The sequence below is a fragment of the Clytia hemisphaerica genome, unplaced genomic scaffold (genome assembly GCF_902728285.1).
Source record: "Clytia hemisphaerica strain Z4C2 unplaced genomic scaffold, Clytia hemisphaerica genome assembly, whole genome shotgun sequence".
Classification (NCBI taxonomy): domain Eukaryota; kingdom Metazoa; phylum Cnidaria; class Hydrozoa; order Leptothecata; family Clytiidae; genus Clytia; species Clytia hemisphaerica.
In genome coordinates this window covers 686,514-830,692 of record NW_027104328.1, presented here as the reverse complement: position 1 = coordinate 830,692, position 144,179 = coordinate 686,514, and the positions used below count along the sequence as shown (strand labels likewise).

Below are 144,179 nucleotides of genomic sequence, written 5' to 3'. Positions count from 1 at the left end.
TTTTCTAAAGAACGCGCCATTTTTATTACTTCAAATGACCAATTATTAAAGTATCTTGTAAAAACTCCATCTCATCTGATCCAAAAATGTGTTGTCTCCCATACATACCTTTTTTTTTGCATGTTGCAATAGCTTTCCCAAGGTTGGGACAATTAAAAAGATTTGGGTATGCTTTGCTTGGTAATTTCCAACAATGCACCGCAAGATTCATTCCAGGGTAGCGAGCTATGGAAATAAAAGTGAAAGAAATGAAGTTATTAAAACACAATCATGTATCGTTTTTCAGATTAATTTAAAAATGGTGCAATTATAACTTAGCTTCTTGGCCTAGAGCTGAATATTACTTCTAGCTAACGGCGAACTGTTTTAAGTTTTATTCTTTTAAATCTTTTTGGAAACTCTGATAACCTACTGAGGCGCATTCAAAAGATTCAGTCAAAGGGTGTGTATGGTTTTTAAGGCTATAGGAAAAGTTTTGCCCCCCCTGGAGTAAGAATTTTTGACTACGCCTCTGCCTGGGTGTCAAGCTGTGCTTGCAATGTATTTAACCAAAGGCAAATTATGAAATTTGATTTTCCAGTATTAGGCATATATGTTAAATTCTCATAGATAATTATTTAGGCCACCTGCAGATATTAAGCAGTTATTGGACAAAGTCGAATCCAATATTTTTCATATTGGATGAGACTGCGTCCAAATAAATGGTTTATTATCCGTTCATCGCTAAAATATTTCTCGTTTTCAAACATAATTCCAATTTATAAACTCATAAATCTGGTTTCTTGGTAGTTTTTCATTCTAAAGTCTTATTTTTATTTTGTGACGTCAAGTCAAAAAGAAGATGCTCAATTGTCAATGAACTCGTTGTGTGACGTCAATATTTGAAATATGTAGCCTCCATGGAAGCTATATATTCGAAAATATTGGACAGCAAAGAAGCCAATCAAATGTCGCTATTTACGCGGGTCGGATAATAATCAATAATATAAACTCACTAATTTGATTGGCAAAGAATTCTGTGATGTAGGAAATAACAATAGTATCGTATTTTCCTGTTTCACAAAAATAACTTAAATCTTTCTCAGGTAAACGAGCTGTGTTTTGTCCCCAAAATAAGACGACTTCATGCTTGTTCTTTTTGGGCTCTGTAAAACCTGAAAATATGAAGAAAAGAAGGATTTGAAGTTTACAATATTCATGGTATGAATAACACTTTTGTATTTTAGACTCGGGATTCTGAAATCCTAGTGATATGGTCATAAAAGCCCTAAAACACCCCTTGTGTCACAGACCCACTGGAAAATTTGGCAAGAATGGGAAAAATACCCTTGAATTTCACCCCCACTAGAAATTCAATGTTTAAAAATTGCACTCTAAAACCATCCCCACTGGATTTTTTAACCTTTGAACAATAGAATTTTTATACCCATTGAGATTTCAATAGAAATTTTAGTATCCCCGTGTTGTGGGAAAAAGTTTCACCAGGTTTTGAGACAGGGGTGTCTAAAAGTTTATATTTCCCTGTGGGAATGATGAGGGATCAGTGTACTTAATATCAATTGTGATAAGATTTTTAAGAAATTAATTTTCGCTTAGATTGTATTCACTTTTATCAAAATGTCCTTACCTTCCACCAGAGTTGTCAGCAACACTAGTAAAAATATTACACTTGTCCAACAGTTCATTCTTATTTTAATATATTTTCAACCTAAAATGATATAGTGAGGATATTTTTAAAATATTTTGTAACTGTAACCTTTTGATGTTTTAATGAGGCCGAGAACCCGATCCCCGATCACACGAAAAAAAAATTTACAATCACGAAAGTATCTCATTACGTCATCAAACCAAAAAAGGGCCAATCACGCCATTACGCAAAGCATCGGGGGTATTTTTAATCCCAAATCGATTTCAACTGACTCAAAAAAAACGTCAAATAGCGTCATCAAAAAACGTTGAAAACTTTGTTTAGAGTGAAAAAAGATTTGACGTTTGGGTGGACATCTCGAAATTATAGTCAATATTCGCTAAATTTTACCAATCCATATAAAAATAACCCATACAAAAATTTCAAAAAGTACCATCAAAAAAACGAAAAACTACTGAAAATTTATTTTCCAGCGGTGGTCCGAACCAGAGAACCTGTTGGCAAACAGTGATTAAAAATGAAGACACAAAGCAACCTCAAAAAAATCAGGAAAAAGTAATCAACTAATTGATATAAACACCCTAGAAACAAGATATTAGCTATTGTGTTTAAATGTATTTAGAAATCCCACGAGAAATACAATTGACGTTTTTTTGACAATTTTGAAAAGCAGTAAAACAGTAATGACGTTTTAACAATGTCTTAATCAGAACATATAAATGACGTTAACATTTTAATGACGGCTATATCATGTTACAATATAAGGCGTTTTGCGGAAGTCTTCGAAATTGGATATTAATCATTTCCAAATGATAAATCACTAATTACTTCGTTACGTAATGACGTTTCTTAATTAGCTTTTCTTCTTTTTTGCTTCTTTTTGATTTATAATTAGTTGTTACAACATATGGGTTTCTTCATTGTCATGGTTTTTTTTTTCATTGTCAAATTTTTCTTTTGAAAGTTTTCTACGAGGTAATCGGAAATTATGAACGGGTTTTATTTAAAATGCTACTTCCAGTTTGGAAGACGGGGGTTAATTTCAAAGAAATATTGATACAATGTAAAGCTAAAAATTCTTGTTTTAACACCCGTGAAAATATTTTTTTCCGGGAGGATCGAAAAATATAAATGATTTTGTTTCCATGTGAAACACGGGGGTAAATATTGGATGAATCTTTGCATAGACTAAGTTAAAAAGTATCCATTTTTACCACCGTTACTGAAGCTGAAATTGTCAAAAGTCTATCTAAATAATTGGCGAATTCGTATTGAAAAAAGGGTGGTACCCTGTCATCTTTTTAGTTCAATTTTATCTTTTGAATAGTTGATTTGAATTTTGTTCTAATACTAAAAGCTTTTTCTCGTTCTTATATTAGCGTCAGTTTTTATCCCAAAAATTATATTTATTGTTTGGGTATTTTGTTGTTTGTTAGTTTTTGATTTTGCGACACTACATCTTTTTGCAGTTGACCACTCAGTGAGTTACAAAAATAGGAGCAAATGAAGTACACCCAAACCTCGCAAGGAAAGACAAGTTTATTTCAAAGCTCAACTTGGTAGTGTGAAGGTTTCGATCACAGACTTGCACTGCAATGGACTTTGTTCGAATCCCAAGCACTTCCAGACAGGGCAATGGGGAAATATGGTGATAGACTCTTTACCTTCATGCTTCACTCATATATCATTCTCTCTCAATCCGGCTGATAATCGGTTGACGTCAAATGAGCTTAGTAAAGCTCAAATTGTAGAAGTAGAACGATAAACTCGGTATTCATACATCAGCTTTGCTGCTTTTTGAAAATGACGAAATGAAAATGGAATTCAACCCTTACAGTTCGGTTGATCAAGAATTAGAATTACACACTCCTGTCTCACAGCCCCGATGGAACTTTTTTCCTCAATGGAGATAAAAATTCCTATTGAAATCTCAATGGGGGATAGAAATTCTATTGTTCCAAGGTTAAAAAACTCAGTGGAGATTGTTTTTGAGTACAATTTTTAAACATTTAATTTCGAGTGGGGATGAAATACCCATAAGTCAATTTTCCAGTGGGGCTAAAATTCCAGGGTATTTTCCTACCGGGGAGGAAATTTTCGCCAAATTTTCTTGTGAGGCTGGGATCCCAGCGGGTCTGCGGCACAGGGGTCTAAATATCTTGGAAAGGCAACGAAAAATTGTTGCATTAGACAAAGGCCCGTTCGGGTCTGTCCTATTCTCTAAATTAGCAGAGTGTATAGATGCAGTATCTGCATTTTTTGAAAACATTCCTTTAGAACAATGATCGAAAACGGTGACACATTTTTCCTGTGTCAAATCTATGAGGGTTACATAAGACATTGTTGATTAGTTGTTATGCTTTGCTCGTGAAAGATGAGCAATTTGGCTAATAGCGAAAGGAAATAATCAAAATAAAATTACTTCTATCCGTTTTGAGCCTTTTTTCAATTAGTGTTTTGAAAACATCACTGTTTCGTTAGATTGTGGTCTGAAAGATTTTTAAGAATTTATTACGCTTACTCATTGTACATTGGCAACCCAAAGGCAGGGAGCCTTTTCATCTACCGTTGTTTTGTATAAGATTCCCATTTCTGCACTAAGATTCCTTTCAAACAAACCCTTCCCAATCTCATGCCGGTTATCCCATCAGGAAAAATAGAGGAAAGATTCCGGAAAAGTTACAAGAATCTTACTCTCGGGTACCTAATAGCCGTCCCCCCTGCTAATTAACTTATTAAGTTTTGAGATTTTTTCCAACCCCACCCCCCCCCCCCCCCCGCTTATTCCAAATCCCCCGGCGATTAGGTACCCGAAAGTAGTTAGGAAATAAGAATCTTATACAAAACGACGGTAACTGTCTACCTGAAAGTAGGGTAGGGCGTTGCACAGGGCTCCCAGGCCGACATTGATAAGGAAAAATGAGACAAATTTTGACCAAAATATAACGCATTTTTGAACAGAATTAGGCACGTTAAAAAGAAGGAAAAATAGTACAAAGCTTTTTTCAAGCGACTTTCACAATACGAGTACATTGTTATACTAGAAAATTAGGACGTCTGATAGCCCTGCATACTATGGATTTCTCCACTACACATTTTACGAATGTTTTAAAAAAAAGCAAAAATACTTTAAGAACCAAATTTGGCGAGGAAATGTCGTCAAAAATCGCCAACCACACAAAAATTAGGTTCTTAAGATCCCAGTTGCACCCCTGTCTCACAGCCCCGGTGAAACCTTTTTTTCCACATCGGGGATAAAATTTTCTTTCGAAATCTCAATGGGGATAGAAATTCTTTTGTTCCAATGTTATAAAAATCCAATGGGGATGGTCTTGGAGTGCAATTTCAAACATTTAATTTCAAATAAGGATGAAATCAAAGTCAATTCCCAGTGGGGCACATATTTTTCTCACCGGGGACGAAATTTTTGACAAATTTTCCAGTGGGACTAGGACCCCAGCGGGTTTGTGACACAGGGGTCCAATCTTATTGTTAAGAGCAAGAACACTCATAGAAAATTAAAAAAAGACAAAATTTAATCAACAAATAACAATGTCTAAATAAAAAACAATACATTCATTATATATAAATAATACTAAGCTAAAAAAAATCAAAATTAAAATAATTTTCGGAACAATCAATCTAAAGACACTGTTTTGACAAAAGTAAAAATACATTTTCAGCATAATAAGAACTTAAGAATGAAGCTTGATGTAATGTTTTGAAATCCCGAATGCCTAAAACTAAAAAAAGTGTGAATTACCCACACGATGAAATTCAATATACTGTAATGACTTACAAAAATAAAGTTTAAATATTAATTCGTAATAAACGTCCCTTTCCACAACTGAGAAAATTTACCAAATAACGAAAAAACATTGTATATATAGACGTCGTTCACATGACTAAAAATTAGTCCCTTACAAAATCAACAGTTATACTGTGAACTTTTATTTTTGATTTTGAGATTAGGCACTTTTCACACAGAGGAAAAATCAATGTTTTCATACGACAAAAAGGCCAAACTCACAAACAGAGTATTTTCAATTTTAACCAAGACACTTGTTTTGAGATAGACGATGCTATCGTCCGTTTATAGTAAATGCGAGAAAGAATTAGGGCGTCAGGGCGGTTTACGGGAAAAAAAGTGGCGGTAGATTTTTGGAACATCTCCGCCACTGCTTACTCCACCCGAATTTATCACGCCTCTCCTAAACTATTCCCTTTTTAGTGATCTTGTGTAGACGATAGGATCGTCTAGTTTTGAGATTGAACCTTTGTCAGGTGAACGAAGAATTTTGGTCTTTAGATAATACCTAAAATTATACATACCTGACAGGAATTCGAATAAATGTCTCTAAAATCACCAAGATGAATTCTTGATAAGATATATGCAAGAACTTTCACGGAATTTATTTTCTCGAAGACGAGTTCGCAAATACCGCGGAAAAATTTCTATCCTTTTAACCCTTAAAGTAGATTAAAATTACAATTTTAGGATGATAGATTGGCAGCCATAACCGTGAAATAAACACCTTATAAATACGTTAGAAGTTACGATGGGGGCCATCCATATAGTACGTACGCAGTGGAGGGGGGAGAGGGGGTTTAGCAAAAGCGTACATCTATTGTTTAAATGACATCACTTCTATTGTTCTCTGCGTACAAGGGGGGAGGGGGTGTCAAATTTTTGGAAAATCTTTGCGTACGTACTATATGGACGGCCCCATGGTATAAATCAAGCTTCGAAACCCCAGGACAAAAAATCGTTAAAGGGAAACATACAAACGTTTCATCGTATATGATAAATAATTTGGCAAATAATTTTACCGATAAAATACTGTTCTAGAGGAGTAAGCATCCATTATTTGACTTTCAACTCCGGTATATTATAGTACTGGTCCAACGATTCAGGGTTACTGAAAGCACCCCTCTGTTTAATATCTTCTCCATTCAAAATCCTTTTGACGGCAACTTCGACTTTCTTTCCCGACGCCGTGTAAGGGATGTCGGTACATTGAAGTATGATCTCCGGTACGTGTCGGGCGGAGAGTTGTTGACGAATAAGCCCGCGTACTTTCTTAACAAGCTCGCTGGTGAAACTGAAAAGTGAGAAACAAGATTCGGTTCAAAGTCTAGGGAGAGAAAAGGCGCGTGCGCAATCACGAGACTTAAACCGCACTTGTTTTGATTGCGTACTGTTTTGTACAGTAAATATCTTTTTAATTCGTATATTCGTATATTCAGTAGCAGAAGTACGTATAAAGTTTACATCTAAAATATAAAATCTACAATGCTTCTACGTTTCTACTGATACTCCAGAACTATTAAGTGCTAAGAAGATTTTACAATCCGTTTGCCCTTTCCAAATTCTAAAATTACCTTATTCTCTGACCCTTCCCCGGAGAGATCAAATCTCCGCACATGGAAGTTTATTTAATACTCCACAAAATACATCTGCATTTGGGGTGTGCGAACATTCGTCTCTAGCTTCGGACTTTAAACTCAATGGTCCACAGGATAACAAATTCTCTATTTTTATCAATGAATAATACTATAGGGAACCTAAAGGGGCCTTTTTGAGACGAAAATGGTTGTCAAACCTCTCATTATAAAGATTACCTATATCCTTCGCTCATTTTTATGAAGAGCACAACGCGTTCACCACTTTTCGTCTCCTGTCCGACACAAAGAGCGTCCGATATTTCTTCAAAATTAGTTGGGCTGACGATATTGTAGATTTCGGCACTTCCGAACCGAACACCATTTGGATTCAATGTTCCATCACTGGAAACGCAATCGAAAAAAGAAAATTCAAAAATTATTGTAAGTTCAAGCTTAACAATCCTATCGTCTGTAAGAGGAGTAACTACGGAGGCGGGATAAATTTGAAAATGGAGTTTAGCCCGGGGCCATAGCTTCAGCCAGGTTTCTAGCTCCCCCCAACAAAGTAAGGTCCCCCCAACAATTTAGCTCCCCCCAAAAAATTGCCTTGTGCTAGGCCCCCTAACACTTGGGGAAAAAACAAAAATATTTTCCACCCGCCCCCGTAGAGAGAAGTCAATAAAAAATATATGTGAGTACGGTACTGATAAATGAAAACTAAATTTTACTTGTATTAATATTTATGTTCACAAATCTTTTGCTTTTTATATTCGATTTAACAGTAAGATAAGACATCTTTTAGAATTAGCTGAACAGCCCCTAGTCTAGCAAGCTAGACGACTAATTTATACATAGTAGTTAGAAATAAAGCAAAAAGTAATGAATGGAACAATTTTAGTCGTCTAGAAACCTTTGTGCACTAACTCCAAACAAAAGAAAAGTGTCAATATTGCAATTATAATTTTTTCCTGCTCAAAATAATTCTCGAGAAAAAAAATATGTGTGGATTTGTGTATTGAAAGTTTTTCATTTGAGTTGATTTCGTTTTGAGAGTTTGTTGTTGCTTGATAAATTGTTTTCTCGCTACGCAAGTTTCTGCGTAGCTAGCCCCTGTATCTATAAGGCTGGAACACCGGATTCTTCCAGTCGTTTATACAAACTAAATCCCGTATTATTATTATTATTATTATTATTGTTAGTATTGGTATTATTAGTATTACACGCATTATAAACGACTCCAGTCTAAACAGCCCCCAGAGTCTCAGTCAGATTATCTAGGTTCCCCCCAACAATCTAGGTCCCCCCAAATATTTTGGTAATTTTAGCCCCCAGGCTCTTTAAAGGCCAAAATATTTCTTAGCCCCCCCCAAAAAGTAAGGGGGGGCTGAAGCTATGGGGGCGGAGTAAACAGTGGCGGAGGTGTTTACAGCGTTTAATCCATACTCTACCACTACTATTATTTTTTTCGTAAACTGCCTTAAATTGTGTGCATGTATTTTTCCCGCGTTTACCATCCCTTTCACCAAAGAAATATAAGAGTAGATTTGGATTATGTAATAAGTCTTGATGCTGCTTGATGTTGGCCAAGTTTTGATTACTCTTTACTATTAAAATCGTTGTAAAGATTATCCCTTTGCTTTCACGGACGATAGCATCATCTAGCTTTACCTCCAAGGAGATTCTGAGGGCTCAATATTTGTATTCTGTTAGAGGACCTACTAAATAGACGTTTGGTAACGATACCTACATATTTATGTGAAGCCCAAAGGGCTAGGTAGAGTGCTTTGGCTTTAAAGTGTGCCGTGGTTAGTAGGTAGGAAATCCTATCTAGATCACATGACGTTACAATAGAATTTCAACGCTTGTCTAATCAGAAGCTTTGCGGGTATTCGAAAACAATAGCAACAATATTTTTCATAATACTCAACGAATTAAATGTTGAGCGAACATTCGAAAGGTGCAGTAAGTACGGTATTGATGAAAACTGTGTGATTCCGATCACAAAACAAAGAGCGTTACAGTAAGTGTATCCAAAAAACCTCATTTTTCACTAAAATTAGAGATCCGAGTTCACTGTTAGTGTCACGGCCAAAAGTTTCAAACCAACATAAAGACAAATGACAAACCTTCGACCAAGCATGACGATACCACCAGTCTGAGATGAAATTTCACAAAAATCACCATGGCTCCACACACCTTAAGATAAAAATTTATTCGGGACTTTAGAGTAATTATTTTTACCTTCTCAAATAATCATAAGTAGTACTAGTAGGACACACTACATAACTTTCTGACATCGATGCTTTTCTGCCTACCTTATCGGCCCTTTTTACACCGGTGTAGCGGTAAATTAAGACTCCGGGAGATTAGGACTTCAAAGTCATGATTTGCTGGGATATTATGACTTCAAAAGTCCTGATCTCCCAGGAAATTTAGATCGATACGGGAAAGTAAGACTCAAACAAAATTCGTCTTTCCAGGTAGAAGAGTCCTATTTTCCCGGTGAAACATGACTTCGCCAATTAAAATCTAATTAAAGCCTTTTTATTGCTAAAAAACCTGAAAGAACTCACCCCACCGTCTTTGTGACTTTTGAAAGTCGTGGTTTCGAATGTGTTTTTTTTGTCAGTAAATTCAAGAGTGTTAGTTAGATGCCTGGGGTAGGAGTATTTCCCTCCCCGATCTTAATTTACCGGGCATTTAGGACACGAGGGGTCCTAATCTCCCGGGTCTTAATTTACCGTGACACCGGTCCTTATTGCCGTTAGTTTTTCGTCACTGGCGTAATGAGAGCTGGCGTAATGAGGGCCGGTGTATAGGGATTGGAATTAAATTAGGACCGGTCTAAAAATATTTAAAAATGAGCTTCGGCGTAATAAGAGCTGGCATAAAAGAAGCCGGTGCTGAATCAGGGCCGGCGTAAAAAGGGCCCAAAAAAGATTTCTCCAGACTGAGCTTTAGATATTAGATTAAGCGAACCGCGGTGATGTGGTAGAGCATCCGGCTACGGTTCGCAAGGTTGTGGGTTCAACCCCCAGCCGGGTCATACCAAAGATTCTCAAAATAGTACTCCATGCCTTTCTGCTTGATGCTGAGCAATTAAGAGAAGGATCGATGGTAAGTGGAGCAATCCAGGGAGAAAGAGTGGTGCCCTTCCTACCTTCAGGTAGATAGCTATCGAAAGAGGAATAGAATACCAAGAAATAAGTAAGGTTAAAAAAAATCTACCTTTAAATTTGTTGAAGTAGGATTTGTGATATCTTTTACCCTCTTGATCGTTCCAAAAACAGACGGGCATTGATGGGAACGGTTTGGTGCACACAAGCTCTCCTGATGTTCCGTATACTGCATCACCTGGTCAAAAGAATAAATACATTAAAGGAAGAAATTTTGGCGGAAAGAAAATTTGGCCAAAATCCGCCAAATTAAGTTCCCGCCAAAATATATATTTTCCGCCGTCCGCCAAATTAAAGTCTCGCCAAATTTAATTTATATAACGTACCGCCAGATTTCGTCCTATTTCAGGCTCCAAAATCGGGTTTTCAACGATTTTGCTATCAATTTCGACCCTGAATATCCTGCAACCGCCAAATTAAATTCCATCTGAAAAAACTTTTTCGGCCATCCGCCAAATTAAATTCCCGCCAAAATTTCTTCCTTTAATGTACATGATTTTTCCTATTAGCAGATTTATGTAACAAAGTCACGAATAAACGTCGAGTAAAGCTCTCATACTTTGGACATTTTGATAAAAAATATGTTTATGTACGCATTTTTTGGCCAATCAAAGCTTTACTCGGCGTTTTTCGTGACTTTTCATATAAATCTGCTGATGGGAAATTGGTGTATTAATTGATACATGAGCCATTTACCGTTTCTTTAAATGTGCCGGAATTGGTAGTTCGGAAAATCTTTCATGTTTATCGTTGACTTCATTTTAAAGATAGTCTTTGATGAAGTTGAATTTTACCTAACTGCCATTTTTTCATCGTCTGGCAAAACCATGGTTAGCACCCGGGTTTCTAATTCTTATTTTGTTGCTTACTACAGGCTTAATAATTCATTACTAATCACTATAGATTTGGAAAGATGAAAACTGTCAAAGGAAAAAGCACGCAAATTTGGCACATTTTTGTACCTCGTTGGAGGTTAAGGGAATCTATACCTCTTAAGAAATTCTTAAAATTGTTTAAGGTGACCTCCCAAAGAAATGTTAGCAACATCGTACAACTAAGCACGAAAAGTACTTGCTATAGAAGTGAGAAAAAGAAGTGACATGATCATACATTGTGCCCCAAGAAAGCGAACAAATTTTTATATAGAGTAAAATCATCATAACTCATCATCTTAACTGGACTTAGATAAATTTAAAATTCTCTGTTCAATCAATAAATATTCTATTCCCAAGATGATTGAATAGGTTTGTGAGATAGAAATATTTAGTAAACAAAAAATTTATGAGGATTTTAAAGATTTGTCCCCTTTTTTTCAGGACACACTGTATTTCGAGAGTCCATACCATTTTCGTCCCAGCTTTCCATTGCCATTCCCAGGTTTCGACTTTGGATTTCGCCCTTGTATACAGGGATCATGGGATTTTGACCAGCAAAGCATGATATAATGTCTGTGCCACCTGAAAAAGAGTTTAGATAAAATAATTATTTAGATAAGCAAGGTAACTTCTCTTGGGTACCTAAAAACAAAAACATCTCTAAGGGGGGGGCAATTACCGTGGGGTTGGAAGTTTTACCTCTAAATACCCCCCCCCCCAAATGAGGTAATTATAGACTAAAACCATATTTTCAAAAATTTAAAAATGAGGGAGGGGTCCTATCAAGCTCCGGGGTGGATATGGAAAAATCGTGAAATCAATATGGGGGTGTTTAATAATTAGGCTTCTAAGAGAAAGAAACCAAATTTTGGAGGGATTTATACAGAAGCCGAGAAGGGACATCCAAACTTTCTTTTTTGTCGACTTTTTTTCTTTTTTGACCGACTTTTTTTCTTTTTTTGCCGACTTTTTTTCTTTTTTGTCGACTTTTTTTCTTTTTTTGCTGACTTTTTTTCTTTTTTGTCGACTTTTTTTCTTTTTTTGCTGACTTTTTTTCTTTTTTTGCCGACTTTTTTTCTTTTTTTGATTTGAAGACTTTTTTTCTTTTTTTGAAAACATTTTTTCTTTTTTTCAAAAAACCCCCGGGTTTAAAAATGGTATGGTTTGTTATGTTTTAGTGTCTAGATCTCGAGATAAAAGTTAAATTTAAAACTAGCAAGTAGCTGTCGCTATGAATGCCCCGCAGAGCTTCCTTTCGAAATATCCCTAAGTAAGCAAATTAACGCATGTGTAGATTTTAAATTCGTTTAATCGATAAAATTTAAGTTGGAAGAAAGCTTGGTTTCAACTTTACTTTTGAGATGACATGCGATAGACGGTCGCTCACATCTCAAAGAGAGAAGTTATCGCTCACATGTTATCACAGTGGAAACGCTAAAAATTCTGAAATTGATTTGATTCTTATAAAGTAGATGCTTATAATGAAAATAAATATGCTCAATTTTTTCGCTATCTTTTGTTTACTTTGTAAGAACTGATTACCGAAAGGCATATTGCCTTCAATCAAGAGTTATTGATTTGATTCTTATAAAGAAAATGCTTACAATGAAAATAAATAGGTTCATCTTTTTCACCATCCTTTGTTTACTTTGTGAGAACTAATTACCGAAAGGCATATTGCCTTCAATCGAAAGTTATTGATTTGATTCTTATAAAGTAGATGCTTATAATAAAAATAATTATGCTCATCTTTTTCGCCATCCTTTGTTTACTTTGTGAGAACTAATTACCGAAAGGCATATTGCCTTCAATCGAAAGTTATTGATTTGATTCTTATAAAGTAGATGCTTATAATAAAAATAATTATGCTCATCTTTTTCGCCATACTTTGTTTACTTTGTAGTAAGAACTAATTACCGAAAGGCATATTGCCTTCAATCAAGAGATATTGATTTGATTCTTATAAAGTACCAAGTAGCAACAAAAAAGATATAATATTAGGTGCGCGCGAACATTTTTCAATCAACCGCGGCGGCCCGCTCAGAATCGGAAGAAACAACATGAATCTGAATCTGAATATTTTTTCTGGCGAGCAAGTCCGCTACGTGAAGTAACAAAAGCCCCTGCGGGGCAAAAAACCTTTTTTGAAAAAAAGAAAGTCCGCAAAAAAAATAAAAAGGTTTCAAAAATAAGAAAAAAAGTTTTCAAAAAAAGAAAAAAAGTTTTCAAAAAAAGAAAAAAAGTTGACAAAAAAGAAAAAAAGTCAACAAAAAAAGAAAATAAGTCGACAAAAAAAGAAAAAAAGTCGACAAAAAAAGAAAGTTTGGATGTCCCCTCTCGGCTTCCGTAGATTTATTATTCCGAGGGCTTGATTTTCCGACTAAAATTTCTTTCTTCAAAGTTTAAGAAATTCAAAAAATAGTTGATGAGGTTAACGCACCTGTGATTGAACCGAGAAGAATATCATTTTTGATGTGTTTGTAAACGAATTCATAACTTGTTGGTTTGAGAGGTGAACCAGTCGACAAGATGGTGTGCAGCGAATCCAAATTGTGTGTTTCCGCTATAATCGAGATCGAGTGGTTTAACTTTTCATGTAAATTCTTTCATTTTTGCAGGGAAGATTTCCATGGAAGACATTGCTTTCGGATCTTAGTGGGGATGGGCGTTACGAGAGAAGGCTGGAATCGTTCCTAGCTTGAAGGTTTTTGACGAAATTGAGCATTGTGTTTTTATAAAATTGTTCTTTTAAATGAAAAATATTTATTCCTATTTCAATACCTGGATGTATGTTTTTCTCTTCGAGAGCTTCAATCCATCGGGCTCCTGTGCCTAATATTGTGATCCTGAAAGAAACAAATGGACGAGTATTTAAATATGAGAGCTACGAACAATTCCAACCTTCGCTCGTAACGCACTTCCACACTCTTTTGTTTTTGTAAAGATATTTTAATTACCTAAAGCTCTTTTTAAGATCCGAAAGCAATGTTTTTCGTGAAAATTAGTTCCGCTAAAGTAAAATGAATGCAATGAATGCAATAATGCAGGGTGTAAATTCTTTATTTCTCCCATTTCCTTATTCCATTCCAAAGTTTTGCGATCGAAGCTTCTCCGCTTGATGATAGAATATGTAAAGTGTAGGAAGATCACCGACGGCCAAGGTTTCAATACACAACAAAGGTACTTTAACATAACATTGTTGGGGATTTGCCACGTGAATCCATACATAATGTTGAATATACTTTGCACGGGGTCAGTTAACCTATAAATAAGAACCTTCCAATGCGATCCTACTTTTCTGGCATATCTAGGGTGCCACTTCCAAAAAACTCCAATCAAAAATTCTGGTTGGTTGGGATTGAAAATCTACCTCCGGGTTTTATACAAGCCAAGTGGGTGTTACTCACTTTAACTCTTGGATGAGATCCCACAACACATTGGGTGTAGGTTGAAAAGGTGAGCCATCATACAGAACGACTGATGCTCCGGTCGCTAAGAATGACACCATCCAGTTCCACATCATCCATCCAGTCTAGACCAAAAGAATGTGAAAAAGAGTGTACACAGGCTAATACTTTAGAGTAATTGGGCTGTTCCAGGAAAATATTTTACCTTCTATGTCAAGGAGGTTTTTTTGGGGAAAGGTGACACCCTGGATTTGTTTCGCAATTTTTCAGGACCCCTTGGATTTTTTTCTCATTTTTGGACCACCCTGGATTTTCAACTTCGTTTTACAACACCCCTGGATTTTCAACTTCATTTTACTGACCACTCTGGAGTTTTTCACTTCACTCTACTGACCACCCTAGATTTTTCTACCTCATTTTACTGACCGCCATGGACGTCACACCTCCTCAACATAGTATTTCTGGAATAGCCGATTACTAGTCGTGTTAAAACTCGTCAAAAATCGTCGTCTTGTACGGGTCAAGATTTGCAGCATTTCAGGTTTGAAATCGTAAGCAAATTGAATTTAGGTGATGGTTTGATTTCTATTTTTGGCCCAGCGCTAGCGATAGGGCCTTTCATTTGCAACTTTCCGTCCGTGTCCGTCTGCTGTCTGTCCGTCTGCTGTCTGTCGGTCCGTTTTGGTAAAAACGGCGCTTAAAACCAGTAACACACTTTTTAATTTTGAGAGGGAAAAGCTTGCTAAAGTCGGATACTGGCTATAAAAGATATATTTTCTGATTCCGCGCTCCTTCAATACAATTTTCAAAACAAAACAAGATGGCGGTCGAAGCGAGGAGGTTGATTCATACTTTCTTGAACATTTTCTTTGCTTTAGTGGTCAAGAGACTTTCAAACCAAAGAAATTTTGTAATGATTTTTCTGTATAAACCTTTTTCAACATTCTGCCATATCTTATAGTCTTTGCTCAAGTTTTCATAAAGTTTTATGAGTGAAAATTCTACCTTAAATCACTTTCATTTTTAGTTTCTTGTTTTCAAAAAGACTTTATTTTTAGGAAATATGGCTTCGGATATAGAAATAAATAAACTGAAATGCAGCTGATGTGTAAAATTGAATAAGATTGGAACTTTTTTCTTGATGCTACATAAGAAAACAGTCACTTCTGGATCTGTCGCTGGGATCTGTCGCTGAACGAACAAAACAACGGTGGTCAGTGGTTGGACGTGGTATAATTTTCAAACTCAACACATAATTATTTCAAGTAAACTGATTCTGGAATTTGGTAATGGACACTAAAATGGAGCTCATGTGTAAATTGGAACAAGATTGGAACTTTTTCCATGATGCTACACGTGAAAATAGTTGTTATTTCTGGATCTGTCTCTTTTGACAAATTGGTGGCTTGGTTTTTTAAACTCGACACAGAATTATTTCGAATAAACTGATTATGGAATTATGTTAATGGAGACTAAAATGCAGCTCATGTCTAAATTTGAACAAGATTGGGACTTTTTTCATGATTCTACACGTATATTAAATAAATAAAAATGGTCATTTCTGGATCTGTCGCATTAAACGCCAAACGGTCGGTAGCTTGATTTTTCAAACTCGACTCACATAATAGTTTAAAGTATAAACTGATTCTGGAATTTGTTAACGGACACTAAAATGCAGCTTATGGGTAAATTTGAACTAGATTGAAACATTTTTCATCGTTACAACGCATGAACGGTGAAAATGGTCATTTCAAGATCTGTCACATTAACTGTTAACTCACATTAACCACATGAATTTTATTAGCCTGGATATGCAGACCGTAAACTATTTCATCGTCTATTTTTTTCATAGTATAAGAAAGCCACGGCTGGAATGATGACGCTATTGTTTTTTGTCGTAAATGGATGTTCTATCTGTGTCTCCGTGGTTTATAAGAACTAAGTCGAAGGTAACAAAATCCTTAACCTTAAAAGTGTTCATAATATTCAATTGAAGAACAATTACTTTTCAAGTTTCATTTTTCTCACTATCCTCTCTCTTTACCTTATTTGAAGTTTATTTTTATAAATTCCAAATAAATTTTAAAAAATTTAGGACCAAATAACACACATTTTATTTAAAAGAACTAATTTTCAAATGTTAAACTTTGAATACTTGCTGTCGCCTCAATACTGTTGTTTTTCGAATGGAATTTTCACAGAATGCAGCTTGAATATTTATTTACTAATACCAGTAATAATTTTTCAGAATAATCAGGAAGGCATTTCGAGGCACTCAATTTTCTTCAAGTTCTTAAAAGCACTGTCATTCTGACGTTCTAGTACTTTTAAATCAAGAGTCTTTTCTTTTACTTTGATGTTATGAATGTGCGAAGTGCGAATTATCAAGAGATTTGGGTTTATGAGCAAAATTACGTCTAACGAGGGAGTTTTTTAAAAGTCAAATCAAGTTAACAATGGAAATTGTCACTGAACCATAAAAAAATTCGTTCCTACGACATAGATAGAACAACAGAAATTCAGCTGTACTCATTCCAGCCGCGGCTTTCTTATACTATGTTTTTTTAAGATTACTTTTCTGGTTTACGGTCTGGTCCAACTAACATGCCTGCAGGGATATTTCTCCCTGCATATGTGAGTGCACCTAATTGGTTAAAAAGCGCCCACTCACTATATATTCGTGGGTGTGTTTTAATATATATCTATGGGCGCGCATAATTTATGGAAATTTTCCACCATGGACATTTTTATTCCAACCCCCCCCCCGCTTATTAAGTTTTGAGATTTTTTCCAACCCCACCCCCGCTTATTGCAAACCCCCCAGCTATTAGGTACATGAGAGTATTCAACCGGGTGAACCTGCGACTGTAGACCCGTTTGGTAGGAGACCATTCAATAAAATTTCAAGCGCCTAACCAATGAGAAGTACAGCGGTGATTTTGGAAAAAATTTTCCAGTCTTCACTTTGATCCATGTCAACAGGGTCATACATTTTGCACGCTCGTTTTCAACACGTTACTTTTTGCTGGGCCTTCACGCCCAACGGGCTTCTTGTTTGTTTTTTCATTTATTAACTTTTGACACGTGTTCTTGACTTTTATTAACACGACAATGCTAACATTGAGATAAGGCTGGAATCTTTTCGGGCTAGAAGCAAACGCAATTTTAAACACGACCAAGCTTTGTTATCTACTTTTCCGATTTAGGAAATCACTATAATGGCAACAATAACAAAAAGGACTTACGGTTGTGTAATAAAGCATGATATCTTTTTTGGTTGTGTTTCCATGTAAGATGTGTTCTTTTAAATGTTGGATCAGTGTTCCCTACAAGCACAGATATATTCTTTTACACACTAGCTAGGCCAACTGTGGATCTGTGGATTTCCAGTGGAAGTGTGTCCAGTTTCGAAGTCGACTAGTTCGCCATGTTGTTTTCTATTTTACCTTTGATTTTCGAACGTTCGAATTTCACGTTGTTGACGACCAGAATTGAAAACAAGATGGCGGACATGTCAGCTCTAAACATGGACACGCTTCCTATATACGGGTAGCCCGATCCAGTCCAGTAGTTAGAGATCAGTGCCTGCAATATTGGGCAGACTTCAACTTTGCGGGAATTAAATTTCGGCGATTTTAAGTCCCAGTAAAAATTTCAAAAGCAAAGAAGTGTTCAATAACCAAACAGTTTGACGGCAATTATTCAGGTCGTATAAAATCATGAAAGTATTTGGTCAAAAGAAATAACAGGTTACAAATCTTTTTTAAAAAAAGTACTGCTCTTGCTAATTCAGACTCAAATGGGAAGTTTGGTTCATTCGAATTACAGAGGTATTAAAATGTAGAGAGTATTTTACGAGGGTTTCCTCTTGACGGGAACCGAGAGTAAGTTCGAATTATAGAAAGATTCGAATTATAGAAGTTCGAACTATCGAGAGTCCACTACAAGATAAGGGAAGAATTTTTGGCGGGAATTCAATTTGGCGGATTGCCGGAAAAAAATTTTCAGAGGGAATTTAATTTGGTGGATGAAGGACATTTTCTTCCAAAAAAACGCCATTAAAAAAGGAAAAAATCTGTTTTAAGGCCTGAAAGAGCAAATACTTTGGGGAATTTAAATATTGATTTAAACTTAATGGGAATTCGGCGAATGGGTAAAAATTAAATTTGACCGTAATTTAATTTGGCGGATTCTTAACAAATCTACCAAATCCACCAAATTTACTTCTTCAAATTATTTCCCTTAAGGAAAGTACAGTTACATAATGAATCAAAAATGGATTTTCAAAACTTACACCAACGGAATGAACCATACATTTTGGAGGACCAGTCGTCCCCGAAGAATACATGATAAACAATGGATGGTTGAAGGGGACTTGAGCAAATTCCAACGTTGGATTCGTGTCTGACAGCTCCAGGAACTTTGACATGAACATGCTATGAAAAAAATTATAAAATGATTTATTTGATAAACAGTAGGTTAGCACCTTTGGAATTTATCTTCAGTCTCCATAATCCAGACTGCAGCTCTGTGGATATTTTTCTCGGTAGGACACGTTCTGCTTTTAGAAGGGATTTTTTAGATTTTTTCTTTGTTTTCTGTAGGGATTGTAAACACAACGATATATACCCACTATTTTCTTTTGGGTGATAAAAGAGAATAGAAAAAAAAAAAAGGACAAAATCAGTCTACGAAGAAATGGATCATTTGGCTTAAGTTCTGCCACAGTCATAATCTTTTGGTCAACCAACCCTTTCCAAATTTTTTACCATAATTTAGTAAAGATCCCCCGTCATACCTGAATTTTTGAGCAGGGAACCTACCTGTTAGGAATATTGGTTATATCAAGAGCTTTTTCACTTTGTACGTATGGTAAGATAATGACATTTGATAAATCTGGTAGTCCTGAAAACGAAAAAATGAAGAAAATATCAGCACGAAAAGAGATAGTTAGAGACCACTCAAACTTTATAAATCAAATAAAGATCTTTTCGATAAATCGTAGCCTTCTCTATCTTTGAAGTTAGCTCGGTGAAGAGACCTCACCTTGTTTCTAGAAAGATTAAGGATACACCTGGATACACAGGAGAGTCTTCTGAGAACTTTCAAAATTTTCCACTTAAACAAAAGAAAAAGTGACATATTGGGTGGGATTTTTTTAAAATTCTTGGAATAGACTATAGAGTCTACTTCTAACTGAATTTTGATTTCACATGGTTTTGAGACTAGAAGATTCCATCACCTTGAAAATTTTCACTTATAGTTCTCAAAAATTCTATGAAAACACCAAAGTAAAAAAATATCTTGGAAACCCCATTAGAAATATTGAGATTTTTAAAAAGTGTGTGACATCACAACGTTTTGCTCAAAAGGGAACCAAAATTAATGGTATGGATTGTATTGGTTGTGTTACAAAGTCAAAAAATGGAGGAGGATATAACCAGGCCACTTATAAATACCATCTTATCTATCAAAAAGCCATAATTCGCCCCCCGGCTAGTACAATAATATAGTTATTATGTACACACTTACCATTAACAACAGCATTTAGTTTTTGTAAATGATCATGTGATTTTCCATTGTATATGACACTATCTACTGAGAAGATGATTTTTGGTTTGATCTGCTGAAATCTGTCCAGAACACCCTGTGAAAATGACAAAAGATCTTAATATTGACTAAAAATTGATCACAGTGAAAACATTAAAGCTATGTATTAAGAAAATAGGCAACCCCTGGAGGAATGCAACCCTTGTTGACCGACAGGAAAAGATAAACTGAACGCATTGACTGGCAAGAGTGGTTTGCAGCCACTACTCGCGTTTTGTAAAAGAAGTGACCCTGGGTGTGACGAAAATGCTAAAGTTTTCTCATATCTTTCAAACTTTTTCAAAAAATTTGCCACTAAAGTACACTATATATAAATGGTATTGATTTTCCTATTTTTGTGTGATGAATCCACTAAAATGACCAAAAAAGGCAATAGAAAAATATTCTTAACATTCAGAAAATCAACTACAGTAAAATACTTTTATCTAAAACATAATAAAAGACAAAACTACTAACTGAGACGCCAAAATCAGGTGAAGTTGAACTCCATACTGCACCAAGACTTGCAGTAGCAAGCATTGCCTCTATTGCTAGTGCATTGTTTGGTATATATCCTAAGTATCAACAAAAAAATGGACGAATAAAATTAATATATAGAAATATGTAAATTTCATTAATTTGATTAAAATTCTCAATCTTAGATTGTAATTTTCGTTTTGATTTCATTAGACATTAGATTAATAACAAAACTTAGAATCTGATATTTCAATCTTCAGCTCAAAAAAGGACTATATCATTCAAAAAGAGATTGCAACCAAGAAAACTTTATTATAAGTAAGGATATGAAGTAGTCGTAAATATGCTGTACAAAAAAAGGTTTCTGACATTCAAAGAAGAATTGCATTTGGGAAAAGTTTATACAGATATGTTGAAGACATAAATATTCTGTACCTACAACACGATCTCCATTTTTGATGCCACATTTTTTCAGGGATGATGCAATTTTAGCAACATTCTTTTTAAGCTCTCCAAAAGTTACTGTTTTTATTGATCTCTTTTCACCTAAAATTTAAATGCAAAGATACTTAGATTATTTTCTAGTTCAATAACTTTATTATTGTGCTAAAGGGAAGTAATTTTTACTGGGATAATTTATTGCGGTTAACAATCACATTTTTATAAAATAAATTTCTCTTGGGAGGGATTTTTTGCATATTTTTACAGCTGATCTTCAATTTGACACTCAAAACATACAAAATGAAGATCGTTTAAAATGCTTCTAATAATTTTATATGACCTATTACTATTAGTGCATTTTGTCACATCCTAAGTTTATTTATATTTGAGGTAGCCAGTTGGACTCTAAACACTTACCAAATGAATGAGTTTAATCTTGATTTTAAAAGTTTACTAAACATTTAAAGTATCTTTTATTTTTTTCTTATAATCAGGATTTCAAGAAATCGTATATACCTGTGATATAGAGAGCAATATCATTGTCTTTTCCTTGCAAAAGATTTTCTGCAAAATTGAGTCTACACCCTATAAACCATTCGGGAATTTCTGGCATAGATTTAGTTTTGTCCAGAACCTACATATAGAAGAGAAAAATATGGATTTTATTTGAGAGGTAAACGGATTTTATAAGCACTAGAACTGTCAATAATTTTCTCTTCACTGAATCTATAATAGAAACAAACGATAAGAGTCTTTCTCACCATAATAAACATTCTTAAAAAAGGAATATGTTAGGGAAATAACCAATTATCCTAGACAAAAAGATTAATAGGGAATTTCCCAAGTAACATTGTTAAGTCAGTCATAAAAACCACATTGCTATGGTGACATTACAACAGTAAAGAAAGAAAAATACATAAAACCACAAAATAGCAATTTAATGACATTTTTAAATGTAAAGCTTATTAAAAAAACAAAAGTTCCACTCAAATCACCCAACAATTAATTAAGATCTAAGTTTAATCTGTATATTTTTTGTTACCTTACTTAATTCAACCAGCCTGATTTCTTTCTAAAAAATTTCAAAGTCATTACATGAACTTAATTTCAGAAAAAGAATATTCTTACTTTTGCGTATGGTTTAGAATATTTCATCTTTGAAAAATGAAAAAATTCTTCCCAAAACATTTCAATTTCTTCAGTAGACCATTTCCATAGTTCATTGTAATTATCTGAAAGATAGAGAAAAAGTATTTGAAACATGACATTATTTTTTTAAGCTAAGACTGCTAACACTGCTTTTAAACCCATAGAAAACACAGTTTTCTGCAACCAAGTTTTCTTACAAAGTGGTAGTGTATTCTATTTACCTGATAACTCCAGTTTGTGTTTTGAGTTGACAAAATTTATGAATTTCTGCATGTTGGTTTCTTCTTTCCAATTCGGTGTCCACATTTGAGTCGCATTAATTTTCATTTTCCCCATCTTTAATCTAAATCTAGTTTTTTGGTGGATGAAAAATCTTAAATTGCAAAGGGAAAGATCGAGAGCATTCAGATATCATCTCCTCTTTCTATAAACATCTTCATACTTAGAAATTTCATTTGTTTTTATTGATTTTTCTTTCTTTTTTATGCCCTTTTAGCGTCTGGTTATCGGACGCTGTCCCTCCTGAAATCACTAAAATTTTGGTAAAAACAGCCTTTTTATAGTGGAAAAACACTAGAAAAAGTGCCCTTCTTGAATACCAATTGACGCTGCCTGTCTTTCTAAAATAAGGCCTGATTATCCAACATAGAACATTCGCGCATCCTTTAATTTTTGTGCATCTTGCAATTTCTAGAATATTTTCTGAATGTTTTTGACAATTTTAAGTGAGTTTTATAGGACCCTGCCAACGCATCCTTTTGCTACATCGGACGCAATAAGTCCGTGTCAGTCCGGTGTTGCATACAGGTAATTTTGGACGCCGGACATTTATGAAACAAAAAATTAAGAAACACTGGACGCACCGGACTGGCCATGTCCGGTGTTTTGATTGTCCGGTGGAAAAAAATATCCTTCTCTGACACCGGTCATCCGACTTCCTTAAGTCCGGTGTAGAAATTGTCCTTATTTTACACCGGTCTTTCGTGTGTCCGGTGTTCGTTAAGTCCGGTGCGTTGGCAGGGTCCTAGTTTTAATCACTTTCAGAGTGTATTCAAGCTAGATTTTACATCCCAGAGGCATATTTGCAATGAATCGAGGTCCCATTTTATTAAAAGAGTCCTAAGATGAGATTTCTACACGTTTAGAACGATTACTAGTTCGCGCACCCTTTAATTCAAGTGCGTGAAAATAGGCCTATTTTGCACACCTTTTATTTTCACGGACTATTCTGCGCGAAAATAAAAGGGGCACGAAAATTAATGGAATTACATAAGGTAATTTAAAAAGGAAACTTTTTTATGTTTCACTTTTTTTTACCGTTATAGGCTCTCTAATTTTGGACTATCTGACAAAACATGGGACACCAATTCAGCTGCCACCATTTCACCAAACCTCCAAAGTGATTATAAATAACTTAACAACAAATCATAGATAGCAAATGATGTGAATATGTGACTTCACCAAACCAAGTAGGCTTTCACACCTCAAAAGGAACAAATTTTTGCGATGAGAAACACGTTAAATGTGATGACGCCCATGCCATTGTTTGCGCAAGCATCGTTCTTCTGCGGAAAATTGTGAGATGTGTTATCAACACTCACAAATTTGTTTTGATAACTCCACCACGTATACAGTCCCCAAAGAAATATCAACCAACCCAAGATTTGACCAATAGTGACCAATCCGTTACCAGACGTAATTAATCAAACCAATCGAAAGGTATTTTAAATCGAACTTTGTCGAACTTAATCAAACTTTGTTGGTTGATTAATGTTCGACTAAGTTCGGTTGTCGAACTTTAAACGAATACTCACAAATTTCTCAAAATACAAAGTTCGATTAAGTTTGATTACTGAAATCGAACTTAATCGAACTTTTTTTAAAGAGACCTCGACAGTTCGATTAGTTCAATTACATTATTCGAACTTAATCGAACTAATCGAACTTAATCGAACTTTGTCAAGTTTAATCGAACAAAAATTTAAGAAAACCTGAGCAACTGAAGGCTCCTCCACTTGCGCGTAATTCGATTGCACTTTTTTCCGGCCTTTGACAACACTTTGAGGAACTTTAAAGCACCCCCGCTGGTGCAGGCGTGTACCCTTGCATCCCCCTGACTAGTGGGCACCAATTTGACTCCCCGGGACCTTGGCCGGGACCCCCAGGGGTCGTCCACGGTAGTGTACCCAATGGAGGTAATTTTTTGTTGTTGAACTTTTTCGAACTGAGTTTTTTGTCGAATTTGTCAAATCTTTCTTGTTGTTGAACTTTATCGAACGGAGTTTTTTGTCGAATTTGTCGAACCTTTCTTGTTGTTAAACTTTATCAAATGGAGTTTTTTGTCGACTTTTTCGAACATTTCTCGTTGTCGAACTTTGTCAAACGTAATATGTTTTGTCAAACTTAATCGAATACTCACAATTTTAGCAACTTTTGAAAAGTTTGATTAAAGAATTTAATCGAACTTTTGTCGTTCGATTAAGTTCGACAAAGTTCGATTAGTTCGGTAATCGAGCTGTTCGATTAATTACGTCTGGGTTATAGTGCCGTTGTGTTGATTGACGGCTCCAAATTTGATCTCATATTATTGTTATCATCCGTACTCAGCACCCATTTTTGCCTAGCTTAAGGTACCAGGGCCGGCGAAACCGGGGGGGCTAGGGGGGCTATAGCCCCCCCCTTTTTGCAAAAAAATATCCGAGCCAATCTTTTCAAAAAAATTCAAAAAACATATGTTACCTTACCTGTTGAAGGGCCCAAAGTTTAGAAACCAATCTTACAAATTTGCCCATATCCATAAAACATCTAACTGGCAATAAAGGGGTATTTTTCACTTGAATTGGCAATGAGACGTTTTGTGTCGACTCGAAAGCGTCGTTTATTCTTTTTTTTTATTCCGAATACCCATTTAAATTAGAATCACTTTGGCCAATTGTAGTCATAATTCAAAAATTTTTTTCCATGGTGGGACCAATCCTTTGTCTATAATCATTGAAGCCCCCTCACTTTTAAAAAAATTCCCGGCCCTGTTTACCTTCCCTTTTTCATTTTGCACAGGTGTTTAGCTTTTAGCCAAACGTCCTATCTCATTTACAATGGGTATATCCGATGCCAAATGCTCACCCCGTCATTTGCCAGGATGCACTGGATTATATAGCATGGATCCAAGCCAATCCCTTTTCTATTTCTTTCTCTCAGTCTCTTGGCAGCCTTCAGGTGTCAGGACTTTTTAAGTAAATTAAACTAGCAAGCTATCAAAGAGAAATCAATAACTCAAAATTACTTTCCTTCTAGATGAAGAGCTCGAAGCTCGACCCAGCCAGTTGAAATTTTACTAAACTTCTATTTTTATGTAATGTTTTTTGAAAATTGCAGCAAGTGTGTTTTTGTTTTGATGAACACTCCCCCATCTTTCCTTTTGCCTCGATTCACCAAAGCGCGCGCCACGAGCACGCAGCAGCGGGTGGCGGGAAATGGGCATTTTTTTCTCAAAAGGCGTTGGTCTTTAGGTGTTGCGTTGGCGGGAGGGAAGGAGAGCATTTATTTAGTTATGTGTGAAGTGCTGTTTCCCAGGATAAGACTACAAAAATAGAAGAATCAATCCTGTGCCTAGACCTGACCCATGCCATATGGACGTTGGATGGAATGGAACATTTGTTAAAAAGGTTTTCATAGGTTTTTTTAACTTTGCATTTTTTTTGTCTATATTTCTGTTGCTATTGGGGGTTTCATGGTTTTGGGATTTGCGGAGGAGCGGAATTCAGCCCCGTTTTGAACGGAAATTTCAACGGAATTTTGGAAATTGGAGCCACTGTCGGTGGATGAAGGAAAATTGGCAATTTTAGTGTGGTGAAATAACGGAATTTAGCACTAACAACAGAAAGTCTCATGGAATTTCGGAATCAGCAAAATATTAATCAAAAGTCCCGGCGGAATTTATAACAAAAACCTTAAATTTTAACGGAATTTTCGGTGGTGAACACTGAACGAAATAAGAGTTTTTTGACGGAAAATCCGGAAAAAATTGGCTCTTTTTTATCAAAAAGCGTTGATGACATTTCTGAGTTGTGCCGTCATGGTTACTTTTCTCTGCGTTGAATAGAATCTGGATTGGTTTGTCGGTAGTCTAACTCGCAAAATTTAGTCACTTTTAGGGCCGACTAAGTTTTGGCCGATAAGGTAGTTTTATTTGCTCCCTTTGAACTTCGAAAAACTTCACTTTCAAAAACAGAAAATCAAAAGAATTGTCTTAGAAGAGAGATAATGTCTCCAACACCAAAGCCAAAGCCATTCTTTAAATGAACATTGAACTTTGTTGAAATCGCTTTTTAAACCAAAATGAAATTCTGATTTTCTCAGCACTTTTCATTCATGGGCTTGATAATCTATTATTCATGAAATATCCAAAGTTCAATTTCTAAACCATGGAAACATGTAAAATAGTACAGAGGGGGCGGGGGGTTTCAGGGGGTACCCGATTCCGCAATTCCGTCAATTTTTTCTCCAATTTCCGTCAAACCGTCTCAAATTGAACCAAAATTCCGTCACCGAAAATTCCTTTGAAATTCAATATTTTTGTCGAAAATCCCAAATTTTGAATATCTTTTACCAATTCCGAAATTCCGCAAATTTTTTTGCTAAATTCCGTTTTTCCGCACTAAAATTGTCTAATTTTCCGTCTCCGTCAGAGAACCCAATTTCCGTAATTCCGTCTAAATTTTCGCCAAATTCCGCCACTCCGTCCGAAAAAAGGGCCGATTCCGCTCCTCCGCCAACCATGAAACCCCCCCCCTACAGAGCATAGCAAAAATTAGCCATGATATCTGCAGGCACTTCACATGGTTCCTCATCCCCACTGACAGCATCGAGTCCTCGGCCATTTCCGGAATCAACATTGATAGTGGAATCCTGGGGACTGATTTTTATTTTGCTAATTTTTTACTAGTCTCAAGAAATTTGTTTGGGGATTGTGGCTCGGCCCCTTTTCTATGCTATATACTTTTTTTTATAAGAACATCCAAAATATTGAAGCCTTTGGTTTGGATGTTCTTAACTTTTTGAGTTTTAAGCCTAAAAATGTTCTTAACATGTTCTTATTTTCGCCATTTCTAATGTATTTTGTCCATATTCTTAAGAAATGTTTTAGAGTCAGCGAAGCCTTGAAATGTTATTAACATGTTCTTAACATTTTGGCCATCGAAGCCTTATGTTCTTATAAAAAAACGTGTATTTTGAAAGAGAGCTGGATAACACTAAACACCACTTCTCGTTAAATGAAGTGTCACAATTATCGACTTTTTGTAAAAAAAATGCTTGTTTTTCGATTCTGGAACTTTCCTTTGTCTTTTGACGTGGTATTGAGAATTCCCAAAAGTCATAGCTCGTCAAACTAAGGTTTTTCAGGGCTTAAACCCAATTTGTACTACTCTAGTCCTACCATAAACAGATATTATTATCGTCCGTTACAATGATAGTAAAGACGGGAAAATAGGGTGGTATGGCGTTACGGCGGTATACGGAGGAAAAATCGGTGAGAGAGTTTCGAAGACTGGCAAACTCTACCCACTGTAAAATCTTTTCGGCAAAAAACGCATTTGCAAATTTTCTTCGCGGCTTTGGACTTATTTCTTAGATAGCGATTTGTCTTATACTATAGCACACCCTAGTCCTACCTTTGGCCATTCCATGAGTCTATTTTGTTATTTTTTCAATGAGTTATAATGAACGCTAGGTGCCTTCATGAACATATAAACGACTAGACATCTATCTTTTATTGTCTCTTTGAAGCGAGCTTCTTTGCCGCCTGTATTTCAAAATTGGTATGAAAAATCCGACAATATTCCGTCATAATTTTATTTCTTTGAATTATTTAGGTAAAAAGATTGATAGAGCTTTTGCTTAAACATTACTCCTAATGTGCAAAAAAATTATTTTGGAATTTTTTTACAAGTTTGTAATTTATTTTATCAACATTTTCAACTCTGAAATGCAGAATTTCAACTGCGTGTATACTTTTGAATCTCTTTTGTCACTCCAATAATTTGTTTTATGACAGAAAATAGCTTGCCAAATTTGAGAGCCTGTGTAATAATAATATCGAAATTAGAATGTGACACGCTCTAAAATTATTAGACACTTTTGAGTCAAAATTTAGAAATATTAGTCGGAGTTTTGACAAGCTGACGATGATTTTGCCTCTGTTATCTTTGTTATGATATAGATAAAAGACTTGAGAAAAGTAGAATAACAGAGACTTTTGTCGAAGTTTTGACGTTGTTAGTAAGGTATTCCCAAGTGGATTATCATCAAAATCTATTGTTTCATTTTATGCTTTTAACGAGGCGGCAACGAAGCTAGCAGCCCTTTCTACAAAAAGACAAAAGAGATGGATGTCCAGTCGTTTATATGTTCATGGTGCCTTCTACCTTGCATATACCTAAAATTATATCAACTGGAGTCAAGAAAATATTTGAGCTAGAATCAAGATTTTATCACAAAAAATATTAATCTACTTGAACTTTATTTTACATTTTACATTTCATGATTAGAATATAAATCTATGAAAAAATGAAGAAAAATCTAAAAAAAATCAACGCAATCAGCAATAAGCAATCAAATCAATCAAGAATCAACAATCAATCAATCAATCAATCAACAATCAATCAATCAATCAATCAATCAATCAATCAATCAATCAATCAATCAATCAATCAATCAATCAATCAATCAATCAATCAATCAATCAATCAATCAATCAATCAATCAATCAATCAATCAATCAATCAATCAATGTTTCAGAGGGAAGCGGTAAGAAAGAAAACATGTGCCAAAAATTACAATTTTAATCAAAGAAGTCGTATTTCATAAACGTTTATTCGTTTATTTCTTCTTCGCTCGCATTTGGCAATGCAATCACAGCATACTACATAAAATGCTAATATAGCAAAAAATAAAATCTATCTTGAAATAAAAAAATACCAAGAATCAAGAAAAGATAGCAAGAGAGATTTCTATTAAACGAGTCGAAACAAATTAAAATGTCTGCTCAAGAGGTTTGTCGGTTCAATCAATGCTTCAGTTCTAACTAATAATATAATAATATAATTAATAAAAAATTACCATTGAAAAGATAATTCAGAACTTAGTGTTCCTGAAAACAATTGTTATAGTAGCATTTCGAAAATTTCAATCTTTAAAAATTTGACAAAACAAACTAATGTGTGTCCTTCAAACAAGGGTTCTAATCAAATCTAGAAAATCTAAAACTAAACAATTATCTTAAAATCGAACTTCAAAAGAATCAGTATGCGTAATATATCGAATCCAACGTGCTGGTGTGTACATACCATTCGCTTCGATGACTTTTAGTGTTTTCACTTTCAGACCAGAGTTAACGAAAGCTGGGAACTCAAAAGTTAAACGTACGGGACCGAACTCTTGTTTACATTTCCTAGTGATTGTGGGTACGTTAATTTTGATATTACATGATTGTTCTGAACCGCCGTGGATACGCTTTATGTTCCAAACCAAGAGTTTCTCTTTTTGTTTATATTCCATGGCTGGGTTGCCAAGCGACGGATCATTTGTTGTTGATTTCGGTAACGGTACGGTGACGGCTACGGCAACAGCGTGATGTTGTGATGGTACAGTGCAGCGAACACGTAAACGCAATACAAGCGTATCATCCCCTGACTCTTCTAAAAACGAATTTACTTGAAACGGTAATTCTGACAGATTGAAAATGCTATAGCGGAAAGCCACCCATCCACCGGCGGGTGGAGAAAATAAAAGGGATCTGTGTTTCTCGAATTCATCTTGGTTGAATGGGAAGCGGTAAGAAAGAAAACATGTGCCAAAAATTACAATTTTAATCAAAGAAGTCGTATTTCATAAACGTTTATTCGTTTATTTCTTCTTCGCTCGCATTTGGCAATGCAATCACAGCATCCTACATAAAATGCTAATATAGCAAAAAATAAAATCTATCTTGAAATAAAAAAATACCAAGAATCAAGAAAAGATAGCAAGAGAGATTTCTATTAAACGAGTCGAAACAAATTAAAATGTCTGCTCCAGAGGTTTGTCGGTTCAATCAATGCTTCAGTTCTAACTAATAATATAATAATATAATTAATAAAAAATTACCATTGAAAAGATAATTCAGAGCATTGTGATTTCAAACCTTTTGTAATGAAGAAGAAAAAACATAACTTAGTGTTCCTGAAAACAATTGTTATAGTAGCATTTCGAAAATTTCAATCTTTAAAAATTTGACAAAACAAACTAATGTGTGTCCTTCAAACAAGGGTTCTAATCAAATCTAGAAAATCTAAAACTAAACAATTATCTTAAAATCGAACTTCAAAAGAATCAGTATGCGTAATATATCGAATCCAACGTGCTGGTGTGTACATACCATTCGCTTCGATGACTTTTAGTGTTTTCACTTTCAGACCAGATTTAACGAAAGCTGGGAACTCAAAAGTTAAACGTACGGGACCGAACTCTTGTTTACATTTCCTAGTGATTGTGGGTACGTTAATTTTGATATTACATGATTGTTCTGAACCGCCGTGGATACGCTTTATGTTCCAAACCAAGAGTTTCTCTTTTTGTTTATATTCCATGGCTGGGTTGCCAAGCGACGGATCATTTGTTGTTGATTTCGGTAACGGTACGGTGACGGCTACGGCAACAGCGTGATGTTGTGATGGTACAGTGCAGCGAACACGTAAACGCAATACAAGCGTATCATCCCCTGACTCTTCTAAAAACGAATTTACTTGAAACGGTAATTCTGACAGATTGAAAATGCTATAGCGGAAAGCCACCCATCCACCGGCGGGTGGAGAAAATAAAAGGGATCTGTGTTTCTCGAATTCATCTTGGTTGACACACTCATGCAATGAAACATCGTCGAATATAGCACTCGTCATATCACGGTTAACCGCATTATTTTCCCAGTTCCTTATACGTAAATTCTCGTTCAAATCAATTCGGATTTGTGGACTCCCGGCTAGGAAACTCTGAACTTTAATACATCCGTCTAAATGGTATTTAATAATTTGGCCATTGTCTGAAACCACCACAGTCAGTCTTTCAATGACGTCAATAAAAACTTCATTTTTCTCTTTCATGACTGATTTCATGGGAGCCGAGCTGGCGGCAACTTTTTTATCGGGGGCGGAAGGGGCGCCAAATAAATTCATCGTTGGAAGGGGTTTTGGAGCGGCGCTTGAACGTTGCAATGGATGCGGTTCGTTAAAAATAAACTCCTTTAATTCATCAGTCGAGGTGGACTGTGGATACCCATAATCCAACACTTCATCTAAGAGTTCGTAAATTAAAGCAAAGTTATAGCGTACAGCTTCCTCATGTACCACGCCACAATAGTCTTTACACAAAGATGCGATTTTCTGTAAAAACTCTAATATAAAAGCAGGCGAGACATTCTCAATAGTGGTGCATACGAAATATAACCCGTATTGAATGATGTATACGAATTGCGTGCCTTCGACGTTAAATATCGGTGGTGGATGTGTGCCATTTGTGCGTAACATTTTCAAACGCCTATGAAAGATTTCTGGAGTGATTGACACAACATCGCCACGGTAATCTCGATATGCTAATGTGTCACCGCGTTCAGAAAGAATGAAGAATTGGGAGATCATTACGAAATTGGATTCGATGAAAAGGTATGATGCTCTAAGAAAAGAGAAATTAAAATGTTGTTATATATAAACCTATTTCTGAGTATTAAAAGCTTTAGTTTTACATAGTTTTCCCGTTTCATATCAGACACATATAAGCCGAATGAAAGGAATGTCTTATTCAACAAATTTTATATTTCCTTATGATTATGTAATAGGTCTTTATGCTGCTTGATGTTGGCCTAGTTTTGATTACTCTTTACCTCATTAAATTCGTTGTAAAGGAAGTCCCTTAATGGGGGATTTAATCTCATAGATTTCGCGAAATAAGGTATCATCCGGGAATAAAGTCTGTATCAACAAGTCTGTATAATTTGGCAGTAAAAAAACGCAAAATCATGAAAGTGTTTGTTTCTTACATTTCTGTCCATGGTTGTAGTAGAAAGTCATATGTACCTTTTAATTTAAGTTTCCTTTTTAGGGTAAACTCTCTTCTCTAGTGCCTTGATCCTCTTCAAGACAATATCAGTGCTCTCGCAAACTAATTGGAAACGTTTTTCTTCAGAGTAAATGCTGCCTTCGTGTTGTTGATTTGTGGAGACTTGACTCAAGTACGAAATATGCTCGTTTAATTTTCGCTCAACGCCTTCAAGTCCTATGAAATAAAGTAAATTATTTGAATGAATGAATGAATAAATGAATTAACAGAAAAGTGCTAGAAAGAACGAATGCAAACTAAATGATTGTAAGAATATACGGATGCAATAATGAATGAAAAAATTAATGCAATAATGTATGGTTAAGTGAATGAATGAATGAATGAATGGAAAAGTGCTAGAAAGAACGAATGCAAACTGAATGATTGTAAGAATATAGATAGAGATGAAATAATGAAGGAAGAAATGAATGCAATAATGTATGGTTAATTCGCAATGAATATATGTGTGAATGAATGAATGAATGAATGAATGAACGAATAAATGAAGGAAGAAATGAATGAATATGAGAATGAATGAATGAATGCGAGACTAAATCGATACAAGAATGAAATGAATGAATTAGTGAATAAACAAATGAAATAAGATCTGATACCTTTTAAAAATTCGGTGGTTCTTGCAATAACGTATTCTTCAGATGGTTGTTGTTTTGACAATTCCAAGAGAGACTGAGAAGCAGATTCAATGACTACCACAACGTCCTTTTCAACTTCCTCTAATTGTTTGAGACGGTCTCGAGATAAAGACATGACCAACCAGCCTTAGTTAAATGATACTCTCAAATTGCCTTTTTTTTCAAATCATCTTTATTTTCACTTTTAATAATCTGGAAAAATAAAATGATGATTTGTATTTAAGTAATATATAAATTTACCCCATATTGGGCTGAATCGGTATGAAAATATTCAAACTTAGGAGGGGAATGAGTCTTTAAACAATTTTATGAGTGTTTCAGTGAATGATAAGTCAAGGTTTCCGCTCAGTTTTAAAGTACATGTTTTTTAATATACAGTAATATCAGCAAGTGTCTTTCCCTTGGTCATAGGCTCGTGTATGCTTAAGTTCTCAAAGCATCCAGACATAGCTTATTTATTATATGCTTATTAATCATGCTCATGATTCACCCTTGAAAAAATATTTCAGGCTGACATGCTTATGTTATGTTTAGGAATTTTGCAAATCGGAGCCTTCATATATGCTTAAAGTGTTATGCTTATAAAAGAAAACATGTACATACAGAATACAGATAAAGAACTTCTCACCAAGCCTCTATCAGAACAACTAAATACCCCCATGAAAGCCCTTCCATTAGCGAAATTTTAGACTTGGAGTAGGGAGAGTGCTGAAAACATGAGAGAAACTGAATGATGCATGGAAAAACCACCCACAAAAATTTGTTACAAGAGGAATGTGAAAGAAGATCGGTTAGAGGCCCATCGTGAGCCTAGCTTGTAAATCTGTATAATAATAATGAGCAGATTAAATCGCTTGTTAATTACTTAACCGTATTTTAAGCAATTTGAAAAATTCAAAAAGGTCAGAAAATTAAGAAAAAAGTTAAAGATAGTATCATTTGTCAATTTTGACAACGTCATTCTCAAAAAGGGTTATTTCATTTAGAATTTACATACTATAATAATAAGAAAAATACGAACGAAAAAAAATCAACATATTTCGTTAGCTAAAAAAACTTTAATTTTAGTTATTAGTACCTAATACAAATTATTTCGCTTTGAAAATTTATAGGAACCTAGTAGTAGTAAGAACATAAAATTTTATCAAAAAATCAAAAACGTATTTTTTCCAATAAAATATTATTGTATATAAATAATAACTTTTTTTAATATACTTTTTCATATGTTTTTAGTGTATTTTTGTGTTCTAAACATGCTGGCCCAATAAAATATACCAATAAAACGAACATCTCGGTTTGATTTATGAATACATTTTATTTCATATTCAACAAAACAAGAACTAACTTTCTATAAGACAGTTCGTAGTCAAAATGAGATTCTAATTTTGTAAACTGACATGCAATTAAAAATCCTACTCATTTGAAAAACCATTAAAGTAACCTACAATTTCAAAAAAACTTTAAAATTCCTATTGGGTACCCACCACAAATTTTGATAATATTGTAATTGTATATAAATATTTCAATATAATCGTTTGAAACAAAAATAAACTTTCTTTCTTTAAACATAATACTACTATTAAAAAATATTGCTTAAAAGAATTGAAATAGAAAGTTACTTGGTACAGCTTGGTAATGGTATTTAAATGTCTCTTGAAGACACAAGAATAACATTTTTCGTTAGATGAAGTTGTATGTCTTGACATTCTTTACCAAGACAAAACTTTCTATCTATTCTTTTGAAAACTTTCTTTGACTGTGTTATTTGATTAAACCGACAGGGAGACTTTGTCAAAACCAGCCATGAGCAAACTATCCAGATGTAGTAGATCCCCAATGCTAATGATCCACCATCGACATCGATTTAAGTGGCAATGCATCTCCAGGACAATTCGTAGTATAACTCTTCCAAAGTAGTGTTGACATTCAAAAATGCATCCAAAAAAGCATTGAAGTTTAAATCCAAAAAGAGCAATTCAAGCATTATTTCCATTACATATATACGAAAATCACCAGAAATCACCAGAAATTTCCAATTGAAAAAAAAAGAAGACCTAATATTTGTGTTTATCAAGAATCATCTTGGTCAGAATCTGAAGAACTGTCATCACCATTCATCAAATCGACATCATCCATCAGATCTGGCAACGGGAAACGCAAAATTGCTGCCACACCTGATAATTGACCAAGCTCTAAAGATGATGATCAAGAAACAAAATTACAATAGTGGATGTAGTTCCTTTAGCAAAATCTTAAATTGATTATACACAAAATTTATCTTTAAAAATTTAATTATTGTAATGATGTCAAACTTTTCAAGTTTATTGAAGAAAAAAAAACCATTAAATTTCCTGGATATTTAACTCTACTTTGTAGGTCTTGATTCCGTATCGTTTTTTCTCGATTACATTTGACTTTGAATGTAGAAACTGTGACAGGCAGAAGACAGACAATACTGAAATCAATGCAATACGTGAAAAAAAGTTCCAAATATATGCAAAAAGATAAAAGTCGCTTAATCTAGGTTTGATCACTTACGCTCTCCAGAAACATGAAGACTTGAAAAGATTCTAAAATGTAAGAAAAAAAATTGATTATAAAAACGAAAATCTAAACCTCTCAAATCATTCCACCTAGGACAACGAAGGCCAACCGAGACAAAGACAAAATTTCATACCAATCCATATTTCTATATTCACTATTTTTGTTTCCTATAATATTCTGCTCTCTTTTATTCTTTTCTTAGTTCTGTAATAATTTTCATTTCTTCTAGGTTCCCCTTGTCTCGAGAAAATCTCTTTTTTTTTGTTCAATCCGCTGGTGTTGCGCGAAAATATTAATTCCCTTCACTTCCATCACTTCCCTGGTATCGCTGCCCCAGCTGACCGCTTAATGGGCTTGGGGGAGCGTGTCGAGTTGTTATACGTGTGGGGCCAAAATTTTAAAACGCAAGTGACACCCACTATGTTTTGGACGACGAAAGAAAATCTATCCCTTTTTGCACCTTCTAAAAGAAACTTTTAGTTATGTTTTTAACATTTTGATTTTTGGAAAATACATATTTATGAAGCACTCCACCTGTATGTGCACTCTTTGCTTTGCTTAACCTTCTTTGCTCTAGATACTTCTATACTAACTTTCTTGCATTTTTATTATTATACTTTAAGAATTTTTGTTTCGTTCCTCGAATTAGTATAATTTTTCGTGGCGATAGCATTTTTAGTTGGGATCGGGGAGTCTGGATTGAGGGTGGGAATTTTAGGGTTAGGTGGGACCTGAAATTTTAGGTGGGACCTGGAACCCCCTTGCACACTATGGTGACTTTTTAATTAGGCAAAAAAACATAATTTTTAAGATTTAAGATGGAATCATGGTCTCCTGCATTTCCCTGCAGAAGATATAACTTACTTCACTTCACCATTGTTATCACGTACACCTTCCACAAGATTGACATATCTTTTTCGTGTAGCCAATTCCTGTGATCTACGAATAAAAAACAATTTTGCCATGTACTTTAGTATGATGGTTGGCCAAAGTGCAATTTTCATTTTAATTAACGTTTAACTAATAACTTGATTTTTATTTCACATAAACCGATGAACTGAAACACTTTGTTTTGCTACTATGTGGAAACCAAGGGGGGGGGTTAAGCCTGATTACCCTGAGATGGTTCACACATGGTAGCAAAAAACTTTCTGAAAGAAATTTCCGTGAGGACTATATTTTGAGTTTCGCGAGTTTTAATCCCCGCAAAATTTAATCTCTTACAGTTTGTCCAGGTTTGTTTCCTAAAATCTCAAAAACCTTTAAGAAAATTAAAAAAAATTATAGAAAATTAATCCCCAAGGTATGTCTCTAAGATAGAACTTTCAAAGGTTGAAAAATGAATATGCACCTTTAATGAAATGTCTAAATGCAACATTAGTTTGTTGTTAAATATTCGTATTTAGTGAGTAGTTAGTCAAGCAAGGAAGAAAATATAAATATGACTTATGTATTCAACTAAAGATACATGGTACAAACCGAAATAATTCATCAGTAACCATTAACGTTTCAATAGCAGCCATTTCATTTGCTCTTTCTACGTAACCAATACTAAGATTGAAAAGGTGAAAAGATGCAAATTATAACTGTTATTCAAACATGAGAAATAGTGATGGAGAAAAAGTCTGGATTTCCTTTTCAGAGAAATCCTAATTTCCAGTTTACAGTTTACTCACTGTTGCGACTTACTTTTGAAAACGCAAAATACTGCAAAATATACCTTTTTTACCAGGGGGGTACCAAGTTGTGGTACTGGACCAGTGCCGAAAAGTTGTACTTTCTTGTTTTTTGAAATTTATCTGAGACCACCACCACTTACTACCCTGGTACTAAGTTGAATTTACCCCTTAAAATAGGTATACCACCCCTTAGTACCCAGTACAATCTTGATATCACCATTGAGAAATGACACACCACCGTTAAGTACCCTGTACTAAGTTGATCCCCCCCCTCAAAATAGGTATACCACCCTTTAATTCTTAGTAATGGTGCTTTGTTTCAAATTTGCACAATAATTACACCAATCAGGCCTACTATGATAACACCCAGGGCCAGGGGAAAACAAAAATCAAAAGTTTAATAAATAATTAAACATAATAAACATCCTAATAAAATGGTAAGAAATATAGACTGCCTATAAATAAGAATTTTTTTGTGATTTTCAGGATTTTGAGTGCCAGATACTAACTTGATGCCTCGTATTTGGTATTGAGACCACCATTTAGTCCCTTGATACAAAGTTGCAAAAATATCTTTTCAATTGGACCACCACTTAGTACAATGTACTAGTTGTTTTTTACTTACCTTATCAGACCACCACCCGGCACTGGCCCCCACAACTTAGTACCGACCCCCCCTGTTTTTACCCTTAAAATATAAGTTTTAACGCAAAACTAAAAGGAACGTTTTTGAAGGAAGATATTTTTTACATAATGGAATCCATGAAACTTTTGAAGGCTTTCTAGGTCTTCCAGGATCTTGATAAAATATCCCTTACTGAACATTTTACATGTTTTTTTATAACCATTACACTTATAAGCATATTTAGATATATTTATGTGTTAAGCATTACTATCCTCTAATATTTTGCTTGGAATATCAGTATCCTTCAAGCATTTTTGAAACCTTGTTAATCTCTCGATCTAAGCATCTATGAGCCAGGTTTTGGACTTTCATATGCTTATAACAAAAAAATCAAAAACAGTATCTGAAACATTAAGGGTTCCTTCAAGTTCCTTGTTTAATTCTTACCCATAGAAAGCTCTATCTGGTTCAGATTGTAACATACTGTAAAAAGCGTCCAAGGTTTTGACCTCTCCAGCAGCTTTTGTGTCTGATAATTTGGCAAGCACAGCTGGTTCTGCAAGCACTTCTAAATAGTTATAAAAATAATCAATAATTATGTAACTTTATTAAAAAATACATTCCATTTAGAAAATTAGATCTAGGTCCATTATATTAGCACCATTTAGCGCTCTTTTACTCATGGGAGGAACCAAACATGTGTTGGCGGATGAATAAACATTAGTTATTGGATTCTTAATGATACTAAACCTTTTAATGAATGCTTAAACCCAGATGAAGCATGAACCTGAAAAGACAAAACAAAAACTTGGCTATGATGAACTTTCCTTTTACTTGTAAAATTGCAAAAATTTCTTACTATGTTTATTTTTTAGAATAACTTGAATAGACAAATACTTCCTGTAAGTTTCCTTTGAGTTTTTATTTAAAGCTTTAGAATAAATAATATGGGCAACTTACCATCAAAAATTTTGATTTGTTTTCAATTAGAACTTTTTGCTCCAACTTGACGGCTTGATTAAACATGTATTCTGAAAATTGGTCCTAAAAATAAAGAAATTTGTGAATAATATTCTTTAAAGAAACATTGTTCAATTTATTCAATGTTGTTGATAAGTACAAAAGTACAAAAGTACAATATTATTAAAAATTGTTCAAGAAAACTGTTTGTTTATTTTCTTTTATATGAACTTCTGGAAGGAGACAAAGAGATCGACAAGGCTTTGTTTTTTGAGGTTAAAATAATCAGAAAATTCCAAAATATTCCCTCCAGGAGATGAATAGATCAAAGATACAAATTGCATAGGTCTAGATCACAGTGATACTTACCTTCACAAAACCAGGACTTGCAACAAGAATACATTTCAGCACTAAAAAAAGACAATAGTAGAAAGCCTTCAAAAAAAATAAAAAATAATTGTACGTACTTTTTAATCATGCTCTATCATTATCAGTGTTGCAACAAGGTTTTGTGAATATGGACAAAAACCTTAGGATTAGATGGACATTTGAACCAAAAACCCTCTTACTGGCAAGACGGAAATGATATATTTGTATCTCAACTGGCCGGTATTCGTCTACAGACGGAAAAGTTGCAACACTGCATTATATATTCTGGTTTATTATATTGACACAAAGAAGTTACACTTTATGTAGTCTCCAGCTTAAAAGATATTATATTTACACTAGTTTTACTAGTGAACTCTCAAACCTTATGTGCATAAATTAGTTGCAAATAATCATCAATATTTAATCTACAAACCTTCAAAATTGAAATGCCTTAAAGCTGCTTGAATGACTTGATCATAGAATTTAAAAAGACCCTGAAATTGAGACAAAAACATTCTAAAAATAGTGTTGGAGTATAGAAAAACACTACAGTATCAAAAAGGCAAAGTACTTCAAATTTAAATCACTATATAAAACAATTGCACTTTTGAATTGAATCTAATCAAATAGAAATACATTGTTATATAGTTTCAGGTAAGGAGTGTTAAAGATTGAATTGAGAAACAAATAAGGATAAAGGCCAATGAAGGTCAACAAACTTTATCATGTTGGGTACAATTTCCTCTTCTCTTTCTTGGAATATTAACTTCAATTTTAGCACGGACGATAGTCATTGTGGAAAGCACCAAACAGACATGAGCTATTCCTTCTTGCATCACAATTGCACCCAAATCTGCTTGCTTTGCTGCATCACAAGCTAATTCTGTGAATGGACAGAGTATGTAAATTTAATATGAATTAATGGGCTTTTCTTAATATGTAATTTTTCAAGTATAGAGAATATATTCAAATAGTGTTTTAAGTATTATCAAATTGAAGTCTGATACAAATCCACAATTTTTTGCAAGGAACATAAATAGATTACCAATTCTTTCAATGCTAACAATATCCCATTCAAGTTTTGTCAAAACAAATTTCCGATTCAACTCCAGGTCAATTGTGTGATACTGACCCATCTAAAAGGTCAATCAGAAATTATTTTTCAAAATTTTGAAACATTTGTTTTATTTTGATGACTCTTCCGACCAACTAGTATTTTATCTGGTAGTTTTTGAAGGAAGAAAGTTGTTAAGATTTCATCATAAAAAAAAAACAAAGCAAACAAACATGACTTTTCCTATTTATTTTGGTAAACATAAAATATCATGAAATTAATTTAGGTAAGACTAAAGATACCTTAACATATTGATTTTCTTCCACATTTCTCCCCTTGACACGTAAAACACATGCTTGAATGTCAAAATCAGTTGCCTCAACTTGAATAGTTAATGTTGTGCGGATTTTATTGCTTGAAGTACTGCCGGTAGCTGACTCTGTTTGTACTTTCCTATGTAAAAAGTTGAAATGGTACTATGTGTTTGTTTTGAAAAGAACCCTATTATCTATTTTCAATGTATAGATTTCTATTCAACAAAGAACTATAAAATTTTAACAAAAGGACTTTCCCTAAAAAAAGACTTTACCAAAATTTGAGCAAATTTGGGCAGAAAATCAATCCTCATGGTGCATTTTCTTGAAATTTTTTTACCATTTAACAGCAAAATTTGGTCAGATTTTCCAAATTTACACCCTTAAAAAGTGCTCATTTCGAGCCTTACTGTGCATTTGGGAAGCACATAAAGTAGGTCATTTACTTTGAGTAAATTTATTTTTAATAAAATTATTATCTTGAAAGTTCAATTGAAAACTTTGTCTCCAAAAACCTTTCAAAATTATTTACCTAATGGTTGTGGATTTTAGAAGATCTCGATTGGCAACCAAGTTGTATGCATGCCACATGTCCTCTGGCTCTTCAGGAATGAGGCCAACTTGGCTAAAACATTAAGGGAAATTTATTTATTTTATATAAAATATATTGATTTAAAATTTCTTACTTCTTCAATCAAAGGGTATAAAACAGGGAATCTATGAGCCTTTTTTCTCAGTTTTCGAAGATTATTTTTCAACCAAATCAAAACACAAGGTTTTTTCCTTCAACACTTATTTCTGCATATATAACAATATGAGCTTCACAATTCAATTGCAATTTGAGTTAATGAACGACATATAAAAAAATACACAATTTCTCTTTCGCACCAAGTAGGCTTTTAAATCGAAATATGAAAAGAACAAAAATTCTGGAACAAAGAAGACCAAATTAGTGACAAAACAATGGAGCGTTTGACGTCACTTACATGGAAAGTTACACATTTGTTATTTATTAATCCCATCGGGCGATAGGCGGTTAGGCGGCTGGCGTTCTCTGATTCTCTAATCAGTGTCCGGTCATTTCAAATGAAAACAAAAAAGTTAAAAAAGGCGCGCTATCAGTGAAAGTTATCGTGACATGTTGTGACAGAAAGTATGATTGATAAACTTGGTGGAGTTATCAAAACAAATTTATTGTCAAAGAGATTTAACAGTTAGTGAAAATACAGGCCAGATAATCAACAGTTCCATGTTTCGACCAATTGTACCAAGTTAGAGCAGCTGACGGTATTGATGTCTCTTTAAAGGAGAGAGAAATACCCTGAAACCTTTGATAAATCTCTGTCAGGGTTGGGTTTCAAATCAAAAAAATTTTTTAAAATCTTTTATTGTGGGTTCTTTTGTTGATTTTTTGCATCATCGCATCAATGAGACATGTGCCTCATTTCTTGAAATGGAAACACATGGTATTTCCCAAACTGTACTGTGAAGTCGGGTAACTTGCATCAGTGGAAGGAAACTTGCATAGCCATCAAACGACTGACCAATCAACAGTGCGTCACAAACAGCCATATAAACAAAACTCAACATTCTCACAAAAGTTGTCTTTTTGATTTCCCAAACATTCGTCTCAAGCGTTCCCTTCCACAATAATTTATGTAATTGCAATTGCGGTCAGTCCACAGTCGGCTTCAACATATACACGTGTTTTTATTTACGTGACCGAAGTGCCTACTAAAACAATCCGGGGGTAAATAGCGAAGCAACACAGCAGATTATTCGTAAGTATCTTTTGGCATTGACAATCAAATACAATATATTATACTATATTTCCTTAATTCAAAAATCAAAAATTCATTTTTCATTCGCGAAAAATAAAAATAAAAGAATAATGAATTAATATTACATACTAAAACGCCCCCGTCTTTTACTCTCATTTAATTTCCGATCTCGGCACGTGCAAAACGCCCGTCCGCCCAATATCCACCCAATCAGCTTAAATTCACTTTAATTGTCCTTTGACATTCAAAAAATAGTATTTAAAAATTATGAATTTATAATAATTACAAAAAACAAAAAGTTTGATACTTCATTAGTGAAATATTCAATAAATTCCTGGTTTCAATTTTCAGTGGGTGTTCTTCTAGGGCTTCGTTTATCGCGCAATTTTTGCGTCACACAAACTTTCTCGGCCGCTCGTAATAATTATACATTGCCAAATTTGGTTCTCCATTGTCGAGTCAGGATCGATGGTGACGTCACCTAAGCATAAAAAAGAAAGGATTTCGTCAGTTTTATGCATATATTAATTTGCGAGATATTCTATTCGACGCGCGAGCGCACTTTTCGTAGACTAGTCGGAGTACTTTCTTTTACTCGCGGGATTGATGGTAACTTTTCATCTTCGTTATTTTTAAAATGAAGCACAACCGAAAAAAAACGAAACTTCAGAAAGTTGCGTATTTCCAGTGAGTAAACGACTCTGACAATTAACAAAATTGATGATGATGATTTTTTTTCGGTCAGGCCAATGTCTCGTATTGGGGGTTCTAGTCTTGAGCCCAAAGCCTACGCAGGATTGCAGCGTTTGGGATTGGGTAAACGAGACAAAACTCTAAAAAAGCTGGTGTTTTGACGTGCTTCCGTGCTCTCGAAATATCGCGGTTTGAGACGCACTGATCAAAGCAGCAAAATTTCAAAACAAATAAACTACGCAGCTCCGCTCGCAGCTCTTCTCTACCATTTGTTTTTATTTAACTTTTTATTTTAATGACCAGACAGGTCATTCATTGGAGGGGTGCACAAGTTTCCCTCCACTGATGCAAGTTACTCGACTTCACGATATGTGGCTTCTTTTTGCAAATTCCATGGAAAAACTGATTTTTAGTCTTGCTTTTGCAGGATTTTTACTTAAATGTTTGCTTGCAGCATTGGGTCACAAAGTCCAAATAGTGTTTTCTCCTCTGTAGATTTGTATGAGGGTTAGACTACTACCGTAAGTTGGTCTAATATCGACATCCCTCGTCTAATTCCGACACCCTTTTTTAGAGACAGGAATAATAAGAAAGCTTGAATCACTGATCGAAAAAGAATAATTCCTCTCTGACGATTAAAAGCAAAGAAAAACAGTTTCAACCTTTCTATATCAATTTCAGCTGATAAAAAGAAGGGTGTCGAAATTAGAGGAGGGATGTCGACATTAGGCCAAGTTGCGGTAGTAAATTTTCCTGACTTTTCCAGGAATTTTTCTGCAATTTTCTCGGGATAACCAGCTTGAAAAGAATCCTAGTCTGGAAGAAAGCAAGGTAATACACGCTGGACATCCATCCCAGCGTATGATATACCTTCTTTCCAGACTGGGGAAAACATTGTCCTTTCCAGACTGGGGAAAACCTTGTCCTTGACCTTTTTCTTTCCACAGTGCCGGACAAACGGTACAGGAGAGCGGATTCAAACAGTGTGAGAGAAATGGTGAATCATCGGATTTCCAAATTGGATGATTGAGAGACTCAAAAAACCCATCAAAAGTAAGTTTACTTTATGAAACTACCTATCATATTTTTCATTCAAAAGCTCCTTTTTCAAATACCCAGAGTCCTGGTCTTTTTTTCCAATAGAAAAGTGGCAGTGGAATCTTATAATGGCAGCAGGAAAAAGTTCTTAAAGTGGAGAAAAATTTTTTTTTTTATATCATCTCCCTTAAATAATAAAAAAGCAAAGGCTCATAAAGTATATATGAAATTCATACCCTTTTCCATTTTTTTCAAAGTTTTTCCAGAGAAGCTTCATTTTGACAGTATATGACAAGAAAGAACCATTTCTTCAGGGTGTTTCATTTTTGAAATTTCACTTTGTTTTGCCAGGTCCATGTTGGTACGTCACTACTGGGCTGCCATGTTAGAATGTATCCTATTTTTCGACCCGCAGTTCGCTTATCCTGTAAATCAGTTATCTGTAAAGAAAGCGAAAGTACGTCAATAAACGAGAAGGGTCTTTTATTGGCAAGCTATATACCGCTAATTATACTTTTTGAATTTAAAAACTTTGTTTCATAAATAAATATACAATTTTAATTTTAATCGAGGCACTTATTAAATTTCAATTCTAAAACCGTTTAGGCAAACAATGAATCACAATATTCTGTACCCCCGTCTTTTAATATTTTACATGAGGTCATAAAGATGGTAGACTTCAGAATCAAAACAAATCAAAAAAGAGCAATCAGAGTATGGACGGTCAGTGAGACGGTTTTGGGGTTGTCATTTTATTTGTTCTATTTACATTCTTTCTCTAATTAGTGTAACAAGTTGTTTAGTACTCTACTTCTTGTTATAAACATGTGAATAATTGCTGATTAGTTCTTTAATCTGTGGTTAGTAACAAGAAACTTTTCTGCTTGGAGAAGTACAGTCTGGGAAATCCTCTCAATTGCACGCTTATGTTCCGAGGGCGTAAGCGCGCAATTGCATGGTTATAATTTACGCCCGCTCCCGCCCCGGTTGCTTAGGGATTTCAAGGGGTTCAGAATATTCTTATTCGGGCGAAGGCATGGTTTAACGGGCAATCCATTTTTACGGAATCTTCTTCTTCTACGATAAATTTTGAGTAAAACTGCCCTAGGCTTTTGAAATTCAACAGAGCTTTCGAAAGGAATTGCGTGTCAAAAATATAGGAAATTTTAAAGCGTGCAATTGCACGCTTACCGCAAAAGCCATCACCCGTCAATCTTGCTTTAACGCTTACCACCCGTTTCAGAACAATTTCGATAAGCGTGTATAAAAATTCTGCCATTTTGATAACCGTGCAATTGCGCGCTTATGGCGCGCTTTGATAATAAGCGTGCAATTGAGAGGATTTCCCAGACTGAAGTATTAGTGTGGCTGTGTGTGTACCTGGGCCGCGATCAAAGAGAGAAAACTTTTTTGGTGTGGAGTAGGTCTGTAGGTAGCCTGGGAATCCAAGCGTTAAACTTTGTTCACAGTCTAGTTTATGATATTTTTGCTGCTTGCTTAACACTTGGGGCAGGTAACTAGCCTGCAGGGAGATTTTTCCCTGCAATAAATGGAGGTTCAGTGTCTGATTCGGCCAGATTTTGTGTGCGTATTACGCATTTTGAAAATTTCGATGCGCGTGCATAATTTATGGAAAAAGCTGACTCTGCAGAAAAAAGGAAAACAAATATGAAAATGAAAACATAGATTCATACAGTCAGGCACATCCTGGCAAATGAACGGGGTGAGCATTTGTATGGGGTATTCGTCACCCAGTGTAAATGAGATAGGACGTCTCAGGCTAAAAGCGTGAAAATGAATAAAAATGAACTTCAAACTGAAAAAGGGAATAAAGGAAGAAAACTGGGAACTTTATTTTTTCGTTAAAAGTTTCTTCCAATCTTCGAAGACAAAATTGACCCATGGAAAAAAAATTTCATCTATGCAGTTCTTTGATGAAGCAAAATATTTCCAACCCGGTTCAATTAAACTGGGTATTTGGCGCTATTACGTCACTTTCGTTTTCGACCCCGTTCATTTGCCAATGGTCGCAAGTGAAAAATACCCCGTTCATTTGCCAGGATGTGCCTGACTGTCATTTAGTTTAGAAACAAAATGGCTGTTGGCTATGCTAGAAGCATAAATACATGTGGCTGATGTTTTGATGTGGTTTTTAGTAGTTTTTGGAAGTCTTTAGAGCTTGTGAAAGAGTTTTTATGGTAAGTTGACAAAGTTGATCATGTGTGTTTTCCTGGCAGTGCAGCTGGAACTTGGATATTTGAGGATTACAATTTTACCAGCTTTTTAGCGAATTTTACCTCGCTAACCCAAATCTCGCAACCTCTTTACCTTAAAGGAAGATTGAAATTAGAGTTTTTCAGCATTTTTTATCCTTTGAAAAATATCGATCACTTCTGTTTTCCCCTTGAACGTGCAAGAAAAATTCTGTCGCTATAAGGGATTATCGATGAAATCTATTGTTGGAAAGTCTTTAATCGATAAAGTATTGTTAAAAAATTTTATTGATAAATTCAAATATTTCGCGGATGAGGCCGTTCCAAATTTCCATTGGACTTTAATTTCTCGGATTTTCGCGAATGACACCCATAAATTGCTAACAAAGATAAGGCTTTATCTATGAATTTGGTCACAATATAATAGTAAAATTTGCGTTTCTATTTGATTAGCTCTCTTTCTGAAACTACTATAATGGGATAAACTTTTGCGTGGATTAAATTTTGCGGATATGGGTGTCATTCGTGAAAAGCCGCAAAATTAAAGTCCCAATGGAAATTTGGAACGGCCTCATCCGCAAAATATTTCTAAACAAAACTCAAAATATGTCAAATAAATACTATTTCAATGGTTACTTGCACCAAAGAAGCGCAAATAATGCGTATTTCAACAACCAACATGCATGATTTGACAGTAAAAGTCACAAAATCATGAAAATATTGCAACCCAATAGTTCCACTCGCGAAATTTTTGAATTTCGCGGATAAGCCCAACCGCGAAATTTAATCCCGCGAAAGTTAGTCGAAAACGAAAACGAAGATGATGAGAAACAAGCTGATAAAACTAAGCATTAGAGGCGCTGGTAATTTAGCATTTAGCAACAATTTTAGTTTGCTTATTTAACCAAGTTCTAAAAAGGTTGCAATCTTAAATTTCTCCTAACAAAGGTGGTAAATAATTTGTTTCTGGGATACAAGCTCTTTTGTGATACACATTTTTCCAGCTTATTCAGTAAATAATCAAAAAGTAAATGATTGACTAAACATGATATGTATATATAAACTATTGTAGCAAAGTCAAAAAGCACATTCATCTTTCTATGAATATACACGGCAATCTTTGATTGGATTAATCGGATTCAAATTTCCTTGTTTTAGCCAAATTCTAGGAAATTAACTGAGTAGAAATGCTTTCTTTTTCTTTTATCCTTTAGAGGATGAATATAATTACATTATGTGAAAATCTATAGCAATTTCCTATCCGGAATTATCTTGATTTCGATTTAGAGGGATCTCAACCGGGATGAGGACGGGATAGAGGGATCTCTCGAAACGAAAGTGCCCAATACCTGGTAAACGGTTTAATGTATCAAAAAACTAATTTTCCTACTTTTACATTGCTATAAGGAGACTTTATATACCAAATTTCATCTCCTTATGAGCACTACTCAAGGAGATACAAGGGATATTAGCCAAAATAATCCCGATGTTACAAAAGTTCTAATGAAAGATCACTGTGATAGACCAACTGGCCTTTTTCAACATAAAAATAAACTGTTGTATAAATGAAATAAGATTGTACGAAGTTGGGAAGTAAAGTAAACAATCAAAAATAAGTTTTTTGATAAATACTAGCCGCATAGCGCAGCTTCACACGCTGCGAATCCTAATTTAGTGAATTACTAAAGAAACATAGTGAAAGAATAGTTAAAAATTAACTAAAGGTGCACCATGTTTTGCATGAAATGTTTTGAACAATTGATTTTACTGATAGTGATACTGTTATAATAATTTTTTTAGATTTCAAAAAACAAATTGAACTCAACTTATGAATTCCTCTTGGAAAATTGAAAGAAAAAGTCCCATTCTTAATAATTTAACAAGACAAAGAACACCAAGTCCTGGACGAAACCCATCTAAAACCTTTTTGAAGAATTCATTCAATGAGCATGACAAACATTCTCATGATAGACCATATCTTAGTGGATCAACAATTATGAGTAATAAACCTGGCCCACCACCTACTCTAAAGAAGCCAGAGATTCCAAGAAAACCTCCAGAAGTTGCCAAGAAACCAATTATTGCCAGCAAGCCTTCAGCTAATGGAAATGCTTTTCGAGAAAATCTTAACAAAAAACTTTCTATACCTCTTCCTGGTAAATATCTTCAAGAAAAACCAACCAATGTTCCAAATAAAATCTCAAATGTTAATGTCAGTGCTATAAAGAAAGACCTTGAGAATGTTTTTGCTTCAAACCTTCTACACGATAACCCAAAATCAGACCGCACGGTTAGCTTAACAGAAGTAAGTACATTACATACCGAGGACAAATCAAATAAACACAACATTAATGATACACTTGACATGATGACAGATGAAGGATTCGACACAACAGGTGATGATAATTTATTAGATAACATTGGTATGCACGGTGATATTGAGTTGTCCTCAGATGAAGACGATGATGAGTTGTTTGCTAATTTTTCAATACCACCTCCACCACCACCTGCTGTTGATTTTAGTGACAGTGAATGGGATGAAAGTGTACAAGACAAGGTATAAATTCTAAAATTTATAGATACTTCTCATTCTTAATAGGGAGATTGGTACTTAAATCTCAGACATATGTATACTAAAAGAGTTTTACAGAATTTTTTGCATACCACCAACCCATTTTTAGAGAAGAGATATTTTAGTGCCCAAAATATTCTGCTTTTCTTATGTTATGACAAGTTTTGTCTTCTCAGGATCATTTTCTCAAAAGGGGTGATTTCTTGATCAACATAATTCATTTTTTACACGTATAGATACTCTACGACAATGCTACTTTATGAATTGATATAATTTGTTCTTATAAAAAACATGTAACTTAGTGTAACCTTGATTAGGAGTAATACTTTCCAAAGTAACTTTTCAATAGCTACTTGTTTTTTAAAGTTTGACTAACTTTATATACAAAACTTTGCACCTAATCAAAAACTTCTTGACTATTTTGCAATCACTTGATGGGAGACCTTTTATCTGAGACAAGTCTAAAGTATTTTAATTTTGTTTTCAGGTTAGAACAGACATCCAAATACCAGGTACAAAATTTTTTTTTTTTTGTTTATTTTTAACATTGGTCAGAATGCAGCAAAAACAGTTGCAAAATGTTTTGGATAAAATTTCCTAACATGCTAAGTATGATGGATAGGATATAAAGGTCTAGGTAATTACTATTATATATTGTGCTATTAATACACACCAATTATACCAGGTGACCCACAAAATAGTTTGGATGTTTGTCGACGTCTACTCTTGAGGCCGAGAAAATGTTCCAAAATGCTTGGAGTTTTAATATTTGGAAAGTAGATACCCTAACTTAATTTTTGAGCTATTACTTTATGAATTAGAATCACTAGCTCCAAACTTGTGAGCTTTTGAAGGCAAAATTCAATGTACTGTATTTGAATTAAAGAAATATAATTTTTAAAGATGATAATTACCCTATTATCTACTTGCTTATCATTTTATATCTATTTCAACAGATAATGTTTCAATTACATCAGAAGAGAGTTTATCATGTACTTTTGAGATGTTTGTACCACCACCTCCACCAGCAGATTTGATGCATGATACTGACGAAAATGTCACTGAAGAAAATGCCAGCGATATCGGTGACTTTGATGACATTGAAGTACCTGATTTTGGAGATTCGAGTAACGAGGACAATAGTGTAGATTTTGGTACCATTGAAAGAAAACCTATTGCAAAGGACTTGCCACTAAATGCTAAATATGATCTCCCTAAGCCAGTTACGAGCCCAATTACTAGCCCTTTTACCACCAATAAAACAATTGGGCTTGTATCCAGTACCAGAGATGGAATTCCAAATGTTGGAAGTTCGGTTCAAAAAGATATTAATGAGAAAAAGCCTAAATTAGGAATGAAGATTCCAATAGCAAATCCAGAAGATTCTGATTCAGACAATTATGGAAAATCACAAGATGAACCTATTACCGGTCGAAACAAAGAGTTGGCCAGTCCAGTAACTGTAAAGCCGTTAACATTACCAGTGATTAAACCAGATATTAAACAGAATCTCTTAGTTGGAGAATTAAAAGGAAAACTGAATTTGGAGCACCATAAAGCAGATCCAAATAGAGATTCGCCTGTTAACAGTTTTAGTAGAAATATCGATAACAGTCCAAATATTCCTCGAAAAGATTTCTTTGTTGCTCCAAAACAAAAGCTTGAAACTGAAAACAAACCCAAAATCTTGTTTAATCAGATTGGGAATGAACTAAAAAGCAAAAATGACAGTGTTTTGAAAGAAATGGGTCAAGTTAACTTAAAACCTGTGAAGAAAGCTAGTATCACAACTAATGAACTTGACGAAAGTTTTCAAAACAAATTTGACAGTTCAAGCACACAATTTAGTATTGGAAACATTGGTAAAATATCCAGTAAACCACCAATAGAGGTTGATTCAGGACATTGTACAGCAAGATCTGTAGAGATCTCAGATTCTGAGAAAAACGCTGGTGGTTCTTTACCGAATTCAAGTTCAATGAGTAGGAAAGTTTTAAAGAAAACAATCAGTAAGACCTGGTCATCATACAGTAGTGGTATTGACGACACTGAACCAGTTTCTGAGGATGATGATGATGAAACAGAAGCATTTGGTGAAGAAAGTGAAATTCAAAAACCCAAAGTCAATTTACGTGATTTGTTGAAAAAGATGAAATCATTTGAATCTGATACTGATGATGAAACATTTGATTTCAAATCTGGTGCTGGAAGTCAAAATGATACTGTCATAAGGTATTGGATTATTACTTTGCCATTTTCCACTGTTTTCACTAAGATAATAAGAATTGGATGATCTTGAGTTTGGAAACGCTTACTATGTACTAACAATGTTTTCGAAACTTTATGACTGAGGCCTTTGAAGGTTTTAGTTCATAAGTTTTCCAGTTTCATATCAGATACATGTCTTATAATCGGTGTCTGCTGTTTGTTGTTATATTGTGTTCAATTTCGTGCTGAATATTAACAAAAAATTGTTTTTCTTTTCCTCTTTCTGGCAAATCTTGCTCCACATTCGTGCAACCCAATATGAAAAAGCCTGTAAATTAAAATTGATGAGTAAGCAAATGATATCACTTTTATTTAAAAACGAAACCTTTAAACATTGTTCACTTTCTTTTAATCTTAGGAATGGTGCCAATACTGATTTCGATGATGATGACAGTGTTCATCTTACAGATTCTGATGTATGTATTTATTTTATTTTGTCATTTAAAACTACAGTATAACTATAGTAAGAGTCAATGACCCTTAGTGATTTACTATTTGTCCTGTTCAGAGGCAATATCCCAAAATATTTTTATTCATCCGTATTTTCAAAGGAAAATATTCTTTTGTATTTAGAGAGAAAATTAAGTTCAATTCACTTGAAGGAACGTGGGTTTTTATTATGATTTACACGTTTTCTGTTTATAAGAAGCTTAACTTAGCTTAAAGCCTGGATATTCCTTATTTTTCAAAAGAATTGAAAATTTGAGAAACATGCACTGTAAATGCAATTTCACCGATCTTTTGCTACACTGTAAGAGTGTCATTTTTTTGGTAAACTCACCCCCCCCTTCGGTGTGATTACTTTTAATTTTTAACAATTTTTCAGGTTGAAACCCATTTGAACGACTTGGAAGTGTCACAATGGTCATGTTCAGATGTTATCGAATGGTTAAACTTGATTGGTTTGTCTCATCTTAAAGATATATTTCTTAGTGAGTCTTCAGCATTGATTTTAAAGTCCCAAAGAGGGTAGATACGAAACTACAGGATTGGAAATGTAGCCACTTATTTCTCATCGAAAACACGTGACCCGTGTGCTTTTCACACTCAATTTTTTAATGCCATCGAAGCCTTGTGTTTTTATTTAATTTGTTGAACTTTGCAAAGGCAAAGGAATTCATTCGAAGGATACCTCAGTAAATTATAAGGACAATTATACAACTTTATTTCCAGCCATATTTCATCTTTAACAAACTCTAGTCCTTTATCATAATTTGCACTGATGTTCTCATCGTTATAATAAAATTGAATTCGCCTATCTACAAATGTTGTGGGTTTTTATACACTCTCATAATTTCCCTAGGCAATACGCAAATAGTAATTAGTAATAAAATGACGTAGTAATATGTTCTATAAATTCTCTAGGTAATATAGTCGTTTGCTAGTAAACAAATTTCTATAAAATGAAATTCTCAAAGGGAACGCGATAACACTCCCATCCTTGAGAGTTTAACTCTCAAAAAGTTCAAGTTTTGATAATTTTACGACCGGTCTCGTAAATGTTCCATTATTTGTTCCAACAATAACCTTTCGAACTCGACCATCACGACTTGCATAAACATCCAGGACTCTACCAAGAGGCCACATACCACGCTCGTTTCGTTTGTCAAGCACAAGTACCATTTCACCTACTTTGATACTTTCATTGTCGTTCAACCATTTCGATCGTTTCGTTAGGGAAGGTAGATACTCCTTCTGCCATCTATTCCAAAATTGTGTAGACAATTCTTGTGTTTGCCTCCAACGTTTACGAAGACTGGTTTTCAGATTTTCAGTAGCCACAGGGACGGAGGTGTCCGCACGACCAACAAGAAAATGATTCGGAGTGAGTGCTTCTAGATCATGGATGTCATCACTGTTAGCTGTTAATGGTCTTCCATTTATTAGTGCCTCTACTTGGGTAAACGCTGTCATCAAAGTAAAATCATTGATAGATTGTTCCGAGAAGATAATTTGTAGTGTGGTCTTTACGCTTCTGATCATCCTTTCCCAAACTCCCCCCATATGGGGAGCTTCTGGTGGATTAAACTTCCATTCGAACTTCTTCTTGGTGGCGTAGTCGATTACTTTATCTCGGTCAATGTTCATCCATTCTTCACCTAGTACTCTATCAGCTCCTTTGAAGTTTGTGCCACAATCTGACCGTACAATCTTTGGGCAACCTCTGCGATTGACGAATCTTTCGAAGACATTGAGGAAGTCATCGGTTTCGAGTGACGGTGCTACTTCGAGGTGGACAGCTCTTGTAGTCAAACATGTGAAAATGCAAACTGCACCCCCATCTTTTCGCTCTACTTCTCAAGATTTTGACAGTGATAGGGCCAAAATAATCTACCCCAGTGTTTGAAAAGGGTGTCGTTTTCTCTAATCTATCAGCTGGTAAATCACTCATCTTGGTGGAATATGGTTTTGCTTTAACATTTTGACATTTGACACACCTTTTGATTACGTTCCATATCATTCTCCGACCTTTGCAAATCCAGTAGTTTTGTCTTATAATTGATAACAGCTGCTCTTTACCAACATGATAGTGAGTGTTATGCAAGTGTTGCACAAATAATTTAACGGCATGGTGATTATTTGGTAGAATTGCTTGATGTTTAGAAGCGAAAGGTAATTTCCCAAACTTTAGTCTTCCACCAACTCTCAATACTCCCTTTTTATCCAAAAATGGGTCTAAATTTCTGAGATTAGAATTACTTGAAATCCTTTGATTTGATTTCAATTTTTTGATCTCGTCATGGAACACTTCGGACTGAATAGTTTTGATTAATTCAGTCTCCCCTATCAGTTTTTCTTCGAGTGTGAGTTTATCGAAGTCGTGATTATTCGATAGCCGTTGAATTTTATGGAGGTACAGCTTTATGAAAATACATATCCAACTAAATGTATTTGTTAATCTGCCCCAACTGGAAAATCTTTGAAAGTCGATCAGTTTGCTAGGTGATGTTATGACATGAACCCTGACCTTTTCCTTCTTGACTTCTTCGTGTGTTTCGGGAAGTAAGTCGATTGGTTTATCTGAAGTTTTGATAGTCTCGTCATATAAAAATTCTGGTCCTTGCAACCACTTTCCTGCTATCATCTCCTTGATAGACATACCCCTTGTTGCCAGATCTGCGGGGTTTGAACCACCATTTATATGATGCCACTGCTGAGGACTTGTACTTTCACGAATTTCAGTTACACGATTCGCTACGAAGGCTTTGAATCGGCGAACTTCATTATTGATGTATTGAAGGTTTAACATCGAATCAGTCCAGAAGTAGCGGGCCTTGAATTCAGTTTCCATACCATAAACCACTGCTTCTGCTAGATTGGCTGCAAGCAATGCGCCCTCTAACTCCAGCCTCGGTAAGGATATTTGCTTCACAGGTGCTACACGAGATTTTGACATGACAAGCTGACAAGTGATTCGATTTGGTTGTTTAATACGAACATAGCTGACAGCGTCATTTGCTAATTCAGATGCGTCACAAAAGGTGTGTAATTCAGCTTCAAATTCCTTGCTTGTCCCAATGAATCTTGGTATTTGAATATTTGGTAGGAGATCCAATTCTGATTTCCAATTCTTCCATTCCTTTTCAGTACATTCGTCAACTGGTTGATCCCATTCAAATTTCTTTCTCCAAAGATTTGGATCATCAGTTTTGCCCTGAGAATAAATGGTGCCAGGAACCCAAGGGGATCGAAGATTGTTGCTGTTATTCTCAAAATACTTCGCTTGGTGATAACTGGGCAGTCGTGTTTGTTTGAAAAGAAAGTGAAGTAATCGCCTTTTAAGTCCCATTTTACTCCTAGGGCTCTTGCAATTTCTCTATCATCAATGATGTTTTTGATGTTTTTAGCTCGTTTTTCGATGGGTATTGAGTCAACTATCTTCTGTGAATTGCTGTTGAACTTATGAAGATTGAATCCCCCTGATTGGGTAATTGACGCCAATTCTTGAACGAGTTCAACGCCTTTTTCTTCATCATCAACCGATTTTATGAGATCGTCCATGTAGAAGTCTCTTTTGACTGTTTGAATAGCTTCTTCCGAATAGTCTTCTTTGACATTTTCGGCACATTGTTTAAGCGCAAAGTTTGCACAAGTTGGCGAATCTTTTGCTCCAAAAATATGTACCAACATCTGGTAGTGTGAAGGTTCTTTGTCTGATCGGCAATCCTTCCATAAAAATCGAACTGCTTCTCTATCTTCTTCGTTAAGTCTTACTTGGTTGAACATTCCTTCGATATCACCTGTGATTGCAATTGGATGTTCTCTGAAGCGTAAAAGTATGCCGACTAATTTGTTGAGGAGATCAGGTCCGGCAAGGAGATTTGAATTCAAGCAAATCTGATGTGATTTGGCAGCTGCATCAAACACAACTTGTACTTTTCCTGGTTTGTTTTCATTGATAACACCATGATGCGGTAGATACCAAGTTTTGGAGGTTTTCTTTTCTGTCTCTTCTTTAGTCAGTTTACGTGCATGACCTAATCTAATGTATTTGTCGATGCACGTCTTGTACATATCGAAATAGGAATCATCCCTTTTAAACCTTTTCGTCAAGTAATCAAATCGTCTTTTGGCGGTTTTCAAGCTGTCTGGTAGAAACATGTCTTCTTTCCAAATCATAGGAACTTCGTAATGACCGTCTTTTATTTTTGACTCTGATTTAAGGTAATTCAAAATCTTTGTGTCTTGTATGGACAGTGGATTTGACTTTCCTTTATATCCAGCACTTGTACCAAAGCTTTCGATTTCCCAAAACCTCTGTACACTTCTGTTTAAGTCATCAATCTCGTGAATTGACAAATGATTGCAATAAATTTGTTCAGCCTTTGATGTGTTATAGGATCCAACGATGGCCCAACCAAAAGGAGTTTTGGTACTTAAAGGCATTCCTGGACCATTATCTATAGATTCAGTGGTAACCAATGCCCGGGGTGCATCAGCTCCAATCAACACACAAATCTTGCTTTTGTCGACATCTGAAATATCCAGAGCTTTGATTTGATCCCATCTGTCTCTATCGGATTGGCTGTCTGGTAGCTTTTGACTTGGTACATGGAAGTATTCTTTTTCGACTGAGAAGACATTTCGTATCTTTGTTGAGAATGTATTGTCCATTGATGATACTTCGATGTCTACAATTTTAGATTGGATTGGATGACCAAAGCCTTTAAGTGTTCCAAGATCAATCTGCTTTAGATCACCTTGAAGTTTTAAGATTTGACAAAAATCCTTTCGCAATATGGTACATTGACTCCCACCATCAAGTAATGCATATGTCTTTATCCTATTTCCTGACGAGCTTGTCACTTTTATAGGGACTACTTTGTAAGAAGACTCGACCTCTGTTCATTGTGGTGTGGACTGTACTAGTCAGGCTCGTCCCTTGTGGTTGTTGTTCAGAGACTTCGTTTTGGTCTGGGCTTGGATTTGGAGAAGGGTTGGTGTTCGGTCTTTGATTTGATCTTTTGGAAAAGAAGTTATGCAGGGAAGTGTGATGCTTTTGCTTGCACCCGTCGATGAGACAAGTATATTTTGATGAGCAATCCCTTTGTTGATGTGTTGAGCTCAAACAATTGAAACAGCACTTCTTTAATCTGATTAGTTTGAAACGCTCTTTGGCATCAAGTTTCAAATATTCAGGACATTTGTAGGTTAAATGCTGCCTTTGTCCACATGATTGACACAATTTCTTGGGAGTAGTCTTTTCAGAATCTCTACGCTTGTCGGTTTCCTTAAAGTCTTCTTCAATGACAGGTCCTTGTAGGTGTAGGCTACTTGATGATGTATTTGAGCGTTTTGGCTGTTTTTCCTCTGTTGGGAGATTTGGGTCTCTGGCAGCCATCACTCTGTCTTGTAACCAAATTTCAAGGTGTTGAAGAGATGGTTCTTCTCGTCTTCGCAATACCAGACAATATTCACCCCATTTTCGTAGTAAATACGGTGGTAAGCGTTTGAGTGCTTGTCTCAAGACATCGCTACTATACATATCAGCGTAGTACTTCATCTTTTTGAGAGTGTTCATACAATGTGATAAGGTGTAGGAATAGTCGTTGAGGCCTTTAATGTCATCATTTTCCAGCTGCTTTCCAGCGACTAGTTTTCGAATTGTTGCTTGAGCAACTAATGATCGGTTTCCAAACATGTATTTTAACCTCTGGAGTGACTGGACATAGCCTTCATAATTGCTATCAAATCCACTAACTGCCTTCAATGGTTCACCATGGAGGTTTTGAATCAAATGAGCATGTTTCTGGAAAGGATCCAAGAATGGTTGTTTGTGTACCATGTCGTAAAATTTGCTGATAAAATCAACCCATAGTTCTGGAGTTCCATCAAAATTTGGTATTGTCAACCTTGGTAATCTTTGTTGGATTAACATTTGCATCGTTATGTTGACTGTTTTTGTATTTTCAAGGATTTCCTCTTCTTTAAGAGGATCTAGGTGGTCTATCCAGCTGTCGATAGAATCTTCTTTGTGTTTATGTGTTTTGCTGTGATGCATTTGAAGTAGTTTGTCCTGTCCTGAGGCCCTGACACTAGGCATTTCTTTATGGTGTTCAGTTTGATGTTGTTGATCATGTCCTTCTTCCTGTGTCACTGAAGTACCTTTCCTTTTCGGAATGACAGTATAGGTACTGTGAAATCTTGAGAAATTCGGTTTAGATTTGACGCTTTCAGCATAATCGTAAGTTTGCTTTGGTTGGTTATGTACAGTACTTGCTATTTTTTCTTCAAATAGAGAATTGTCCTCTGGCAAGTTGTTGATCATCTTTACCATCTCCTTGTTTGATGCAGGGTTGGTTTTGTGCGATTTAGAGTCAATTTGAGGAGATTCCACTTCAATTGCTTGGTAGGTTCTTGCTGTAGGAACTAACTGTGAATGTAGTTGTTTTAAGTGTGTCCAGTTTTTCTCCAGATTTTGGCTTGCGTCATCCTTTTCGCTGAGGTATGTTGGAAGATAACGACCAACATCAGATTCTCTAGGATGAATTAGGTCTCCCAAACTTTTGTTGAGTCTTTTCATCCCTTTTAACTTCATTCCATCTGAGTTGATTTTGACATTTTCGTTTGGATTCAGATTAAGTTTGGAGAAAGCATTTGTCATTTCAGGATCGATGAGACTTTCCTCAACAGATGAAACGTCATCTGGTATTTGTTGATTTTCTTCATATGTTTTACTTGAATTAGCAACGCTGAAACTCCTTTGGCGCCAATTCTCTACAGCAAGAAGAACATCACTTTGATTATCTGGTTCTAGGGAATCTGGATCGTCAATTCTTTCAAGAAAATATCTCTCAGTGTCAGATATACATGTATCCACGGCTAAAGATAAGTCATTGATCCATTCATCATCGAAATCAGGATCATCGTTTTCGAGTAGAAGCATGAGTTCCTCATGGCGTTGAATAGCTTCTTTCTGGTTAGTCTTTAAAGCTTCGACCAGGTACTTGATTTTGGTTCTGCTTCCCCTCTCTGAGATGAGCTCTTTGATTTCGTTAATCTTACGCGTGATAGCAGATTTCTTTCCAGCTCTTCGTCTTTTAGCATGATTGAGGGTTGGTTTTGGTATGTCAGATGATGTTTCCATTTTAGTTATTCGTGTTGTTTTTAGCCAGCAGGGGGTACCTCACAGGTTTGAATAACGAATATACCGATATACGAGCAGGTTCGTTGATCAGCAAGTAGTTGGTTGATAAGCAAGTAGTTGGTTGATCAGCAGGTAGTTGGTTGATCAGCAGTAGTTGGTAGATCAGCAAGTAGTTGGTTGATCAGCAAGTAGTTGGTTGATCAGCAAGTAGTTGGTTGATCAGCAAGTAGTTGGTTGATCAGCAGGTAGTTGGTTGATCAGCAGTAGTTGGTTGATCAGCAAGTAGTTGGTTGATCAGCAAGTAGTTTGTTGATCAGCATGTAGTTGGTTGATCAGCAAGTAGTTGGTTGATCAGCTAAGTAATTGGCTGATCAGCTGGTTGGTTACAGCAGATTGGTTGATCAGCAAGTTGGTTGGCCAGTAAATAGTTGGTTGATCAGCAAGTAATTGGTTGATCAGCAAGTTGGTTGGCCAGTAAATAGTTGGTTGATCAGCATGTAGTTGGTTGATCAGCAAGTAGTTGGTTGATCAGCAAGTAGTTGGTTGATCAGCATGTAGTTGGTTGATCAGCAAGTAGTTGGTCGATCAGCAAGTAGTTGGTTGATAAGCAAGTAGTTGGTTGATCAGCAGGTAGTTGGTTGATCAGCAAGTAGTTGGTTGATCAGCAAGTTGGTTGATAAGTAAATAGTTGGTTGATCAGCTGATTGGTTACAGCAGATTGGTTGATCAGCAAGTTGGTTGACAAGTAAATAGTTGGTTGATCAGCTGGTTAGTTACAGCAGATTGGTTGATCAGCAAGTTGGTTGGCCAGTAAATAGTTGGTTGATCAGCATGTAGTTGGTTGATCAGCAAGTAGTTGGTTGATAAGCAAGTAGTTGGTTGATCAGTAAGTAGTTGGTTGATCAGCAAGTAGTTGGTTGATCAGCTAAGTAATTGGCTGATCAGCTGGTTGGTTACAGCAGATTGGTTGATCAGCAAGTTGGTTGGCAAGTAAATAGTTGGTTGATCAGCATGTAGTTGGTTGATAAGCAAGTAGTTGGTTGATCAGCAAGTAGTTGGTTGATCAGCAAGTAGTTGGTTGATCAGCAGGTAGTTGGTTGAACGTCAGTGTACGGATACGTCAGTGTACGGATACGTCAGTGTACGGATACGTCAGTGTACGGATACGTCAGGGTACGAATGAGTCAGTGTACGGATAGATCAGTGTGCGGATACGTCAGTGTACGGATAGATCAGTGTACGGATATGTCAGTGTACGGATATGTCAGTGTCCGGATAGATCTGTGTACGAATACGTCAGTGTACGGATACGTTAGTGTACGGATAGATCAGTGTACGGATACGTCTGTGTACGGATACGTCAGTGTACGGATAGATCACTGTACGGATACGTCGGTGAACGGATAGATCAGTGTACGAATACGTCAGTGTACAATGTTGATTGATGAGCAGGTTGGTTGTTCAGCAAGAAGTTGGTTGATCAGCAAGTAGTTGGATGATCAGCAATTAGTTGAATGATGAGTAAGTAGTTGATCTGTGTACGAATAAGTCAGTGTACGGATACGTCAGTGTACGGATACGTCAGTGTATGGATACATCAGTGTACGAATACGTCAGTGTACGAATACGTCAGTGTACGGATACGTCAGTGTACGAATACGTCAGTGTACGGATACGTCAGTGTACAAATACGTCAGTGTACGGATACGTCAGTGTACGGATACGTCAGTGTACGGATAGATCAGTGTACGGATACGTCAGTGTACGGATACGTCAGTGTACGGATAGATCAGTGTACGGATACGTCAGTGTACGGATAGATCAGTGTACGAATACGTCAGTGTACAATGTTGATTGATCAGCAGGTTGATTGTTCAGCAAGAAGTTGGTTGATCAGCAAGTAGTTGGTTGATCAGTAATTAGTTGAATGATGAGTAAGTAGTTGATCTGTGTACGGATACGTCAATGTACGGATAGATCAGTGTACGAATACGTCAGTGTACGAATACGTCAGTGTACGGATACGTCAGTGTACAAATACGTCAGTGTACGGATACGTCAGTGTACGGATAGATCAGTGTACGGATACGTCAGTGTACGGATAGATCAGTGTACGAATACGTCAGTGTACAATGTTGATTGATCAGCAGGTTGGTTGTTCAGCAAGAAGTTGGTTGATCAGCAAGAAGTTGGTTGATCAGCAAGAAGTTGGTTGATCAGCAAGTAGTTGGTTGATCAGCAATTAGTTGAATGATGAGTAAGTAGTTGGTCTGTGTACGAATACGTCAGTGTACGGATACGTCAGTGTACGGATACGTCAGTGTACGTATACGTCAGTGTACGGATACGTCAGTGTACGGATACGTCAGTGTACGTATACGTCAGTGTACGGATACGTCAGTGTACAGATACGTCAATGTACGGATAGATCAGTGTACGGATACGTGAGTGTACGGATAGATCTGTGTAAGAATACGTCAGTGTACAATGTTGATTGATGAGCAGGTTGGTTGTTCAGCAAGAAGTTGGTTGATCAGCAAGTAGTTGGTTGATCAGCAATTAGTTGAATGATGAGTTACTAGTTGGTTGATCAACAAGTAGTTGGTTGATCAGCAGGTAGTTGGTTGATCAGCAGGTAGTTGGTTGATCAACAAGTAGTTGGTTGATCAGTAGGTAGTTGGTTGATCAGTAAAAGTTGGTTGATCAGCAGGTAGTTGGTAGATCAGCAAGTAGTTGGTTGGTTAGCAAGTAGTTGTTTGATCAGCAAGTAGTTGGTTGATCAGCAGGTTAATCAGCAATTAGCTGGTTGATGAGTAAGTAGTTAGTTGGTTGATCAGCAAGTAGTTGGTTGACCAGCAGATGATTGATCAGCAGGTAGTTGGTTGATCAGAAGTCTGACAGAACAATGTACTAATACGTCAGTGTACGGATAGATCAATGTACGGGTACGTCAGTGTACGGATACGTCAGTGTACGGATACGTCAGTGTACGGATACGTCAGTGTACGGATAGATCAGTGTACAGATACGTCAGTGTACGGATAGATCAGTGTACGGATACGTCAGTGTAAGAATACGTAAGTGTACGTAAAAGAGTGAATTGTTCAAGCCACAACTCCAGCCAGCAAATTCAACGACTCTTGGCACGAGTCCTTCCCTCGACCCCAAGGTTCGAGTCACAACTCCAGCAATTCAACGACCCTTGGCACAGGTCCTTCCCTCGACCCCCAAGGTTCGAGTCACAACTCCAGCCAGCAAATTCAACGACCCTTGGCACAGGTCCTTCCCTCGACCCCAAGGTTCGAGTCACAACTCCAGCCAGCAAATTCAACGACCCTTGGCACGGGTCCTTCCCTCGACCCCAAGGTTCGAGTCACAACTCCAGCCAGCAAAATTCAACGACCCTTGGCACGGGTCCTTCCCTCGACCCCAAGGTTCGAGTCACAACTCCAGCCAGCAAATTCAACGACCTTTGGCACGGGTCCTTCCCTCGACCCCAAGGTTCGAGTCACAACTCCAGCCAGCAAATTCAACGACTCTTGGCACGAGTCCTTCCCTCGACCCCAAGGTTCGAGTCACAACTCCAGCCAGCAAATTCAACGACTCTTGGCACGAGTCCTTCCCTCGACCCCAAGGTTCGAGTCACAACTCCAGCCAGCAAATTCAACGACTCTTGGCACGAGTCCTTCCCTCGACCCCAAGGTTCGAGTCACAACTCCAGCCAACAATTCAACGACTCTTTGGTACGAGTCAACTTCAAGCCAGAAAATTAACAATTCTTCTTGTTCAAACATTTAAATAATCCATAATAAATAAACGGACTGCACAAATCTTATTAATCGTGTCTTCCAGTAAATCAAATACCATAAAATTTATTTACTTTCTCTTTTCAGAACATGCAAATTATTGTTGAACTTTGCAAAGGCAAAGGAATTCATTCGAAGGATACCTCAGTAAATTATAAGGACAATTATACAACTTTATTTCCAGCCATATTTTATCTTTAACAAACTCTAGTCCTTTATCATAATTTGCACTGATGTTCTCATCGTTATAATAAAATTGAATTCGCCTATCTACAAATGTTGTGGGTTTTTATACACTCTCATAATTTCCCTAGGCAATATGCAAATAGTAATTAGTAATAAAATGACGTAGTAATATGTTCTATAAATTCTCTAGGTAATATAGTCGTTTGCTAGTAAACAAATGAAATTCTCAAAGGGAACGCGATAACATAATTTATTATTATAAAAAAAACGTTCCATGTTTGAAAAGTTGACTCACAGATAAGGGTCTTGAAAACTGATATTTTCTGCTATCCTCCTCACAATCGAAAATTCATTGCGATGTTGACCTCATAGAAAGGTGCAATCCGGTCGTAGGTAAATCCATAGTCATTATAAAACACTGGTCTGGAAGGCTTTTGTCTCTTTTTATTGTTAAAAGATGGAGCTTATGTTTCAAAATCGATTTATTTAGCAAACTTTTTGATCATGCGATTAGAAAATGGACCAATCTCGAGAGGAGATTTTGGTAACGTGATCAAAAAAGTATGCAAAACGCAACTTTTCTTTTGTTTGCAATAACTTGGGTTTTTTTTATAATGACTATGGTAAAACCTAAGCGAGTTTATTTATCGGAGGATATCGAGGGCGACGGTAAGTGAAGTCGACGCAAAACAAAGTTGGTATAGTTGATGTACCTCTATATATCGCCTTTGCTCAAGCAGACGACGATATTTTGGTGTTTTGTACCGTCGTTGAGAAAAGTGGCCGTCCGACTTTACTTTATACCGTCTCCTACGATTTATCTCGAATATGTAAACTCGTTTATACATTTTTAAAGCACTTTGAATTGCAGCACCTTTGTAAAAAGCCTTACTTCTTTTAACTCTTACTCGTTAACATTTTTGCCTAAAAATATATGTTGTTTTTTAATTGTTTAAATTTTTTGTAAATCTTAGAACACAAGATTGATGGCGTTGCTCTTTCTGGTCTTGACATGAGCCTCCTTGGTAAGTTATTTAAAATAAAGATTTCGGTTGTCGTGCCCTAGGTTGTGGATTCAAACCACTGATCTTTAAAACTTCATCCGCCATCTTTCATCGGAGTTTTTTGCAGTGGTATTCGCTATAAAGTCATATAGCTTTGAAATTTAATTTTATGAATATAAAATATTGTTGTTTTAAATTTCTAGATCAAATGAGAATAACATCACACGATGACAGAGAATTGATTCTATCTGAAGTTTATGCTCTTCAAAACACCGGAGATGTTGACCAGCACGTATCTATGCTTGGTAAGATAGAAATGGATATTCATATATATTTCTGTGACAAGTTGGAAAAAATGTTACATTACTCAGAGTTTCACTTGTTGTGAATAGTAAGAAAGTTTGCGACCGCAGTCGAGGGCGACCTGAAAGCTCCTCTTTCGATAGCTATCTACCTGAAGGTAAGGGAGGGCGCCACTCTCTCTCCCTGGATTGTTTTGCTTACCCTTGATCCTTCTCTTAATTGCTGAGCATCAAGCAGAGAGACATCAAGTACCATTTTGGAAATCTTTGGTATGAGCCGGCTGGGTGTTGAACCCACAACCTTGCGAACCGTAGCCGGATGCTCTACCACTGCACTACGGTCGCTTGTTGTGAATACAATGATTGCTAGGATGTATAATTGTATATACTCTGAGTAATTTACATTTTTTCAACTTGTCACAGAAATGTATATGATTTTAAGGGAAGCTCTATCTTATCTTAGGTATTGAGCGCTTCTTATGTTGATGTGTTCACCAATCAAATAATGATAGAATATGCATGGGTTTAAAATCAGTCATTTCTTCAGTAATTTTGTGAAATCTGAGGCTCAGATTTTTGTTCTCAGGTTTTGACCAATTTTCATCTTCGTGTTCTCATGTATTTGTTCTCATGAAAAAGTTTGTACTTTCTTCTTTCTGTGAAGATCAACTTGATAAAGCATCAGGCGAAGAGAAAGAGAAAATGATGACTTTCCTCAACGCACTCCAATCACCCTCCCACTTAGACGATATAAACGGCTACATGCTATCAACAGAACGTCAACAACCTACGGTGGGTCTACAGGCATCAACGAGGAAAGTTGTCCAAGAAGACTTCTTAACAGCAACTGTTGAAACTGGCGCACATGGCGACAATGTAAGCCTTTCATCTTCTTTATCACCTACTTCTTGAGTTTATAGTCAACCAGGGATTTTTCTAAGCGCTATGACCTTGCGCCGTTTTTGTAGAAACTTAGATTGAGTTTCTAATACGCTTAAAGGTTTTGAATAGAGAATTTTTACGTTTTGTTAACTTGCGTAATTTCCGCCAAAATGGAAGCAAATGTTCGATTTGCGTATTGGATCGTCTCTACGAATTCGAACGTCTGCTTTCCATAATGGCGGTAATTACATAAGTTCAAAACGTGAAAATTCTCTATTCAAAACCTTTTAGGCGTATTAGAAACTCAATCTAAGCTCGTAAGGGATCGTCTCTACAAATTGAACGTTTGCTTCCATAATGGCGGAAATTACGTAACTTAACAAAACATGAACAAAACTCGTGAATAGAAGTTCGAATTGAAAAGAATCCACTGTGTACACCTTTTCGACCGTTGCCGCCAATTACCGTGCGGGCAATTTTTTGTCCATTTTATCACGCTAAAACCGTCCCAGTCTTTTTTCGCACATAAAGGCAATAGAAAAAGGTGTAAAAAAGTCGAGTTTAGGGTGGCACGCGACTGACTGCGACCGGTCGAAATGGTGTATTTTCAACTTTTCATGTAGCCAACAACGAACAATTTTCAAGCAAATGGAAATATCGATAATCCTATTAAGAAGAATGAAGAAGACAAAGCTTTAGAAATGATGAAGAAACTTGCCGAAGATGTTTTCGACCCAACAAATGATGCTGATGATACGGTAGGTGTCTGACAACGTCCATATGACGTTCATGTTCTATCTAAGGAAATAAGACTGGTCCAGATCTCAGCAAAATCCAGGAGGTTGAGACTCTTGGAAAAAAATGATTCTTTAAAAATTGGCTTTTTAGTTTTTGGACATAATTTTTAAACCAATAAAGTAATAGCAAGATGGTAGCAGTGCGGTCAGACATGTGCTTGCTGTTGGACTTCATATTTTGTTATTTCTGGTTTTGGTATGCAATTCCTGTACAAAGACGAAATCAGTCGGAAATCAGTTTAACTTAGACAGAAGCACACGATTTCCGTCTTTCTGGCTTTTTGGTTGAACCAACGGATTAGAATAGGTGGATTAAGAACTCATAGAAAACACTCCTCGTTAGGTTATCAAACTTTTTTACGAGTTTGCTAGCAATTAAAACTTGATAAGTTGTAAAAAAGTTGTAAAAAATCATTACTTTCAACATTTTCATTGGTCATTGCGTATCACGTGGTACATTTTAAATAAGAAAATGCACTTTTTTAGCCCTTTCTATCCAATGCAGAAATTAGCCAAATAATTTGAAATTTATTTTCCTAATTCTAAATACAGTCTTCTTTCACCAGTATGCAACCCATTCGTGACCCATCGATAGTTTCTTAGTTATAGACCATACGTTAATTTTCACTTATCTGAAGATTGCCATTGACAAAAGATTAAAAATTTACATTAAAACTGGTCTAGCGTTTGTTGATGCTAAAACTTAAGTGCAGGATTTAAAATATTTGCAAAATCATCGAAATTGATCGAATCATAGGACAAATTCGTTTTCGAAACTGTATAAATTGGAAAATTGTTCTTATAAAAACAATGAAAAAACTAAACGAGGAATGCGCAGAGTCATTTACAGATTTTTCTTGTAACAATGAGAAGACAATGGATCTCTCTTGGGAGCAACGAGAGAAGTTAATCCACCTATTCTAATCCGTTGGTTGAACTGACCATTTAATATTTAACAACGTTCATATTATGTTCACATAAAGTCCAAAATACGTCGTTTGAACGTTGAAACGACGTTAAATGATGAATAGTGTTGCTCCTTTTTTTCCGGTTGATAAACAAATACATTATTCCCGTTTTGTTAGTTTTGCTTGAACGATCCATTTATCCTAAAATGCCCGTCCATATTTACGAAACCTAAGTTGCAACACTGAATAACAGCCTGTATTTTCCAAGCACTTTTTTACCACCGTTATCCGATGGCAAAAAGTCGATTTCAAATTGAGTTTTCAAATTCGATTTTGTGAAGAAACAAATTTCGAACTTAAATAATGTAATGCAAAAATGACGGTAAAAAAACCTGATGGATAATCAATTCAGTCTTTAGACTCATTACTTGCTAGAACTTAAAGGTTTTATTTTTACATAAGTGTTTCTGTTTCTTATCAGACACATATTCCATATCGGGACAGAGTCTTGCTATTGTTATATTATGCTGATATAAGCAAAAGAATGTTTTTCTTTGCCTCTTTCTGACCAATTTTGCTCCACATCCGTGTCAATCCAATGTGGAAAAGCTTGTGAATTAAAATTGATGAGTAAGCAAACGATATCACTCTTATTTAAAAATGAAACCTTTAAAAACAGTTTACGAAGGTAAAAACAATAGTAAAATTAGAATTTTCAGGCTATTAAAACACCTATGTTTTTGGAGGGTAAACATTTTCTTCGTCGCAAAACCATGGTGGGGAGATTTGACTATAATACCACCACATTGAAACTCAATTTTTAAGACCAAAATGGTGGTTAGCTTTGTTACCATACGAAATGGTTTTGAAACTTTGAACAGATAGTACTCATCCCCTAAGTGAAAAACCTAAAACGAACATATCAAGGGCTTTTTATACTTTTCATAAGAAATAGAAGAGGCTTGATTGTTATAAAATTTTGGCACTTTGAGCCCCCTCTGAGCCTAAAATCGTTTTTATTCGGCTCCTCTTTCTAAAGCAAAATAGAAGTTTTTAAGCTTTAATAACCCGATTTTTACTACTTTGCCCCTGAATTTGCTCAAAGTTCAGCCATTATTTGATTTAAAGTGTTCTTCTTTTTTGGCATGTTTTAGCCTAAATCCTCTTATAAAAATGTGTTGTTTTCGTATAAAAGATAACGTCATCAGTATCATTATTATTTCAGCCATCACCGAGTCACTCAGCATTTTCATCGGAGAAAAGTCCGAGCAAGAAAACAAAAAAGAAAGGGTATTGTACAATCTTTTGTTTAAATATCTTTTTTGTTCAGCCAAAAACAAACAAAAACCGAATTGCATTCTGCTTCAAAACGAAAGTGAAAGTGAAAGTGAAAGTGAAAGTGAGAGTGAAAGTGAAAGTGACTGGGGCTGGGATTGGGACTGGGACTGGGTTCTTTGTTTATGATTATGATAGGAATCTGCTCGGAGATTATAATTGACATGGCGTACAATGTCCTTACATTGATTCCCTACGTTGGAAAGATATTTAGAAAGATATAAATGCACTCCTTTTTGACACAAACTTTGGGATAGCTTAGTGTACAGCGTCAACCAATACACAATTTTTTATTTGATAAGAACAAACTTTACAAGAAAACAATTCGAATGCCAAAATATTAAGGAGAAGCTAAGAAGATTTTTAGGCTCTGTACGGTCTAAAGAAAACATCCGATTTCTTATGAAAATGGACAAAGTCACAAAATGGTGAAATAAGAGGATTTTTAGGCCTAAAAAATGCTCGAAAGCTTCAAAATTTTTGGATGTTCTTATATAAAACACGTGTAGCTTCAACCAATAATCATTCACTTTTGCAGATTTTTTGCCTCCTTACGTAAAGGCAAAGGGAAGAAATCAAAAGCTAATCAACAACAAGACGATTCAAGTGACGAGAATATTGTGGTAAGATGTTATAATGTTTACTCTATTCAGTACACGCTTTTTTTACAAGAATGGTGTTTTTTCGTTTCTTCATGGATATTCTTAACTTTTTGGGGAAAATCATCTTAAATATTGGGCATTCTTAAGTTTAATAGCTTAATTATGATGGCGATATTCTTAGCATATTCTTCATAACTTCACAATTTCATCGTGAATATTCTTATACAGTATCAGTTTCTTTTAGAGAGTTCTCTTCAAATGCTCAAAGGTCCCAAATAAACGTCTCCCCGCTTATTAATTTTCGAAAAAATTTCGGACCCCTCCCCCCGTTTATTTTTTTTATGAAAAAGTCAAAAAGTGAACCTTGGACGGTCATTTTTCGATTTTTTGCAAAAAGGGGATGCTCATCAAAAATTGCGCGAGGTTTTCAAAAACAGCAAAAAAAAAAAAAAAATTGAATATCCTTTTTAAAAATAACTCTTTTCAAACGAAACTTCACAATATTGGTTCTAAAGGTGATATAGAGTAGGTTGAAAAAAAAAATTTGTTCAATGAATAAAAATAATTTTTTTCAGATGAAACTTGTAGCAAAAGGGTTTATCCACAAAATATCAAAAATGGAACCAAAATTATTGGGTCATTGGGCTAGAACTGCGGCTCAAAGTTGAAGATTTTTTTCATATATGCTTTGATTGAAGTCACATTTTAAGCCCATTGAAAACCCTGCAGCCACAAATTAAACCCATAAGTATCTTTATAAGACCTTAAACTACCAATTTCAAGAAAAATGGTTAAAAAAAAGTCTTAAAGCAGGACAGCACATAAGCCAACCCTAAAAATGCCATCTAATACTTATATGTAACAGCTCAGAGGGTTATAGTACAAAAAATGGTATTTGCAGCCACAAAATGTACACTTTTTCTTAAAATAACACTGTATTGTGTCAGATTGTGTTTGTTTTGCATTAGGCTTTGCAAATATTCATGTTTCGAAAACAACCTGGAATGTGTAAATTGATAAATTAGTGATTGAAGCCGCATTTTAAGCCCATTCAAAGCCCTGCAGCCACAAATTAAACCCATAAGTATCTTTATCAGACCTTAAACTACCAATTTTAAGAAAAACGGTTAAAAAATATTGAAGTCTTAGAGCAGGAAAGCACATAAAGCCAGGAAATCTCGACCGGTTTGGAATTTTCATATTTCTGAACACTATTCTTTAATAATGAACGTTTCTCCTTTCCGTAATCTCTTTGTCTTCTTCTTTCCATCTTAGGGTACAATTCGTGTAGCTTACTCATCCAAACAAAACAACAAAGAAGCCATCATTCCTGTATTTGCCTCGATGAAAACAACCTCCAAACAAGTTTGCAAAATGTGTCTCGATCACCTTGACTTGCACGAAGATGTCAATTGTTACCGGATTGCTATCTCAAGATTCGATAAAAAAAGTAAATCCAATTTTTACCAAGTCTACTAAAAATTTGAATTCATCCTTTAACGATTACCTTTAAAGTGTTTTACGCAAATTCGATTATCAGTCATGGAAAAATATTTTTATTTCAAAACAAAAGTTATCTTATCAGACAAGGATTTTGTGCGCCAAATTTCAGTTAAAAAGATCAATTACATTAACAGTAAAAAAAGGTACTACAAGGAAAATGATAAATAGAGTTAAAGTGACGCGAAAAACTCGCCAAGACAAGGATTTTGTGTGCTGAATTTCAATTAAAAAAGACCAATAGACCTTTTCATAAATTATGTCACGAACATCACTTGCCTCGTTTTGAAATTATTGCCATGATGGTTAACTCTGGGTTAACTACTTTCTAGTTATAAAAAATCATGTCTCAAGGGACATAATCACCATGGTAATTGTTGGACCTACCCCGGTGGGGTGGAGGTCCTATAAATTAACCCATGTTCGTTCGTTCGTTAGTTAGTGTGTTAGTTACCAGCTTTTCTCGAGATTGGCTCATTAGTTTTTTCTGATTTTTGGCACAAAGGTGCATGACCATAAACCCTCGAATGTGACGGAGCCCGATTTTCGAAAAAAAAATTTTTTGGGCAAATTTGGGCCAAAAAACGGCTTAAAAACGGGTTTTTTGGACTTTGTGAAAAAATTAGATCATTAATTTTTTCTGATTTTTAGCATGAAGTAGGGTGGTACAATCTTAGTTAAAGGGATGGCTCAAGCAGATTTTGCAAAAAAAATTTTTTGGCTCAAAATCGCATTTTTTCTATAAGAACCACTTTTAATAAGAATACATCAATGTTCTTAGCCATATTATTTTTTATATTATTATTTCTATTATTTTTTTTTACGATGAAATGTCACGGTGGAGGGTAATGGTTAATCTATATCTATAAGAATCACTATTTATGAGCATATATCAATGTTATTAGCCAAATTGTTTTTTTATTATTATTTTTTCTAATAGAAGAAAGTGTCACGGTAGAGTGCGACGGTTTGACTTTTCTGGAAACCTTATTTATTAAGCTGTGCATTTTTCTGATAGTGGTTTTTATAAAGAAAAGCGCTTACAGTATGTGGCCCCCAAAACGGCGATCAAATTTGAAATTTCTCTCAAATCTAGAGGAAAAGAGATTTTACAAAAATTTTTGCTGCCTGAAAACCTTTAACATCTCTACTTTATTTCCTGGAAGTTCTTTTTCAAAATTTTCAATTTCAATAATATTTTTCAATCGTTTAAAGATAGGTAGCTTTTTTCTAGTGGCCCCCAAAACGGAGGTTTGAAATTTTAGCGATTTCTCGAGATATCTTTAAGATATGAATACAAAATTTTGACCATAGTTTCAAAATAATCTTATTTATAAGATTTAGAGGGTTTTGGGCATTCAAAATAATCTTATTTATAAGATTTAGAGGGTTTTGGGCATAAATTTATTTGATAAAATTTTTAACAGTATACCCCTGGTTGTCAAAATGCAGGTTTGGGGCCCCCAAAATGGAGGTGTAGTTAAAATCAAATTATTAAGCCCAGTGGTAATAGGAGGAAAAACTATGAACATATTTGTGTTTTCCCTTAAATTTACGACCCGATGGATGTAAAATTTATGATTTTTATGAAATATTTCAAGATTTTCGATATTGCAAAGTCCAAACTGAAAATTTAGAAATTTTCAAAATGACAATTTTGATTTAACAACGTCTTAATCAAGTTTTTGAAAACAAACCTCTTTTGAAAATAGTTCCATTCATGTATGGAATAAGCTGTGAAAATTTTAGAAAAAAGCTTAACTGAAACCGAAAATATTAAGCTTTAAAGATATTTTTCTCCTATATTTTGCAAAAAAATGACAGAATTTGTCTTTTTAGCTGATTCAGCGAAAAATTCTATATATAATGTTAATTTGTTGTTATAAAGTATTAATTCAAGGTGATAGGAATAGAATTCTAAGATTTTTTGCTTTTTCTCATATTTAGAATTTTCGGTTTTGTCAATGCTGATTCTAGGGCTCCAAAATACTGGTTGACCTTTAAGATGCTATATCTTTTACCCAACCTCTAAAGTCACAGATGTATTTGCATTTTCTGAACGGCATTAGGTGTAGAAAGTTTCCTATACCCCGTTTTCATAACTTATTTTCAATATCCAAGGAGCTAGAGTGAGTTATATGCAATTTTTATCTAATTTTGGTGTTAAAATATTTCCTTTAGACGCAAATATGTTATTTTGAATCCGTCTCAAACCAGCAAAAACATGCTCATTTTTAAGTATAACCATCATTCTTTCAAAATAAACAAAAATCGTTTAATTCTGATAAATCTACAAGTCAGAATCTTCATTATAATGAAAACCTCCGTTTTGGGGGCCGTCTCCGTTTTGGGGGCCATATACTGTAATAGCTTTTTTATTTCTTTTTCAAAAATTTTTTTCAATAATAGTTTCTCTCAATAGATATGCTTTCATTTTCTTTATTTTTTTGTATTTTGACCAGTTATGTCTTATGTGTTTCATTGTTTCAATGTTCACTGATTAGTTGATAACCAGGTAGGTCCATAAAAGTATCGCTTGTTTGAATACGAGGCGAGTGATGTTCGTGACGTAATTTATGAAAAGGTCTATTTGATCAAATTTTTTTTTAGAGGTATTACATCATAAAAAGCATGAAGAGGGTCAAGGTGACGCGAAAAACTCGCAATGTTACGATGTAGTAAATTATTTGCATCGGTGTTTTGCAAGCAGCTTCACATACACGTTCTTTATTAATAAGAATTTTCCAACAATTTTAAAGCCTTGGGATGTTCTTAACTTTTGGAGTACTAAAAATGTTCTTAACATGCTCTTATTTTCACCATTATTTGAGTATTTTTGTCCATTTTCCTGAAAAATAGGATGTTTTTGAGGCCACAAAGCCTTAAAATATTCTTAACTTTTTCTTAATATTTTGGCCAGCGAAGCCTTATTCTCTTATATAGTTTGTTCTTATAAAAAACGTGTATGTCATAAATATCGATCATGTTAATTATTACATTACATAATACAAACAAGTCGCCGATTTAGAACGCTTTTAACGTTGAAAATGTTGAGTAAGAATTAAAACCAATGGTCTACAAGTAAAAAATACGCTTCTTTACGCTTCAGTTGAGAATGTGGAGTTAAATCCTGATGAATGTCCGCTAGCTTTTCAAACGAAATGGACCGATATGTCAACTTATCGTTTCGAATTGAAATCCAAGATTGATGGCTACATTGTGGTAAGTTTCCTTGTACAAGTCTCGAAGCTCCAATCACGGGCAATAGCTTGTAGACTTTTCAAAAAAAAAAAAAAAATTCTCTAAAATGGCCAGAATTCTTCCAATTCATCCCTTCAATGTTGTAGTGGGATAGTCACACGACAACATCACATCTTACTCAAAACAGCATTGAAGGGAGGGGATTTTCCTGAAAGTATACAAACCTTTTGTCCGGGATTGTCGTCTACCATTATTATTATTGTATACGTCACGTGAGTTCCTTGCAAAAATAAATTCCACAAAATTATTAAATCCAAGTTAATATGAAATTCTGAACTTTGTGCGTTATCTAGTGTGCTTTGCATTTGCTTTCATTTTCCTTTTCAGCGATTAATTTTCGTTAATTTTGCGTTTTCGCGAGTTTTTGCCCTTTGTAAATATGCTACGTAGTTTAAAGGGCCACTTTCATCAGATTCACGAAATTAAATCCACGTGGAATTTTTCAAAAAGGCTGATCCGCAAAAATAAATCCAGAAAATTTCACCAATATTTTTGGCTCGCGAAATTATATCTCGCGAATATTTTTCTGATTAAAAAATTTTTTTTCTCACAGATCAACAACGAGGAAAACGCTTCAGGAGATGGAGATCAATCAACCATCAAACTTGGTGTCAGCAACACTACAAGAGTGGTTGATATTCTACCTATACTTGCCAAGAAATTCATGGTAGCTGACAAACCAAATATGTTGAGGTTGAAGTCCCATAATCAAGGTATGTTTGTCGTTTTGTAAAAGATTACCAGTTTTCTAGTGGAAAAAGACCATGATTTCGTGTAGCCGAAAAGTGAGCTTCAGAAAGTAGGTAGTTTCGTGAGTAAAAACAAGATTTTCCGTACCTTTAGAAACAAACCCTTTTTAATCTCATGCCGGTTATCCCGGGGAAAATAGCGGAAAGATTCCAAAAAAGGGAATCTTATACAAAACGACGGTAAATGTATTTTAGTAGGGGTTCGGAGTCATATATTTTATGAATACGCTCTAGTCTCGGTGAATTTTTATTTTTAGGCAATAGGGGTAAAATCAAGGTACTATAAAGAATTGTCAAATAGGGATGGCTTAAATGAATGATGGTTTGAACGTCTATTATTTACTATACGTCAAAACAAGGCGGATTTTTTAAATTTTAAAGATTTCCTATTTGGGACAAAAGTTCATTTTAGTTTTACGGTGTCAAAGAAAGGGACAATACACGTTTTTGTTATATGAACATCAAAAACCTTTGAAGCTCTTTGAAGTTTTTAACTTTCTGAGTTTTAAGCCTTTAAAATGTTCTTAACATGTTTTTATTTTCGTAATTTTGTATCATATATTTTTGTCCATTTTTCAAAGCCTTATAAAAATGTTCTTAACTTGTTCTTAACATTTTGGCTATCGAAGCCTTATGTTCTTATATAGTTTGTTCTTATAAAAAACGTGTAAGGAACCATACACGCGAGCACTATAAACACAGTCTGTTTTTTCCTCTGTGAAATTACTGTTCTAAATTCTTTCTAAAAAAAACTGTATGTGAAAAGGTGTTCTTGGAGTATGGACTATGGGCATTTACAACACATCCTTCTCACGAACCCGAATATCGATTGATATTCCCATATTATTAATGGCTGGGGATTTCAATCCTTTTGTTTTCAAGTCAGAAAATTCAGTGGGTATGAGAAAAAAGGCATAATATTTTGCAGCGAGGGCTGATTTGGGGCTGATTTATTTGATTACTATCAGTGGGGACGAAAATTGACAACATTTTGGACAATTCTTCCAGTGGGAAGGGGTCCCAATGGGTCTGTGAGAAGGGGGTGTGTTACAGCTACTCCACACGTAATGTCCCTTACTACTTTGGCTTACATTTTCAAAATGAGAACAAGAATCGCAAAATTGCGACTAAATATTTCCTTAAAAATGAAGGTCATTATTGACATATACTAGCAAGTAGTTGTCGCTAAGAATGCCCCGCAGAGCTTCCTATCGAAATATCCCTAAGTAAGCAAAATTACGCATGTGTAGATTTTAAATTCGTTTTATCGATAAAATTTAAGTTGGAGGAAGAAAGCTTGGTTTCAACTTTACTTTTGAGATGACATGGGATAGACGGTCGCTCACATCTCAAAAAGAGAAGTTATCGCTCACATGTTATCACAGTGAAAACGCCAAAAATTCTGAAATTTATGTGATTCTTATAAAGTAGACTCATCTTTTTACCGAAAGGCATATTGCCTTCAATCAAGAGTTATTGACTTGATTCTTATAAAGTTGATGCTTATGATAAAAATAAATATGCTCATCTTTTTATCCATCCTTTGTTTACTTTCTAATAACTAATTACCGAAAGATATATTGCCTTCAATCAGGAGTTATTGATTTGATTCTTATAAAGTAGATGCTTATAATAAAAATAAATATGCTCATCTTTTTATCCATCCTTTGTTTACTTTCTAATAACTAATTACCGAAAGATATATTGCCTTCAATCAAGAGTTACTGATTTGATTCTTATAAAGTAGATGCTTATAATAAAAATAAATATGCTTATCTTTTTCGCCATCCTTTGTTTACTTTCTAATAACTAATCACCGAAAGATATATTGCCTTCAATCAAGAGTTATTGATTTGATTCTTATAAAGTAGATGCTTATAATAAAAATAAGTATGCTTATCTTTTTCGCCATCCTTTGTTTACTTTGTAAGGACTAATTACCAAAAGGCATATTGCCTTCAATCAAGAGTTATTGATTTGATTCTTATAAAATAGATGCTTATAATAAAAATGAATATGCTCATCTTTTTCGCCATCCTTTGTTTACTTTGTAAGAACTAATTACCGAAAGGCATATTGCCTTCAATCAAGAGATATTGATTTGATTTTTATAAAGTATACTTTCTTTAGGCGCTAAAACGGGCGTCAGTCAGGGCGTACGAAAGGCGTTTTGACACTGAAAATTATTATTATTATGGAGAAAGCCCATTTTAACAAATATTTCCCTTTTGGAAAACGGGAAATATTTAATAAATGACCTTTTTATGTGACATATGCATACAGAATTCACATAATATCAATCGTATTTTGATGCATTATTGAAAAATTTATTTCGACTGCTTGAAATACCTCATGAATATATGCAATATATTGATTTTGTTAATATCGAATATAATAAAGCTGCAATTTTTTTAGTTGTTTGTCAGTTTTTTTAAGGTTGTACTGTGTTATTGAGGTATGCTGGGAAAGTTCTCTAATTTAATGTCTTGTTATTGACTTGTTGCCAGAAACGATTCTTTGGCAAAATATTTAAAAGTTAGACTTAGAATCGATGACATTCTACATATAAGAAATTTGCTTGGGAAAAATCGAATCGAAGTATAATTTTCAACTGGGGACGATATTTTGGCCAATTTTTCCAATAGGAGTGGGTCCTATCGGATCTATGAGGAGGGGTTGTATTGAAGTTATTCAAACTGAAAATTTTAAGGGCCTGTGGGACCAGTGAAAATAACCAATCGTAGTGTTTGCTACATAAAATGATTGTTTTCCCTTTTAGACGATTACCTGAATGATTCGTGCGTGGTGTTGAGCTTACCACTTGTTGAAGGATACAAATTTCATCTTTTCAAATTGGTCAATGTGTCACCTAAAGCCATGCAAAACAAAGTAAGTGTCAAGTTTTTTGTATTTTCTCTGGGTAATTTTGAACAGTACGTCCATCCAGCATTCATTTAAACGATTGACGAATTATTGAGAGATTCCAGTTTACAGAAAGTATTTTAAGAAGGCTTCTTATTGACGGAAACACAGAATTAGTTCGAAGTATAGAAAGGTTCAAATAATAAGTAAAAGTTAATCTACGACCGCAGCTGACCTGCGACCCGAAGGCATCTCTTTCGATAGCTATCTACCCGAAAGGTTCCCTGGATTACTCCACTTACCCTTGATCCTTCTCTTAATTGCTGAGCATCAAGCAGAGAGTCATCAAGTACCATTTTGGGAATCTTTGATATGACCCGGATTGGGGGTGACCAGACGTTTCCCCGACGGACTTTTCCCCGACAGACATTTCCCCGACTATGACTGGACATTTCCCCGAATGAACGTTTCCCCGTTTCCCCGATCAGGGAAATGTCTGTCGCAGAAATGTCCGGTCATAGTCGGTGAAACGTCCGTCGGGAATTGTCTGTCGGGAAATGTCCGATAATCAGATGGGGATTTAATCCACAACCTTGCGCATCGTAGGCGGATGCTCTATTACTGCACTACGATCACTTTTCGAATAATGAAAAATAGAATAAACGAGAGTCTATATACCATTTTCTAACTGCTTGTCTTCTCTATCTTCTTTTACGTCAGAACGAAATGAAGAAACTACAAACGAAATGTGAGCTGTTGGAAAAACAAGTTCAAGTGTTAAACGTTCAAATTGAAGAACAGAAATCAAAAGAGAGTTTACTGAGATCACAGAATGAGGTTTGAGAATCATTTCCTGATACGATTGCTTTTCTCTAATTCGATCTGCAATTCTCTTCGAATTACAGAAACATTCGAATAATAGATGTTCGATTTAGAGAGAGTTGACTGTATTCAAGACGCAATCTTTTATACGGGATCATCAGAAAATTCCCAAAATTCCCTTAACATTCAAGAAAACAATTCTTCTGGGTAAATTTTGACCCTCTGACCTTCCATAAATGTTCAAAACATTTTGCAAAGATTATTTGCCAGCTTGATTTGTCTTAGTTCAAAGTGGCTGTAGCGCAGTTTACGTGTTTAAATGTCTGGCAAACTTTTGGAAAGGTTACATAGCCTTATTTCGGTGAATTTAAATTTATCTTAAAAAGTCTTGATTTATTTGGCATATGGACGAATTTAGTACAAAATACCATTTTACGTTCGTTAGAAAATACTGCAGTTGAGCCCTCGTGTGGTTCGCCTTTATTTATCTCGTCACACGATATCTCAGGAATCGAACCTTTTTGATTTTGTGAGGGACTTACCGAAACACCGTTAAAAAAGCAATTTCTTTGAAGACCCATTAAAAACTTTTAGGCTACTTAAAATGCCTCAAAGGAAATACTAATTTATCTAATTTGTTTCTTATAGATTTGATTTTATTCTTGTTTTTCCTTAGACGTTGAATGAGGGCGTATCAAAGAAAAATGAAGAAATCAAGCTTTTGCAACATGAACTAACTAATTTGGTATGTTGATAGAATAATCTTGACCAATTCACTTTCTGCCATTTTTTTCTATATTTAAGCTTACACGGTCGCTGTCCCATACATAGTCACTAGTGAGTTTATGTATGTGTGTTTTTCTGCGACGGAGACGGTAAGACTCAAGTTTGACTAGATTCTGACCAAATGAGGACGACGGTAAATCAGCACTTTTACCGTCCTCAATTTTGCGAGCGCGTGCTACATTTTTATGACGTAATCTTTTTTCGAAGCAAAAAGAATGGAAGCCAAAAGGTGCAATCGCAACGTGCGCAAATGGAGACCGGCCTTAAAGCAATTTAGAATAACATGCAGTTCACTGCAAAATTGAGGACGGTAAAAGTGCGGATTTACCATCGTCCTCAGTTGGCCAGTCTTCAGTCTTCAGTCTCTTTACCGTTCTCAAAAGTGAACTCACATAAACTCACTACTGTATTCTAATAACACCCCCTAACCAGGCAACTGGATCGCAATGTCATGAGATGGGTAATACAAAAAATCCATCATTAAATAATGTTATCCTCTCTTTTTAGAATCTAACCGAGAAGACTAGAAAGCTAGTCTCACCTTCTCAAGAAAAAGAACTACAACTCAGCAACAGCAATCTTACAGAGGAGTTGCATAAAACCAAGTACCAAGCTACCCATCTAGAACAAATCAATAAAACGTTAAGAGATGAAAAATTGGATGCTCAAAAGAAGAAAGATCAGTTAGCAGAGCAAAACAAAATTCTCACTCAATCAATTGAGGTATCTAATCTATATGTTTGAATTCGTTTTGTAGGATTGGACTTAAATGAGCCTCATAATTGCGTGAAAGGGCTTTTTCACTTGCGTGAATGCCCCAAGCGGACCTCCATTTCACGCAATCACACACGTCAATCTTTTTTTAAATTCACGCATTAACGTATTTTGTTTCTTCAAAATTCACACAATTTCTGTTCACGCAATTCACACATTCACGCAAACCGCTTGGTCAATTCTTTTTATTATTGTTATATGACTATTTGAAATTCTTTTTTCGTGAGGTGCTTTATTAGGTGTAAGAGGGTAAAAATCTTCACGAAAATTTCAAATAAAGTTAGTCAATTTGAATAACGGCGGGATTTGATACGAAATCTCGGTCTAAAAATTCACATTAACTTATAGGAACTGAAGAACAAACTGGACTATTTGCAGAATGAGAAGAAGAACAAAACGAATGATAGTTCAGGACAAGTCAAGAAGTTGTACACTGAAAATAAGGTATAACCAACACCAGGGGGTTTGTTTTTCTCTCCTTAAACAATAGCATCGTATGATCATCTCCTTAGCTTACCTTTCGATAGAAAAAATGCATTCATTCGTAAGGGATGATAATTGTACCTAATGATTCATTTATGGCTTATCTGAAATTCACTTGTGATGTGAAATAAAATTTAAATGGTACGTTTTACCCAAAAATCGAAAATTTGTAATTTGGAAACCAACTGAAGTCATATTTTTAGACTTTCTCTTTCTCAACGTCTATTCTCAACTTCAGTTGAGCTACAATCTGACAATGTCTGTCTGTCTGTGTGTGTCTGTCTGTCACAAAAACTTTAGGGCAGCCTGGAGACTTCAAAAATGCTTGGATTTGGCTGAAATTTGGCACACTTGTTCCTTGGGTGAATATCTGGGTTTTTTTTTTTCATTTTTTAAAAATTTTGATTTTTGGGGCCTGGGGACGAGTTTTCCTCAAAACGAGACTAAAACTTTGGGGCAGCCTGGAGACTTCAAAAATGGTCGGATTTGGCTGAAATTTGGCACACTTGTTCCTTGGGTGAATAGCAAGGGGTGTTTTTTTCATTTTTTGAAAATTTTGATTTTTGGGGCCTTGGGACGAGCTTTCGTCAAAACGAGGCTAAAACTTTGGGGCAGCCTGGAGACTTCAAAAATGGTCAGATTTGGCTGAAATTTGGCACACTTGTTCCTTGGGTAAATATCTGGGGGTGTTTTTTTCATTTTTCAAAAATTTTGATTTTTGGGGCCTGGGGACGAGTTTTTCTCCAAAACGAGGCTAAAACTTTGGGGCAGTCTGGAGACTTCAAAAATTGTTCGATTTGGCTGAAATTTTGCACACTTGTTCCTTAGGTGATTATCTGAGGACGTATTTCTTTTATTTTTCAAAGACTTTTAATTTTTGGGGCCTGGGGACGAGTTTTCGCCAAAACGAGGCTAAAACTTAGGGGCAGCCTGGAGGCTTCAAAAATTGTTCGATTTGGCTGAAATTTTGCACACTTGTTCCTTGGGTGAATATCTGGGGTTCTACAATTGGACCTATGATTAGTTTGAAGGCACTGAAGTTGAGCCCAGTGCGTTGTGCACGTTCGACTATACTATTAGTGTACCCAACTTTAAATAAAGAATAAATAAAATAATTTTTTTTTTGCTAGGAGTTATTGCGGACAGTGCAAAAACTGGAAGAACGATTATCGGACACGGAATATAAATATTCACAACTTCAACAAGAAAAAGAAACTGACGGTGTAGAAAATTCTGTAAGATGATTGATTTGGAGATTTTGTACAGTGCCGTAGTGTCCTCAGCCTCCTCATATCAAAATGCTTCATACGGTATTGTTATAAAAAATAATTGTAAAGTCTGCGACCACAGTCAGATGTATACTTAAATGTAGGGGAGGGTGCCACTCTTTCTTCCTTGATTGCTCCACTTACCCTTGATCAGCATCGAGCAGAGAGGCATCAAGTACCATTTTATATACTAAGTACGAAGTCTTTGGTATTACTTTTGGATTTGTCTTTGGGAGTGAACCCACAACCTTACGCACCGTAGCTAAATGCTCTATCTCTGCACTACGATCACTGATCATGCCTTATCCTCTAGGGGTGCAGAATAAAGTTGTTGCTTTTAGCAACCACATTCTATCGAAACTCTTTCACTTTTATAAGAGTTTTCACAGAAGAAAATGAATGCATAAATTGCAAATAGTGGAACTAATTTTTGCACCCAAAAACACGAAAATTAGTCACCACAAAAGTTATTCATTTATTTTCTCTATCCTTAAATATTCGTTACTTTCGCGTATAGGAGTTGAGAATGAGAGAAGAGGCATTAGAAAATCAAATCCTAGAGAAAGACTCCAAGATCCTGGAAATGGAATACAAGATACAAAGGAAAGATAGGGTGAGCTCACAACTGTTCCCCCTTAATGTGAAACCCTTTACGAAGAAAGGATTTTGATACTGTTGAAATTCGTACACGCTTTTTTATATAAGAATAAAATGAAATTTTGGCGGGAATTTAATTCGGCAGATGGCCTAAAAAGTTTTTTTATTTTTTTATTTGGCGGATGACTTGAAAAATTAAATTTGGAGGGAATTAAATTTGGTGGATGAAGGACATTTTTGTCCAAAAAAAACGCTATTAAATAAGAAAAAAAACTGTTTTAAGGCCTGAAATGGCTCACATTTTGGTAAATAAATGCAGTAATTTAAATTTGGCTGGAATTTGATTTGGCGGAAGGCAGAAAAAATTAATTTGGCGGGAACTTAATTTGGCAAATCAAGTTCCCGTCAAAGTAGCCAATTTTCCCCTTAAGGTATATAATAACAGAAACTATTCTGGCCAAAATTCAAGAACATTTTTTAAAATAATAACACTTAAGCTTAAAGAAAATGACCTACTAGTATAATATTTGTGAAATTTGAGACAAGTAAGCTGAAGTAAGCTTTACGTAAACCCTAGAGCCAATTTCTCAATCTTGGTAAATCGAAATTTTATGACCGGAGTTGTTGCTCAGATTAGCTGAAGCAGTGCTTAAAACTTTGCTCTACAACAAACGGCAATCCATCACAAATCTCTGAAGAAGAGTAGGCATTCGTGCTCTTGATGCATTTACACCCATGCTGCCATCATAGAGTACCCCTTTCTTTTATCATATGTTAGAATTGAAGTATTCTTTGCAAAAAATGGAAAAACATACAGAGATTAGTGCACACTTAGAACGAATTGACAGTGGTTATATCTTATCTTTTTTGTAGACTATCCGAGAAATGGAAGACCATATTGAAGAGGAAGGCCGTAAACGCAAAAAAGAGACAGACGCTAAAGAAAATGCAGAACGGAGAAGCGAGGTAGGATTGAGTTATATGTTGCTGCAAATGACCCGAGTAACCGAGGATGGTTTCAGATCCAAATCCCAAGAGTGTGCCTCGTTTTGACAAGGGCGCAAGGAGATCTCTGCGTATATCGGGTAGATATAGGGGTAAGATTTACCAGATAAAGACCTCCTCAACATAAGGCAAAATCTTTTTTCTACATAGTAGTTAAATTAGGGACCACAAGATATCCCTTTAACTGCCGATGTCGGCCTTTGCCGACATGAGCATTTTCCATTTCTTTGCCACGTTTTTTTTTGTAATGTTTATTGAAAGTTCGATTTTGAACTAGATTTCATTAAATAGCACAGTTAAGGGCTCTGACCATGGTCGGAAAATTGATTTTAGTATATGAACATAAAAGTTATATTTTAGGTTCTTTAACACTTTTATTTTTAACAAAGAATTGCCTTTTATAAATTGCTTCTTAATCAAATGCCTTAAGAGTAATTAAAAATTTAATTACAAAAATGACGTTATGAACTTTAAAAAGACGTTGATAATATGTTGTACCACCTTCTTTTATAAAAAGTGCTAAGTTTTAATGGGTAATTATTTTTCGGAAGAATTTTCTAAATTAATGCATCAAAAGTTATGGCTGTTTTTCTATGGAGAATTGGGATGGAAAATTGGTCAAAAAACACTATTTTCAAGATTTTGAGACACATAAGTTTTTAGAAAAAAACTTTCCGAAAAATAATTTTAGTTCGATAAAAGATACACCATCTGCCGCAAAAATTCTTTCAAAATGTTTTTTCTCCGCCGAAACTAAGCTCTTCAAAGTTGAAATACTCTTCTTCGCAAAAGTCTTCATTTTCTTCTTCATCAATTTATTTCATTGCGATTCTTAAATTTTCAGACTCGAGGATAATTGGCCAAGAAAATGTATAACATGCCACAGTTTTGTGGGCTAAATCAAGTAGAACTTTAAATTTTGTAAGTGGCAAATATAAAAAATTCACTATGGTCAAAGCCGTTAAATATTTAAAATATATTTCAAAGATGTCTTTCATGATTACACATTTTTCAACTCTAAGTAAACACATATCACTTATATTTAAATAAAGCTAAATGTGATGGTAAACTCCGTGGTCGCTCATGTCGACATATGCCGACATCTGGCAAATAGATTGCACCTTCATTTTTTCCTGTGGCAAATAGGTCGAACCTTAATACCCGTGGCATCAGTTAAAAGGGGTATTTAACCGAAAGAGAACCTTCATAACATGTAACAGACTGCCCTTTGTCAAAAACACGGTTTTGGTGAACTAACTGACACAATGTCAACGGCATGAAAAAGCAAGAAAAAAAGCAATAATAAGTAATATTACCTATTATATTTTACTTTTCTATTACTATTATATTACACTGTGTTCAGGGAATTTCTAAACGTCGACCAGAAATGACGACTACGACCGGCGACCACGACCAGCGATCAGATTAATTTGGGTTATCGAGTTTTTTCCTTTCTCCAACGTAAAGTGTCTCTCCTAATCATTTGAATATATCATATTGAAGAGTATACTCACCCCTATTTCATATATTTAAAGCAACGTGCCAAATACGTAAAACAACCATTCCAACGCTCTTGGAGCTTGATTATGGTGTCAATTTCTATCCTTTTGTATTATCAGCATCAAAATAATTAGTGGTACAAAATTTTTAAAAAATGGTTTGAGAAGCTTTGTATTTGATCATCATATTATTATTTCTGTCGAAATTAGTCATTTTGTCAGCATAAAGACAATAGAATAGTTGATTTGATTAACATCTAATCTCTAATCTCTAAAACTGGCCTTCCCAATTTTTTTCGTACAGACAAGTTCTATCTATTCATATTAAAGGCATGACTGTGTCAGCATGTATGAGTGAATGAGTCAGAATAATTAAAATATTTGGTGTAACAAAGCTTACAAACATCATAATTAATGACCCTGTCAATATTTCTGTCAATTAGTGTCACTTTGTCAAGAAAATGACTAGTTTCTTCAAAGGGCACTAATTTAGTATTCTGAGGATACTTGATTCTCTACGGTAGAGAGAGCAGATAAACTCGATAATCCAAATTTATCTGGTCGCCGGTCGTGGTTGCTGGTCGTGGTCCCCATTTCTGGTCGATGTTTAGAAACTCCCCTGTGTTCACATCATTTGTGTCATTTTTCATTTTTGACGTCAGAAATTAAAACAATATTGGATCTCTTTTTGCTTTTTTTTTTCTCGCTATTTTTATCTGGATAAAGCACAAAAAATCAATCAAAGCTCGCAAGCTCGGTCGTTACTTGACCTCGGGCAATATTTCTCAGTACAGCCCTCACTAACCGGTCATTTTTGTATTAAAGTTATTTGTTTTCAGTTATGTAACCAGGGGTGTCGGTACTAAAATTTCAGCTATCATGACCTTTAGTGACGTGGTGGTATTACAAAAAAAAGGCTTAAAGCATTTTTAGTACCATGTGTACTAAAATCCCAAATTAGGTGGGGTCTTCAAGAAATTTAAGAAAAATTTTAGTACATGTGTACTAAAAATCACCAAATTTTAGAAAATCTAACTATTGACTGATCATTTTAAGAAAAAAATAAACAAATAAAAACTTTCTTTATAAGATTTAAACAAAATTCGAATGCTTTGTTTTTGTAAAGAACTGAAGACATTGCATGGGATATTTAAAAAGAAAAGTTCATCTTTAATATTTTACTGCAGAGCTTTTTTGGGGTGAGCTAAACTGAAGACATTACTTTTCATATTTTTTAAACAAGAATTCTCAGATTTTAGACTTTACTCTGCGATGTCTTGATTTAGTGACTGAAGGCACTAGAAGACATTGAATTGCTAATCTACATTTGATTTGAACCAGCTTGAACATAATAAGCAGAATAAATCTAAAAAAACAAAAAATCAATCTACAAGATGGCCTGGAATAGCTATGGATAAAAAAGAAATAGCAAGCTGTAAATCAGAGGTGAAAAATAACTAATCAATCTTTGCAATAACTAAAGTAGAGCAGAGCAAAAGTGTCTCGACTGTTTCTGATTCTTTATCTAGAATAGAGAGAAGTAGATCAGGTTCAGCATTTTGTTGAAAGTCCAAAGACCCATGTGATTCTCTGAACCGAATGCCAAAATAAGCCTAATTTAGGTGGTCTCTGTGATAAAATGTCAAAAAAATTTTAGTACATGTGTACTAAAATTCCTTTTTCAAAGAATTAGGTGAGGGTATGTCAAAAATCATCAAAAAACCTTTTAGTACTCATATGTGTCTTGGATTTTAGTACCGACCCCCCCTGATGTAACCGTAATTTTTTTCCCGATTCAAGATAGCTAAATCGGAAATCGGAAATTAGAAGAACCATTATTATGGAACTTTTCTCATTCGAGTTTTTCCCAGGAAAAGTTTTCTTCTTCCGCAATTTTGGAAAAAATTATTTTTGAAGCTCAGCGGGCTGACAAAAAAGAAAGATGTCTTTCTTCATCTTAACAAATAGAATCATAAGTGAACAGGTTGTCAAAAGAGATTTTCGTCCAATCAAAAAAAGTTAGAAAAAAATAATAGGAAAACAGACGGATGGTAGAGTCATCCCTTGTTCATATTCCTTGAAAGATTTCTTTCTTTACTTTGAAAGATGTTTCCTTGGGCGACTAATTGAATGATAAAAAGAATACCCAGAAGCTTCATGTTTTCTTTGAAAACTATAAAAAGTTGTCAAGGCAATTTTCTTCTTAAAGTTGACGACGTATATACGCGTTTGAAAAACAATTTCAAAAACAATTCGCTAAATTTTTCAAGACTTAAAGTCGATCGTTTGCCTACTTGGACATCATAGTTATGAATGTCAACTGTGTTATCTGTTTAATTTTGATCTTTTTGAAACAAAGTTTGGCCGCCGAACGGTCATGGAAACGTGAGTATGATGCTCAATATCTTGGCTTATTTACAACAACCCATTGTGATGTTAATAACGATTTCCAATGTCACAACGCCAAAGCTAACCAAGAAACGATAAGGAGCGTCCACGAAACAGATGATTTTTATTTATACTACACAGCCGCAGTTCATTTATGTTTTAAAGATATTCAAAACAGCTCGAGAATTTTAGCCGATATTGTGTTACCATTGGCAACAGACGAGTTTGATCATTATCATATTGAATGTGACAATGAAAAAGGAGAATGGAAAATCAATGCCAAAACCGTAATCATCATTAATAGTTATTTATCGTTCGAGTTGACCAGATTTTTGAGCTCATTGATTCTCCCTTTAGAATCAGTTATACTTGTCTCCATCACAGATGAACCTATGTATCCGGCATACTATACGGAAGACCCACGATCAATCTATAGCTTTGAAGCAGGCTTTGGTTATCAAATGCATTATAATTTCATTGAGATTAAAAAAGAAATGCGTGTAACGTATTTAGCATTATTGAATCTCAAATTCGACAACCAAACGTCTGCCAAGGTGTCAAGAGACTATTGTAAAGTGAATCAGAATTCAAATCTGTTTTGTCTTTATGTCAACTTAAATCCATCAGACTGCATCAAGCAACTAGATGTCAATATAGCCAATAAACATGAAGCTAAGCACTCTTTATCCTTAATGCAATCAAAAGGAATCACCATATTCGTTGTAGCTGGTCTTCAAGTTGCATATAACGCGTATACCGTTCAAACTGGTTATCAAACGTTGAACTCTAATAAGACATTTCATTTGCCATTGATTGAAATATCAACTGAAAAAGATCTGGATCGAAACCCTTATAATAATATTGTTAAATATGTCAGTGAAAATGTGTTTACAAATTTCCATGGTGCGGCCCAACTAAATTCTTTTTTCAGATATGCTTTTCTGTTACCAGAAATCCTTATCTACGATTTAAAACATGATGAGAGGAAATTATCTGTTGAATATTTCTTTGATCATTTTTTGAAAGAAAGTGAAACTATTAAAATGGAATTGCTGAACTCTGGAATTGAAAGCTCTTTCCTTAATTATGATAACATTCGAAATGCATTACGTTATCCATTACTGGCCCGGCTTAACATTAAAGCAAAGTTATTGGACGCTCTGGTAGCCATTATGCAAAAAGAGAGTACATACGTGCAGTTGGTTTCATTCTGGAAAAAACTTTATTATATATCAAATATTAATTTAGCACAGTTGAAAGCTGGTCACAATTTCAACCCAACAGATGCTCTAGATCGCACAAAACATTGTGCAGACACAATACCATTATGTCAAGCTGGACATCAATTGGTTCATTCATTCTACAAAGAAGACGAATGGACACAAAGCTACGGTTGGAATTGTCAACATTGCCAAGGATCCACCTATAAGTCTTTACCAGGAAATGACCAGAGATGTGTAGAATGTTTTTATCCAAACACAGTCAATAAAAACCATACTCAATGTTACGATCCCTTCACAGAGATTACTATCAATCTTCTTGACCCTATCACTCTCTTAATTCTTATACCATCAACTCTGATGACACTACTGACTATCTGCACAATCGTGTTATTCTTATCCAAACGAGATACACCGATCGTGAAGTTAGCAAACAGAACAATGACTTCCATTCAACTGACCTGCCATCTAGCATTGTTCATCATTCCAAGTTTCCTTTTCATGTCAAAGGTTACACCAACACTTTGTATAGCTAGACAAATCTTTCTTGGTCTGGCATTTAGTATCACTTTATCCATCAATATCTCCAAATCTCAAAAATTGTTCATGATCGTTACTAGTAAAATTCGAATGTCGAACACTGAGATCTTAATGACAAAAGCTTCAGAATGGCTTATTATTCTACTGGCTTTGATTATCAACGCTTTGTTACACCTCTTGTCCTTCATCAATGTTGAAGTGACCGTGAAGAGAACATATTTTGACCAAACGTTGACTAAGGAGACGTATTGCAGTAATGATACAATGACCTACATCCAGTTGTTCATAGCTGCGTTCTTATCTTTATGTAACGGCGCACAAGGATTCCGTGCACGGAAGTTACCGTCTCGTTTCAAAGAAACGTCTCACGTCATTTATTCATCATTCATTTCAACTGTCATTTTTGTTGCAGCCACGGCAGTTTATTTTTCACAACAATCGATGTTTGACCGTAGCTTGATTGTGCTTTTGGTGACAACCGTTTACAACACGACACATTTCATTCTATTGTATGGTTATAAGCTCTTTGTTATCATGTTTCGACCGCACTTAAATACGAAAGACGCAATGAACAAGAAAAGATTACAGAAAATTGGTTGAATTTTTCTAGACATTTTGGGACAAGATAGAGTTTTTACAAGCTCTCATTTGATTTGGTTGGTCGTTAACCAGTAAGAAAACAATTTTGTTACTTTTTCTAAAGAACGCGTCATTTTTATTATTTCAAATGTCCAATTATTAAAGTATCTTATAAAAACTCCATCTCATCAGGACATTTTGCTAGATTTTCAATTGGAGTCTCCATAACTCAAATGATCGAACAAGATTCCTGGTCCCTTCAGGTGAAAAAAAAAAAACAACACGAAATTGCAACGATGGGTAAAGAATAAAAGCTACAATTATAATTTATACAGTGAAAACTCAAACTTGAAACTGGAGCCATAATTTGAAAGATGTAAAACGTATGTAATAACCTGGGGAATTGAATATCTATTATTGATGATGGAATTTCATTATATTTTAATTATTCTAAACTCAACAATGAGATAATTAGTTTAATATTAGTTTTAAGAGTTTTAAAATCTCTTCCACTTTTGTTCTAGACACACCTCGACATCCGACATACTTCCAGCCAAACCGATTTCTTTAATTTGACACAACCTTGCTTACATTCAAATCGAAAACTTTATGATGAATTTCGCTATGGTGACTTTGAATATAGCATTGTCATAAATCATATCTTATTTAAACGTAAATTAAAATATATAGTTTGGGATCGTTATTTTTATAGTCTCGGTTCTAATTATTCTCCTTGTAATCTTATATTTGTATAATTAATTATCTGTTGCATTTTATTTTACTTTTTGTTTTAAGTTCCTTTCTCCTGGTGTTATGATTCAATTGCCTTTTTTGGAAGTTTAGAAACCACTATTATTGTAATTATATTTATTGTTTTTCTGTATATAAGAAGGGTGTAAATCCATTTCATCATGGATATTCTTAACTTTTTTGGGAAAATCATCCTAAAGTATTCTTACAGCATTCTTAGGTTAGGATCTTAATTCAGACTAGATTTAACATTTAGTACATACGTCTCAATCATATAATGGCATTTTTGTGAAAGGAGTGAGCCGTACTTGAGGATAATTGACAATTTATAATTTAAAATGCTCTAAAGATGGCATTTTAGCTTGAGTAGCAAAATTCCATGATGGTGATATTCTTAGCATTATTCTTAATTTTTTGGCCATTTTCATCATAGACATTCTTATAAAGTGTATTCTTATAAAAAAAGCGTTTATCTAATATTCTAATATAGATTTTATAAAGAAAACTAAACTCTGTTGTCACACATTAGAATTGCCATTTATACAAACGATATAAGTAACATTGTATTTGGTGTACATCACAGTTATCTGTTATAAAACACTAGATAGAGCATCCCTGTCTTTCTCAAGTCATAGCAGTTGAAGCAAAATAATTAATGCGAGTAGACCACAGAAGAAGAAGATCATAGTTCGGTACCGGCAATTTGTTCAATCCGAACAAACAACTGTTATGGCGGGAAAAGTGGAGCGAAGAAATGGTCTTGATTGATCAAATTGCCGACATTGAGCTGTGGTCTACTTGGCGCATGGGGCATTATTTTGCTTCAGCAATTATTTTGCCTTCGAGGTCGTGGCTCTGTAAAGGATCTACCAGGGTCGTTGGTTCTTTTAACTATATATTTTTCATAATTAGTAAATGAGTTTTTTTTATAATACCGTTTGCAGATTAAAATCAATCGTGGGGTAAAATTCGGCTCCAATGAAATAGAAACCCGAAGGCATAGAAGCGAATCTCCTGGGTATGATTTGAAGCTGCTAAATCCTACCTAAGTTGTGGTAGTGTGGTTTTTATACAGATTGAAAGTAAAATTACCGCTAGATTTCAAAAAATACACCACTCGAAAACAAACAAACCGCTAAATTCAATCCGTCGTCTAAAATACGGCGTATATTCTAAGGATGCCCTTTTTCTTGCCTCGGAGAGAGATTAAAGATTCGCTTCTAGCCTACCGGGCTTTTACTTCATTGTTCGGCTCTATCCCATTAAAACTTCTTTTCATGAACATTAATTAACTACCACTATCCTATCAACTATACTTCCTTACCTTTTTGTAGGATTTACTTTTAAAGCTGGAGAACAACAAGCAACAATTGAATGAAAAAGAAAAACACATCCAAGCAGCGCGAACACAACTCAACAAATCGGAAAAGGTAAGAGCAACTTTAAAAATTGGGGAAAAATCGAAAAATTTGACGAACGAATATATACTGGTATTGAGAAATTAATTTCACGAGAAAACTTCTTTTATCGGTTATGTATCCGTCAAATTTAACAATTTCTGCATTCCCGAAATCTATCTCAGGCCTAAGACAGGTTTCTTTATATATATTTATGGGTATTTGATGGATGATAGATAATTAATTGGCCAACCGTTTTGTTAAATTTTTCTAACCATCTGCCGATTGAAGAAACCTATACGTCAATAAAGTCAATACAATAATGTCTTTCGATCTTTTAAGCAAAAGATTTGACTTTTATCGTCATTAAAAATAGTAAAAACAGGAGGTCGGGCTGTCTGGTCTTACCCGGTAAATTTTTTGAATTTTCTACCTTACAGTACATTTATCAATCCTTGCGTCCAAGGCTGCTTGAAATGTAATACCTTGCATTGACACAGTCAAAGATAAAGATCATTGACGTCGTTCAACTCTAATAAAATCGAACCTAGTCCCTTTAACTAGGCGTCAGAGTTGTAGGTGTATGTATTTTATTTTCTCTGTTTCCATAGAAACTAACAAAACAACGCACCATCATGGAACAAGAAAAACACGCACAAAATGAAGAAATCCAAACAATACGATTAAAAATGGAATCAGAAATATCGGTAACACTTTTTATCTCTACCTAAAGCTATTATTTAATTTGCCTATCGAAAGTTTAGTTTATTGCGAGCTGATAAGCAATAGCTATTTCACCAACGAAAAAATGCATTAACCCTATCAACACAAACCTCTGCCAAGCTGGTACACAACGTTGTTTCAACGTTTATCTAACGTCCACGACGTCCGTATAACGTTAGATGAACGTTAAAACAACGTTGTGTGCCGGCTGGGTATACTAAACTTCATGTACAATGATTCGAACCTCTACAACTCGAATGCATCCTTAACTCGGACGAGGATTCTGGTCCTTTCAGTTAACAATTTCTCCTAAACCTTACTTCATAACTCGAAATTTAATTAACTCGAATAAATTTGCATTCCCAGTGCGCTTTCGAGTTATAGCCACTCCACTGTAATATTTAGGAGCACGGTTTGGTTAATGGATGTCAGTGATGTTATAAGCCCTCCCCATTGGGGAATGGGTTCTACTCCATGCTAAGTAGGAATTCCTCCTTTTTCAAGTTGGAACGCTTAGTGCTTTCCAGACATCGTTGGTTCTGTGCACGCGAGACACAGATACTATGATGCATAGCGATGACACTCGAACTACGCGGGAGAGCATATAGCTTGTCGCAGGTGCAGCACGGGATGAGTGACACCACACGCCACAATGTCTGGCATATATCACCCACACTCTTGTATCGCATTAGAGGTATCCAATTCCCTTCACATGGTATGGGTTGACCCGGGTGAAGGTGTGCTCACTTGCTAAGTGAACCGTAGTACTACAGTGGGAATCGAACTTGGACCTCCCAATCGGGAGTCAAGAGCGATGACCACCACACCACTAAGGGGCAGTAGCGAAGCCAAGAGGGGCGCAAAATTTGTGTAGGAGAGCATATTTTTATGGCACTGTAATTATCTATTCATGGTATTAAAAGATAATTATAATGGCATAAAAATCTGCTCTCCTACAAAAGTTTTGCGCCCCTCTTGGCTACGCTACTAAATGGATATCAGTAGTCTACACAACTTTTCCGTTTCATTTCTTTCTAATGACGCAGGTTCTTCAAGAAAAAATCGAAAGTTTGACGAAGCTCAACGTGGAGAAGAATCATAATCAAAAACAAAAAGAATTCGAATTGACTAAGAAAAATGAGGTATCGCCATTAAATACTAAGCTTTTCTTCTTTTTTTCGTGGTTTTAAGCTTAAATGAAAATTAAATAGGTATATAGGCATAGAGCTCAATTTTTGCAAAAACCTAAGAATAAATTAAGAGCAATTCCAGTCATGAGGCTGTCAGCAAGTCAATTAATGAATAACATGAGCATATTAAGAACATTTTCAGCTTTAAAAATCACGAAAGATAAGAACAACCAGCTGAGCTTCACCCAAAGATTACTGGTTCTCGTAAAACAGAAGTGTATAAATGTTCTTAAAATGTTTTTAATATGCCTATTATATTCACTTATTGTCTTGAAAGGGGCTTTAATATCAGTTTGAATCAAAACATTCCAGGAATTCTGAGGCTGAGAATTTTCCTAATTTTCTTAGTTTTTTGCTGAACTTGAGTCTAATCTTTTTATAGAATTGTTTTATCAAAAGAAAAACGTGTATACTTAACTATTGGATGGGCTACCAAGGGTTGAAATTGACTTGACGTAAACTGGGGGACAAAAGAATACTCGCTTCCAATAAAAAAAACTTTCGTCTCATTGTATTCAATGATCCAATACTTCTTCCCTTTAGGATTTTCAAGTCTTGATCGGTGACTTGGAACGAAAACTGTCTTCAAAAGATGTGCTTATAGAACGTCTGGAAAATAAAGTGGCTCAAGTTGATTTGGTAAGATTGGCAAATTTTGATTAATAAACACTTCAGTATAGCTTGATGTCCTTAAGCGTTAGCGGGCGGAGGACTCGATTTGAGAACCGTATGGGCGGACAAAAAATAAAGGGTCTTCAAATTGGACCTTTTAAAGTGCAGAGAAAATTTAGCAAAATTTTAGTAAGTTTGAACCAAAAGATCAGATCCTTACGGTGCCTTTTTTAGAATTTTGGTATATAAAAGGGGGAAATAGTCACAATGATCGATTTTGCAGTATTTTGCAAATATTGCAGAAGTCTACAAACCTTTTGTCCAGCATTGCAGACTTTCAACCCAGCTGGCACACAACGTTTTTTCGACGTTTATCTAACGTTCACAACGTCCATATAAGGTTAGATGAACGTTGAAACAACGTCGTGTGCAAGCTGGGAAAGATTTGGTAACCAATAAATTTGTTTTTTCTCACTTTTTACACCCTTCCAGTGTGTACCTACCGTCTCTCAGATCAAGCTTTACAGTATTCCTTTTGGGAAGAAAATCCGGTACCGTAACTTCGTGTAATGCCGACATACCTTGTCTAATTCCGTCATAACTGTCTATACCACATCTTTCATGGCTGGTGATTTAAATTGATAGCATGAGTTAGCATAATATTTTTCAGTGAAGATTGGTTTATTTGAATATTTTCAGTGGGGGACCAGGGGGACAAGATTTGGAGAGTAATTTTCCACCGGGGCCAATTTTTCCAGTGGACAAAGTTATAGATTATAGATCTATAAGCTCACCTCTTCCTTACTTTCAGAATGTTGAAACGAAGCTGGAAGAGCAGATGGAATTGACACAAATCAAAGAAGATAAAATTCATGAACTTGAAATGGAAATAGCTCGATTAGAAAGTGTAAGTTGAAACACATCCCTGTCTCACAGCCCCGTGAAACTTTTTCCTTGTGGGGCTGAAATAGCCTGTACCAGACTCTTCTTCGCTGACTGAATAGATAACGCGAAGTTCGACCTACGGCAAGTTTTTTTCAAAACATAAAAAACGCCTATGGTGGTGGGGTGGTACAGGCTAGGCTGAAATTGCAAGATATTTTTCAACTTGGGACGAAATTTTGACCAAATTTTTCAGTGGGGCTGGGGTCCGAGCTTGTCTGTGACACCAGGGGTATTGAAGATGTGTGTTGAAGTGGTGTGCTTTTCAAGCTCCTTTCCATCAGCTTTATTGGAGACAAGGTTGTCTACTATTGAAGAATGTGGTTAGCAAATGTCAAGCTTGCTTGTTCCAAACTCTTCCTCACTGATACCTTTTATATACTATTCATGATATTCATGACGTAATCTTTTATACGGAAACACCCGAAAAATACCGGGCGTTTGTCACCAGTTTCGAATTTAAATAATGAAACTGGTGGCAAACGCCTAGTGTTTCCGTATAAAAGATTACGTCATGAATATCAAGAATAAGATCATGAGTATGGCTGACATCAATCTAACATGTGCTTTATCCCGAGTCATCCCGAGTGCCCTTTATTTAACTAAGAGAATCCTATTTTTTTTCTTTTGTCATCTCTCAGGAACACTCATCGAAATTGCGGGAGTCAACGAACACTTTACGCAACAAAGAGAGTACGGTATCAAAGCTAGAAGCCAAAATAAAAAAACTCGAAGCTGTGAGTATTACTACTTAAATATATATTTTCTAAATTTTTCCGAATAAACATCTTTCGATATAATTATGATCTACCTATAAAATTGAGTGCTCTGACAGTTTACCTGATGCTACTTATCTACTGGCACACAACGTTATTTTAACCTTAATCAAAATGCGTTAAATAGCACGTCATCGAATTTCGAGCTCTTGATCCCTTGAAAATCGAATAATAGTTAACCGGTTTCAATTTTCACACTGCCAAGAATCTGTTCAAAAAAATGGGACCTAGAGCATTTAGCAACGATCTTTGGTTCAATCCCAAGCCGGGTCGTATCAGAGAAGATTTCGTACTCGGTGCAAAATATTGTGCTTGATGCCTCTCTGCTTGAGCAATTCGGGTACAGAGAAAGGGGGCTTATTGGACTACCTTCGGCTAGAAAGCTGTCGAAGAAGAAGCCTGAATTAGTCTCTTAGTAAGTAAGTAGTAGTATTCATCTGGTGGCTGTCGGTGGAGCCGGGAGTGAGGGAGTCTATCTCCTTTGCTATTTGCCCTAGACCTTGAAGATGAATATCGAGGCGGGGCGTCAGACCTACTCCAGTAACCAGTAACCTACCGCTTTGATCAGATTACCCAATCGAGTTGGCGATGACTGGGGTCGAACCCACAATCCTTGGATTGTAAGGCAAATACTCTACCGACTGAGCTACCCGGCCACCAGTCTCTTAACTCTACCCTTTCCTTTGTAGAACAACCGTGACGGCGCGAAGAAGTTCGAGAAATTCAGCACGGAGAAAGATCGCTTATTGTTACAGTTGAATGATGATAGGGATAAAGAACTTAAGGTGAATGTTTTTTCTTATTTCAAATGCTGTGAGATTGATTAGCTCTCTGGGGATAGAAACTAGGGTTTATTTGCGGCATGACGAAGCCTACTTAATGTATATTATGATCTTTCCCTTGAGAACGGACCGAGACATATCGTGGAAAATCTAATTATAATAGCCGCATTTTTTTTTTCACCGTTCAACATGATGTATATTATGTCTTATTACTTATAAATATATTTTAAAAAGATTGGTCTAGAGGGTACTAAAATCAGTGCTATAACATATTGGAAATTTATGCTATTTTACCATTTTTCGAAAATTGAACTTCGAGCGAGAATGTCAATTTCGGGCCTTCAATTTGATTTCATCGAATATTTCGATCTGGGAGGGATTTATTGGTTTCAAGGCTATATTTCAAGCCCTAACGGACCATTTTTGAACTTTTGGATCCTCAGATCCTAAGGTTCTAAGTCTTAAGTCTAGCGTTAAAACTCAGAGTTAAAACTCCACCCTTCCAACCTAATTTAGAGCGCTTCCAAATTGTTCGTGGTTATAAAATTTCGTGGGGAATTTCCCTTTTGTGCCAAGTATTTTGGAACTGATTGTAGATGAATCTCGCAATATTTGTGCTTGTTTAGACGGTTTGATGGAAAAGAATTGACGGAATTGCGGAATTGGGTACCCCTGAATACCCTCCCGTATTTCCAATCGAGAATAATCGAATGCTTTTAAATGAGGCAAAAGTTTTCAGGGAGGTATAATTTTTTTTCTGTATCTGTTGACAGGATTTGAAAAGAAGGTTACGCTCCGAAGAAGAAAAAATCAACGAAAGAGAAAATCAAGTCAAAGAAGTGAAACGAAAGAGCTCTGAAATGAAGGTACTATTATGACCATAGTCCTTATAAAATTTACATGGCATGGACCAGGGGTTAGGTACCCCCTAAGAAAATAGGTACCCCCTGAATTTTAGGTACCCCCAAACAACAGACGTTAGTAGGTACCCCCTGTGATTGGTACCCCCTGTGACTTGAGTATATGTCAAGAAATGAAAAAGATTGTATATTTTTACAATTCAAAAGAATAATGATAGTTAGATAAAAGCAAGATAAAATATAGTTCCCAAGCCCCTAGACCTTACTGCATAAAAGTTAGATACCCTCAGAGATCATAGGTACCCTCTGAAATTGAAAATCGATAAAAGTCGATTTGCTCAGTTTTTGATCACGTTACCAAGTAGTCCTCTTGGAATTGGTTTAAGATTCAATCACGTGATTTAAAAGCGAGCAAAAACTGACTTCTCAACGTAAGCTCAATTAAGATACAATGGAAAGAAACAAAATGCTTCCAGACCGGGGTTTCTTATACGGACTATGTTTTGACGATATAATTGCGTCATTTATCAAAGGAGTAACGATTAATTCTCGTACCACCGACAAGTTTTTATTAAATAATCAAATTGATACTAGAATCTCTTAAAATTTTAGATTAAAAGGCGATTCGACCGTGATAATATTTTAACTGGATTTAAGTCTCTGAAAAAAAATACTGGTTTGTGAATAAAAGTCAGCCTTATTTATGATAAAAAATTTCGATGACCCAGTACGATTTTTTTAAACATGTTTATTTTCCTGATTTTTCGCCCAGATAGGAGATTTTATTCCTCGAGTCAGTAATTTTGATGTTTCTTCTTTCAACTTCAAATAATGACATCTCATATATATAATTCATAATGTATGTTTGTATGCTGGCCTTTCGTATACCTTTATAACTTTAATATTAAAACGCTATCAATGGTTATACCTCTTATTCTATTGAACCTACATAAACATCTTACATCCATTATTCAAGACTTATTTCATAATATTTCTACTAAATAATACATTTTTTCACACGATAACAAGGGGTATTGCAACAAAAAATGCATAATCTTGAATTTTATAGTTTTGATTTTTTTTGGTATTAAAATATTAATGAGCTTGCCGCCATACATGACTACAAGAAATTTCGTAAGCTTTCAGTAGCGGAATGAATAACAGCTGTTATTGTAATTGGCGGAGCCACTGCGGATACCAGTGGTGAACCACCCACCCCCACAAAAAAGATATTTGCAAAACCTCAAAAGTAAACGACTTTAATGGCTCCTTGACAGTACCGTGATGGGTCGGTACATTCGCTGGAGTTAGGTATTCGGTATTCGGGATTCGGGATTCGCATTCGGGATTCGAAAAAGCTCAATAAAAACTTAACGAAAAAAGATATTAACTTGAAATAAAAAACGGATGCAAGCACACATACTAAGGAATAAATCCCAATAAAAAAAATTCAGAATATGAGCTCAGTTGTCACGTGACTATGGGAAATTCCCCTATTCGGGATTCAAATCATGTCAGGGACCTTTCTTCAAAAGCTCGCCAGTCGTCAGTAAATGGTTGAATTGACTTCAAATAAAAAACGGATGCAAGTTCACATGTCAAGGAAGATATTCCAAAAAAATAAATTCAGAATATGAGCTTAGTTGTCACGTGACTACGGGAAATTCCCCTATTCGGGATTCAAATTATTTCAGGGACCTTTTTCAAAAGCTTACCAGTCATCAGGAAATGGTTGGATTGACTTCAAATAAAAAACGGATGCAAGTTCACATGTCAAGAAAAATATTCCAAAGAAAAAAATTCAGAATATGAGTTTAGTTGTCACGTGACTATGGGAAATTCCCCTATTTGGGAGTTATTTCAATTTAGAGACTATTTTTAAAAAGCTTACCAGTCATCAGAAAATGGTTGGATTGACCTCAAATAACAAACGGATGCAAGTTCACATGTCAAGAAAAACATTCCAACAAAGAAAATTCAGAATATGAGCTTAGTTGTCACGTGACTATGGGAAATTCCCCTTTTTGGGAGTTATTTCAGTTTAGGGACCTTTTTTGAAAAGCTCATAAAAACTCAAGTAAAAAAGGTATCGACCTCAAATAACAAACGGATGCAAGGTCACATATCTGGGAAAATATTCCAAAAAAAATTATTCAGAATATGAGCTTAGTTGTCACGTGACTATGGGAAATTCCCCTTTTCAAAAGTTCAATTATTTTAGGGACCTTTCTTAAAAATGATTTGATTGACTTCAAATAAAAAACGGATGCAAGTTCGCATGCTAAGGAACAAATTCCAAAAAAAATAATTCAGAATATGAGCTTAGCTGTCACGTGACTATGGGAAATTCCCCTTTTTGGGAGTTATTTCAGTTTAGGGACCTTTTTTGAAAAGCTCATAAAAACTCAAGGAAGAAAGGTATCGACTTCAAATAACAAGCGGATGCAAGTTCACATATCTGGGAAAATAATCAAAAAAAATTATTCAGAATATGAGCTTAGTTGTCACGTGACTATGGGAAATTCCACTTTTCAAGAGTTCAATTATTTTAGGGACCTTTCTTAAAAATGATTTGATTGACTTCAAATAACAAACGGATGCAAGTTCGCATGCTAAGCAACAAATTCCAAAAAAAATAATTCAGAATATGAGCTTAGCTGTCACGTGACTATGGGAAATTCCCCTTTTTGGGAGTTATTTCAGTTTATGGACCTTTTTTGAAAAGCTCATAAATACTCAAGGAAGAAAGGTATCGACTTCAAATAAAAAACGGATGCAAGCACACATACTAAGGAATAAATCCCAATAAAAAAAATTCAGAATATGAGCTCAGTTGTCACGTGACTATGGGAAATTCCCCTATTCGGGGTTCAAATCATGTCAGGGACCTTTCTTCAAAAGCTCGCCAGTCGTCAGTAAATGGTTGAATTGACTTCAAATAAAAAACGGATGCAAGTTCACATGTCAAGGAAAATATTCCAAAAAAATAAATTCAGAATATGAGCTCAGTTGTCACGTGACTATGGGAAATTCCCCTATTCGGGGTTCAAATCATGTCAGGGACCTTTCTTCAAAAGCTCGCCAGTCGTCAGTAAATGGTTGAATTGACTTCAAATAAAAAACGGATGCAAGTTCACATGTCAAGGAAAATATTCCAAAAAAAATAAATTCAGAATATGAGCTTAGTTGTCACGTGACTATGGGAAATTCCCCTATTTGGGAGTTATTTCAATTTAGAGACTATTTTTCAAAAGCTTACCAGTCATCAGGAAATGGTTGGATTGACTTCAAATAAAAAACGGATGCAAGTTCACATGTCAAGGAAAATATTCCAAAGAAAACAATTCAGAATATGAGTTTAGTTGTCACGTGACTATGGGAAATTCCCCTATTTGGGAGTTATTTCAATTTAGAGACTATTTTTATAAAGCTTACCAGTCATCAGGAAATGGTTGGATTGACCTCAAATAACAAACGGATGCAAGTTCACATGTCAAGAAAAACATTCCAACAAAGAAAATTCAGAATATGAGCTTAGTTGTCACGTGACTATGGGAAATTCCCCTTTTTGGGAGTTATTTCTGTTTAGGGACTTTTTTTGAAAAGCTCATAAAAACTCAAGTAAAAAAGGTATCGACTTCAAATAACAAACGGATGCAAGTTCACATATCTGGGAAAATATTCCAAAAAAAATTATTCAGAATATGAGCTTAGTTGTCACGTGACTATGGGAAATTCCCCTTTTTAGGAGTTATTTCAGTTTAGGGACCTTTTTTGAAAAGTTCATAAAAACTCAAGGAAGAAAGGTATCGACTTCAAATAACAAACGGATGCAAGTTCACATATCTGGGAAAATATTTCAAAAAAAATTATTCAGAATATGAGCTTAGTTGTCACGTGACTATGGGAAATTCCCCTTTTTAGGAGTTATTTCAGTTTAGGGACCTTTTTTGAAAAGTTCATAAAAACTCAAGGAAGAAAGGTATCGACTTCAAATAACAAACGGATGCAAGTTCACATATCTGGAAAAATATTCCAGAAAAAATAATTCAGAATATGAGCTTAGTTGTCACGTGACTATGGGAAATTCCCCTTTTTGGGAGTTATTTCGATGAAAAAAAGAAAAGAAAAACAAAAACAAAAAAAAATATATTAGGTCAGAGTACTGCCGATAAGATTTATAAAGAAATAGAGACCTTTAATGTAAATAACGAAGTCAGATTTCTGAAGGTCAAAGAAGTCAAAAAATCGAGATGTGAATGAAATAGTTTTTTAAATAACATTTTTTGATCTAGAGATTATTAAAGAGTGTTAAATTTGTATCTTTATTCGTTACTTTCTACTATTCGACATTCTATCACTCGATAAGCTCCCATTTTCGATGAAAGTTCGAGGTTCCTTGATGGTTTTCCGTTCTCTTATTCAAATTTTAGCATCTTGCTAAACTTTTGGTCAAATTTAAGCTCTGTTTTGGAAAAAAATCGCGTCAAACAGAGTTAACTTTTTCCACTGACTAATAGAGAAAGCATGACCATGGTTGTGTTTTTTTGTTCTTTTTTGTTCAATGTCATTATACTGTAATTGGCTTCACTCAATACACCCCTGTCTCAGTGCCCCGGTAGAACTTTTTTCCCTCAGTGGGGATGAAAATTTCTATCAAAATGCCAATGGGGATAGAAAATTTATTGTTTCCAGCTCGAAAATTCCAGTGGGGATGGTTTTGGAGTGCAATTTTTTACATTCAGTTTTCAATGGGGATAAAATCATAGAGCAATTTCGCAGTGGGGTTGAAATTGTAGGATATTTTTCCACCGGGGACGATTTTTTGGCCTATTACTCCACCGGGGTGGGGGTCCACTGGGTCTGTGACACAGGGGTGTCTCAATCCATCTCGATGAGCAATGTCGCAATTTTTTCTTGCTCGCTCCGCTCGCGTATTTCCTAAATGTTTCTAAAATGACCTGAATTTTAACTTCAATTTTTGGTATACGAATGCAACCAAAAAATGGGCGCCAGAATAAGCATACAAGGCGCCTTAAGCCAAAATTCTACTTTTGCCTGCCCATCCTTGATCTACCACGCTACTGTTTGGTAATCGTCATAGAGACTTTGGATGGTGACAAACCCAACCTTTATCGTCCACACATACCAAGCACCCATATTTAAGTACCCCCTCCGGGAGATAAGTACCTGAAAAATTGGGAAAAATTGACCGGTATCGGTATTTGAACGAAAAATTTATCGGTGTAAAAAGTGATCGGTATTTCGGTATTACGAAGGCCCGTACGCCCCCCACTTTTAGGAAGACGTGATGTTTTGCTTTCGCTATTCTTATTTCCTTCTATTTATTCAACTCTCCGATTGTAGTTGTTGATTGGCAGTTGTTATGTTTGATTGACAGGGAGTTTTTTCAGGTTCGGAGGGAGTTTTTCCGGTTCACAGTTGCTTAATTTTCAGTAATTATTAACAATAAGTTGTTATTACCAATAAGTTGTGAAATCATCCTTATTAAGAATTTAACTCACCACCAAGAATTTATTATGAATTATTTTTTACTTATGGTAAGTGATTAGTTGGTTAATTTAGTGGAGGGTCTTTGCGTGTATATGAAGAGAAGGAAGGGGCGTTGAAAAGGTAGCTTGGGCGTAGAGAAAAATGAGACAGAATAATAGTGGATGAAATAGATGATGATGTATGAGACACAAAAGGGGGTAAAATGATCTATGGGAAAATTTGAAAGATTTGACGTTCTGATGTTGAGACAACATTGTTTGGACGTTATAACAACGTTCATTACCTGTTGGGTTTATTACGGTTCACTCGAGACAATGCATTTCTTTTGTTATTTGGACCCATATATAGGAACATTAACAAGAGCATCTAAGGCTGAAAATGGTTGAAAAAATAAGAACATTCAGCCTCAATCAAAATTTAGGTGTTCTAATAAAAGAAACATGAATGTCCTTCAAAGAAAAATAAGAAAACGCTAATGAAGTCTATTCATGATCAATCCATGGTAATCTTTTAAAAAAGGTCTCTAAATTGAAATAACTCCCAAAAAGGGGAACTTCCCATAGTCACGTGACAACTAAACTCATGCTTTGAATAATTAATTTTGGAATACTTTCCTTGACATGTGAACTTGCATCCGTTTTTTATTTGAAGTCAATCCAACCATTTTCTGACGACTGGTAAGCTTTTTAAAAAAGGTCTAAAAATTGAAATAACTCCCAAATAGGGGAATTTCCCGTAGTCACGTGACAACTAAGCTCATATTCTGAATTTATTTTTTTGGAATATCTTCCTTGACATGTGAACTTGCATCCGTTTTTTATTTGAAGTAAATTCAACCATTTACTGACGACTGGCGAGCTTTTGAAGAAAGGTCCCTGACATGATTTGAATCCCGAATAAAGGAATTTCCCATAGTCACGTGACAACTGAGCTCATATTCTGAATCTTTTTTATTTGGATTTATTCCTTAGTATGTGTGCTTGCATCCGTTTTTTATTTAAAGTCGATACCTTTCTTCCTTGAGTATTTATGAGCTTTTCAAAAAAGGTCCATAACCTGAAATAACTCCCAAAAAGGGATATTTCCCATAGTCACGTGACAGCTAAGCTCATATTCTGAATTATTTTTTTTGGAATTTGTTCCTTAGCATGCGAACTTGCATCCGTTTGTTATTTGAAGTCAATCAAATCATTTTTAAGAAAGGTCCCTAAAATAATTGAACTTTTGAAAAGGGGAATTTCCCATAGTCACGTGACAACTAAGCTCATATTCTGAATAATTTTTTTTGGAATATTTTCCCAGATATGTGACCTTGCATCCGTTTGTTATTTGAGGTCGATACCTTTTTTACTTGAGTTTTATGAGCTTTTCAAAAAAGGTCCCTAAACTGAAATAACTCCCAAAAAGGGGAATTTCCCATAGTCACGTGACAACTAAGCTCATATTCTGAATTTTCTTTGTTGGAATGTTTTTCTTGACATGTGAACTTGCATCCGTTTGTTATTTGAGGTCAATCCAACCATTTTCTGATGACTGGTAAGCTTTTTAAAAATAGTCTCTAAATTGAAATAACTCCCAAATAGGGGAATTTCCCATAGTCACGTGACAACTAAACTCATATTCTGAATTGTTTTCTTTGGAATATTTTCCTTGACATGTGAACTTGCATCCGTTTTTTATTTGAAGTCAATCCAACCATTTCCTGATGACTGGTAAGCTTTTGAAAAAGGTCCCTGAAATAATTTGAATCCCGAATAGGGGAATTTCCCGTAGTCACGTGACAACTAAGCTCATATTCTGAATTTATTTTTTTGGAATATCTTCCTTGACATGTGAACTTGCATCCGTTTTTTATTTGAAGTCAATTCAACCATTTACTGACGACTGGCGAGCTTTTGAAGAAAGGTCCCTGACATGATTTGAATCCCGAATAGGGGAATTTCCCATAGTCACGTGACAACTGAGCTCATATTCTGAATTTTTTTTATTGGGATTTATTCCTTAGTATGTGTGCTTGCATCCGTTTTTTATTTCAAGTTAATATCTTTTTTCGTTAAGTTTTTATTGAGCTTTTTCGAATCCCGAATGCGAATCCCGAATCTCGAATACCGAATACCTAACTCCAGCGAATCTACCTGATGGGTCGACAAAAATTCGGGCAAATTGGAGCGGCAATTTCTCCTTTTGGTTGAAAACTGCCAATTCTAAGGTGCAAAAAAGTAAAAAGGGGCGCCGAAACTAGTAATAAGAGACGTCTTTTTTCGCTCTTTGTATTTCGGCCCCAAAGAAATCGGCTGCTGGGGGGCACTGCCCCCCCCCCCTGCCACCACGCTACTGCTCCTTGACCTCATTCACGACTCGCCCTATGACATTACATATCGGGAATTTTCTAAACTAACCAATCTAACTTTATCACCACTATACATTACCTTTTGTGAGCAAACTTATTGCTACACCCTCTGAGAACTTTGAGAATACTTTTACTGAAGGTGCACTTATTATTGAGCCGTGAATACTCTTACGTTATGACCAAAAATGAGAGAGGTTCCGCTTTGTTTTCTTCTGCAATGTCGACAACCCGGGATTACTATAGGCTGCTGGCATCCACTAGCGGATTCGTGATCTTTATAGATATACTACCTGTGGTTTTGTAGAGTCCTGCCAATCAGACTAGGGGTACTAGGGTTTCAATCTTACGGATATTTTGACTTTCGACCCTGCTAATCCTAAGCAAGTGTCGTGATTGCAGTGGCGAATGAATTATTTACAACGGCAAATCTTAAGTCTTTTCGTATATTGATCGGTTAAATTTTTTAGTCTTTACGGTTGTCTTCTTGGGACAATCAGATAATCCTGGTCCAGAGAAAAACTTCCAATTAATATTTTTTGAATATTTCCAAACTGCCGAGATATTATTTAAGATGTAAGTTTTATTTAAAAAAAAGAATACTAACATAAGTAACGTGTAAAAACCTTGAGTAAGGGCAAAATAGGTGCCTGTTATGTGCGAGCCATAAGGGTCCCTTTTTTAAACCCTCCAAAGTCTGTCAAAGGGCTATAAAAAACGATAAATTAGCAATAGAGTCTCAGAAAGAGTCCCAAAATTACGAAATAATAAGAATCGACTCCCTTAAAGGGTCATAGAACCTGATAGTTTTGAGCTAAAATTGGAAAAAAGGTATCCCAAAGGGTCTCACAAACGTCGAAATTTAGTCAAAGTCGAAACTTTGGCTCGGACATACCCGTCACCTTGCAAACCTAGTATCTGAAACTACAGATCTATAAAGCCCGAAGGACTAGATGTCGTGCTTTAAGCCATCCCCGGGGGGGGGCACTGACCTTGACGACCGACGGGGACGTGCCGCTGGAGTTTCAAAAGTCGATCCTGTCAGAAATGAAATTTGATGAAAAATAGACCCTGTCAGAAGAAAAATTCGATGAAAAACCTACCCTGTCAGATTCTACTGTGAAAAACCTATACCCTGTCAGATTCTACCCTGAAAAACCTACCCTGTCAGATTCTACCCTGAAAAACCTACCCTGTCAGATTCTATGTTAAAAACCTACTCTTTATACACGTTTTTCGCGTTTTTCGTAAAGTATAACGTGATATCAACATTTCCAGGCTAAAAAACTACAGCATTGACTAAACTTCAATACCTGGAAAACCGACCAAAAGAATCGACGACGAGAGTTATGCCTGAATTGATTTTTTCAGGCGAAAATCTGAATCGAAGTTGATTGGATACTACTCGAATTGAGACATTTTTTTAATAAATCCTCTCTAAATCGAAATCTATTGGAATTAATAGGGTATTTTCTTATTCCTAATGAACTAAGGAAATGTGGAAAATAGTCCATTTCAATATTTATTGTTCTAAGTTAGATATTTTAACTAAAATGTTTGACCTACCTTTTGGGGTTAGTTGACCTACAATTTGGGAGCCTTCATAACCCGACATAAAAAGTTTGTCAAATTATATAAAACTTTTTTGTTGTACTTTCATACACGCTTTTTTTTTTATAAGAATACACTTTATAAGAATGTCCATGATGAAAATGGTCAAAAAATTAAGAATATGGTAAGAATATCACCATCATAGAATTTAGCAACTGAACCTAAGAATGATGCCATTCTTAATGCATTTTAACCTGTAGATTGCCAATTTCGATCTTAACCTAAGAATACCGTAAGAATATTTTTGGATGATTTTCGCCAAAAAGTTAAGAATATCCACGATGAAATGAAAAAACACCATTCTTATAAAAAAAAAAGCGTGTAACATGAAAGTATTACCTGAGAGATGATCAATGTTGGCATTTTAAGCTTTTACGACGTGTCCCAGACCAGCTGGGACCCCAGCCCAATCAGAAAGTTTGCCTAAGTTTTGAACAATAGAATTTCTATCCCCATTGGGAATTTAGTAGAAATTTTTTGACCCGATGTGGGAAAAGTTCCACCGGGGCTGTGAGACAGGGGTGTTGTTACATTATTCACATATTTTAACACAGAAGTGTCAACCTATAAAATAAAAACAACTTTCTTGTCTCTTCTTTTCGTCCTTTCTTTTACTTTTCATCATTTGTAGCACGATAATTAATATCTTTGTTAATTTTTTGTCAGAGTATATTTCTAAAGTATGAATTTCACTTAGGGAACAAAACTTTCCGATGAATACTGAAATTTCGCTCTCAGCAACCGAATCTTTTCACCTACATTCTGGGGGTTAAAAAGCGAAAAAATCCAATTTTCAGAATACCAAAAGCTCTTTAGAATATTGTTTTGGCATAAAATATTTCTAAAATTTCCTGTTATAATTTATTCAATCGAAAAAATATCAACATTTTACTATTAAATAATTTTCCAGCACTATTATGAAATTTGGTCAGCATGAAAGGAAGTTCTTTATTGTCACTAAAAAGTGGTATTCTATTTGCCAGACTTAATTTTTCTTTACTGTTTCCCCTCACTTTTTACCATAAAAAAATTAGCCCAAAACCCTTGGGGGATAGGCATTTTTAAAGGTTGGGGGGGATGTCAAAAAGGGGGGATCATTTAAGAAGGGGGGGGGGTCAGACCCCTTTCCACACTATGAAGCCATAAAACCAAACCTACATTCTGGGGGTTATAACGAAAATCGGAGTCAACTTCAAAGACCAAAAAAATTTGCCTATCTATCAAAAGTAATTAAACTAACCCCTGGGAAAGGATTTTGGGAGTTCAATATTTTTTAAATGCAAATCTACATCTCTCAGGTCTGATTCAAATTTCACCTACATTCTCGGGGTCAGGTGCTGTAATGTTTTGATTATTTTTATAATCGGCCAACTTGTTTCATTGTTTTCAACTAGTCGGAACTAACTATCATCTGTTTTCAAGTGGTAAGTGGAATGTTATAGCAGGAATCGGAATCTTACTTGATCCTACGGTAAGGGTCTCAAAATCAGAACTGATGAAGTCTAGGTTTGAAAGGACTATTTTGCAAGTATAAGCTTTAAAATGACGCTTTTACAAAGAGGACGAGAGCAAATGCTTGCTTTGTTTGATTCAGTTTGATTACCTATGGTGTGTGGGAGATGCGCAAGACTCAGAAGGTTTCGATTTCGAACTCGAAAAGAATACAATTTTCAAAAATAATTTCCGGAAACAATGTTGTTAGTACCACTATTCAGCTGAACATTTATTCTAAATAGTTCAATAGAGATATCTTTGAAATTAGCCTCGATCCCTTTAAGAGGGCACAATGGCGGGCGTGTGGTGCGAGACAACAGCAGCAAAGCGCCTGTGTTGGCCGTGTGATAAGTATTTGCAAAAAGCTGTTTGCCCCTCGCAGGGGTCTGCTCACCGCCGTGTCAAAACGATTTGCGAAAGAACTCTACATGCAAAAACGGCAAAAATAGACCCTGTCAGACACACATCATGAAATTGCGCCCCTGTCAGATCAGGATTTTGCAATTTTAGATACCCTGTCAGTAATTCTGCAACACTGAAAAAGGTACCCTGACCAGCGGCACGTCCCCGTACCTATTTTTGCCTAAGTGCCCCCCCCGGGAAGCAATCGCAGGCAAAAAAATGAAATATCGGAAAAAATATTGTTGCTATTGTTTTCGAAAACCCGCGAAGCTTCTGATTGGTCAAGCGCTGGAATTCTATTGTAATGTCACGTGACCTAGGTAGGATTTCCTACCTATATCCATGGCACACTTTTCAGCAAAAGTATGGCATCTAGGCCTTCGGGCTTTATAAACCTAGTATCTGAAACCTTCTGATTATCTATTTAAGTTGTTAAATATTTGTATTTTTTATTTACACACAGAAATCGTACGAGACAAAGCTCAAGAAACGTGAGAAAGAGTACAAACAACAGAAATATTTGTTGGAGAAAATCTTGGAATTGGTCAACGAAAAATCACCTTCTTTGTTACGACAACTTCAAGATGAAATCGACTTTGATCAAAACAATAGCTCATCTGGTAGATCGTAAGTTGTATAAATTCTTTTTCCCAATCCTCCTTTTTTCTCATTCTCTCTCCTTCTATTCAGTAAAGACAGTTAGTAGGTTTTGTCCATTTAATATCCTTGACTTTTACCGTCTATCTCGAATCTAGTGTAACGCCCGTAATTTAATTTAGACGAATTCTCGTTTTCAAATTAATGCCCGTTTCTGCTTTTTCTACGGCGCTATCGATCAAGTACTAGGAGTCTCGAATGGATTAGTTTTTCCCTGAAGGTTTAAAAAACCTAGTCAAAAACTTATCAATATATATCTTACACCTTCTCTTGGGAGTCTCTAAAACTTAAACTTTAAACACGAATGGGAAACAAAGATTTGTTCAAGCTCTGGGATATTGTTGGAGACTTTTCTGGATGTATTTTAATTGGTATAGAAATTGGCTTTATCTTTTTGACTTGACTTTAACAACGTAGGTCTATTGACTTACTAATTGAGCCTCTTTTGATGAATTCTGCCTATCTTTTGCTTTGCGCTCCGAGGTACGGAATGAAAATCTTGTATGGGGCCGTCCACATAGTACGTACGCACTAAGGGGGGAGGGGAGTCTTCTCAAAAGCGTATGCTTGCGTACATGGGGAGGGGAGGGGTCAAAGAAAAATGTACGTACGCAGAGAAAAAATTTCGTAGCCTATTTTTGCTTGCTTTTGTAAATTTTTACGCTTCTTATACGCACCAAGGAAAAGAAAAAGTTTCTTAATAAACATTGAGTTTCATATATGAAATAAAGGTCTGAACTAAACGATTTGAATTCGAAATTTTCTTCAACCAAGGGGGGGGGGGTGTCGATGGAAAGTATGTACTTAGCAGGGGGTATAGCCATTTGCGAACGCTTGCGTACAGGGTGGGAGGGGGTATCCGATTTTCGACATTTTAGTGCGTACGTACTATGTGGACGGCCCCTATTTCATTTATCTTGTAAATTTTTTTACTATCCGTTTGGAAATTTTTCGATATTTGGATAAATACTTTTCATGGATGAAGGTTTCCATAGATGTAGTGAATCAGTTAAACAATATCTGTCTACAAATGGCCGGATAGCTAAGTTAGTAGAGCTTCGCCATACAGTTCAAGGGTTGTGGGTTCGATCCCCGGTCACCGCAAATGGTGGAAAGCCTTGATTGGGTAATCTGATCTAAGCGGTAAGTTACTGAGAGTTGAGAGGTCTAGCGAAAATGGATAAGGGGATAGGGGACTGTCGACCGCCATTAGATGAATGAACTTACTTTCTCTACAACTGTCTCGATATCACGAAAGGTGATTCATTAAAATTTGATCGGGGCAAAGGTTTAGGTTCAGTGGGTTCTTCGGTAACCTTCGTTATTTAATCGCGTTGTTTTCATAAAAATGTCTAAAGAAATCAAATATTTCTATAAATTTGGTAGATTTGGTTCTCGGAGCGAACCATGGAAGTCGGCCAAAATATAGAATATTTGTGATTTCCCCCTAGACGATGCTATCGTCCGTTTACAGTCATCACGGTGGTTTACGGGAAAGAAATTGTGGCGGTAAAGTTTAGAACAAACTGTAAACACCCCCTCCACTGCTTTCTCTGCCCAAGGCTAACCACCGTTTTCAAATTTATCCCGCCTCCTGAACTATTCCCTTTTTGGTGATCTTGGGTAGACAATAGGATCGTCTATTTGCTTAAAATAAGAAACACCCTCATGAGTCTGTGACTTCAGACTTGGCAAAAATCATCAGTGTCGAAAGTTCAAGGTCCGTTTTGTCATTTAAATGAGTTGATTAAGGGCATAAGCTTGACTTGAGCTAAGAATTTTCTTTAATCCCCTTAAGAATGACTGTGGAATGCAAAATATTTCATACATGTCTGACAAAAGTCTCAAGACTAGTAACTAGTAAAATATGATGAAAAAAGGTTGACCTTTTACACAAATGTCAATGTGCTTGTATATTTTGTTTTGAGAATTGTTTAAATTTTTTTTTGGATTAATTAAGTATTTTTAAATTCATAACTTATTCTTTCTAGTTGGAATCTCTCTGTGATTCGAACTAAATCATTGGTCCATTGGTCCCCGTAACTGGAAGATTATATAAAATACTCCCTATATATAATTCGAATCTTTCTCTAAAATTTGAAGAAGATTTTCTGTCCCTTGAAAATGGAATTAGAGAGAGAGTCAACTGTATTAGGAAAAAAAATGTCGAGACTTCATCATAAAATAACCGAAGAATCGTTTTGATAACAGTCTCCCATCAAATAATATTATGGAGAAAAATTGATCGATTTACCCGATAAAGCAGCTGAAATAGCTGTTGTTGTTTCATTATAAATGCAGTGGGGTCTCCATAACTCGAGCATGAAAGGGGAACACAAATGTTGTTCGAGTTAAAGAAGTTTCGAGTTATGCAGTATGGTTGACTGAAAGGACTAGAAAACTTCTTCGAGTTATAAAGGTTTGAGTCGAAGAGCTTCCACTGTTATAGTGTTTAGAAAAAACTTGTTTTAAAAAGATTGTCACGTTTCATATAAGACACATATTTCATATTAGGACAGTGTCTGCCTATTGTTATATTATGCTGATATAAGCAAAAAAAAACTGACCAATCTTGCTCCACATCCTTGTCAATTCAATGTGAAATGGCTTGTAAATTAAAATTGATGAGTAAGCAAACGATATCACTCTTATCTAAAAACAAAACGTTTAAAAAGGGGATTTGTCAGTTTGACTTTTTCAGTAGCAGCATGGAGATTGCCCTCTATTTTTTATCATAATATAAAATCCAAAGCATAAAAGGTAGAAGAGAAACATAATCTAAAGTTACGTTAAGACTCCGTAATCTTACCTTCTTGGTTAGTGATGTAACTTTAAGAATTCTTTACTACCTCTTCATGTGAAATTCAGTGTGTAGGCTCTTTATGATATGGTTTCGACCTTTATCAAAATGTAGTATGCTCTTGATTTTGATTTCCACTTGGCAATCAATTAATAATGAGTTTTTAAAAAAATAACAGTCTCTTTAACTTGAACCTCTATAACTCGAATGTCTCCTTGACTCGAACAAGTTTAATCCCCTTCAGCAAACAATACCTTATAAACCTTACTTCATAACTCGAAGTTTCCTTAACTCGAATAATATTCGTGTTCCCTGTACGCGTGTTTGAGTTTTCTGTATATCGACTAAGGTTTTTCGTAAATTTTGGCATTCGCCGTTTTCTGTATAATTTCTGTTTGGCGAATATGCAGGAATATGCAAAACTACCTTTTATTTTTTTTAAATATTTTCCGCTAATTGTAGAAAGGATTTTAGTCTAGCCATTCATTGCTGTATTACACATGGGCCCCAGCGAGCCATTTTGAGTGGGGGTCCAATATTTCGCACTAAATATGTCGCCCACCATGGTTGAGAGCGATGAAGAAAATTTTCCCTTTTTACACCCTCAAACATTGTTTAATTGGGGGAGAAAAACATTTTTTATGATTTGATTCAATCTTTAAAGTTGTTCTAAAGTATGGTCTGCAAAATAGTGAGGGGCCATGCCCCAGCATCCCCCCCCCCGTTGATGGGAACCATTTTACACGGATTATCAATCTGTTCCATTCTAGCGACAAGACAATCCACAAGTTTTGTTGTATGTTAATCTTAACCTATTCTCTGCTCACATGAGTCATCAACCTCACAACTTAATTCAATCTCACATTTATTAAAGGTTCTCTTTTTTAGAAAAAAAAACACTAATTGGACACGTAATAAGTTAAATATTTTTCTATCCCTTTTTACTTACACTATACGTACGTGGTTGATCAACTCGTCAATCAATCAACGATTTTCTCCTTCTTAACATTTTTCCTACGCTTTACGCCTCCTATCGAGCTTAGGCCTCCGCCACCAATAATTTTCTCATATTCCGATGGCGTGTGGGCGGCCACCAATCAATCAACGATTTTCCTCCTTCTTTAACATTTTTCCTACACTTACTCTTCCTATCTCACATTTCGATGGCGTGTGGGCGGCCACCAACGCCACCAAACCCTTTATTTTTGACATTTGAAGCCTCTCTGTACTAATGAAATTGTTCTTAGAGAAGCGCTTGTACAATTCGTTCATTTTTATAAACAAAATTTGCTGTATTGTAGTTTTCTGAAACGTTGATTTTCTTAAATGTACAGTTGACTTACTCTAATTCGATTTTTAAGGGGCTAAAAATTTCCTTCGAATTAGAGAGAGATTCGATATACGGAGAATATTTTAAGATGACTTTCCAGCTGAGAGGGACCAGTGTTTTTGTTCGATTAAAAGAGGTTCGAATTAGAGAGAGTTGGCTGTACAACTCTTTGCGCTGATTGAATATACATGAGAATAAACCATATGCCACATGATTAAATAAATTGAATAATTACAGGATTAATTACGCGTTGATTAACTGCGGTCATGTCCCTTTAATTCTCCCGCAACGGCTTTTGTTAGTATTATAAGATTTCCAATATATATCAAACGGAATATTCCGCTATTTTCCGCTGATTGATTGATTGATTCTTCAAACTTTTTTTTGGAGAAAGGAGGCAAAAGAAAAATGGAAATCTAACGGGGTCGGACAGTGCAGGAGGAACTATTCTAAGGTCCCAAATAAACGTCTCCTACCGCTTATTGATTTTCGGACAACCTTTTCCCCTCCGTTTATTTATTTTTGAATATATTTTCAGCTATCACAAGCTGGATTGCTGTAAATAGCCGGGGTTTAGCTTATAATTACCTTATTTTGGAGTTTTCAGAGGTACAATTTCGGACCCCCCCTTTATTCGGACCACCCCCTCCCCTCGTTTATTAGATTTTGAAAAAAATTCAATCTAGACTCTACCCCTATTCGGGACTTAAGAGTATGGGTTCTATGTAGAGTCATGATCTGGGAGAGTGAAACAGAAATATTTTGTTTTTTTCTTCCAATCAGAAAATTTCAAAAAAAGTTTCGAAATCCTTGTAATGTTATTTTCATAATAAAGAGAGAAATTCCGAAAAGAATACACGAGATCACGTGAAAAAAAAAGTCATAATAAGTTAATTTCCGTTTCGTTAATTACCGACCCATTGAAAATCCCGCGCTTTCATTACGTCTGGTCTGTCAAATACACGCATGTTTGCAAACTCCATCCAATTACCGTTGTATATTTCACAGACCAAGATTGACTTTAATAATGTGTGCACATTGTATTATGCTAATTAGATTTCAACTAATTACTATAACTACAACTTAGTTTGTCTATTATAACAATATAATTACAATTTCATTTTCATAACAATAGCTTTTTTTACGACCTTCGACTTAACTCTTAAGGCGTGTCATTGTTTTATTTGTAAGAAACAGAATAGAATAAGCCGATCGCCACCCTTGAAATTACACGTTTTTTATAAGAACATCCAAAAAGCCTTTGGGTTATCTTAACTTTTTGAGTTTTATACCTAACTTCTTGTTGAGTTGAACTCTCATTCATCAGAAGAGTGCTTGACCAATCGGAATCGGAAGCATATATATACTATTGTCGAATGAAGTTAATGAGTTTTATTTCAAAACTAATAGTTTCACGCCGTGGAGACGATCATCAGTTGAAAATAAAATTAAAAAAAAACTTAAAAAAAAAAAAAAAAAAAAAAAACTAAAGTTCGTTTTGAATGTTTACGAAGAACAATGTACTGGCTTCTTTTGACAACAATTGACGTCAGTCTTTCGAATCGTGTTGTTTTAGCGTGAACTTGTTCACGTGGCGGCATTTCGAAATCAGTTCGTTTTATACCTATAAATGTTCTTAGAATGTTTTTATTTTGCCATTTTTTGAGTATTTCTGTGCAATTTCCTAAGAAATTACGCATTACGGATGTTTTGGAGTTTTTAAGAGTATTATTCTTAACAATCGTGGCTTTACGTCTGTAATTACAGGCACGACGCACCGGGTACGGCGGTCGTCGTGCCAGATTTTCACAAGAAATTCCGAAATTGTCCTCTTCGCCTGTAAAATTGCTTAGATTTCCTCATTCGCCGTACCAGATTTAAAAAGCTTCGCCGTGCTTGAAATAACACATGGCTAACAATGTAAGATATGCAAGGGAATTTGCTAAATCTTCTTTAGATTTATACAGCCGGTTTATACTTCTTATTCTGTCAAGAGAAAATTCTGTCTAGATATAATAGGTCAGTGCTCCCGGCTTGAGAGCTGAAGTGAGGGGGCCAAATATTGGAGTTGATTGACGTTGCCCACCATGGTTGGTTAACGGAGAAAATATTTTTAATTTTGAATTTTGAGGAGTTGAAAGTGCTATTTTTAGGACCCATTTCGATTCAATTTGAAAAGAATTAATGGAAAAATAACTGAGAGTTTTCAAAATGGTATTTCTCGGCAAAAAAGTAAGGAAGAAGGTTATGTAGGCGGCTGTATATTATTATGTTGACGATGTTATCGTCCGTTACAGTGATAGTAAAGGCGGGACAATATGGTGGTACGGCGTTATGGTAGCAAGAGACTGGCAAACTCTACTGTGTTGAGATCTCAGTTTCAGGTTTTTTAACACTAAACACCCTTTACAGGTTTTCTTATGAAAAAATCTAACGTCCTCAAGCCTCTTATCTCTTTATATCCAATATTCCTTCATATACATGCTAATCCTTCACAGACAATAACTTGTTAAGCTTAAATGCTATAAGTAGCTACAATACTAATTCATTTTTGTATAAAGATTTTATAGTTTTATACAAATTGTATTTGGTTCACGAAGCTGTCATTTTCCTAGTTTCAAAACAGGATACTCAAGATATCTTTCTAATCCTACCTGACACACAACCCCGGGGGGTACTACGTTACTTCAACGCTCATCTAACGTTATTTGGACGTTGTGAACATTAAATTGACGTTGAAACAACGTTGTGTACCAGTCGGTCTGATTATTGCGAGAATTTTGTAGAAAAATATTCATTTAGCTGGCTTAGCTCCTCATTTACAAAGGTTTATAAATCAGGGTAAATGTGTAATATTTATATTAGCGATGTCACATCCAGGGTTTGACGACCTGAAAGGTCATTGCATTCTGCAAAGATACAAAAATTTTGCGTTCTTTGACCCTTCGGGACAAGCTGGAGTTTTTACAAGCTCTTATTTGATTTGGTTGGTCGTTAAGATGTAATAAAAGAATCTTATTACTTTTTCTAAAGAACGCTTCATCTCTGTCACTTTAAATGACCATTTAGTGAAGTATCTTGTAAAAACTCCAAGGCATCTCGACCCTTCTCAATTCGAATCCATCAGTCCCCTTGAAGCAGTGGTGTTGAATTTTAATTGCATTCGAATTTTCAATTACTAATTAAGATTGAGTTCAAGTAGTATCTAAAGTTTTCTCTCTTCCAGTAGTCTAGTAGGTCGACCACGCGATCAAAGCGAGCACAAAATTTTTCGGATGATTTTACCATTTTTGCCTAAAAGCTGGTTGGGTGCTTCGGTGTTAAGATGCATCGAAACATCGAAATTAGGGATCGAAGGCGTCATTTACGGTCTTTTATCTTTCGCCCTCTGCCTCATTTGCCACCACGCTACTACCTGTTCCAAAATACTCTCGAAGGGGGGAGGGTTGGGGTCGGAAAAATCTCCAAACTTAATAAGCAAGGGCGGGGTTGGAATAAAAATGTCCTGGGTCGAAAATTTCTATTCGCAGCGGGGGCGCTTATTAGGTAGCCGAGAGGATAGCAATAATGAACTTAACATAATGACAACTAAACTATTGTATCGTACAAATTACATAAAAATTGACACACAATTGAGATAAAATGTTACTTTCGTAAGAACGACCACATATAATTTCCGGTTTCCGCTGTTTTATGAGACCGGTATCCTGAACCACTTACCAGATTTCCGGTCATATATATCTAATTATATCCGTTATGTTGTAATATAACGGAAAGGACCGTTTGCTCTACTTGTTAAAGCCAGTATATCTATTCATGAGTCTGTTTGCTTATTCTGCAAAAAAACATTTCACATAGCTACATTAAAAACGTAGACAATTCGTGCAATCTTTATGAAAGCTCAGTGTTTTTGAAGCAGCGATTCAGACCTCGGAAAAACATAATGTCAATCTAGCTTTAATTTCTATTAATATACGTATAGCCTCCATAACTTGGTCGGTCAAAGGGAACATGAAATCGCCATAAATATAGTAGAATTGATTACAGTACGTGTTGATACAAGCCCTTTCCATAGCGCCGTCCCGATACCACCGGCTCTGTTCACGTGAGGTACAGATACAGTAATGCATAGTGGTGATACTCGAACTACGTGGGAAAGCATATAGCTCATTCCGAGTGTAGAACGGGATGATTGCCATCACCCACCACAATGTGTGGCATATTACCCACACTCTTGCATCATAGTAGAGTTACACGATTCCCCGGGCGAAGTTACTACAGTGGGAATCGAACTGGGACCTACCAGACGGGAGTCAAGAGCGATAACCACCACGCCATTACGCCTATTTTAAAAACTATACTTTTGCCAAGGATGTAGGTTCCCTTGTGCTATTTTGTCTTGGAAACTGCTCTTCCAGTATGTTAGGCCAGAGATATAGAGACTTTTCATTATATGAGGTTTTCCAAGGTACAAACGATCTGGATATATTGAACGCAAGATGTTACATTTATGTAGCTGTAAAATATTTTCTGAAAACCCTGAACCTGAACCTATTGATACCCTTAACTATTTAAATTTATTACGTTTTTTTGTTTATGAAAACATTCAAAATTTTTGAAGCCTTCGAATGTTCTTAACATGTTCTTAATATTTAGGCCATCCAAGCCTTATGTTCTTATATAGTTTGTTCTTATAAAAAAGTTTACTCTCGACATGCATATCTAATGATTTGACCAGGTATTCTTCACTTTTCTTTCGCAAAACAATTTTATAAAAAAATGTTTATTAAAAATAAGAACTTTAGATCCAAGGCACCAAAAGTAAGAACAGACAAGCCTCAAAAATTTACTTAAAAAAATCATAACTTTATGCTGCAGAAGCTACAAACCTACTTGCCTGAAATATGATCTGCATTTTTCGGAAAAGAACAATTTGTACAAACTGTCATCTCAGTAGGGATCAAAGGAATTGGCCTAAACCATCTCAAACGCAACGCTAACCTTTATTTACTTTGGCGCATTGCTCTTTATCTCAATGACCCTCTTCAAAATTTCCAATTTTTCTTGGCTGAGCCTTTATGTTTTATCTATAAGCAATTGTGTAACAATTTGTATTGCAGTTTTGTTGTCAAATTGTAAAAAAGGTGTGAATTGTCCAGGATTGCTATGATGGTGGATTAAGATTTTTAAACCGATTTTTACGCTCGTAAACATCCGGGGGGGGTACTAGGTTTGCGAGGTGACGGGTATGTCCGAGCCGAAAATCGAAAACCGACCCTTTACGAGAGACAACATTTTGGTGATTTTGGGACCCTTTGAGAGACTTTTTCCTAAATTTTGGTCCATTTTTTCCAAATTTTGGTTTGATTGTTACCAAATTTCGGTTAAAATTTTTGGAAATCGTGACCTTTTGAGAGAGAAATTTTTGATTTTCGTGATTTTGGGACCCTTTCAGAGACTAACTTTTTGAATTTGTACCCCTCTGAGAGACTTTTGAGGAATGAGAAAAGGTACCCTTATGGCTCGCACATACCCGGCACCCATTTTACCTAAGTACCCCCCCCCCCCCCCCGGTGAACATATACTAATGAAAGATAAGAGATGTGGGGTTATATGTTTTTTCATGAGAACATCCAAAAATGTTTAAGCCTTCGGGTGTTCTAAACTTTTTGAGTTTTAAGCCTTAAAATGTTCAAACTTGTTTTACCATTCTGTGAGTATTTTTGTTCATTTCCTTAAGAAATAGGGTGTTTTCGAGTCCACAAAGCTTTAAAATGTTCTTAGTATTTTGGCCATCAAAGCCCTATGTTCTTATATGGTTTGTTTTTATAAAAGAATGTGTAAGACTCTCAAACAGTATTTTTACGCTCGTGAACATATACGAATGAAAGATAAGAGATTGTAAGTTTAAAAGCATCGAAAGTCTGTATCGGTTCCTAAATCTGAAGAATAGCAATTTACTATCCATGCTCCCTAGTTAGATGTACGTGACATGACACTGTGGCTTGTACAGGCTTGATTTGTTTTTGTTTGCGGTGCTTTGTTTTCTTGTGGTTTTTTTGTTTAGATTGTTTTGACCTGTTAAGTATTACTAGTATCAAATCAAATCATAGCTAAATCGTAACTTGGGTCGGAACTGCACCGTGTCAGATATACTGCCTGAGTCGAAAGTTTAGTTTATATAGAACGGTCAACTCTAATTCTGTAATTCGAAGTAATAAATATAGGTCCCCTCAGCTTAAAAGGTGGTTTAATTTACTCTCTGTAATTCGAATATTTTTTTAGTTCGAATAGTTCCTTTGAAGATCGAATTAGAGAGAATCTGGACCATAAGAATTGAAGAATGATTTATCTAATACTCTAATGGCTTAATTAAGTATTTTTTTTGAGTCTGTATGAAGTATTTCATAAAAACAGTTTCCCCTCAGCTTAGAAGATGGTTTAAATTACTCTCTGTAATTCGAATGAAAATTTTTTCACTTTAAAATCGAATTAGAGAGAGTCAACTATGTGCCAATGATTTTCCTAATGGCTTAATCAAGTAAAGAGTCTATATGAAGTAGTCTCTAAAAGCAGTTTCATGTCAAATGAATTCGATAAAGAATTTGAGGTAGGGTAGGGGTTGAGAAAGATCAAGCTCTCATTAAAGGTTGAGCGACATTGAAAAGATTGACATTACAGAAAAAAATTATTGACTTAAATAAATTGAGAAACTTAAATAATCGACAACATAATTGTCAAAATTGTTTCAAGTTCAATCAAAAGTTCAAGCTCCAATTAGAGAGGTCACGTTGACAATTGGTAGTGTCAAGAATTGTTTAGTTGGAAAACCACTTTTAACCTTAAAACACGCTTTTTGACCTATAATGAATTTATAGAGGAAGTAGATCTGACCTCATTAAAAAGAACTTTCCATAATATCGCTATCGATAATTAAAGGGTGTGTCATAATTAGACCACCCTAAGATGATTTTTACTGGTAGCATTTAAAAATAATAGAAATTCCTCCCTTTCAAGCATCTTGAAAAAATGGCAATGGTAACGTAATAAACCATATAAGAACATAAAGCTTCGATGGTAAAAATGTTGAGAACAAGTTAAGAACATTTAAAGGCTTTTCGGACTCTAAAACACCCGATTTCTCACGAAAATGAACACAAAATACTCTGGTGAATGGAAAATGATGAAAATTAGAACAAGTTAAAAACATCTGAAGGGTTCAAAATCTCATGAGAAGACTTTGTCCAATTTTGAATGCTCGTTTTCACTGTCACGTATTAAAAAATTGGTCTTTTGCAATTTTGCAGTCAAATTCTTTCCATTATCCTACCGAAGAATTTGTTCGAGTAACTTATACTCTTAATGAATGCAATTAAATGTTCAAAACCACAAATAATCATTTTCACCATCATGAAACTTTCTGCCAATCTGCCTAGTCATAAAGACTCTACTTAACCAATTATACGTATTGTTACCAACCGAAATTGCAAACATTTTTTCTCAACAATCTTGCAAAGAATTTTCATTATAAGAATATCAACTACTTGTAAATGAAATGTTTAAGACCTTCTTCATCTATTCTGAGCTTGTTCTTAAAATTGTACTCTTGATATATTATTTTCAATGTATATTTCTTTCGATCGAATCATTCTGTGATGATGTATTAAAGTTCGATCAATGACGTTTTTTAATAAAACAAAGTATATAAGAACATAAGGCTTCGATGGCCGAAAAATCGAGAACAAGTTTAGAACATTTCAAGGCTTTGCAGACTCTAAAACACCCGATCTCTTAAGAAAATGGACAAAAATAGTCACAAAATGGTGAAAATAAGAACATGTTAAGAACATTCTTAGGCTAGAAACTCAAAAGGTTAAGAACATCCGAGCGCTTCAGAAATTTTGGGTGTTCTTATAAAAAAACATGTACTTTATTCTCTTTGTTCTGATTCTTTTCATTGTTCTTCTTAATAAGGAAATAAGCGATATCAAAATCTTTTGCGCCCTGTACTACTAGATATGTTGATATGTTAATTAAAAAGCTCTTATAGTGGAGCCTCCATAAACTGAGAATGCGAAAATCATTAACCGATAATCACGACAAAATACATCAAATTGTTACATTATTTCCCACGCTTTTTACAATTTTCAGATAAGCCCTTAGGAACCTTTAAAATATCGATTGAATTAGTACTAATCATTCTTAACTGAAAAAGTAGTTTAGTGGTTATATAAGCCTTGACTCCCGTGTAGGAAGTCGGAATTCGATTCCACAACGTGCTAGTCAAGCTAGTCTGAATCGCAGACCTCTATAGATATACTTCCTATATAAGAAACTTTTTTCGCTAGAGGATGAGCAGAAGCCTATAGTCAAGCAAGCTAGACGACTAATTCAGACATAGTAGAAATAAAGTAAAGTAATGGAAGGAACCAAACCCCGTAACAATAATTTTATTATCATATTATATCATATACTACTGTATTACATGCATTATAAACAACTCCAGTCTAATACAGTCCTCTGATTCACTTTGCAAGTGGCTGTCGGAAGGGGGTCACTCTCTGATACCGTACTTACCTATAAAAATTCAAAAGTTCCCTTAACAATCAAAAAACGACAAAATCGCAAAAAAAGTGCCTATACCGAAGCACTATACGATTTTTTTCGATTTTGGTGCTTTTGATTGTAAAGGGAACTTTTAGATTGTTATAACTAAGTACGGTACAATTGCTTGACAGCTAATACTTGTCAGGTTCGACCATATGAGGATGCACTGTCCTCCTGAGTAGATAGTTGACTATATGTGTCACGAGCAAGACTTTGCAAGCGTAGTGATTTCCTTATCCCAGGATAGGATAGTGAAAATTGAATAAGGCATGTCCGGTTTATCGAACGGACTCAGGACTCATCATTGATAAATTATGAAAACAGTATGCATGTTCTTGGTTAAAAACCATTCTTAGGAGAATCGGTCATGTGCATTTCGAAGGGAAATCGATCTTGTATTTTCGAAGGAAAATCTGTCATGCATTTTGAAGGAAAATTAATCTTGTATTTTCAAAGGAAAATCGATCTTGCATTTTGAAGGAAAATCGATCTTGTATTTTCAAATGAAAATCGGTCTTGTATTTTTGAAGGAAAATTGGTCTTGTATTTTTAAAGGAAAATCGGTCTTGTATTTTCGAAGGAAAATCTGTCATGTATTTTCTAAGGAAAATAAATTTGCGCCTCAGTTACCGGCAAGTGATGATTTATAGCACGTAATATCGTAGGACACATGGACATTTTGTTACGTGACATGACTTTATGAGGTGTTCTCATGATGTTTCTTTGTCATCTCTTAATAAACGACAAGCGACAGCGGGCCTTCTTTCAAACGTAACCACACATTTAAGAAGTCAGTGTACAAAGATTAAACAACGATTTATTGTAAGCATAATGAGAGAATCTCATGTGTAATGTTATAGATCTTATATATCGTTTTTTATTAGTTACAGCGGCGAGGCATGATATCATCAAGTCCACATTGCATTTATTTCGATAACTCGAACAAATTTGCGTTCCTCGAAAGTAATCGAGTTACAAAGTACACTCAAAGATATCATATTCCCTTACAAACTTGATTGGCTAACTCCCTACAGATTGCCCGTGAAGGTGTTTCCAGTTTTGAAGTCGCATAGCCTGTTGTTCTTCGTTTTTTTTTTGCCTAAACTCTAACAGCTTGTTCACCGGTGTGAGACATACTTGATGTCGCTGTACTCAATGTCCTTTCATGATTTCAAATACGGAGCAATGTTGAATTTATTTTCTTATAAACTTTCTAATGACAGTGAACGAATTCACATCCAACATGACTTTTGATTGACAACATAATAAAGATGGCGGGTAAAGGCTAAGGAGGATTAGTTTCAAATTTCAACTTTTCAATGTGGGCTTTTTTTTATTCGATACCTTTTAAGAGCCTCTTTTGTGATTAATGGCGGAATCTTATGTGCCTTATTTTACCGCGATTCTAAGTAACAGTGTGTCTCCCGTCCTTATCCCTTTAACAACCGACGACGAGATATCTGGCTCGGTGTATTTTAATAACAGTCAATCATAAAGGCCGTGGTGTTTTAGGCATGGACAAAAGACGCAATCGTTAAAGTTTTAATCTACCTAATACACGTTCTACATGTTCTTAACATGTTCTTGTTTTCCCCGTTTTTGTGTATTTTTGTCCATTTTCCTAAGAAATTGGGTGTTTTCGAGTCTGCGAATGTTTTGGCCGTCGAAGTCTTATGTTCTCATATAGTTTGTTCTTATAAAAAACTTGTAATGCTGTTCAACCAGTAAAATATTGCGTGGACTATATGACTTTTTGTCGCTGTCGCTCTCCTAAAAATTGTTATTTGTTTTGAAGTTAACATAAATGCGAAAAGCTAACAAACTTTTTGAGGTTTCAACCACATCAAATAACGCCCGGCTCATGACTGGTTAAGGCCGGTCTCCACTTTTACGCAAAATGAGCGAAAACTTTTTAACGTTTTTGTAATGTCATTGGTCGGTTGAAAAGTGAAGCAATTCCATTGGTCAAAATTGACGTAACGGTTGGAAATTCTTTTTTTGCTCGCGCGAATCTTTTTTATGACGTTATCTTTTCTTCAGGCAAAAAAGGTTGAGAAAAAATCTGTCGCCCATTTAGCGCAAAAGTGAATACCGGCCTTTAAAAGGATAGCTTCATTAAAAATGTTCTTTTCTAGGGAAATGGCGCGTTAAACAAGATGATATCTCTTTAGAAATTTGAAACTATTTGACATGTGATGACATGTTTATTATCTATTTCCGGTAACACATCAACTTGTTCCGGCCAAAACTGAGATAACGGGTTAATATGTCTTAATGAAGGCTAATCATGTTGATTTGCGTGACAGGAGCCTATCAAACGAGATGCGAATTAAAATATAACAGAGAAAGGATTATACTGTGGAGCCTCTCTGTAAGAAGTCAAAGGTATTGAAGATTTATGCGAAATTGTCTCTTATCTTACTGGCCCTTTTAACGCCGGTCCTAATTTAGCACTGGCCCCTTTTACACGTTGACGTGGTTGGGAACATAGATATCTTATAAAAAACACTAGATAGAGCTTCTCTGTATTTCCCAAGCAACGGCAGGTGAAGCGAAATAATGCGCAATCTTTGCTGAAAATAGGTCACAGTAGGTCACAGTTCGGTACCGGCAATTTGTTCAGCCAAACAAAAAAACCTGAAAAGTGCTAGCAACGAGGCGAAAGATAGGTTTGATCGATCAAATTGTCGGCACCGAACTATGTTCTACTTATCAAAGATGGCGTTTTATTTTGATTCAAATAGGGATGGAGTAGCTCTACCTAGTGTTTTATATAAGATATCTGTGGTTGGGAACCATGAAAAATGTTGATTGCCATATTCTTTCTATTAGAAGTAAAGCACGATACACTTAGATGTGTAACAAAATCTATTATAATTCACTTTTTTTTTTGAAACAGTGCACGCCAAGTACAATAAGAAAAGATATTGAGAAATAGGGCGGAAAAGTGAAACTTCTTTATTAAGGTTGGTTTTTGGAAAAGTGAAAAAACTTTTTTGAAAGCTGCAGTTATTGAGAAATCTCCGCTTTCAAAAGAATAAAACCAATGTCCGAGTGTTAAAACACGTTTTTGGTAGCCCATAACAACGCTTTCATAATATTATAATTACCATGGAAATTTTTGAAATTTATTTGAAAATATGCGCCCATGTGTGCTTCAACTTTTTGTAATTGCAAAACTGCTTTCATTTTCTTGTTTGTTTGAGCTCTTTTCAACAAAGAAATGTTTTTTGCGTAATAATACAGTAATGTAATGATTAACATGATGAAATATCCTTGTCCCTACTAACATTATGTTTTCACGTCGCGACTCTGGGCAGTTCCGAAGGCATCTTCGGTCCGAGTAGGCCAGTGTTGGTCTAGCATTCTAAGATAACTAAATTTAAAAAATAAATAGGGTAAGAAAAGAAAGATTAGCCCCAGAACTGTTTATTCAAACTAATATTACAGTTTATTATCCGACACGCATAAATAGCGACATTTGATTGGCTTCTTTGCTGTCCAATATTTTCGAATATATAGCTTCCATGGAGGCTACATATTTCAAAAATTGACGTCACACAACGAGTTCAATGACAATTGAGCATCTTCTTTTTGACGTTACGTCACAAAATACAAATAAGAATTTTGAATAAAAAACTACCACTCGCAATTACAAGTTTTTCATAAGAACAAACTATATAAGAACATAAGGCTTCCATAGCCAAAATATTAAGAACAAGTTAAGAACATTTTAAGGCTTTGCGGACTCAAAAACACCATTTCTTAGGAAAATGGTCAAAATTATCTACAAAATGGTTAAAATAAGAATATGTTAAGAACATTTTTAGGCTTGAAATTGAAAAAAAAAATTCGACGTTCTTATAAAAAACTTGTATCCATCTTCGTGTTATATTTACCATATAAAACGTATTATGAACGGCTGCAGTCTAGTCGCTGTTTCGTTTTTGACATTCAGAAATTTGTTTTTCAAATGATTTTTTCGGAACCGGTCAGTGTCACGTGGCCTATGAAAGATGTTTCGGACCCTAAGGACTGATCTCCTACATGTTTTTTTTATAAGGACATCCAAATATTCGTAACTTTTGGAGTTTTAAGCCTAAAAAATGTTCTTATTCTCGCCACTTTTTGATAATTGTTGTCCATTTTCCTATGAATTTCGGTGTTCTAGAGTCTGCAAAGCCTTGAAATGTTCTTAACTTGTTCTTAACATTTTGGCCATCGAAGCCTTATCTTCTTACATAGTTTGTTCTTATAAAAAAGACGTGTACTAAAGAAAAATTGCAAATGATGGTACCTTAGAAGACCGGCCGGGCTGGAACGATAAAATGTGTTAGGATTTAGAAATTAGGTACGTGTAGGAAGAGAATTTTGCCATCGAAAGGGACTGAAAGCTAATCACTCCCCTCTCGCCAACTTTTTCTCGTTCTCCTACGTAGCTCCTATTATTTATCAAACGGCCACCATCCTTATATTTCCGCCCTCTGACATGATACACTTTTTTAATAAGAACCAGTAAAATTTTTAAATTTTAAAGACTCGGCTGTTCTTATTTTTTAGTACTTTGAGCCTCAAATTGTTCTTATCCTGTTCTTATTTGTAGGGTGCAATTGAGGTATTTTAGCAACCATATCCATTTTTTTTTACTTTGACCCTTTAACTGCTTTATAAATTGAGTAATTTCAGGCTCAGTATTGTTCTTAAACTGTTTTCGGCTATTATGAGCCTCATTGTTCTTATAAAATTGTTCAAATAAAAAAAGTGTAAATCAACAGACTCGTCAGCTATTACCTTAGTCGAAAAAGAGGCAGAACAAAGAGTATTTATTAAATCAGACAAGAAAGTCTTTCGCTCTTTGACAAGTTGTCAGTCATAATGAATAATAACAAAAATAATAATCAACTGTTATAATCTATCACAAGCAAAAACTGTTGTAAAAAAAGTTTATAAGGGGGTCACTGACATAAAGGAACCTAATTTTAACCAAAAACAGTTATTTTATCCTTTTTACATTGAACTGGGAGGGTGACCGCGCGCACCCTTAATCCGCTAGCGGGATTACAGAGCATTAACAAAATGAAAGCTGCATTTTCAAAATGGAAAGAGAGAAATTCCTCAGGCTCTTATGATTAAACCATTCAGTTACTATTTTTTCAATGTGCTAATTTCTATAGTTTCCGGTTCCGTCTAATTTAAGGTTTTAGCGTTTATTTTTAGACAGCAAAAGTATATTGTTGGTCATTTCACGTTGTTACAATAACGTAACATCAAATAAGCGTATTACGATCCTATTATCTTTTGCGGATAACCCCGGAAATTGAGATCAATAAAGTTTGTAGGAGCATGCAAACAAAAATTTGTCACTGATAAACAACTCTGTAATTCTAGCATCCTACTTTGACAAAATCTAAAAATAAAGTAATTTGTGTTTCTAAAATTATCATTGTTGCTACTATTTTAAGAAATTCTTTTTTCACAAAATATGGAAACGCTCTTATTTAACGTTATGGGCTAACATTGAAAGTTTTTTCAAAAGAATTTATCAAATATTTTCGAAGCTTGTCAAGACTTAGATGAAAAGGCTTTGTTTGAGTTTTTTTTTCCACGTTCAATTTTTATAAGAATCCTTGCTAAAAAATTTGGGTCGAAATGCCCAGCCTTTTAGACTCATATTCTAATCTCTATCAAGAAACTTTGATAAAACATATTTAATTTTAAAAAACTTTCTTGTCTCTTTTCGTACCACAGTTAACTTTCTTGATACCTCTACTTGAAGTGCAAGATCTGAAAATTCATGAAATACTACTCAGTCACTTGACACACGACATTATTTTAACCCGATTTCCGTCAAACTGTTTGAAAAAGAACTGAAATTCCGCCAAAAATTCCGGAAATTTTGTACATCTTTTGCCAATTCCGAAATTCCGCATTAAAATTGGGGACCCAATTTCCGAAATTCCGGTCGAAATTTCGTCTAATTCCACCACTCTGTTCGAGAAAAAGGGCCGATTCAGCTCCTCTGCCAATCTTAAAAACTAAACCCAACGATAGATAATTACCCTATTTTCTTGCTTTCTCAGAAAGTTCTTATAAGAAAAATGCAAGGCTGACGTTGACCCGTATAGCAACAGTATTTTATTTAAACAGGGTGATGATGAAAAGAGGGTGCTCTTTCTTTCAAATTCTCATCATTAACAGCTTGCGTTTATATTCCCATACTGTGCTTTTGAAACTCCATTTTTCCTTTTTTTTTAACTTTCATCAAAGACTTATTTATACAGTGGACTATACAACCTGAACCCTTCTTCTTTCAAGTTTGTAATATATTATCAAATAGAAATGTTCACATTTTAAAGTATATATAGACATATTAAACATATAAATCCATATCAGACTGTTTATCTGGTCTGTAAATTAGACCACCCTTCAACACCCTCTTTGTGTTTAGAGAGCCAAGGGGCAAACAAAGTTCAATTGAAATCATATAGCTATCTATTGTTTGTTGTCGAATCTGGTCTGTAAATTTAACTTCTTAATTGTATTCATCGTGTTTTCGGCCTCTGTTGTTACTCATGTAGAAAACACACGAAACGATAAAATACGGAATTTGAAAATATAACCGGCTGCTTCATATTTATATATCGTCATTATGACGTCATCAAAATTTCATTTTCTCCATTCCAATATTTGTTTGTGTTCAAATATTCTTTATCAAAAAACACAAAAGAATTGTTTTGCTTTTTTTCTTCTTCTTCCTTTTCTATCCCTCTTCTTGTATTTTATAAGCCTCCCTGCCTTTTTTATTTCCAAACTTTTTTTTCAAAAATTTCATCATTTATAAAGAATGAATACGATAATATTTCTTTTGAAGAATTGCCGAGAAGAAAAATAGAAACCTCTTTGAAAGTACGACGGCAAGCATTCTTCACTTTTCCTCTTCTTTTTTCCTGAACTCTTATCTATTTTTGAAATTGAATAAATCTTCAACCAGTTATGACTCAGATATAAAGAATTCAAACTCTTTTCAACCCCTTATACTTACGCAGTGAAAACTCGATTCGAGATTGAGAATAGACCGACAATGAGATAGTAAATTGATATAAACCATTGATTTCAAGGGATAATACTAAACTCATGGATGGGAAATGAAGCTACTTATTTCCCATCTAAAACATACACGTGACCCGGATGGTTTTCACACGAAATTTCTAAATGGGCCCAAATGCGGGGAAAACCTAACGGCTTTAGTTTTTTTTACTTGAGAAAGGTTGAAGATTTATCTCTAGTACCTTCATGGCTTCAAACTCAATGATAGTGACAGATATTCTGCTCTCGATCCTACCAATATGAGATAACAGACAGTATACAGTGCTGACGAGTCCTAATAAGGACGAAATCTCACCCAAATCTCCTGAATGAAGTTGGACAGAAATTCTATGAGTTTCTAATAAGTACTGCTTTTCCTAAAGTGAAAAATTTAGGTATTAGGCTTTAAATATGAAACTGATGAGTCAGCTAGGATGAAAACATGTGTCCTAAGGTTAGTTTTATCAGATTTACTGAAATGTCGAAATAATCCTAATGGGTAATGAAATTAGGTCAATTATATCAGTCACCGTCATTTTATTAATATTGTTGTTTGTACTTTTTTAGGAGTCGACGAAGCAACAATTCTACCAGAATGGAGGAAGACAGTATTGACGAATGGTGTTGAATCTCCTGGCAGCTTTCTCAATATCACCAAGAAAAATACGTATGTGATCGTATGTTGTAAGTTTCTCTTTGTTGACTTATTGTTGAATTTCCCAGTCACTCAACTTCAACTTGATCCTCATCCTCAACAGTTTTCCTGGAGGTGTCAGATCGAGCCTTCAACTTGAACTTAGAAATAGTGATAGTTTGTCTTCAAACCCAAGGGAAACCAGATGATGATATACCTCGAACCATGAAACAATATGTCATTATTGACCGATGAGATTCTGATGTGTCGCAGAATAAAATCTCCAAGAAAATACATTATTTAATGTGATATGAAATAGCGCTCTTAGTACCGTTATTGGCTGTCTTTTAATCAATCAAGATGAAGCCCCCCAATAAAAATTTGGAGTTTTGGCAAAAATATCGAAATCCGATGTTTAAAAATTGCAATCCCCAAAACCATCCTCACTGGTATTTTTAACTTTGGAACAATAGAATTGTTATCCCCCTTGAGATTCCAGTATAAATTTTCATCCCCACTGTGGGAAAATGTTTCACCGGGGCTGTGAGGCAGTGGCGTACTGTAGTAGGACCCCAATAGAAAAAATTGGGTTTTTGTTGATACATACACGGAGACACGTTAATTTAAGATGAAAGATCATCATACAAAAGATGGTTTGATCGAACATAATAGTGACAAACAAAACATTTTCAAACATTTAGGTAAATTTTGGATGAGAGCAAGGCTCGCTTTTTCTTTTTCTTTTTCTTTTTTTTGTAAATTATATTAAATTAATTTATGTAGATAAATTATTATTGAACTTATAATCTAATATATATTTTTATCCAATCAATTTTAATCAATTTTTGAATTTTTTTGAAGATTTTACATAAGAGTTGTTATAATTTTTGAAATTATTTCAAAATCTTGGTATAGTACAATTACCAATTTTTTATATCTTTAATATTTTTAGAAGTGTGTGTAAAAAGGTGAATTTTTGGGCTGGAAAGAGAATTTTATATGTATTTCAGAATGTTTCAGAATGCCTGTCTTTTAAGGTTTGACTGTTGAGGTATCGACATTCCATTCCACCCATAATCGACCATTTCCTTTCAGCCTATTTTGGAGATCGGTAACTTTTGGTCATGGACATATGCTGAACAAATATATTTTGAAATCAGCGAATATTAAATTTTTAGAACAATGTTAAATTGAAGATTTTTGGTCCAGGAGAAAAAAAATTTTCATCTTTTTCTTCTTCATTTTCATTTTCTTTAAAATATTTTGTAGGATATGTAAAGCCTTAAAGTTATCAACCGCCGAGAGCAATGTCTAAAATTATGTTGGCTGCCATTTTTTTGGAACAGACTTTAGTAGGTCATCATTCGTACACGTTTTTTTAAGAACAAACTACATGAGAACATCAGGGTTCGATGGCAAAAATGTTAAGAACATGTTAAGAACATTTCAAGGCTTTGTGGACTTAAAAACACCAGTTTTCTTAGGAAAATGGGTAAAAATGGTCACAAAATGGAGAAAATAAGAACATTTTATGAACATTTTTAGGCTTGAAACTGAAAAAGTTAACAACATCCGAAGGCTTCAAAAAATTGTTGATGTTTTCATTAAAAAAAACGTGTATATGTCAATTGAGGTACGTAAAATTAAAACTATTTAAAAAATGTCACATGTATGGGTTGGCATCGTGGAATGTTTTTCAACGTTTTCGCACCTTAGATTGACATTTTGCGTTTAGCTGTCTTACATTATTATTGTACACACATAAAATAAGCAATGGGATAAAAGAATTTTCTAGGCTTATCCCCCTTATTTTGACTTAGATGTTTACAAAAATCAAAATATAATTTGGATTGTTGTTTTTATGAGAGGGCAGTAAGCTTGCATGTCAAGCGCGCGCTTTGTTTTTCTTTTATTGTGTTAAAGGATTTGGAAAATAACGGCTTATGAAAGCTACAGCGATTAAAGAAAAACAATTTCGTGTTGAGCCTTAGGATTTTCGCTTCAATTTGTTTCAAATGATTTCAAAGTTGTTTTTCTTATTAGAAACTTTGGGAATTTCAGCTGATGTTATTGATGATGTTGCAGTTTTCACTTTAACGCAACTTTGCGTTAAGAGATTGTATAAGTTTCAACGCTCCTTTAAGCTATTTAAGTCTGCTCTGAAACTATCGAATCGTTATTTCATAATTTTATGCTGACACTATCCATAAAGTTGTATAATACCTCTAAATTAAGGGTTCTTATAACACAAAGTCAATCCTTGTCACACATATGCATAACAAAGTAAATGTCATCATTGATTACATACAGTTTTTTTTTTTTCAAGAAAACTTTTCTTTTCGTTATTCTTTGTAACATAAAGCATATAGATAGTGAAGAGCTTAGCGACTTGGTATTTTTAAAGACTACTTAGGATATATATAGGAACATTGTGAGCTGTTATGATGATAATGAATCTATTTTATGCATTGGATTTTTGACAGTCAGTCTGACATTTATGTATTGTGGAGATAGATGCTTTTTGATAATGGTTCTACATGGTCGCTTTTTAGATTTCTTACATACAGTGCACCGTGTGTGAGTCTGCCGAGGTTAAAATCGTTCATTTTTGGTTTTCGAAATCCAATCGAAATCTATTGTGGCAGTGTTCTAGCTATATATAACCACCAGCCACAATTCATGATATGCACCATTGCAATGTCTTCAAACAACTGATTGGTTGAAAGTGACGTATTGACTGATATTACATCACTCGCAACCAATCAGCAGTTGGGTCCGTGATGTAATGTCAGAAGACATTGTAATGGTGCATATCATGCATTGTGATTGACCTTTACGTGACCATCATTCGAATCTTTTGATGAGTTCAGAAATTTACGGATGATCCAATGCCACCGTAATCGGAAATTTTCCCGAAAAATGATTTTGGCAAATCTTATTGGTCTCGGCTTGAGGTTTATTTGACATACATCTGCAACTCTGTAGATAATAACAGGTATATGGAGCATGAGCACGTTTTTTTATAAGAACATCAAAAAGTTTTGAAGTCTTCGGATATTTTTAACTTTTTAAGTTTCAAGCCTAAAAATGTTCATAAATTGTTCTTATATTCAACATTATGTGACCATTTTTACCCATTTTCCAAAGAAAACGGGTGTTTTTGAGTACACAAAGCCTTGAAATGTTCTTAACTTGTTCTTAATATTTTTGCCATCGAAGCCTGATGTTCTCATGTAGTTTGTTCTTAAAAAAAAACGTGTACGAATGATGACCGACTAAAGTCTGTTCCAAAAAAATGACATAGCCTACATTTCAGACATTGCTCTAGATGGAGTAAAAGTATAATGGAAAGTGATGTCTCGTTGGAAAGATAATCTTAAGTGGGTGATTTTATAGCTTTAAATATCTTTTAAGTATTTTAAAAATGAAGATGAAAATGAGTTTTAAGCTTAAAAATGTTCTTAACATGTTCCTATTTTTGCCATTTTTTGAGTATTTTTGTCTCTTTTCTTAAGAGATTGGGTGTTTTAGAGTCCGCGAAGCCTTAAAGTGCTCTTAACTTGTTCTTAACATTTTGGCCATCGAAGCCTTATGTTCTTATATAGTTTGTTCTTATGAAAAAAACGTGTACCAGATCGGGGGATTTTCTAAGTTGAAAACTATCCTGTCACGCAGTCAGGCTAAAAATTATCAAAATTATAATCAATTTCAAATATATTTCTTATATTTTAGAAAATAAATTCATAGAAAAATCACCAAGAACGTCCAATTGATGTATCAAAATTTACCATCACACATAAAATTTTATCACTGGTTTACAAGTTCGCATGATCTACATTTTTTCTTCAATTTATTTTGGTAAGTTTTCATAAACATAACCTCTTGGATAGGACGACGGATTTTTTGAAAATTATCAAATGAAGAAAAAATTTTATATGACATGTTTTCAAATACTACAGAAGTTCGCTTGGTCAGCCTCACATACCCAAGATTTATATAATACTAACTAGGAGATTCCGTACAAGTGCAATATATTGAATTCACTGAAACTATACTCTAATATGTGACGGAGCCCGATGCTTAACCCTTCCACTAAAATGGTTGTTTACTATTAATAATGACGTAATTTTTAATACGGAGAAGCACCCAAATATGCCGGACATTCTTTTGCTACTAGATTTATTACTTGAATCCAAAATAAGTCGCAAATATCCGGTCTTTTTTCGGGTGGGGGGTTCTTTATAAAAGATTGTTTCATGAATATCATGAATTAAATCATATTCATGTTCAGGTCAAAAATACAAATTGATGAATTCCAATTGTATATAATTTTCCAGAAAAGTATTAAAAAGGTTTGGAATTAGAATATGTGCCTTGCTTTCCCTGGTTCGTGACTTTGTCAGTTTTAGATTTCAGCATGACGTTACTACATGCTAGAGAAGTCAATGTTACATTTATTTTCGAGGTTGATTTTAACTGTTTGATTACGTGCTAAAACTGACTTTCTCTCCTCTTTGAGTTGATTAGACAAAAAGAAATGTGACTTTTAGATGAAAAGAAGCTTATCTGTTTGGAAAGCCCACTAAAACTTTGTCTGTCAATTTCAAATTTTATTGAAATGACCTTTTGTATTGACCTCTTCCGATTTCGGCAAATAAAGATACACACGTTCAGACGTCCTGTTTCCTTTTTGATTTAATTGGATAGCTTTTTAAGTTTTTCTTAACTTGTTGAGACGGTTTCCCCGTATATCAATGATGAGCGACTGGTTTAGAAGTATTGCCAGGAAGAGAATATTAGCAGGTTCACTTTCTGTCATCTTATTGGGCTCTATATTACACCCCCTTCTCACAGGCCCACTGGCACCCCTTCCCACTGAAAAGAATGACCAAAATATCGTCCCCAGTGGAAAATTTTCCTCCAATTTTTGTCCTTACTGAAAATAATCAATTAAACCAATCTCGATGCAAAAGATGATGCTATTTTTCCTATCCCCACTGAACTTTCTGACTTAAAAACAAAAGAATCGAAATCTCCAGCCATAAAAAATATGGGAATATCAATCCCCATCGAGTTTCAGTTCGTTATTTTCATCCCCACTGGTTGACAAAATCCTACTGGGTCTGTGAAAAGGGGTGTTATATCATACACTAAAGTGATTGCGACATATCTGTGTCGTGTCTTCACATTTCTTTCGCAAAATTTGTAGAAAGAAGCTCGGTCACTCAGAACTAATTCAAAAGACATGGGAAATAAATTTGCTTAGAAATACTGATATTGATAATTATTTTTCTATCTGGAAGTTCCTGTCTAAAAGTAAACAATTTAATTTTCGATATACTGTATTTACTTTCAGTTGCTTTGCTTCCTTTCCTGCATTCTTTATAGACTTTATATAAGTGATAAAAATCAAATCGTGAGTTTCTATTTCCCACATACTGAAGCAATAAGATGTGTAAGCGGAAGCGAAAAATCGAGGTAGAAAAATGATTTCCTTTTTCAAATAAATTGATTTTTAAGACAAATGATGACGAAAATTATTTTGTCATAATTATAACACTGTGAGATTACCGGAAGTAAAATGCAAATATTTTTTTCTCTATCAGTTATAATTTTTTCTTTAGAAATTGTTTATCAATCATTAACATTAATTACTTAATACTTAATGAATTAAAAGGAAAAAATATAATATTAATTATGTAAATAAAAAATAATAGAAAAACAAAGAATAATAGAATATGATAAAAAATAACAATTAAGGAGAGTAATTAATGTAAATAAAAATGACAAATCTTGAATCATTTGGTTTGGTCAAACCTATCTTTTATTGTGACTGAACAAGGCGATTCAAGGTGTATTAGCAAGGAAATTATATTATATCTTCGGTATTAGTGACAGGGATCATCTCAAAGAAAAATTATGAGAATGGTAGGTATATATATCATATATTGAAAATAAACTTTGATTAACTAAAACTTAATTTTACGATAGCTGTACCACACACATGATCCAGAGGAATGTAAAGAGATGGAAAAACAGCTTTTCAGATTACTCAAAGTTCAACGATCACTTCTATTGTAAAAACGTTGATTAGGTCATTAAGTGAAAGTCCAGAAAAGACGGCTCGCCATACAAATCGGACGGTTTCTACATGATTTGACGATGAAAATGAAAATTTGTTTTTCCTTTTTTGCCGATTACTAGTTCAATTTTTAAGAATAAGGAGCAATATTTTTACCAATGTACAGCAAAAGAAATTCTTAACGCAATGATATTAAATAGACCTTTTCGCCTTTGCGTCCGCCATATTGAATTGTATGCAAAAATTATGGTTGCCGAATTGCCGTGGTGAAATTCCCTTAGAAAGTATGCAAAACATATGCAAAAAGAAAGTATTAAATAAAAACTTACATGCATAATTGGCACTATATTAAAGTGTAATCTTGTAGAAGAAAGATTAAATTTGCTTCTCTTGAAAACTAAAAACAATTATATTCACTCATCTCTTAGAACAAGCACTTCAAAAGACCATAACATTAGACAGAATCTCAAACTGAAAAATCACCCGCGAAGGTAAAAAACAATCCTTATTCGGCTGACGGCAAATTATTCTCCTGGGAATAGAGCCGCCAAATGATCAAATCAAAACATTGATAAAGTGTGACGTCATAATTACTGCTTTCAGTTTGCGTGTTTTGAAAGTTTGATGTGTGTACTCCGTCTTCGTGGAATTTCTTAATGGCATGAAAACAGAATATGCAATGTCTTTAAGAACAAATTCCTAAAAGGCTTTTGTTGTTCTGTAAATATTTCCTTTTGGATTAAGAAATTCCATCTTTTATTGTTCTAATGATTATAATATTTATTTATAAGATGCTTTGTTGTCTTTTTAATCTTTGTGTAAACTTGCATATGTTTTGCATACATTCCAACTAAATCCAACCACGGCATTTTCGTTCCTGTATTTTTGCATACAATTCAATATGGCGGACGCAAAGGCGAAAAGGTCTATTGGTTCTTGTAAAACTATCAGAAGTCGAGTAAAATCAAGATGAAGTTATAATTTTTCTCGAGCTCTAGCTTTCCATATTATGGTGCGGCCATGACGCGGTTATATCAGTAGAATCGCTAGGAAATTCTGAGCAAGAAGATATAGGTACCTTTTCGTATAGCAGAGGTGTAACCAAAATAGCCCTAAAAGTTTGCGCATAATCAGGCTTGAAACAAAAGAATTTTGTCACAGCACGCTAATTATGCAGATTTTTTATAGCGGCAACAAAAGAAACCTATTTACTCGACATAAACTCCCTTAAGGGCAAGAGACCTGGTATATGACGAGCCGTTTGTCCATTGTTTTCAAGAAGCTGTTTTTCCATCTCTATACATTCCTCTGCATGATCTAAGTTAGAGATCTCTGGTTTTAAGAGCTAAAGCGTGGGTGGCCGTCGGCGGCCGTTGATACGCATTCAAATCAGATAAGACACTGGTGTACCACGGAGGCATGCGTTTACATTTTTGCGCCGTGAAGTTTGACGGAGACGGCATGCAAAATCACGCCTCTTCTTTAGTGACATAGTACATGATGTATTTTTAACAATTTTCTGACACTCTTACACAAAATTGAGCTCAAAATAAAAACTTGCACAAAAAGGTTATCTGTTTCAATATTTCAAGACACTAACACAAAAAAATGGAGTCCTTCTATAGGATAGGCTTAATGGTGTCATTAGTTTTGACGTCATAACTCGCATAACATGACCAAGAGTGACGTTGTTTATGAATAGATTTTGTATAAGGGAAAAGTACTTTGTGTCATATCTTTTTTAAATGATGATAAACTATTTTTTCAAGAGTAGTTAGAGAGGGAAAGAGGACATATGTGTGTGTGTGTGTATTTGATAGAAGGACTAGCAGTTTATGATTCATATAGTTTCTATTTGACAAGAGAAAAATCAAAGGAGAGGAGAGAAAAAATGAGAAAAGATCTCTTAGAAAATTAAACATTTATCGAATCAATTTGAATGGACGCTTTTTTCGTATCGTTCTCCCTTTGATTTTGTCGGATTTTTCTACTAAAATCTGGTAAGTAGTTTCACCAAGTTGAGAACGCATCACAAAGCGAAACCGTAATTTTGATTTGTTTACATGGTGCTGTAATTTACAGACCGGAATTGAAACTTTAAATTTTCACTTCGTGCCGAGTCTTTTTTTTTCCCACGAAAGACAAAAATTCAAGAAGTCTGGGGTTGAAGTTGGCCAAAAATTCGATTTACGCATGCGTTGACTCCATCCTTTCAGAAACTTTTTTTATGATCATTCGTGTAGAAATATTATATGTATTGTCTTCTTGCTTGAAGAAGCCGGTAGCTTCGAGTAGTGTCAAGTAGCAAGCAACAAAAAAGGCTACTCGACGATGCAACTACCAACAAAATAAATTATTTTATTGTGTCTTTTTTTTCTTTTATGGTACTTGGCTTCTTTTAGCCTGGGCCTAAGCTCACCGGACAAGTCTGTGATGAAAACTCACACCAACAAGCTTTTATATTAATTCGATCATCAAACGTGAACCACCAAGACGTCAAGATTCCACCTACCAATATTTTATCCCACCACAGCGGCCATATGGCTGTATGTAAAGCTCATGGCCCACCATATAATACATCTGCAGCCTTGACACCTCAGTCAAACATCACAGATGATGATGGCCCAAGTTACAAGAAATATCGCTCATGTACCTCAACCAAGGAACCTTCTACTCCAACTTCCAGAGAACTCAAGACTCTTGAAGCTGACAGGCCCATTGGTTATGGTGCATTTGGTGTTGTCTGGTAAGTGAATTGCTATATGCTGTCTAACTTTGTCATTGAAAGATTTTATTTATACAATGTATGGCTGCTTATTTAAAATATATTTTTTCTTCCCCACCAATCAAATAACTTCAAACTGGGTTATTCAAAAAACAGGGCTGTAAAACAGCTATGGATGTCGGTCATGAGGAAAGAACCTCATAGAAAAGTTTCTTCGATCAATTACTTTGTATGGTTGAAACAGCCCATTCTACATGAGTTGAAAAAGTAGTTTTTCAAGACCTTTCCTATTGTTCAAGTTCACTCAGGCCTGTAAACTTCAAATTCAAAATTTCCAAGGCGAGAGAAGAAAATGTATGTATTTCCAAGGCAATTGAATTAAAAAACGCGAAAAAGAGTGGAATTTCCGATGCATTTTGCAAAAGTACATGAATTTTTATTGGAATTTCTGACCACCACTGGAAAAAAAAAAATATTTCTGAGGCTAGAAAAAATTAAAAAATGTAGTCCGATGGGGGGTAACAAAAATTTTCTGGAATGGCCCACTTTAAGACGAGGCCAATTTGATATGTTGTTTTACGGGCCAAGCTACCCAAAAAAGAGCCAAAAAAGATGGAAGGTCGGTCAGCAAAAAAATAAAAATAAAAGTAGAATTTTACCTATGAAATTTAAAACTACTGCATCTTGACAAAAAAGGGAAATAGAAAATTAAAAGGCACAAAAAGGTCAAATTCATGGCTAAAATGAAAAATTTAACATAAAATACTTACTAAATTGTTACCTGTGTTACTTATTCTCAAAACCTTGGAAAAACTATTGAAATTGACAAAAAAACAATTCACTCTATTAAGAATTAGTGAATACTGTAAGAAAACTGAAACAAGAAAAATAAAAAGCAAGAAGGTACGGTAAATACTGTTACACCGGTCAATACAGCACCACCCACTTAATGAGTGGTCCTTGTTGGTTGCTGGTATTTGATTTTGGAGTCTTTATTAGCAATGAAAATACTGAAGAAATTTTGGCTGGTGCAATTTGGTGTAATTTATTTTGGCAATTTAATAAAATTTCTAAATTTGGCAAGAATTAATTTTGAGACCCATTTTTGCTTAATATTTTAGAGGGAAAAAAAGGTTTTTTCGGGGAAATAGAGACTAAATTGAAAGAAAATTAGATTTTCTGAAATTTTAATTTGACGGAAAGAAATTTCTTCCCTTAAGTTAAAGATGTACTACCAAAATGATTTTTATTTTTATTTTTGGAATTTCAAAACAACTAATCAAATTGGTCCATCCTAATTAACTATAATTCTATCTATTTTTTTCACCATTTTTCCACAAGGGAAAGACAAGCCATAGCTGTCACTCTCCCCAGCATGTGAGACTCCAACGCACACAACATTAAATTCTCCTATTGTCTGTTCAGTCTATTGAGCCAAACTTTGGTTAGGAAAGGTGGCTTTGAGCTTATAACTTTTTTCAGGGTTTTTAATATCAAAATTGGAAAAAATTCTGTTTAATAAAGTTTAACATATTCACAAAAGCTAGTTGCGACACTGTTACTTTAAAGAATAGCTCAAAAACCAAATTTCCCTTGAGTTTGAATAAAAAACAGGAATTGGGCTCATTTACAGGACAGTGGAAGGCAACATACAAAATGAATCATTTGAACCTTATGCAAATAGGGAAAAGTGTATTCAATTTGATTTAGAACAGCATGTATAGAGTGCAATTGAATTGTTCCTGACCTTGGCGTTTTTTTGCAAGAAAATCCTGTAAATGGGACAATTTCATGTTTGAATTTAAATGTTTTTTGAACTCAAGAAAAAGTAGGTTTCAAAATTGAAAATCAGATTGGCCAAAAACCTTGGCTTCAATTTTTGAATTGGCATACATTTTTTTAAGAAGAAGAATCCTTGGCATTTTCTGAACAATTTTATAATGGCCCTTAGTGGTTTTGATTTTAACGTTATTTTTATATCTCTTATTATAATTTTTCATTTTTGTTATTTTAGGGCTGTTACTGACCCTCGAACTGGGAAAAGGATTGCTTTGAAAAAGATGCCAAATGTATTTCAGAATATTGTCTCAAGTAAAAGAGTTTATCGAGAACTAAGAATGTTATGCTTCTTTAAACATGAAAACGTAAGTTGTTGAAAATTTGTCCATCCTTTTTTGCAATTAGGAGAAGCATTGATTTTTCAAATATTTTAATAATTGAAAAACTTTATTTTGACTTAAAACAAGTTGTTTATCTTTTTATCTATATTTCAGTACAAAAAGATCCTAGGACCCATGTAAGAAATGAAATTGAACCCTCTCATGATTTTTCTTTTTTCAGGTTATCCAAGCACTTGACATTTTACAGCCAGACCCTGTAGATCACATGGATGAGCTGTATCTTTTTCAAATTTTTCACCTATAATTGTAAAAAGAAGAGAGAAAAAATCTTTTCCTCTTTCAATAATACTACCCACAGCTTGGGTGTGCTTTTTATCACAGGGTATTATGGTAATGTTAAAGGGCAAACACTTTCCCTCCTATAAAGGTTATGTGTGTGCTTATTGTTTTGAAAGCCACTGTCACAAACTGTGCATATCAGGCCCTATTATTGTTGAGATTAAACTGTAATTGAACATTGTCCACCCGGTTTCTGTCAATAATTACACATGAGGTGAAATGACAGTAATCAATCAAGTGGTCTTCAAATAATAGTTAACATTGTTAACTTCTTTCTCTTAACACCTGGGCTAGCTAATTAGAAAAAGTCATTAAAAGTTTTAATTATCATGAATGATAGTTGGAATTGAATGGCATCTTTTCGAATGTTATGATTTTTTCATGAAAGTGTTTTTCCTTAACTCAGACTTTTTATGCAGATATGTTGTTACAGAACTCATGCAAAGTGACTTACACAAAATTATAGTGTCACCTCAACCCTTATCCTCTGATCATGTGAAAGTTTTCTTGTATCAAATCCTGAGAGGTATTTCATTATATACATTTTATCTTTAGAATTGACATTTATTATTAAAACATTTTCTTTCAATGAAGCATGATTTGATTTTGAATGAAAGCCACATGGGTTTTCACAATATACAACTGTTTTCTATACATAAATATTACCTGTTTTTTATCTTTTTCTTTTGTTTATTGTTCACATTTCACAAGATGCATTCCTTGCATTTCCCTTATTAACTTATGGATTAAACTTATTTTTTAGGCTTGAAGTATCTACATTCTATTGGCATTCTTCACAGAGATATCAAGCCAGGAAATCTCCTTGTAAACAGCAATTGTTTATTGAAAATTTGTGATTTTGGTTTGGCACGAAGTGAAGAACCTGATAGAACGAAAGAAATGACACAAGAGGTACACATGCAATTTGATATTATTTAGATGAAATTTGAGTTGACATCGATACAACACATTGATGTTTCACATAATTTTGACTACTATATTAATTTTGACAACCTTTTTTATTCTTTAAAATTAGAATTCACGTAAAAATATTAGAATGCTGCAAGTCACTTAAAAAGATTTATTTTAGTAAATTTCTTTCTTGTATTGTAGGTTGTAACTCAATATTATCGATCACCAGAACTGCTTTCAGGGGCAACATATCATTCATATGGAGGTTTGTTCAATCCCTTGATCTTATCTTTTGTTGTTCTGCTTTGACACCACTCCTCTGTTGGATTTGTTGTTTAGTGTTAATTTTGATTTGAGAAATTAGTACAAATTCCTTTGTCTCAGGCATATCAGGGACTGCTTTTCCTCTTTTCGAGCAATTCTTTTACAACACTGAACTTTTACTTTATTAAAGTCTTTTTCACATGTACATAAATCTTACTTTAGACCTTACGGAAAATTGTTCTTAAGGTTGTCTTTTGGGAATTTCCCCGCCCTTACGTACAGTTTTTCTGAGGGTCTTAAGTGACTTTTCAAAGCAAACTAACCAAACTCTACTTAAGGCCTTAAAACACTACATAAGCTTAGGGAAATCCCCCGCTCTCTAAGGTCTTAAGTAAAGTTTTACGTGCATGTGAAAAAAGCTTAACAGACATGATTTTCATCTCCATGTTTTCTTTTTGTTTCAGTTGACATGTGGAGTGTAGGTTGCATATTTGCTGAACTACTGGGACGTAAAATTCTCTTTCAAGCTCAATCACCCATTCAACAGGTAATAAGCTTCACCAAATTTTCTCATATTATTTACTGTTTCAATTTGTTGAGCCAATTTTGGTATGTTAAGCTACGAATACATATACAGTTCACTCACTTGATTTTTACGGGGCAAAGAATTTTTTTTCAAATTAGAGAAAAATTCTAATTATGGAGAGCAGTTTTTTTCCAGCTGAAGAGACCAGTGTCTCTGTTCGAACTACAGAAAGATTGAAATAAAAGAGGTTTTAATTAGATTGACTGTATTTTGAAATTCTATTGTATTTAACTCTTTATTCAACTTTTTACTTTTGAATTTCAGCTGAATCAAGTGATTAAACTACTTGGTACACCACATCCAGAAGATATCAGAGAGTCTGGAGCAAGTGAAGGGGCATTTCAATATATTATGTCACAGCCCTACCAACCACCTGTCATGCACACACTACACAATCTATCACCAAGAGCTAACCACGAGGCAGTCCATTTACTATGCAGGATGCTTGTTTTCAATCCATATAAGAGAATTTCGGTAACAGATGCATTAACACATCCGTATCTTGACGAGGGCAGACTTCGTTATCATACCTGCATGTGCACTTGCTGTAAAACAACTCCCTCTGGTAGGGTGTATGTTGATGGTATGTTGCTTGATTTTGTTTGTTACTAATGTTCCCTTACTAGTCTAAGACTATTCCAGTCTTTTGCATATCCTCACTGCTCATTTTAATGACAATGCACAATGCAACAGGTACGACCAGGTACGACAGGTACAATGGCTGCTATACCAGATTTTCACAAAAAAAAACCCGAAATTTTCCTTTTCGTCAGTAAGGACATTATGTTGTATGTTCTCAAGAGATAACTTTTTAATTGTTTCTTTTTTAGCACTGGAACCTGCAAATACTCTACCTTATGACCTGAATTATGAAGAACATCTGTATACTGTACATCAAGTAAAGGAAGCAGTTAGTAATTTTATATCCAATTGGCATCGGCAGAAAGGAGTTGTACCATTGTGTTTAAATACAGCATCACCTGTTTATCATCAATTCCAGTCGTAAGTATAAACTTTCAAGCTTGAGGGAACTTAACCAAATTTTGGGTATGGTAATTGCTTCTTTTACATCTTTTATCACATTAGTTTTTATTATTGATTCATTATTGATACTTGGTCAACAGTGTGTGGACAACTTATTGTCTTTATCAAGATTCCTAAACCCTACATTTTAACTCGAATAGAAAATGGATTTAATGTGTTGAAAATTTTTTTACAGGTCAACAGTTGCTCCACAACCAGAATTGACAGACTCTCCACATCCATGGTGAAGTGGGCCTGAAATTCTTTCAATTTGGTGTAAATTCGAGAGAGGTGTCTCTATCCTTAGCGGTGCTGCTCAGCTGAAAACCATTGGTTTGTTTGAGCAGAAGGTTGCATGAAGCTGTACTTCATGAGCAATGGAAAGTTTTTTAAGCATTCCTGATAAGAAATCCGTTTTTAAGGAATACCAGACTACATAGTCCAAGAAAGTAATTTATTTTCATAAAAAGATAATGGTCATCTAATGATCAAATGAGAGAACCCCCCTCTCTCTAACCATCAATGCGTTGAACCCTCGAGCAGTAAAAGAAGACTTGACTGGGCAGAGACCAATGATACTCAACTACAACAAGATGTAAATATAATAAACAGAACAATATTTTTTATGATCACCATCCCCTCTTCTAAAAACATGAATTATAATGCAAGTTAGCATAACAATGCTTTCTTTTTCTGTACTATTTTTACCATAATGTCTCCCTCGTATATCAGAAAACGATCATGTTTAGTTTCATTTTTATCGTGTATTAAGAGATTTTTAGCCAAAAATATTCAAATTTAGAACAACCAGTTTTTTAATCGAGAATAACTCG

General features: G+C 35.0%; 7 protein-coding genes across 8 annotated transcripts in view; 2 read left to right on the top strand and 5 right to left on the bottom strand.

Annotated features, from left to right (window-relative positions):
- LOC136817700 (uncharacterized) overlaps nucleotides 1-1,710 on the bottom strand; it is a 10,798-nt gene extending 9,088 nt beyond the window's left edge. The window contains exons 1-3 of one of the 2 annotated variants that reach the window (XM_067074013.1): nucleotides 1,628-1,710; nucleotides 996-1,154; nucleotides 109-225 (exon numbers count right to left, since the gene is read on the bottom strand). In XM_067074013.1, coding sequence (XP_066930114.1) covers nucleotides 109-225; nucleotides 996-1,154; nucleotides 1,628-1,685 — 334 coding nt within the window. In that variant the 5' untranslated portion in view covers nucleotides 1,686-1,710. The remainder of the gene's footprint in view (nucleotides 1-108; nucleotides 226-995; nucleotides 1,155-1,627) is intronic. The other variant, XM_067074014.1, reaches the window with a different exon arrangement.
- Nucleotides 1,711-5,789: 4,079 nt separating this feature from the next.
- LOC136817679 (acetoacetyl-CoA synthetase-like) lies at nucleotides 5,790-22,519 on the bottom strand. Its single transcript, XM_067073996.1, has 17 exons — nucleotides 22,369-22,519; nucleotides 22,127-22,230; nucleotides 21,515-21,632; nucleotides 20,993-21,103; nucleotides 20,558-20,655; nucleotides 20,024-20,138; nucleotides 19,315-19,396; nucleotides 18,786-18,927; nucleotides 17,737-17,817; nucleotides 14,492-14,616; nucleotides 13,866-13,930; nucleotides 13,525-13,647; nucleotides 11,553-11,666; nucleotides 10,262-10,387; nucleotides 9,160-9,229; nucleotides 7,271-7,435; nucleotides 5,790-6,750 (listed from the first exon to the last, which is right to left on the bottom strand). The coding sequence occupies exons 1-17, from the start codon at nucleotides 22,481-22,483 to the stop codon at nucleotides 6,513-6,515; spliced, it is 1,992 nt and encodes a 663-aa protein (XP_066930097.1). The 5' UTR covers nucleotides 22,484-22,519; the 3' UTR covers nucleotides 5,790-6,512.
- A 7,456-nt stretch (nucleotides 22,520-29,975) lies between these two features.
- On the bottom strand, nucleotides 29,976-32,344 carry LOC136817677 (uncharacterized). Its single transcript, XM_067073994.1, has 2 exons — nucleotides 32,254-32,344; nucleotides 29,976-31,852 (listed from the first exon to the last, which is right to left on the bottom strand). The coding sequence occupies exon 2, from the start codon at nucleotides 31,816-31,818 to the stop codon at nucleotides 30,496-30,498; it is 1,323 nt and encodes a 440-aa protein (XP_066930095.1). The 5' UTR covers nucleotides 31,819-31,852; nucleotides 32,254-32,344; the 3' UTR covers nucleotides 29,976-30,495.
- LOC136817732 (mediator of RNA polymerase II transcription subunit 11-like) lies at nucleotides 32,262-33,043 on the bottom strand. Its single transcript, XM_067074047.1, has 2 exons — nucleotides 32,890-33,043; nucleotides 32,262-32,452 (listed from the first exon to the last, which is right to left on the bottom strand). Exons 1-2 carry the CDS (start codon nucleotides 33,041-33,043, stop codon nucleotides 32,262-32,264), a joined length of 345 nt encoding a protein of 114 aa, XP_066930148.1.
- An 808-nt stretch (nucleotides 33,044-33,851) lies between these two features.
- LOC136817675 (protein pelota homolog) lies at nucleotides 33,852-44,396 on the bottom strand. The gene is made up of 14 exons (XM_067073993.1): nucleotides 44,222-44,396; nucleotides 41,006-41,098; nucleotides 40,462-40,612; nucleotides 40,151-40,241; nucleotides 39,825-39,988; nucleotides 39,539-39,599; nucleotides 39,106-39,146; nucleotides 38,737-38,820; nucleotides 38,527-38,563; nucleotides 38,224-38,344; nucleotides 36,952-37,023; nucleotides 36,337-36,411; nucleotides 35,467-35,498; nucleotides 33,852-35,120 (listed from the first exon to the last, which is right to left on the bottom strand). Exons 1-14 carry the CDS (start codon nucleotides 44,260-44,262, stop codon nucleotides 34,999-35,001), a joined length of 1,185 nt encoding a protein of 394 aa, XP_066930094.1. The 5' UTR covers nucleotides 44,263-44,396; the 3' UTR covers nucleotides 33,852-34,998.
- A 3,600-nt stretch (nucleotides 44,397-47,996) lies between these two features.
- LOC136817683 (putative leucine-rich repeat-containing protein DDB_G0290503) lies at nucleotides 47,997-130,299 on the top strand. Its single transcript, XM_067074001.1, has 32 exons — nucleotides 47,997-48,755; nucleotides 49,258-49,282; nucleotides 49,727-51,002; nucleotides 51,397-51,454; nucleotides 51,865-51,970; nucleotides 63,593-63,643; nucleotides 63,826-63,927; nucleotides 64,589-64,800; nucleotides 65,430-65,564; nucleotides 67,737-67,801; nucleotides 68,385-68,469; nucleotides 69,724-69,898; nucleotides 73,058-73,170; nucleotides 73,763-73,922; nucleotides 76,738-76,847; nucleotides 77,541-77,657; nucleotides 78,319-78,387; nucleotides 78,936-79,151; nucleotides 79,551-79,646; nucleotides 80,816-80,920; nucleotides 81,471-81,566; nucleotides 82,424-82,516; nucleotides 90,866-90,961; nucleotides 91,540-91,635; nucleotides 92,698-92,793; nucleotides 93,385-93,480; nucleotides 94,265-94,360; nucleotides 95,037-95,132; nucleotides 95,861-95,956; nucleotides 96,727-96,819; nucleotides 108,645-108,808; nucleotides 129,229-130,299. Exons 1-32 carry the CDS (start codon nucleotides 48,027-48,029, stop codon nucleotides 129,287-129,289), a joined length of 5,184 nt encoding a protein of 1,727 aa, XP_066930102.1. The 5' UTR covers nucleotides 47,997-48,026; the 3' UTR covers nucleotides 129,290-130,299.
- Nucleotides 130,300-137,154: 6,855 nt separating this feature from the next.
- The window catches only part of LOC136817682 (serine/threonine-protein kinase NLK-like), an 8,325-nt gene continuing 1,300 nt past the window's right edge, over nucleotides 137,155-144,179 (top strand). Inside the window, exons 1-11 of the mRNA XM_067074000.1 lie at nucleotides 137,155-137,377; nucleotides 137,780-138,123; nucleotides 140,117-140,246; nucleotides 140,443-140,498; nucleotides 140,981-141,087; nucleotides 141,325-141,473; nucleotides 141,675-141,738; nucleotides 142,202-142,284; nucleotides 142,588-142,906; nucleotides 143,154-143,325; nucleotides 143,543-144,179. The exon at nucleotides 143,543-144,179 is cut by the window's right edge and continues 1,300 nt beyond it. Of these exons, the coding sequence (XP_066930101.1) occupies nucleotides 137,918-138,123; nucleotides 140,117-140,246; nucleotides 140,443-140,498; nucleotides 140,981-141,087; nucleotides 141,325-141,473; nucleotides 141,675-141,738; nucleotides 142,202-142,284; nucleotides 142,588-142,906; nucleotides 143,154-143,325; nucleotides 143,543-143,594 (1,338 nt within the window). The 5' untranslated portion in view covers nucleotides 137,155-137,377; nucleotides 137,780-137,917 and the 3' untranslated portion in view covers nucleotides 143,595-144,179. The remainder of the gene's footprint in view (nucleotides 137,378-137,779; nucleotides 138,124-140,116; nucleotides 140,247-140,442; nucleotides 140,499-140,980; nucleotides 141,088-141,324; nucleotides 141,474-141,674; nucleotides 141,739-142,201; nucleotides 142,285-142,587; nucleotides 142,907-143,153; nucleotides 143,326-143,542) is intronic.

Coding starts and splice junctions, on each gene's coding strand:
- LOC136817679 (XM_067073996.1), bottom strand. CDS start 22,483: ATGGGGAAAATGAAAATTAATGCGACTCAAATGTGGACACCGAATTGG. Junction 20,139..20,557: donor CACCTGATTTTGGCGTCTCA/GTTAGTAGTTTT, acceptor TCATTTTCACAG/GGTGTTCTGGACAGATTTCA. Junction 17,818..18,785: donor GTATGGTTCATTCCGTTGGT/GTAAGTTTTGAA, acceptor CTGTGCTTGTAG/GGAACACTGATCCAACATTT.
- LOC136817677 (XM_067073994.1), bottom strand. CDS start 31,818: ATGATCTCCCAATTCTTCATTCTTTCTGAACGCGGTGACACATTAGCA.
- LOC136817732 (XM_067074047.1), bottom strand. CDS start 33,043: ATGTCTTTATCTCGAGACCGTCTCAAACAATTAGAGGAAGTTGAAAAG. Junction 32,453..32,889: donor AACCACCGAATTTTTAAAAG/GTATCAGATCTT, acceptor TTTATTTCATAG/GACTTGAAGGCGTTGAGCGA.
- LOC136817675 (XM_067073993.1), bottom strand. CDS start 44,262: ATGAAGCTTCTCTGGAAAAACTTTGAAAAAAATGGAAAAGG. Junction 36,412..36,951: donor GTTACTGATGAATTATTTCG/GTTTGTACCATG, acceptor TTTTATTCGTAG/ATCACAGGAATTGGCTACAC. Junction 35,121..35,466: donor TCTTCATGTTTCTGGAGAGC/GTAAGTGATCAA, acceptor CATCATCTTTAG/AGCTTGGTCAATTATCAGGT.
- LOC136817683 (XM_067074001.1), top strand. CDS start 48,027: ATGAATTCCTCTTGGAAAATTGAAAGAAAAAGTCCCATTCTTAATAAT. Junction 77,658..78,318: donor TACTGAGATCACAGAATGAG/GTTTGAGAATCA, acceptor GTTTTTCCTTAG/ACGTTGAATGAGGGCGTATC. Junction 79,152..79,550: donor TTCTCACTCAATCAATTGAG/GTATCTAATCTA, acceptor ATTAACTTATAG/GAACTGAAGAACAAACTGGA.